The 144,179-nt window shown below is 45.6% G+C and overlaps 1 protein-coding gene and 1 pseudogene across 5 annotated transcripts; both read left to right on the forward strand.

Moving 5' to 3' along the window:
- The first annotated feature begins 324 nt into the window (after positions 1 to 324).
- Positions 325 to 91,316, forward strand: ZC3H4 (zinc finger CCCH-type containing 4). 5 transcript variants are annotated; one of them, XM_077457477.1, is made up of 14 exons: positions 325 to 772; positions 22,430 to 22,640; positions 25,668 to 25,778; positions 27,611 to 27,824; positions 32,104 to 32,246; positions 33,126 to 33,219; positions 33,303 to 33,412; positions 39,664 to 39,765; positions 40,916 to 41,027; positions 44,392 to 44,501; positions 45,856 to 46,637; positions 64,168 to 64,394; positions 81,222 to 81,461; positions 83,512 to 91,316. In XM_077457477.1, exons 1-14 carry the CDS (start codon positions 672 to 674, stop codon positions 84,897 to 84,899), a joined length of 3,945 nt encoding a protein of 1,314 aa, XP_077313603.1. In that variant the 5' UTR covers positions 325 to 671; the 3' UTR covers positions 84,900 to 91,316. The 5 variants fall into 5 exon arrangements, with proteins under 5 accessions (XP_077313603.1, XP_077313936.1, XP_077313690.1 ...); XM_077457810.1 differs by having other exon boundaries at positions 45,856 to 46,178; XM_077457564.1 differs by having other exon boundaries at positions 27,623 to 27,824.
- A 5,633-nt stretch (positions 91,317 to 96,949) lies between these two features.
- On the forward strand, positions 96,950 to 97,069 carry LOC143989404 (5S ribosomal RNA; annotated as a pseudogene).
- Positions 97,070 to 144,179: the final 47,110 nt, after the last annotated feature.

Below are 144,179 nucleotides of genomic sequence, written 5' to 3' on the forward strand. Positions count from 1 at the left end.
TACACCTGCCACTACATGACGACACACACTTTCCAGCCTACAACTACCATATTGCATTGCGAAACTCCCTCACTAAGAGTCACGCCCACCGCACCCAATCCACTTTCCGCCTTTCCTACTCTCCGCCCATCTCCCCGCTGTCTCATTGACGAATCTGCCCTCTCACCTCTAGGTGCGGCTCCCCCGACCAATCGCGTCCCCTCAAACTCACGCCACCGCCCACTCTCCGGAAACTTCCTAATGCTTCCTCCTCCTCCCCTTTCGAACAAAAAAAAAAAAAGCGGCGGCCTCGGTTAAGCATTGTGACGTAACGAGCAGAGTCGCCTCCTCCTAAGTCCTGCGCGGCCGCCATTTTGAGTCTGTGTCTTCTCACTGCGCCACGATACACGGAATTATCCCCGCTTCCCAGGGACTGACACCCCAAATCCCCCCCGTCCTGCCTCCCACCTCTCTGTGTTCCTTTCCCGCCTTATACCCTCTCCACTGAGCTCCCTGCCCACCACCTCACCACCTGAGGCGAAAGCCAGTAGAGGGGCCGCTGTGGACCCCTCCAAACCGCCCTACAGTTCTAGCTGGGCCCCGCCGTTGTTACAGTGCAAAGCACACCACGTTGGACTCTCATGTGATGTAGCCGCTCACACAAGTGACACTAAGTCCAGTACAGAAAGTTAATGCTTGTTATGGCCGTGGAGGGCACCAGTGTCCATGAATCCTCCTCCCCAACATCAAACCATGAAAATGAACCAAACCTCCTCTTCCTCCCCGCCGAAAGGTCGAGTAATATCCACAGTGTGTGTGTCTAGAGTCACCCTTGTGTCCTCAGGTCTGGAGGGGGCTGGGCTGGGGGGCTTCCACCATCTGGGGGGTCCAGTACAAGGTAAAAAGACTGCCATCGTGTCCTCTTTGTCTGCCAGCACACCCCATGGCCACGGAATCGAAATGTACTAATCCGGGGGCCCCCAGGAAAGCCCCCCAGCCCGGGCCTCTGTGTCTGCCAGACAAAGCAAGGCGTAAATGGCTTTGTGCGAATGTCGCTGTGTGTGTGACCGATGTGTGACCAATGTGCCAATGTTCTATTCCTGCAATGCTGTTCTAACATCGCAAGTCTGTGTTTTCAGAGTCGTTCTTCTGTCCGCAGGTCTTGGGGGGGCCCCTCTGAGGGGCCACGGCGACATCTATGGCGGTCCGCTGATAGAACGGGGTGTTACGTGTGTTTTTGTGGGGTGTACGCCCCAGCCCCTCCGATCATAGGTCCGGTCTGGGATCTAATGTGACATTGGATCCTAATGGTGGCCAGGAGACCCCCAGCCCCTCCGGCCCTTCATTTCTACAAAGAACTGGGGGTGTAAAAATAGCCTTTTGTAAGAATGTCGCTGTGTGTGTGTGATAATGTGACGGATGTGTGAGCAATGTGTGGCCAAAATGTCAATGTTCTATTCCTGCAATGCTGTTCTAACATTCGCAAGTCTGTGTTTTCAGTTATTCTTGTGTCTGCAGGTCTTGGGGGGGGCCTGGTGGGTGTGCCGAGGGGGGGGCACAGTGACGTTTGTGCAGGTAGAACAGGACTTTGTAGGGGTACTTGCTGTCCACCCCGCATCCACAAACCCCCCCCCCCCCCCCCCCCGCGATAGGTTCCAGTTTGTGATTTTATTCGGGGCTGAAATGTAATGAAAATGGCAACTGTGAGAATTGGCATTTTGTATTGTCCTTGTTTGGGACGTTTGTGGTGTCAGAGTGTCTACAGCCAGAATTGTTTTCTTGTTGAAGATGTAGTGAGGAAAGCGTGACTACAACCTCTGTCAGGTTTTGCTGCTATCTAGGACTCCGTTAGAGAGATTTTGCCTTACTTCCTGTCCTGGTGACTCCCTTTTGACCAGACAGGAAGTGAGGGGAAGTCTCCACTTCCTACACAGACAGGCGTAACTAACCCTTTTTTTAAGGCAAGTAAGGGGATGCTAAGATGCTTATCCGATTCTTATTGTTTGTTTACCTGTTGCAGACATGGTGCCACTAGAACATGAAGTGTCTGAATTGGAGCCACTGCTAACAGTAAAACCTGACAGAGGTTCTAACTTTCCTCAAACTAGAAAAAAAATGGTTATAGATGCAACAAATTTTACACTGCTGCTCTGCGGTTTGCACACAGCGTGGATGTAGCTGCAATTTTTGTGTGTTTTTTAGCCACGGTCCCCATAGACCAGTGATGGCGAACCTTGGCACCCCAGATGTTTTTGAACTACATTTCCCATGATGCTCAACTAATACTGCAGAGTGCATGAGCATCATGGGAAATGTAGTTCAAAAACATCTGGGGTGCCAAGGTTCGCCATCACTGCCATAGACTATTAGATCGGACATTTTTGCTGCAGTTTCTGAAAGTCCTGAAAGCTGCATCTTTATCTTTGTGCTTTCAGAAAACACAGCAAAAACACACAATCTAATATGTCTATGGGACTGCGTCTGAGCTCAGGTTCACACTGATGCGGGTAAGAAGTTAGGATGAGCTCAGGCGTGTTCGCAACCTCACATGCAAAGTGCGCCAGGAAGTCGGCACTGCACAGCGCTTATCACAATCACTGAGACATTGTCCCGATGCGCGGCTGCAGAGATTGGGAAATGTCTCACTGCCTGTGATTAGCGCTGTGCAGTGGCGGACTCTGCACGTGCGATTGCGAACACGCCTGAGCTCATCCTTATTAGAAAGCGTGAGTTCAAACCGGCAATGCAGTCCGACTTCGGGGGGCGATTTGACAGACATCTGTGCGGGCTCATGTACAGATGTCTATTCGGATCGCCTCCGGAGTCACTAAAAGTAGTACAGGAGCTACTTTGGGGAATCGGTACGGCACCTCAAAGTTGGCATCTCACCGATTGGGATGATTGCCGGCAATATCCGCTGATTTGGCATGAGAACTGACATGTCAATGGGCCCAGTGTGAACATGGGGTAAAACACACAATTGCAGCTACCACTGTGCTGCAGCCTAAGCACAGCAGTGTAAAACTGGCCTTAAGGGTTCACATATATGCAGGTCAGGTGTGAACTTTCACGTGTAAATCGCACCTCAACCAGACTGAAAACATTCAGGACCCTTTTTTAATTTGCACTGCCACCGCCCCAATTGAAAGCCGGTCTGGTTCACATGTTATGTGAATCAGATGCAGTTCAAAACGCATTTGATTTGCATATATGTGAACTGAGATTAAAGTCTGTCACTATCAGGCAAAACTTTTTGTTGTTTTTTATTTTGAATAGAGTGGGAAGAGTTGGACCCTCTGTGATGTTTTTGTTGCTGTCTAGGTAGATTCACCCCTCTATTTGTACTGCTGACCATTACTACTGAGAAAATAAGGGCAGATCCAAAATTTTTGATTCGTCCCTAAAACAAGAGGTGAGGGAAAATCATCCAATGGGGATAATTGTTTCAGGGATAACTGTCTACGAGGGGAATTTCCCCTCATTTCCTGTTCTGTCAGTGGTACAGGAAGTGTGGGGAATTTGCTGCAATGGTGCACGGACAGCAAAAATATCTGGCAGGGGCTTACATTTTCCCTCTTTTAACCCCCCCCCAAAAAAAATGGCTATGCGTATACTTTATATATTACCTATCTACTATGAGATTGTGAGATTTTACTCTAAGATATTTTGTGTGGTTTGCTGTGTCCTTGCACAGGAAAGTTGGTGTGGTCCTGGCAGACCTTGCTGATTGGAAGGTTTTGTGATCTTATCTGTTGATGTAACTCTAGTACTGTTGGAAATAAGAATAACATTTAATTCCTGAGAGTGTTGTGGGAGTTGGAGCAAAGTTTTTAAATTTTCCTTTTGAATGTTTGTAAATATCCTAATCATTTGGTGCTGCAGATGAGCATAATGTCTTTTCTATTGTGGCCTAAGCGGAGGAAACAGCGCTGCATTTGTTAATTTTGTACATGATTTATGTAGTATGCAGCACTTTAGAAAAATAAAAAGGAGACCGTAGGTAAGTGCCCCCCCACCCAAAAAAAAAATAAAACCACAAAAAAAAAAACGAAGTCAGCAGCTACAAATACTGTAGCTGCTGACTTTTAACATTAGGGCACTTACCTGTCCGGGAATTCAGTGGTGTCTTCACCCAAGTAAATTTTTCGAACAGCTATCTGGTGCTCATCCATAGCCTTGCAGCTTCAAGGCTGGTTTCCAATTTCCCCAGCCACGGGGCCAGGCTCCCACAAAAACTGTAGCTGCTGAATTTTTTATATGAGGGCACTTACCTGTCCAGGCATCCAGCAGTGTCCTCACCCAAGCCAATTCTTCAATCGGGTGCTGTCGCCGCCATCTTGACTATGGGAAAATGGCAGTGAAGCCTTGTGGCTTCACAGCTGGTTTCCTACTGTGCATGTGCAAAGTACTGCACTTTGTGACTGGGCCGGAGTCTTCTGGGACCTGTGAGGGAAGGAGGGGGGGCCTAAACTTCCCGGTCAGTTTGCTGTGGGGAACTGAGCCGGTACCGGCCCCCTAAATGTAGCAGGGGAGGATGGTGATCAGCAGAACTTCCCCGTTTGGGTGGAGTGACACTTTAAGTTCTGATTTTAGGTGGAGGGAGGGATAGATTTCCCTGAATCCTCTCTAGTATGATAAAGTTTGGTTTGGGAATGACAGCCTAAATATGCTAATACAATGAACTTGTCTGCAAGCAGCAAAGCCCTTGTGCAGACAGTTCTGTGTGGTCCAGATAGGCAGAGCTACTTCGTGTGCTTCAGACGTGAAGGCAGAGGCCTGTGGTCCGAGGCTCATGAGCTCTCCAAACTATGTTTTAGTCTATTCATAGCATGGAAGATGCCCTATATGGACACGTGTACAAGTTCCTTATATACAACTGGACTGGGGGTGATCCAGAAGATTAGTCATATGGGTTTCTCCTAATTATAGAGAAAACGCAACACACTGCAACTGATAAAGATGTGCTTATGGGCTCTCAACCTTGACAGAAAAATTCCCTGTCAGGATGTTTGATGGGTTTTGTCCTTTATTCTGCATAGTTGTGGTCACCCTTGGGGTTTAGCAGTTTGTGATGTAATATTGTTGCAATACTGGCAGACTTGAAGTTATAGGTTGGGTGTCTGTGATTAGCAACTAGCAATTTTCCTCAGCCACGTGACTTGGAGTCACTGAAGAGAAAAACAATTAATACTCTTTGTTTTTAACCTTTTCTACACATTTCCACCACAGGACTAAAACCTCTGTTGATGTGGACTAGGTATAATTGTACAGATTTCATTTTGCGCTCTTTGGTTACCTTAAGGAGGAATGGCTTGGGAATGGCTCTGATTTGAATCATTTGTTTTAATTGGCTTTGGAGAATAGACATTTTCCTGCATTGGAGAGCCTCTCTGGGATATGTTGCACAGTTTGAAATTGTTAATTTATGGTCAGGTCACACGGGTTCATAAATATTGCATTCGATGTCTTGTGGAATTGCCAGTACAGACCTGTAATTGAAACTATTTAGGAGAAAAGCAACCCACTGTGACTTTATAATCTGAAAATGGAAAATGACAGCTGGAATCTGGTTGCTATAGGCAACACCTCCACTTTCTTTTTGTTCATTTTGTCATTGTAAAGCATAAGGCCTGGTTCACAGCGATGCATTTTTCAGTGCCTTTCCAGTTTTGCAGAAACCCACTAGTCTATTAAACATGATTTTCTATGGGTCATGTTCACATCTGTGCGTTTTTCACTGGTGCATTTTTTGGAAAGGTTCAGGGACTTTTTTTGTCCACAGCAGGTTGCATTTTTGGTTTCAAAGACTTTAATGGAAAGGCATCAAAATCACAGTGCTTGCATTTTTGACGTTTCTCCTGCAAGACAACAGACACCTCCCAAAAACACAAAACGCATCAAAAACACGTGAAAAACATTTCAACCGCAACCTGCATAGGTGTGAACCAGCCCTAATGGGATTGATATACTAAAACTGGAGAGTACAACGACTGGTGCAACTGTGCATGGTAGCCAATCTGCTACTAACTTTAGCTTGTTCAGTTAATGTAATCTTTGACACAAAAAAACCTGGAGCTTGGGTTCATACTGAAGGCGGGTTTGAAATTGTGCGAGTTCAGCTGAACGCGAACAATTTCAAACCCGCATTTTAGTCTGAATTTGGGAGCAATTTCAGAGATGTCTGCACCGGTTCCTGCCCAGATGTCTATTGAAATCTCCAAAAGTAGTGCAGGAACTACTTATGGGAATCGGTACAGCACCGCACAGATTGGGACAGTGCCCTTGCCGGTGCCTTATCATATAAGGTCCCCCATCAGATAGCGTCCGCTGTGTACTGCGCATGCGCAGTACACAGCAACACAGATTCATAAAATAGCCGAGGATGAACGGCGCCTGTGCACTGAGTCCAGGTTCTAGCCCCACCATCCAAGTGGACATAGAGTAGGAACAAAAAAAGAGCCGAGCGAGGCCGAGCCCGAAGCACGGCGAGCAAAGCTCGCCCGCGAGGGGCGGTCTAATTTTCACAACCCTATGTCCGCTTGGATGGTGGGGCTACCACCTCCACTCACGGCGCAGGCGCCGCTCAGCTTCGGAAATTTTACGAAGCTTCTTCTGCCCCGTACTGCGTATGCGCAGTACGGGGCGGACGCTATATGATGGCTGGACTGAATATGCCAGAACATCGGCAATAAGTGGCTATTTGACATGTCAAATGTCTGGGCGGCAGTTGATTGATTTCTATACACAGCTGCACCAGATTTTGCACTTTCCCATTTTAGTAAATCAACCCCAATGTCTGTGTGTGCTATAGACCTCTTATAAGACTTCTGGAACTTTAGTGGCAAATTATAAAAAGTAATGATGTAATCATCAGAAACCATTCATAAATGAGCTGTCATTACTTTTCCCTGCGTACACTGATAAAAACTGATTTTGATCTTGTTACCTGGGTTGCTGCTCCCCGTAATTACCATCCCCCTCTACTGAAGCTCTCCACTGAAGTCACTTTATTTTGTCACTTTACCAACATAAAGTATATGTATTCTAAATAAGGAACTTTATTTTATTAAAATTCCATGAAAAAGAATCAAACAGTTTAAAGTAAAAATCCCACTTTTTATAGTGGTTAAGTTGAAGGCAGTGTCCATGTTTTCGTGTGGAAGTTTTTGGTAGTTTGTTGAAAACATAGATGCGGGACATTTTCTCATTTAGCTATTGGTGCTTGCACAGAAGGAAAACACTTAAACCATTATTTTTCTCCCGATTTTTTTTCTTTCCTCCATGAGTATGATGGAATTCCTGCTCATTCATATTAGTAAGGGTTAAACTTGCTCTCGGCTGACTTCAGTGTTTTAAAATGGCAGCGTATGGGTGGGGGAGGGTTTTCTGTTCATCAAAAATGGGGACGCCCTAGGTTTCTTTATGCATGAGTGTTTGGCTTTAATCTCTGTGAGCTTGGATTATTACTCCATGCTACAAACAGATGCCAAATACTTTCCCCCACCCACACCTCATTTTAATAACCTGCTACTCTTGCAGAAGCGAAGCCTCGCCCCTGCCAACTGACCTTTGAACCAGTGTCTTGCTTCTCCTTTCTTCTTTGAACCCTCCCCTCCTTTATGAGCTGCAGTTTTTTTTAAACAAGACCCGGAAAACAAGAGCTAAAATTAAAAATTCTGGAATCTTCGTCAAAGTCACTACCTAAACACCTACCTTATTTCAAGCTTAGTTACTTTAACAAAAAAAATTGAATGATTTCCAGTTTGGTGCAATCCCATTTCTATTCCCTCATAGCAGGAAAGCAGGAGCGTAAAAATTTATTACAGTGAAACTGAGAATGTGAGTATTATCTCCCCCCCCCCCCCCCCCAAACGAAAATGTATTTTCTCAGCAACACGTTTGTGTGAAATAACCAGTTCTGCACTATCAGCGCACACACAGTAAGGTCCCGTCTCTCTATCACTCTCTTTCTCGCATGCCTACATATCTACTCTGAGAGGTTTTGCTTTCAGATACTACAAATGGTTCTTGCAGAAGGAAACATGAGTTAGATGTAAAATTTCTCACAGCTTGTCCCTTTGTATAAGCATATATACAAGACTTCCTAATTATTAGTTGGATTTGTTCTAGGACACCTTACTTTATACTTCAAAGGTGTCAAGATTTATATGGTTAAGCCTCTGGCCTGTCTGGTCACTATACTGTGGGGTTGCGCCGTTTATAAATATGACAAATATAATTGTTTCCTTTCTGGAGGGACATAAAGTGATAAAACTGAAATAGACTTTGTGGCTTTCATGTGTAGCTGTAGGTCTTGTGCTTTAACCCTCTGTAAGCTGGATGATGAAGTTTTTGTATCCCCATAAACATTAGTTGAGTTACCTGAAGAATTAGACAACAATTGAGTCAAACATTCGCACATCTAAATAGGTTGCAGAAACAAAATTTTGTAATTGACTATTGCTGAAACTTTTTGGCTGCTTTTTTTTTTTTCAGTTTTTCTATTTATTTTTGTTGCTTGTCTCTTAACCACTTGACCACTGGGCACTTAAACACCCTTAATAACCAGACCAATTTTCAGCTTTCGGTGCTCTCACATTTTGAATGACAATTACTCAGTCATGCAACACTGTACCCATATGAAAATTTTGTCCTTTTTTTCATACAAATAGAGCTTTCTTTTGGTGGTATTTAATTACCGCTCGGTTTTTTATTTTTTGTGCTATAAAAGAAAAAAGATGTAAAAAAATGAATTTTCTTCGTTTCTGTTATAAAATTTAGCAGATTAGTAATTTTTCTTCATACATTTTGGCCAAAATTTATACTACTACATATCTTTGGTAAAATAAGTACAAATTGGTGGATATTATTTGGTCTTTGTGAAAGTTATTGAGTCCACAAGCTGTGGTGCCAATATCTGAAAATTGATCACACCTGAAGGACTGACGGCCTATTTCCTTTCTTGAGACCCTAACATGCCAGAAAAGTACAAATACCCCCCAAATGACCCCTTTTTGGAAAGAAGACATTCCAAGGTATTTAGTAAGGGGCATGATGAGTTTTTTGAAGTTGTAATTTTTTCCTACAATTCTTTGCAAAATCAAGATTTTTTTTTTCCCTTTTTTTTATTTTTTCTTCACAAAATTGTCATACTATCAGGTTATTTCTCACACACAGCATATGCATACCCCAAATTACACCCCAAAACACATTCTGCTATTACTCCCGAGTACGGTGATATCACACGTGTGAGACTTATACACAGCGTGGCCACATACAGAGGCCCAACATACAGGGAGCGCCATCAGGCGTTCTGGAGCACCCAGGACAATTCTGACATTTCTCTCCTACATGTAAAAATCATCATTTGCTAGAAAATTACATAGAACCCCAAAACATTATATATATTTTTTTTAGCAAAGACCTTAGAGAATACAATGGTGGTCGTTGCAACTTTTTATCACGCACGGTAATTTTTCGAACCCCCCCCCCCCTTTTTTTTTTTAAAAGAAAACAGTTTTGTGCTTAAAAACAAAAAACAAAACAGTAAAGTTAGCCCAATGTTTTTGCATAATGTGAAAGACGAAGTTACCCCCAGTAAATAGATACCTAACATGTCACTCGTGGAATGGCGCCAAACGTCCCTACTTAAAAATCCCCATAGGCAACGCTTTACATTTTTTTTACTGGTTACATGTTTTGAGTTACAGAGGAGGTCTAGGGTCAAAATGATTGCTCTCGCTCTAATGTCCACAGTGATACCTCACATGTATGGTTTGAACACCGTTTTCATATGTGGGCGGGACTTATGTATGTGTTTGCTTCTGCATGCGAGCAAATGGGGACAGGGGTGCTTTAAAAAAAAATGTTATTTTTTTTATTTTAGTTTGACATTTTTTCCCTAGAAATTTATTTTTTGATCACTTTTATTCCTATTACAAGGAATGTAAACATCACTTGTAATAGGAATATGGCATGACAGGTCCTCTTTACAGTGAGATATGGGGTCAATAAGACCCTGCATCTCACCTCTAGGCTGGGAAGCCTGAAATAAAATAAAAAAATGGCAGGGTATTGCAGAGTATTGGCAGGGTATTGGGTATTGCAGAGTATTGGCAGGGTATTGGGTATTGCAGAGTATTGGCAGGGTATTGGGTATTGCAGAGTATTGGCAGGGTATTGGGTATGGCAGGGTATTGGCTATTGTAGGGTATTGGGTATTGGCAGGGTATTGCAGGGTATGGCAGGGAATTGAGGGGTTAATTTTCGGTGAGCAGCACTGTGGGCACTGCAGATACAGCCCACAGCGCTGCTGACACCGATCTCTTCCCCCTCCACTGTACCGAACATGTTATGACGCCGGTTTGTTTACAAGTGATCGCTCTGTCATTTGTGGAGAGCCGGATGCTCTTGAGTGCGTGCGAGAGCGGAATTCTGAGAGGACGTCATATGACGGCCTCTCACAGTTAAACAGTATTATCTGGCACCAGGAAATGTGTATTATGGAAAATCTTTTCAGTAGGTGATCCTTTACGTACAAAAGATCTTTCGCAACTCTGACCTGAGCTGTCTTGCATCTGCTGGAGAGGCTGGCATAGTTTTCAGTCATTTGCCACAATTGTAAGCAGAACAGTGCATGGTTTACACTAGGGTTGCACTGATACTAGTATCGGTGCTAATACAGAGTATTTGCACGAGTATCGGTACTTCTGCAAATGCACCGTTACCTGAAACCGATAGTTTCAGGCTCGGCTCTTTGAGCAGTCAGTGGGTCTCCTCAGTGTTAAGGAAGTCCGGTAATTGGAGCTGTCAAAAAATAAAAGCAGCCGGTAGGGATGCACCGAATGCGTTTTTTGGTGCTGAAACCGATACCGAAAATTAAAAATACACTAGGCCGAAAACCGAAACCGATACCGAAACAGCACTGATACCGAAAATGACTGTTTTTAAAAAATATTTTTATACAGGAGATGGTCAGAGACTGGGGACATGGTACAGGAGGTGGTCAGAGACTGGGGACACGGTACAGGAGGTGGTCAGAGACTGGGGACACGGTACAGGAGGTGGTCAGAGACTGGGGACACGGTACAGGAGGTGGTCAGAGACTGGCGACACGGTACAGGAGGTGGTCAGAGACTGGCGACATGGTACAGGAGGTGGTCAGAGACTGGCGGCACGGTACAGGAGGTGGTCAGAGACTGGCGACATGGTACAGGAGATGGTCAGAGACTGGGGACACGGTACAGGAGGTGGTCAGAGACTGGGGACACGGTACAGGAGGTGGTCAGAGACTGGGGACACGGTACAGGAGGTGGTCAGAGACTGGGGACACGGTACAGGAGGTGGTCAGAGACTGGGGACACGGTACAGGAGGTGGTCAGAGACTGGGGACACGGTACAGGAGGTGGTCAGAGACTGGGGACACGGTACAGGAGGTGGTCAGAGACTGGGGACACGGTACAGGAGGTGGTCAGAGACTGGGGACACGGTACAGGAGGTGGTCAGAGACTGGGGACACGGTACAGGAGGTGGTCAGAGACTGGGGACACGGTACAGGAGGTGGTCAGAGACTGGCGACACGGTACAGGAGGTGGTCAGAGACTGGCGACACGGTACAGGAGGTGGTCAGAGACTGGCGACATGGTACAGGAGGTGGTCAGAGACTGGCGGCACGGTACAGGAGGTGGTCAGAGACTGGCGACATGGTACAGGAGATGGTCAGAGACTGGGGACACGGTACAGGAGGTGGTCAGAGACTGGGGACACGGTACAGGAGGTGGTCAGAGACTGGGGACACGGTACAGGAGGTGGTCAGAGACTGGGGACACGGTACAGGAGGTGGTCAGAGACTGGGGACACGGTACAGGAGGTGGTCAGAGACTGGGGACACGGTACAGGAGGTGGTCAGAGACTGGGGACACGGTACAGGAGGTGGTCAGAGACTGGGGACACGGTACAGGAGGTGGTCAGAGACTGGGGACACGGTACAGGAGGTGGTCAGAGACTGGGGACACGGTACAGGAGGTGGTCAGAGACTGGCGACACGGTACAGGAGGTGGTCAGAGACTGGCGACACGGTACAGGAGGTGGTCAGAGACTGGCGACACGGTACAGGAGGTGGTCAGAGACTGGCGGCACGGTACAGGAGGTGGTCAGAGACTGGCGGCACGGTACAGGAGGTGGTCATTAGACTGGCGGCATGATAAAAGAGATAAGTGTGATGTCCCCTGTGCAGCCAGTGTGTTGTCCCCTGTGCAGCCAGTGATGCAGCGAAGAGAGAGGAGAGCCGCCTCCGCCGTCTGGATCAATAGAGCGCCAGGAACATCACAGCTTTAATTTCAATAGCTGTGTGTTCCCCCGTCGCGTGCCGTCGCATACAGCCCCTCCTCCTTGTCCGGGGAACTGTGATAGACAGATCACCCGTCCAATCTGGATGGGTAATCTGTCTATCACAGTTCCCCGGACGGGGGGGGTGGGGGGCTGTATGCGATGGCGCGCGACGGGGGAACACACAGCTATTGAAATTAAAGCTGTGATGTTCCTGGCGCTCTACTGAACCAGACGGCGGAGGCGGCTCTCCTGTGTTATAGATCTCCCATGATGGGCGGCACCCGGGAGGTGGGGATGGAGCCCCGCCCCATTTTCGGCTCAATTATCGGCCGTTTATTCCTTTCGGCAAATTGCCAAAAAGGGCATTTTCGGCCGATATGTTTCGGCGGCCGAAATTTCGGTGCATCCTTAGCAGCCGGCAATGTTTATTAATGAGGTGTTCCCATTTTATTTAAAAAAAAAGAAGTCACAAGCTACAAATACTCCAGCGATGCGGGGGAACGAAGCCCCGTTCGTCTCCCCCTCCGGCGGTGCCGGAATTGTAACTGTGGGCACAGCTGGGCACCCACTGCGCATGTGTGAGCGGCGCCGCATGCCGTGATTGGCTGCGCGATCATCTGGGACCTGTCATATGTCCCAGATGATTGACAAGAGCGAGGGGGCAGAGCTGAGCCCTTCCTTCGCCGAGGGGAAGTGACGGCAAGAGCCCAGGCACTGAAGGAGGCAGACTACGAGGGACCCACTAGCAACAGCCATTTAGGCACATTCATGCATGCATTTCTTTTTTTGGGTGGAACACCACTTTAACAACATTTCTCAGCCCTGAAACACTAAAATAAAAAGAAACATTGTTTCCTTTTGTTTTCTATTTATTCATCTGCAGATCAAAAGGATGAACAAATGTTCCTCTGTTTAAACCCTTAATTTACTCTAATCAGCCTTAATAACTCCCTATTCTGCTCCATTTACTTATTATTTTCCTGCTTTTTTTCCCTTTTGTTCACATCTTTTGTTTGCTTTGTTAGTAAATATTTTTACACATATATATTAACATATATTTACACATTTCACATTCACGCTAAATTAAAAAAAAAAATCTATTTCATTTGTAAATAACTTTTCAATGCTTTGTACCATTGCTGACAGCTGATGTTAAAACAAAACGGTTGCGGTAGGTATAGGTAATTGGTATCAGCGAGTACTAAAAAAAAAAGTATCAGTGCTTTTACTGATTGTTAAAGAAATGGTATCGGTGCATCCCTAGTTTACACAGAGTTAGGTTGGATTCACATATATGCGAATTGGAAACAAACAAACATTGCAAACAAAATGAAGGTTTCCCAATTGGAATAATAAGAGGTCAGATTAGTAAAACAGCAATATCAGAACATAGATTTGCAAAACAAATGGGATAAAGGAATATTCCTGAACTTTGGTTTATCTCTTGGTTACTGTGAAATTGTTGGAATGCATCAATGCAGTGCATGTTATCTTAGCTTGCAGAGCATGGATTCATTGAATGGGTTCACCAAAAATGTAAATATTGCAGAATATCACGGTGGATAAAATCTGATTTTTTTTTTAATTTAAATCGATTTATTAATTTTATTAATTTTTTTAATTAAGTTTATTTTAATAATTTAATAAAATGCCTTTTGGAGTAAAAATCTAACGATTGTTTTCTCTATAAGATACATTAATAATTTTGTTCAGCATTAAAAGGAGCTTAGTTATGTAGCACAAGGCTGTATATTCTGCGATATTTAAATTTTTGGTAAACACGTTCAATGAATCCAAGCTCTGCAAGCTGAAATAACATGCACTGCATTGATGCATTCACACAAGTTCACAGTAACCATGATATAAACCAAAGTTCAGGAATATTCCTTTATCCTATTGTTTTGTAAATCTATGTTCTGATATTTCTATTTTTACTAAACTGACCGCATATTATTCTACTTAGGAAACCTTCATTTTGTTTGCAGAGATTAAAAATTCTAACTACCAGCAAGAATAAGTCCTTACGTTTAAAGGGCACCTGTCATTTCAGATCCATCATGGCAGCGCCTGTGCTGCCTCCACGTCCCTCAACTTGTTGTGTCACTGCCACATCACTAGCCATCCCATTAGACCCCTTTCTCCCTGTGGTGCTTTTCAGGCGTTTTAGCGATAAAAATAGCGTCTGTAAAGTGGCTCTCAAGCCACCCCAATGTGAAAGCCCGAGTGCTTTCATACTGGGTCAGTGCGCTTGCAGGATGGGGGAAAAAAGTCTTGCAAACAGCATCTTTCGTTGTTTACACCGCTCCTCCACTGCCCCTGCCTATTGAAATACATGGGCACCGCTGCCGGAGCGCCGCAACATGGCGCTATTAATCCTTTTCTCAGCCGCTAGCGGGGGGCTTCAAAGCTAAAACTAGTGGCACTTTACTGCTAGCGCTGGCACCGCCCCAGTGTAAAAAGGGGTCTTAAAGTGAATGGGACTGTCGGTGAGTCAACAGCAGGTCAGAGGAGGAGCTTCTGCATGACAGATGACAGTTGCTCTTTACAAATTATGATTTAAATCAAGTCTTTTTACTGGGGATTTAAATCAAATTGAGAATATAAAACCTCATGCTGAATAAACTAAATTATTAATGTATCTTAAATAGAAAACTACCATTAGATAGATTTTTAGTCCAAAAGCATTTTGTTAAAATACATTTGATAAAAATCAAAAAAATTATTGTTTTTAATCCACCCTGCTCCCAGGACATTGCTAAGTGAGGCTTAGTCAATACTGCTCACCTTCCCCCATCACAGGAATGAGCTCACAAAAGCTGAGCTCAGAGCAGTGTTCATTTTGGCAGCAAATTTCTGTTTAGTTTTAGTCCCATTTTAGTCTTCTACAATTGTTTGTCGTATTTAGTCGACTAAATCTCCAGTAAATTTTAGTAGACTTAAACTAATTTTAGCTGTCTAAAATCTAATTGGTGTAGTTAAATTTTTGTGCATTCTTTAAGCCAGGGCTCGACAAAACCCGGGCGCCAGGTCGCATTGGCGACTAGAAATAGCGACCTCGCGCCTGGGGCAGCACAGCTGGGGGTATCCTGTCTCTGTGGACCCCCCCAGCGTGATCGCGTCGGGCCGTTCCGCCGGCGGCCAGAAATTTAGGCCGCGGCTTTGAGGCCTTCTGCGGTCCTATGATTCCTTATGGAATCTGGCGCCCTCTTGTGGTCGCCGTTGGTATGACAAACCAGCAATGATAATGAAGCTTCCTCTGCCTGTTTTATATTACCTGCTTCTTCTTCCCTTTATTTAGAACCCCCTAAACATTATATATATTTTTTATTCTAACACCCTAGAGAATAAAATGGTGGTTGTTGCAATACTGTCTGTCACACCGTATTTGTGCAGCGGACTTACAAGCGCACTTTTGTTGGGAAAAATAATTTAGTTAATAAAAAATTAAGACAACAGTAAAGTTAGCCCAATTATTTTTTATATTGTGAAAGATAATGTTACGCCGAGTAAATTGATACCCAACATGTCACGCTTCAAAATTGCACCCGCTCATGGAATGGCGACAAACTTTTACCCTTTAAAATCTCCATAGGCGACGTTTAAAAAAATTCTACAGGTTGCACATTTTGAGTTACAGAGGAGGTCTGGGGCTAGAATTATTGCTCTCGCTCTACCGATCACGGCGCTACCTCCTATGTGTGGTTCGAACACCGATTTTATATGTGGGCAGGACAGGGCGCGTTTAAAAATTATTATTTTTTCTTCTTATTTTAACTTTTTTTTTTTTTTTCCACTGTTCTTTTAAAAAAAATGTTGTGTCACTTTTATTCTTATTACAAGGAATGTAAAAATCCCTTGTAATAGAAAAAGCATGACAGGTCCTCTTAAATATGAGATCTGGGGTCAGAGAGACCTCGGATCTCATATTTACACTAAAATGCAATTGAAAAAAAAATTGTCATTTGAAAAAAATAAATAAAATGTCCCTCTAAGAGCTATGGGCAATGACTTGGAGACGGGGGGGTGGGGGGGGGCGGCGACGGCGCTGCTATCTTCCCCTCACTCGTCTCCATGTCAGGCCAGGGACAGGTCCGGATCGCCATCACGGACCTGGCTCCTAACTTTTTAAGCTGGCTCCTAGATTCCAAGCAAATTTGTCAACCCCTGCTTTAAGCATTTCCAAACTCATTATATACTGCTGGAGTGAAAAATGTAATATGTTATTATTTATGGTATTTAGGTTTGAACGTGCACTACAGACCAGTGTTAATTTTGACAGCAAATTTCAATTTAGTTTTAGTCGTATTATAGTCTTTTAACTAAAATGCCATTTTAGTTTGTCGTATTTTAGTAATTTCAATTGTTTTAGTCGTATTTTAGACTAAAATCGTATTAATTTAGTCTACAAAAATGTTTTAGTCGACAAAATTAACACTGGCTCAGAGCTATCAGGTGTGAGAAAAAGCATGCTAGGTGCTTTGAATTAGAGAAAAAGCTCATTCCTGTGATGGAGGCGGTGAGCAGTGATGAGTAGGCCTCAGCAATGTACTGGGAGTATTTCAGTCAGGCTTTGGGAGGTATGTGTACAACTATAGCAAGGATATTATTCAACTTTAGTCAGAGTTTCACAGTTTGTTTTTATCTACAAACATCCCTTAGGGCCGGTTCACACAGCGGGCGATGCGAGGCGACACGACACGACTCGCCTCGCCTCGCTCCCGCAAGTCGCCCCCGTTCTGTACAATGGAACCGTTCTGAGAGGAGCGACTCGAGTCGCTCCGACTCAGAAAAAAGGTTCCTGTACTACTTCTGGGCGACTTGCATTGACTTCTATACAGAAGTCCTCTGCAAGTCGCCGCAGGTCGCGGCGAGGCAAGTCGGAGACGCCTCGCCGCGCCTGCAGTGTGAACCGGCCCTTACCCGCATAGATAGTTTTTTTTTTTTTTTCTGTACAGGTGAACATCCATCAAACCCTAAATATTAGTTTAGGGTTTAAACATATTTTAGGCATACATGAGACCAGATTATTTCCTGCACTGTGCCTTCAGTGGAAAAGGGAATGAATTGCAGCTGCTGTTTTAAATGCCATCCAGTGTATGTGTGATCTGAAGTGACCTTCAAGTCAAGAATTATCCTGCAGTATTTGAGTTAATTATTTGTTTAGTGTATTTACTAGGTACAATAGCTGTTGGCTTGTGACCTTGTGTGGTTTTTATTTCTTTTTACCTTTGACACACTAGGAGGCCCTAACAAGTAGGATCAGCACCTTTGGTAAATTAGGCTGACCTGCTGTACCTACCTATTTTTAAAGTGTATCTAAACTCTTAAATATGTAATATTTTTCTGTTCATCAGTCTTTAGATGTAGTGGCTGCTTTTTTTTCCACTGGTGATCCTATCAGTAGCATACTTCTTGTCCTAAGCTAAGGTGACAATGCTCACTCGTGCTATGTGAGGGAGCAGAGTTGTCACACTAGCCACCTTGCAGAATTCCCCCCTTATTTCTCCTGTCCATATCAGAGAAAAGGTGTTCTGTAGCCCGCAGAGGTAAATTGGGCAGGGCTGATAACTGCTTAAAGGCTGCATTCCCCTTTCTGAAGATGTTAAACTCGTATTTAGGGTGCAACATTTACCATGCTTAGCTTCCATCCACTCTGCCCTTATTTTACTACTTACAGCAAGCTGTATTTGCCATTTCTGCCGAATCATTGAGATAAAAAATTTGCAGATACAAATTTTCTCCATTTTTTTTTTCTTTTCTTCACAATACACACAAAGCATTAGGCTTGGTTCATACTGTAACCTACATGTGAATCGCCCAGGAACCATAAGGAATCTGTGTGCAGTTCACATGCGATTCAGTTTGATTATTTCGAAAGGGCTCAAATCGTACCGAAAGGGCGCATCACATGATCATTTTGTACCTTGTTTGCGATGCGTTAAAATCGTTGGGGTGTTAACTTTGTATTGACACCCGCAGCAGATCGCAAACAGTGCGACGTGTCAGCAGATTGATACATCCCATCCATTTCTCCTATCTCATACAGAGCCCTATGAATTTCTAGTAGGAAGTACTCAGTGTGCAAGCAGTGCTGGATTTTCTTATTTAAGACACACTGTGTAAGCTAATATTTTAATAATAATGACGTTTTATTTATAATGACACTTTACATTTATTATAAAGATATATATATTATGCAAATACATTTTCCAAACTCCCTCCCATTACTATGATGGGCTTTCTCACCAGCCAAAAGAAATGTGTGAGAAGTAGGAGGTGTATGCAAGTACTTAAGCCATGCCCATCAAAATATCCTGGCATTTGGTCATAGCGGTAGAGACTAGAGGCTGCTGCAGATACGACTTTATATTTTACACTTTTTTTTTGTTAGTTTTAGTGACAGAGTTACTTCAAACTAACCCTTTCCCAAACCTGGGCAACCCATTGATTTCACCTGCCAAAGTAGTAGGGCTGCTTTTGACTTGAAAGGGCCAATAAAAGTGCTGCGTTGGGGGGTGGGCTGAGATTGCCTTACAAAAAAGGTGAAAATAATATCGTTTCAGACGGTCATATCTCCGTGTTGTCTGTTTATTTTAAAACGTAACTTTGTTGAAAGTGGTTTTTGCTTTTCATCTCATCCTTTGGTTGGAATTGCTTATGTTTACTTAAAGAGTAACAACATTTTTGTTGAGAAAGAAACATTCCTCTTTGGGATGTACATTTCAAGGATTTTAACAAACTTTATTACAGATATAGCTGTCTGTCTGTGTCCATGTGAATCTGCATCAGAATTTATAGTTAATAATCAGCTGCTGCACCTGCAGGGTTCTGAGGAAAGTGGCAGGGTCTGTTTATAGAAAATGACAGAGCTGCAGATTAATAAGGATAGTCATATTAAAAAAAAAATTTAATTACAATATGACTTGTGTTGCAATTGTATACACTATATTTTTTTTCATTTTCTATTTCCCCCTCCCCCACTAAAGTGGAGTTAGCCTTTAACAAGATTAAAATTGCCTTTCATGTTTGATAGACGAGCTCCATTTTTCTGTTACTTATTAACATCTGTAGGATTATTACGATAATATTTTGTCAGTTTTGGTCTGCATCCCTGTCTCAAGTGTAAAGTGCATTTTCCCCAGCTCTCCATTAATACATCCCTGTAGACATTCTCTGATTGTAATATGGCTGATTAAATATGTTGTTAATATGGTCAGGTGAGACAGAAACTTTTTTTGTGATTTCACAGTAATTGAAAAGGTTTCTTCTTTATCTGCTTCCTTTTTTTGGTGTAATGTTCCATGGTGCCATACAGAAGGCTGCCAGGCTCTGTGCCCATGTGAGCAGTTTTTAATTTTACCACCCCCTGCTTGGAAGCAGTGGATAGTAATGGTATGTTGTTTGTTGGCCTGATCTAGTGAAACATATTGATGTGCAGTTGTGCACATTTGAAGAGCAGCAATCGCCCAATATCACATACTTAATTTTTCTGCCATTCTGGCCACTCTTGTCGGTTGAACATGAACTTGGGTATTTTCTCTGGAAATACTTTGTTACCATGTGTTTTGATATGCGCGTTGGCAAGGTGCATTGGAATGGCATTAAACATTAATGGCTGAGCTGCGTCACAGCAAAAGGGAGGTTTTTTTTTTTTTATTCAATGGAGAAACTGCAGAAAAGCATGTATTGCATTTTTGGCGCAATTTGCATTCTGCGCATAGGTGTAAATCTGGCCTTTAAGTGTTTGTCACGGCACTTAGAGGACTATGCAAGCCCCTCTGTTAGAGGCTGGCATAGCACATTGTGCAAGTTGTTTTGAAAAACGAGTGGTCTAAATACCGAATTTCAGCTGTCTTTAGGCTGGTCACATTACTTGCGGCCGTTTTACAGCTCTGATTGATGTCTTCTGCCGGAGGGGCCGTGATCTACCAATGACGTCAGCCACTCGTGGCCACTCGTCTCCTCCACAGAATCCATCGGAGCTGTAAAGCGGCCACGAGTCATGTGACCGGCCTAGAGACAGGTGAAAATTCTGTATTTATAACACTCGTTTTTCAAAACAACTTATACAGTGTGCTATACTAGCCTCTAATGGAGGGGCTGGCAGTGACAAATTTAAGTTTTTAGTTTTACCATTATAGTGGTGGGGCCGGGCCAAGACAGAGAGGGAGATGACAGGCAGGAATGAGGGGGGCGAGGGGTGAGAGCTGAGAGCAGGCAGTGTTTGATGGAGGGACACACTCTGACTACGGTGGTCATGGCTCAGCAGCCATGATTTTCGTGGTCAGCGCACAGAAGGCATACAGGAAGTAGCAAGTTCAGGGTGTTTTTTTTTTTTTTTTTCTTTTTACAGTTTAGAGGGAGCCAGATTACACAGCACAAGCACTGTGCTGTATAATCTGCTTTAAAGTGGATGTAAACCCACTCTCATCCTTTTTAACCTACTGCAATATTGGTTATCTAGAAGGATATACATGCCTCCTGCACGTATACTTATCTGTCACATGTCTCCCCTCTGTCTGCAATGAGACCCAAAAAACTGCAGATTTTGTGGGTGGGTCTGTTTTCCAGGGCTCGGTGGGTGGAGTCGTGATGTCAGTAGCCTCCCCGCCCACCTCTACACTCCCCTTATCAACATGCATTTTCTCCTGTGTATTTCTTACACTGAACTTCTGTTATGATCACTAACATCCAGTCATAACCCAGAAAAGTCCCTACATGACTTCAGCATGCCAAATCATGCTGAGGTGTGGAACAGCCAATCCTTGCAGAGCAGCAGAAGAAAGTAGTGGGAGGGAATTAAAAAATAATGCAACTCTCTTAGGCTAGTGCACGAGATATATAAATCACCTGTCACTCACAGCAAGGGGAAGGATTTGATGAAGTTTTTCTCTGTTTGCAAAGATTTATCTCACTGAACAATAAGATGAATGATCAGAGCTGGATTAAAGAGGAAGTAAACCCTGATGAGTTTACTACCTCTTTCATTCCCTGCAAAGGTAAAGCATAATGGACTACTTTGCATCGCATAGTAGTCCATTATGTGTCACTTACCTGACACAGGAGCCAGCGATGTCACCGCTGTCCCCTGTAGTCCGGCGCATCCATCTTCTAGGTGGGTCTCGTGGCTCCGCCGCTGTCATTCGGCGAAGCCGCGTTGACGCCACTCCTGCGCATGTGCACGGGAGCCGCCATGCGCGGCATATTCGCCGTTGACGGTGCCGCGCTCAGTGCGCCTGCGCGCATGCGCCGTAGACAGCGGTGCCTGTCTTAAGGCAAATATCTCCTAAACCGTGTAGGTTTAGGAGATATTTCTTGGACCTACAGGTAAGCCTTAATCTAGGCTTACCTGTAGGTCAAAGTGTGTTGTAAGGGCTTACAACCACTTTAACTCTTTGTGGCAAGACTGGGCTCAAATGATAGGAAATCTTATACTGTATGACATAAAAAGAAAATCGGGTTTACATCCAGGATCTATATGGTGTTTTTGGGGGGGGGGGGGGGGGTTAACAAACTCTTTAAGTCTGGTACACATTAGCAGTTTTTTTTTTTCGTTCAACCTAGCGGGCTGAATGATGAAAAAAAGCCACTGTACTAATTGGCGATGGTAGTACAGCGATCTCCCCCGCTGAGCTATTGTGCTCTGACAGGAGTTCTGACCTCGACACACCGCCCATTGGCTGAGAGCACTGATCGGATGTAGATCGGCAGACCTTTTTCAGTCACGCCCCTTCGACAAAAGCTGGACCAGTTGCCATACACACTGGCCGAACGTCGGACAATTTTTATTTGGCCTGTGTATACAGTCCTTTACACTTTAAGAATGCTATTGGCACCAAGATTTCTCTGGGTGGCAACTAAATTATAAAATAGCTTTTTCACCTCTGTTTATCCAGTGGCATATTTTATATCCTCCTGCTGTTTCAGAAGCATTTAATTTTTTTTTTTTTTTTTTTTTGTTACCAACGTCTTATCTTGTTCAGGGAGTCTTTTTGCAAATTCACATGATTTCCACAATCCACTAGCCTGCTGTAGACATTTCAAGCCTTTCTTGTTAGAATGGGTGTTGTTAACGAGCATATATACTATATATTCAAACACTTTTCTTATACTCCAACAGGGAGGATGGTGAGCTGGAAGAGGGTGAACTTGAAGATGACGGAGGTGAAGAGGTTAGCCATAATGTGGCTGAGCCAGAAGTTCCTAGAGAGAAAAGTGAAAAACATCACAGTGAGTCAGACGATGAAAAGTCACATCGCAAGTTGAAGAGGAAACGTAAGAAGGAGAAGGACAAAAAGAGGGCTAAAAAGAAAAGAAGATCTAAGCACAAGGTATTCGCAGAACCATTAAGAGGGGAGCAAAAAGGACAAAATATTTTGTCTTGAGGCAAAGCAGCTTTTAGTTACTGCTGCAATTCAATAACTCCTCCATCCACATTCAGCTGATGTTTCTCCTAGATACTTAGAACAGTGTCATAGATTTATCCCTACATTGCGTCAGAAGTTTTCCTAAGGGCTCTTACACACTGGTGGACTCTCCACTGATCCCCGCTGAGCAGGTAGATGACAGGTCCATGTCCACTCCTTTAATGCAGAGCGGACACGGCCTGCTTACCTCTATGGGCGGTCGAATGTAAACGGACCACCTCTCATCTGATCCATCAGATGGATGGGGAACATGTCCCCCATCCATCTGTTTTTAGCGGGTTGGATGTTGGCAGGTGTAAACGGTCACATGTCCGTCTTACATTTGCCACTCCATTGAGGGCAACGGATGATCCACCTAAAAAACTGACAGGTGAACCCCATCAGTTCGCCCCCTGCGAAAGGTGCTTGAAGATACATACCACTGGTTGTCAAACTTTTCTGTAGTTAGGATCTGAGATGCTAATTTGGAAGTCCTTCATAGCCTACTGTGCGCATCTGATTTTTATTTTATTTGGGATAATCTCCCTCACTGCTTTGCCTCTATGCTATTCTATTAAGCAGCCAACACATGCTATCATGTGTTCCCACACGTCTTATAACTAAAAGGTTAAATCTATGCAGCACTACTTTCCTGAAACAAAAACACTTACTCTTTCACATTAATGTGTCAGACTTTTTATTTTTCAATATTTTTATTCTGAAAATCAGTATTTGCCGTTGTAACAGAAAATAATTGCTCATTATCAAACGGAGATTATTCTGTTACTGCACAGAGGAGCATATTTTGATATTAAACTTGATGCATCGTTATCCACATATTAGATTTATGTGAGGAAATCAAAAACGCACAGAAAAAATAAAACATTTAAACCATAAAGAAACACTTTGTAACTTATGAAATGTAGAAATAGCATCAAGCGATGAGGTTTCATAATATTCCGTGTCTTCCCCACTCATCTCTCTAGAGATATGCAAATCTTGGGAGGGAAATGTATTTATAATATAGTCTTAATTCTGGAATACCTCTTCTCGCTCTCGGTACTTCACAGTTGTATTTTAATGCCCCTAACCTGTCCACCTTTAGGAGATCCCTGAAAACTCACTTATTCAGGGAAGCCTATCCTACACCCACCTAACAACTGTCCCCGAGCCACCTCCATCAAATCATTCCCCGCATATATTAATTTTGGACCACCACCCCCTCCCTTTAGAATGTAAGCTCTACGAGCAGGGCTCTCCTGTCCCTTCTGTAATGAACTGTACTGTAATTGAGCTGTCCCCCCTCTACATTGCAAAGCGCTGCATAAACTGTTGGCGCTATATAAATTGTGTATAATAATAATGCGTAGCATGGAAAACAGTTAGGGGTAAATCCCTTTCCCCCTCTGCTACATCTACTTGATGTAACCTACTAACTTAACTCATGTGTAGTCCCAGGGACCATAATTGGTCTGAGGGTCCATCGAAAGGCAAATATAGATTGAAGGAAGAGAGAAAGGGAAAAGAGATTACAGAAGGAATAGAGGGTAATGAAAGGGGGTGAGCTCTAGCCCCGGAAAAGAGCACTCCAGAGCCAATCCCATCCCATAATCCAGCTGAAAGGCAGTTGATCCAGGGGTCCCATATTTTGTCAAATAAAGCCAATTTATCGTTCACAATTGCCGGGAGGCGTTAATTTACCATTATCCATGATAGTTTAGATTTCAGCAGGTGGAAAGGGATCGTAGGGGACTTCCTAAGATTTGGCCCTGCTCTCTCAGGAGAGAGGTTTATGATGCATCATGTAGGGCTGGGGTAAAGTCCTTGCGCAAACCAGGAAGTAGTCGTGCACATGATTCTATGTAATTTTTGTATAAGCACAGGAGACGTGAAAAGTTTGACACAGTAATGTGAAGGAGTACGTGTTTTCGATTTAGGAAAGTAGCACAGCACTAAATTAACATTTATATCTGATCTCTGGCAGCTGCAGCATTCGCAGGAGAGGTTGTTGTGCGGCCGCTGGCAAGAATCAGTCCACTGCTGCAAAAATTTTAAGCCAGCAGCTGCTGACATTTTAATAATCTGACACCTGTCCTGGGTTCCAGCGATGTTGGCACCACAGCTTATGTTTCGGGTACATGCTGCCTCCATTGCGAGTAAGGGCCTTATGGCTTCACACCGGGAACCCCACTGCGCCTGCGTGAGGCTCCACTCCTCTCCCTCTCCCTCTCCCTCTCTCTCTCCCTCTCTCTCTATATATATATATATATATATATATATATATGTATGTTGTATAATAATATGGAAACACTACATCATTTGCAAGTGACAACGTTTCACATTGAAAGTGGAAGAAATCTAATATTCTTTTGCTTCCGCTGTGTGATGAGACACCTAGCTAACTGGTGGGAAGCCTCACTTTGGTCATTCACTGCATGCGCTGCTAGTAATACAGAGTCATGTCAGAGATTAAAGAGGGTAAATAGTTGGTGCCCGCTTAGCTGGTGCCTCTGACTAAAATTGCCTATTTACAGTGTCGAAAGTACAGTAGTATCAAAGTTCATGACGTCATATACAGTTTCCGGGAAAATGTTGTTTGGTAAGCATAAACGCGGTTGACACGGTCAACTGACCGAAAATGTGTGAAGGACATTGGCAGGATTGTGACCCAGGTTTTTGCATGAACAGTGGTATCTGATTCCATTATCCACCCTCCAAGACTTACATTTGTCAATTCCCAAGAGAATTCAGACTGTCTTGGATGCCAAAGGTGGTCCAACACCATACTATTTAATGATTTTGTTCTTTTCCCATACTTGTTTCCATAGTTATGTCCAATCCCTGTATATAATAAAGAGAGCAAAGATCAGGCTGTTAACAGCGTGCTGTCTCTTCAGATGGTCCAAATTGTTTTGCGGATCCTTTATCACTCATCTCCTTTTTATAATTTAGAGACATGCATCATCCAGTGAAGACTATTCTGACTATAGTGATGATTCAGATTTCAGTCCCAGTGAGAAGAGTCACCGAAAATACAGAGAGTACAGCCCACCATACCCTCCGGTAAGTGACCAAAATGTGTGAGCTAACTGTCTGCTAATTGACTAGACCCTTGCTCTAGCACTTGAATATAGTACTATATGTAAACCGTTTTCAAGAACCTCCTTTTTTTTTTTTCCTTTTTTTTTTTTTTAACTATTGGAGAATTGTAGAATTGACAATTGTGTTCAGTTCAGTTTAGTTTATGTATTGCATAGTCTATATATAAAAGTTTTCTCTGCTTTTTGTGGTGTGGTGCAGGGTCCCACCTCCTACCGTGTGTTAAATACTGTCCATGATCCCATTAGGTTGGTCAGACATCACCTCCAGAATGGCAGTGATTTGAGCTACAAGCTAAAAGTGAACCTGTGACTAGGCTATGGACAGTAAACTATTCTTATATTCTCAACAAACAGTAAATGAGCATTATAACAAGCCCTTACTGTCCTCAGTAGTTGTGGGTATTATGATGTAATTTCCCGGATTTAAGTTTGCAAGAGAAGCAAGCTGCTTTTAGAAGCATTTTCTAAAAGATGATGCACAAAAAAGCTCGCAAACAGTTTGCTGAAGACAGACTAAGGACATTGATTACTGGAACCATGTCCTGAGGTCTAATGATTAAATGTATTTGGTTCAGATGGTGTCAAATGTGTGGCGGTAAACAGGTGCAGGAGTACAAAGACAAATGTGTCTTGCCTACAGTCAAGCATGGTGGTAGAAGTGTCATGGTCTGGGACTGCATGAGTTCTGCCGGCACTAGGGGGCTTTATTGAGGGAACCATGAATGCCAACATGTACTGTGACATACTGAAGCAGAGCATGATCCCCCTCCCTTCGGAGACTGCACCGCAGGGCAGTATTCCAATATGATCATAATGACGACCACTGCCTAGCTAAAGAAGGGAGGGAAAAAGTGATAGTCTGGCCAAGCATGTCTCTAGACCTAATCCCTATTGTGGGGCATCCTCAAATGGAAGGCGGAGGAGTGCAAAGTCTCTAACATCCACCAGCTCTGTGATGTTGTCATGGAGGAGTGTTAGAGGACTCCAGTGGCAACCTGTGAAGCTCTTGTGAACTCCATGTCCAAGAGGGTTAAGGCAGGGCTAAAAAATAATGGTGGCTACACAAAATATTGACACTTTGGGCCCAATTTGGTTATTTTCACTTAGGAGTGTACTTACTTTTGTTGCCAGCAGTTTATACATTAATGGCTGTGTGCCGAGTTATTTTGAGGGGACATCAAATTTACACTGTTATACAAGCTGTACACTCACTACTCTACATTGTAGCAAAGTGTAATTTCAGTGTTGTCACATGAAAAGATATCAAATATTTATAAAAATGTGAGGAGTGAACTCACTTTTGTGAGTTACTATATATTCTCCATTTTCTCTACATGAAGCTAAAATGGCAGCTTGAGCTTGTATGGTAAAAACAACTTGTATACATAGATTGAAGTAAACTCAACAAGGACTTTTCCAGTATTGTGGGAGTCTTAATGTTTAATTGGTATGAGTGCTACCAGATAAGAAACCCTATATAAGGGGACTCTGAACAGTGTCGTCAGAGCATGCACTTGTAAAGTGTGTGCTCTCTGTAATTACTTATCAAATAAATCTAATTTGGCACTTTTTTCTCGTCTAGAGGTTATTTTACAGGTTTCTTACAAAAAAAGGAACTTAAGATAAAAATCTTGATACAAGTTTATGGGTATTACACATGAAATACAGATTTTTAGTTATTTGTAGTGATGAAGTGTATAGATTTATAAAAATAGCGCAGTCACAATTTTTGTTTTTGATGTTGAAAATAATGTGTATATATTTGTAGTGCCTATCTTTCCTTTTTAATTATAGCCTCATTCACAGTACCCTCCTCCACCACCACCTCCTAAAAAGGGCTACCCCAAAATGGATAGCAAGAACTATGGCATGTATGAGGATTATGAAAACGATCAGTATGAATATGAAGGTGACGAGGGAGAGGAGATGGCTGCAGAAGATTATGATGACTTTGCCAAGGAACTGAACCAATACCGAAGAGCCAAAGAGGGCAGCCATCGTGGTAGAGGTATGGATTAAAGCGTTTGTTAACCTAAAAATAAATAAAATTGATCCTGTCCCTTTAAAGCATGTTATACAGCACAATGCTTATGCTGTGTAATTTGACTCCCTGTGTCACCTAAAATACCTGGCTAATCCTGCTGGGTTCTGCCCTACCCCCTGTAAACTGACTATGGTTTATCATGGCTGCTGAGCCCTGACACTGTGGTCAGCTTACGTCATCTGCAGCTCTCCTCTGTCCTCCTCCATCCCTCCCTCTATGCCTGTCAGCTAGTGACAGTGACCGTCCCTCCCCCTCCTGCTGCTGGAATAACTCTGACCTGTTAATAGTATCAATGCTGTCTCCTAATAACAAGTGCATCTGTGTGATTTATAAAAATAAAGCAGAGTATATACTCTGACGTTAGCGAGGGAATCTTGGCCCCACCCGCTGCATCTGTCAGACGGAGAGAGGAGAGAGCCAGCTGATCACATGATTGCTAATCTGCGCTCAGAAATAAGGTATACTCTGCTTTATTTTTATAAATCACACACACACGGGCACTTGTCATTAGGAGACAGAGCTGATACTATTAACAGGTTAGATTGGCTCAACAACCACATTAATTGTAACCAGTCTCTCTGCAGTTCAATTCTTTGTAATACTAACCTTTGGTTCATGGAACATTTTAGTGTCCTTTGGAGTTAAACTGAGTGCTTGCATTTACAAGCAGTATTGCTTTTCATTTTAAACTACCCGCATTTTCATTCTCTGGATATACAGGCAAAATAGGATGGGAATGTGAGTAAGTGCATCTATTTTGTCTTCTAAAATAGGATGAGCGTTTTTCATTTTGATATTTGATGGCATCTGTATGGTGCATAATGTGTGATAAGTCTCTTTAATTTATTTAATAATAGGTAAATGTGTTTTGCTGTTTTTCACTATGTATGGATTAATCCCAGGTGCCAATTTGTTTTTGTTGTTAACTGGCAATAAGCTATTAATAAGTGCTAATGCACTCGCTTGCTTTATGTCAGCTGTTATTGTCAAAAGTAGAGGCTTTTCTGCTATTAACATGAAAACTTGCTGCCCTGTGGACTCTAACCTTCTGCCGGTGCCTAAGGGCCCTTTCACACGGACGTGTCCATGTACAGGATCCGCTTTGCTCAGCGGGGGATCGATCCGTTGTTCCCCGCTCAGCAGGCAGATGACAGGTCCGTCCCTGCACAGTGTGACCTGTCAGAGCACCGCTCTCCTCTATGGGGGATTGGATGAAGATGGACCGTAGAGTCTGTTTTCATATGATCCGCCAGACGGATCGAAAAATAGGGTTTCCATCCGTCACACTTTAGCGGGTCGGATGTCAGCGGACAAGTCACCGCTGACATCTGTTGCTCCATAGACCTGTATAGAGCGTCCGCTCAGGTCCGCCTACAAAACTGACAGGCGGTCCGCCCATGTGAAACTAAACTTCCTCTCTACCCTAGTCTGATCGTAATCCTGCCACCTAACCCTAATCTACCCTCAGCTTTAAACCTAATCTGACCTGTTGCTTAATGTAATCCTATCATTACCGTGTTCTTTAGTCCAGTCTTAGCAATTGTTTTATGATTGTATGTCCTCCTAAGGTCCAGTCCATGTGATGTTAGAGGGATGGAGAAATTCACAGGTTGGCCAGATTAATATAGCTACTAGTGCCATCTAACCTTTCTAAATTATTTATTTTGTGTTCAATGAATATATTTTTATTGGTTCAAAAAAATATATTTTTGCCTTTTTTATAGGGCTGGAAAAATTAAAGATTAATCGTAAATTTTTTTGATCAATCAAAATTCTTTTGATCGGTACTCGCCTCTCCGCCGGCTTCCAGGTCTTCAGGGAGTTCCAGTGACATCACGGACATCGACATCACGGACTCCTCCCCCCTTCCCCAAGTGCCTCCGTCTGCTAACAAAGGGAAAGGGGGGAGGAGTCCGGTGACATTGATGTCCGTGAGGTCACCGGACAGCCTGGACAGTGATGGTAAATATGCATGTGGTTAACTGGGATCATTCAGTGAGCTAAGTGTAGGCAAATTTGATAACCTCCATTTTTAACATTGTTGTAAAAAAAAAAGTAAACACTCTGGTATGTCTGCGTGACTGGCTAAAGTGATGCCTACTTGCCTATTATAAAGTGACTGACAGTCAATATACTAGATAAGTTTTATAATTAAAGTTAAAGAGGAGCTGCACAAAAAAAAAAATATTAAAAGCCAGCAGCTACTAATATTGCAGCTGCTGACTTTTAATAATATCACACTTACCTGTCCCAGGGTCCAGCGATGTCGGCGGCAGATGACGAGCGATCGCTCGTCTCGCTGCAGCCACCGCCGCCATCCTCTGTCAGGGAATCGGGAAGTGAAGCAAGAGGGCTTCACTGCCCGGTTCCCTACTGCGCATGCGCGAGTCGCGCTGCGCTGGTTCCCCGCTGTGTCTCTGGGAACTGTGTGTTTCCCAGAACACAACGGGGGGGGGGCAGAGCCATGCGGCGGTGGGCGGAGCCATGCGGCGGTCTGGCCGGAAGTGGGTGCAGTTACCTGGATTATCCAGGTAACTGCACCCCCCTCCCCCCCGAAAGGTGCCGATTGTGGCACCGGAGGGGGGGAGGGATAATACTAGCGGAACTTCCCCTTTAGGGTGAAGAACCGCTTTAAACTTACTTTCTACGTTTTTCTTAAAGTTTAATAAAAAAAAATTACGTATGTCAGTGCTACAGTTTGAGTTTAAAACATATTTGTGTGAACTGTGAAGTTAAGTCATGGACTGTGTAAACTAACTAGTGTTGGGTGATTGTATATAGTGTTTACCACATTTACCAATGACTAATGCAGAGTTGCAATGCAAGCAGATCAGCTAAAAGTAGTTGGATCTGTATGTGCATTATAATTATTTGAAATTAGTCGATTAATCGAACACGAAATTTTAATCAGTAACAGCCCTACTTTTTTATCTTGGTCTGTGGGTGTCCAATCATGCTTTCTACTGAGGTATGAATGGGGCGGATAGAGAACCAGTCATCCTGCATAAGGAGAGAGAGCAGCAGTTAGGCCTCATTCACACCTATGCAATGTTTGTGCTTTTTGCAGATTTGCAACAGTCCATTTAACATGGTTTCCTATATAACACGTTCTGTGGTGCAAAATGCAAAAAGCTCCAAAAATGCATAGTTGTGAATCCAGCCTTACTGGCCTTTCTTACAGGAAACTCCTGCACAGGGGAAAAGTGCAGGACTTGCTCTATGTGGGATTTTTGCACAGATCTGGAAAACCATACACAAAGGACACCAATATTCAAATACAGATGGCTCTTCTATTTAGACAATATTTGTTTTGCCTTTAATGACAAACCTTGATATAGACATGTGGACTGTTCTGCTTTGTAAGCCAAAGATATTTTTTACACCTTTTTTTTCAGTGCATTTAAAAATAAACACATCCTTAAAATGAATATGAGTTAGATTTGGGTGGCTACTGGATGATCATATCACTTTTTTGCCTTTTACATCAAGTGATATCCCTAAAGTCATAGCTGTCCCCCTTATTCAACAAGGCTAATAATGTAAGACCCCTTTCACACCACACCTTGCGTCGGCGGTAAAACGCCGCTATTTTTAGCGGCGTTTTACCGCCGGATTTGCGGCGCATTTCGGCCGCTAGCGGGGCACTTTTACCCCCGCTAGCGGCCGCGAAAGGGTTAAAACCGCCGGCAATATGCCGCAATAGCGGCGTTTTGCCGGCGGCATTACAGCGCTGCCCCATTGATTTCAATGGGCAGCAGCGGTGGAGGAGCGGTAAACACACCGCTCCTTCAGCGCTCCAAAGAAGCTGCTGGCAGGACTTTTTTCTGACGTCCTGCCAGCGCACCGCTGTAGTACACTACACACAATGGTGCAGCTTCTTTAGGGCGTTTTGCAGGCGCTATTTCTAACGCTATAGCGCCTGCAAAACGCCCTGGTGTGAAAGGGGTCTAAATGCTGCCCTCTTGCAAATTCCTAATTTTTAAGCATTTTGGACAATCCATCCATATGGGGAGTTTGACATCATTGTTTGACTTGGCAGCCGCCACTGAGTCTCAAGGTGATGGCATTCAGCCTGCCAGAAACAATGGCAAATGGAATACCAGCTGTGCATAAAATCATGTATAGTTATACTCAAAATTACCTATTGTATACATAGCTAGGTATAGGTGGGTGACATGTTTTTCTGATAATTGTAAGGTGCTTAAAAGCAATATGAAGTGTAATGACTCTTTTTACCTCTCAGGAATGCGAGGACGGGGCAAATTAATACGAGGACGTGGAAGAGGAATGATGAGGGGAAGGGGAGTTTATAGGGGAAGAGGCAGAGGAAGAGGTTTCTCTGGTGAAGAGCAAGAGGATGATGAGCCATATGAAGAAGAGATGGAGGTACTCATGGTGTTTGTGTGGATTTGGGTAAAGAGACACTTGTTGGACTGAGAGCTTGAAATACAACTTTATGTGCACCAGCTGCTGTTTTGGATAAATAGTTGTATTAGATTTTAGATGTATTTTTTTTACATTTTTTTATTGATTTTTCAAAATAATACAAATAAAACATAACATTTCAAGACAGCCAGGCAGCACTTAACAAACAAGACCTCAGCACTAAGCCATCAGTATAACTCTAAGGCCGCGTACACACGAGCTGTTCGCCCAACTTAGTTTGTCAAACAATCCGACAAACAGTCCGCTCAAAATTTGCATGAGCGGACTTGACCACACACGATGAACGAACAGTCCGCTGAAACCGTGCGCGATGACGTGAACGGCACGTACGACGGGTCGAAAAATACGACGTCCAATACACTGCAATGCAACCTTCGCCGTGTAAATCCTTTCTGAGCATGCGCGACACTTAGTTTGTCGAACAAGCCTACACACGAGCGGACTGTCCGCTCAAACCAAGTTTCAGCGGACTGTCTTACGGGAATTCGGAAAAACTTTGTTCGTCAGACTGTCCGCTGAAACTGTCCGCTGAAGCCCACACACGAGCGGACTGTCCGCTGAAACACTGTTCAGCGGACAAAGTTGGGCGAACAGTCCGCCCGTGTGTACGCGGCCTAAGGCTAATACACAGCCATAATAGCAGTAATCCCACTTCACATGTATAATAAATGGAAATCTTTATATTGTGACATATATTGGCTCCCAGTTCCCAAAACAGATGACATGGCAGCAATGTAGTTCAACAGACTTTGGATATAGATCACAGAACCCCAGCCCAGTTTTTTTAACATATTCATTGTTTTACTTTGTATTATGCAGTATGGGGATGAGGAAATGATGGGAGATGAAGAATATGATGATTACTCAAAAGAACTGAACCAATATCGCAAGTCTAAGGAAGGCAGAGGTAGAGGTAAGTTTATTCTTCCATCCAGAGGGGTTAATAATATGAAATGAACAATATGGATTTAAACTCACTTGTCTTCTTCCTTTAAGTGTTTCATAGGGGCCGTGGCCGAGGTCTTCGTGGCAGGGGTTTTAAACCCATGGGTCGAGGGCGAGGCAGAGGAAAAAATGAAGATGATGACTATTATGAGGAAGATGGAGTAAGTTTCCATGTAGTTCTAATCTCTAGTATACTGAGCTGTACTGTGCACCTGGATAAAATAAAGTTTGAGGTGAGATATCATATTTTGATGGTGGAAGGGACACCACCAACTTCTTAAAGGGCAAGTGTAGTGTATTTTCAGTGAACATATACTTTGAGTTGTTATTGTGGCGTTTAAAGTTGTTTTTTTTTTGGTGGCTTTTACATTTTTACTTCTTCATGTTTTTGTATAATGTGGAGAATTGTAGATTAGCAACTAGAATCATAGTAAATGAGAACTATGCCTAAGCTCTTACCAAATGTTGAGATGAAATAACAGTAACACATGCATTTTGTTGCATGAAAATGCATATCGAGTAGAAGTACCAATCTTTACTATGTGTCTGGTTCACATCCATGTTCTGCTCTGTGAATGACAAAGGGAAACTCTATTAGCCCAATTCACACCTACACGTGTGCGTTTTACTATACATGCTGTATATACAAGGAACAGTTTAAATCAAGCCTCACCATTATTGATCAGATTATTTACATCAAGCTGAGAAGACGAACATTTCTCTTATATTCACCGACCGACACAGCTCCTCTCTGTAACTAAATGGGTTGTATAGCCTGCCATTAGGAGAACTAGGCAAAATTGTTACACAATACACAGAACTTTTAATCCCGCCCCAGGGGGGCAGACCCTGTGCACATAAGAGGCCCCTGCCCCCCCCCCCCCAGCCTCTGGGGAGAGCTCTGATACAGACTCGGGCCCTGCTGCGGCTGGTGACCCCTGCTCTGACCTATCAGACATGGCTGACCACGACCATTCGGACAGTGAGGATGATTCCCCGTCCGGGTTCGAGAGCGACAAAGCGCTTGTTGGAGCACTTATAACAGCTGTGCGTGATACCCTGAAGATTCAGGAGCCAGCGGATCCCTCTGCTGATGTACCGGTCCCTTTTGGGTCCTGGAAGCCAGCACGTTCACCTAAGGTGTTCCCGTATTTGACTTATTTTGACAAATTCATCTACAGGGAATGGGGTCACCCGCAGCTGATCTTTTCGGTCCCCAAGAATTTGGCGGTGCATTACCCCTTTGAGTAAAGCCTTCTCAAAAAGTGGTTGGCTCCTCCAGTCGTGGACCCCCCAGTATCTAGGTTAAATAAAGTAACCACAATCCCGGTTGAGGGGACTCCTGCATTCAAGGATCCTATGGACAGGAAGGCCGAGGCGGTCGGGCTCGTTCCTTGTTTACGGTTGTGGGGTCAGTCGTGCGACCTGTATTGGCATCCGCACTGGTGTCGCCACACTGAGTGGGCAAAACTTTTGCACCACGAATTGGGAGAGCAGAATGCCTCCCCTGTCTGTGTGGAGCTAGCAGACCAACTAGCGCAAGGCCTTAAGTACGTTTGTGACGCTGCCCTGGATACTCTCCCTCTGTTATTCAAGGCTTCAGTGTCAGCTGTGGTGCTGAGGCGCCTCATTTGGCTGAAATGCTGGTCTGCTGACCAGGCATCCAAGAAAGCCCTGGCTTATCTTCCCTTCCTTGGCGAGCGGCTCTTTGGAGCCTCGTTGGATGACATTATTAAGAATGCCACTGGTGGTAAGAGTACACTACTCCCACAGTCCAGGAAGGCTAAGGAGCCTCGCCGCAGGCAAGGGCCCTCTTTTTCCACTCACAGTCGGCTTTTTCGTCCGCCCGGTGCTTCAGCAAAATGCCCCCAGCCCGACATGACGCGCACGGACAGTCAGAAGCCTCCCTGGAACCGCAAGCCTAACAAGCTTGCGAACAAAAGTGAAGGTTTGCCCCCACCCACTTTTCGGGTGGGGGGTCATCTTCGGGAGTTTTCAGCCCGGTGGAACTCCCGGTTATCCGACCAATGGGTCTGCGATCTGATTTCCACAGGCTACAAGATAGAGTTTCTCTCTTGGCCGCCAAACAGATTCTTCCCCTCCAGCATACCCGTCCCCCCGGTTCGCCGGGAGGCCCTGTTAGGGGCGGTAAAGGACTTGCTGAATCAGGGGGTGATTTACCGGTTCCGGAATCGGAACGCTTCCAGGGGTTCTACTCATATCTGTTTGTGGTTCCCAAGAAGAAAGGGGTACGTCCAGTCTTGGACTTGAAGGCCCTCAATCACTTTGTAAAAAGTGCAGAGGTTCAGAATGGAATCAGTTTGCTCAGTAGTCGCTGCACTCCATCAGGGGGACTTCCTGGTGTCCTTGGACATCCAGGATGCTTACCTGCACATACCCATTTGCCTTCGGAATCAAAAATGTATGCGTTTGGCAGTCGGGGAAGCCCACTACCAGTTTGTGGCTCTTCCATTTGGCCTGGCATCAGCCCCCCGAGTCTTTACCAAAGTACTGGCTCTGAGGCAATGTGGGATCGCGATTGTGGGTTACCTAGACGATCTACTCCTGAGAGCATCTTCCGCCTCAGAATTAGAGGAGGATGTGGCGATCACCTTGCAGACCCTGCAAGAATTTGGGTGGCTGTTGAACCTAAAGAAGTTGTTGGTTGTACCGGCCCAGCATCTGGAATAGCTTGGGTTACTATTGGACTCCAGGGAAGCGAGTGTTTTTCTCCCTTCCGACAAATTGATGACTCTCAGATCGGTGGTCAATCTACTGATGAGCCGCAAGTGGTCGTCACTCCGTTTTTGCATGCAAGTGCTGGGGCTCATAGTAGCCTCCGTCGAGGTGGTACCTTATGCTCAGTTCCACACCAGAGTCCTGCAGAAGGAGATTTTGACGAAGTGGGACAAATCTCTGTTGTCCCTGGATCAGCAGATCCAGGTGAGTCAACCAGTCAGGGACTCCCTGATCTGGTGGTTGAGGTCCCCGGTGATTCAGTCCGGAAAATCCTTCCTTCCTCTGACATGGATGGTGATCACTATGGACGCCAGTTTGTCCGGCTGGGGTGGAGTGATGGGGATTCAGTCGGCTCAAAGCCTCTGGTCGGCGGAGGAATCCAAGTTGCCGATCAATCTGCTCGAATTGAGAGTGATCGGGCTGTGCCTCCAGACATGGTCGATGAGTCTTCAAGGACGTCCGATCAGGATACAGTCAGACAACGTCACGGCTGTGGCGTACATAAATCACCAAGGGGGAACGAGAAGCTCAGCCACTGCTCGGGAGGTCGCTCACATACTTCGGTGGGCAGAGCAACACGTACCGGCCCTGTCGGCCATTTACATCCCAGGGGTGGAAAATTGGCAGGCGGACTATCTGAGTCTACAGATGCTGGACCCAGGAGAATGGGCATTGCATCCGGAGATATTCAGGCTGCTGTGCCTGCGGTGGTCGCACACCAGATGTGGATTTATTGGCCTGCCATCTCAATCGGAAGGTACCAAGATTCATGTCCAGGACCAGGGATCCATGGGCAGACGCTTCAGACGCGCTGGTTGCTCAGTGGGATCAGTACCAGCTGATCTACGCTTCTCCTCCTCCTCTAAAACTGTTGCCACGCCTGCTGTGCAGAGTGGAAGCCGAGGGGATCCCAGTAATCCTGGTTGCCCTAAATTGACCTAAGTGGCCCTGGTACACAGACCTGGTGCGTCTGGTGGCAGACGCTCCCTGGCGACTGCCGTTGCGAGAGGACCACCTATCTCAAAGTCCAATCTTTCACCCTGCTTTACCATCGCTGGTTTTAACGGCATGGCTGTTGAAAGCCAGTTGAGGAACCGGGGTCTGTTGGACTTGGTGTTTCCAACTATGTTGAGGGCGCGGAAATCTTCTTCCAGGAAGATATACCATCGTACTTGGAAGGCCTGTGTCTCCATGTGTGAGGAGAAAGGGTCCTGCTGTTTCTTCAGCTAGGTGTAGACCAGAACTTGGCGTTGAGCACCATCAAGGGGCAAAGTTCAGCTCTGGCTGTCTTTTTCCAGCGACCCCTGGCGTCTCACTCATTAGTGAGTACCTTTGTTCAGGGGGTGCGACATGTAGTCCCTCCGGTGCGTCCTCCGTTACCTCCGTGGGATTTGAACCTGGTGTTGGCGCTTCTGAAGCCGCCGTTTGAGAATATCAGGGAGATTCCCGTGTTGACCCTTTTACAGAAAGTGGTCTTTCTAGTGGCCATTACATCGACCAGGAAGGTTTCGGAGTTGGCTGCCTTGTCATGCAAGTCGCCTTATCTGGTCATCCACAAGGATAAGGTGGTGTTGCGTTTTCATATTAATGAAGACATTGTATTACCAACGTTGTGTCCTAAACCGAAGCACCCCAAGGAGGTGGCCCTTCATGCTTTCGATGTGGTTAGGGCTCTGAAGGTGTACTTGTCTGCCACAGCCCCCTTTTGGAAGTCAGACTCACTGTTTGTTTAGGTGGCTATTCCTAAGAAAGGCATGGCGGTCTCGTCGGCCACCATTTCCAGGTGGTTTAGACAGATTGTAGTACAAGCCTACACCTTGAAGGGGCAGGTGCCCCCATTTCCAGTCACGGGCCACTCTACAAGAGCAATCGGAATGTCTTGGGCCTTCCAACACCAAGCGTCTGTCGCTCAGGTGTGTAAAGCGCCGACCTGGTCGTCTGTCCATACGTTTACCAAGTTCTACAAGGTAGACGTCAGTGCATCGGCTGATGCCTGTTTTGGCCGCAAAGTTTTGCAGGTGGCCTTGTAGTTGCAATTGAGTTTTTTTTCCTGGTTTTTCGATAAAAACGCAGTACTGTTTTATTAATGCACTGTTGCATTACTTCCGCAAGGTTGTGGTCTTGGGGATCACTCCTGTTGAGGATGCCCGGTTATATGGTGGAGTTTTTCCACACACTGCTGTTTTTTTGTGGGTTTAGTTTCACTAGTTCCCACTTGCCATGGCGGATGAAGTTTTTATGCTGTTTTTTTCCCACCCCTCCTTTGGCACTGATTGGGGACGTCTCATTTAGTTACAGAGAGGAGCTGTGTCGGTTGGTGAATATAAGAGAAAATAGGATTTTTGTACTCACTGTAAAATTATTTTCTCTGTAATTCACTGACCAACACAGCACCCACCCCTCCTTTTTTCTACGTTATACTGCTTGATGACGTACTGAAGCTGTTGGGAGCAGTGAGGAGGGTTGATAGCACAGGGTCCGCCCCCCTGGGGCAGGATTAAAAGTTCTGTGTCTTGTGTAACAATTTTGCCTAGTTCTCCTAATGGCAGGCTATAAAACCCATTTAGTTACAGAGAGGAGCTGTGTCGGTTGGTGAATTACAGAGAAAAGGATTTTACGGTGAGTACAAAAATCCTATTTTTCCATTAACCTTAGTTTATTAAAGCAGACCTACAGTATGAGTAACTTTACACATATGCATGACTCAAATTCTGTCATGGCATTTTAGCATTGAGAAGCATTTGTTGAACTCCTGTCACTCCTGTTGGGATAATTAGGTCATCAACCTATTCAACCAGCAGGAACCATTTATTTAGTCCACTGTCCTTTAGTGGGACTATATATAGGAGGCAGTTTTGGGGAACTGTGCTGTATTAGCACAGCCAAGAAATAAAGGAAACTTCAAAGGAATTGGGATTTTCATGAGTGCATAGTCTGTGGGCCAGTGGTGAGTTTCCAGGCATCATGCTTGTTCAATATGAGTAGTTTACAAGGCAGTGAAATCAGGATGACAGTCTTTCCTGTAACTTTAGAAACCATGCAGCACTCATATTTATGTCCTCACAGAACTCCTTAAAAGCAAGGACCAAAACTAAATTCTGCCTAGTATCTGTTGAGAGGAACATATTTTCTTCTTTTTTTTAGTGGCCATTACATTCATTTTACAAGCCTGCATGAATAAATTCCTGGCAGGTCATAATATACAGTAACAGTATAATTTTTCTAAAAAAATTATAAAAATGTTTCCATATATCACTAGAAAGTTCTGGTTAAGTGATTGCCTAGCCTAATACAATGTTACCAGCCTTCTGCAGTCGGGAGAGTTTCCTTATTCTCCTTTTACTCGGTGATCAATTTGTAATTTTGCAACAAGTGACTACAAATACTTGTTTATCCATATTTTTGTTACTTCATCGAATAATACCAAAATCTCTAAAAAAACAAAAAAAGTCTAGACCTGCTTAAGTTTCACATCCTATAAAAAGTGCATGGTGGCATTACATTTACAAATACACTGCAACAGCTGTTACAATATATGTAGAGAAACTTCAGTTCACTGTCATGATTTATGGAGCCAGTGGTTGATTGCCAAAACAAAGATGGGGGAAATGCAAGTTGAGAGAGTAACATCCTTTCACATTAATGTATTGTGATGTTTCTTATCTTTGCTCAGGATGGGGGAACTTACCGAAATGAATATGAGAAGCCTTACCGTCGAGCAGACAAGAAGGGGAAAGTCATCTGCAGATATTTTGTGGAGGGTCGTTGTACTTGGGTAAGCATAATTTATCTGTTCAAATCCTTGCTAGTCCAATTTTAGGTTTGTCAGATTTTTTTTCTAAAGGCTTTTTATGGCCAACTATGTTTTCAGTCTGAAGGTACAGAGCTGCTCGGATCAGCAATACACAGCGTCTTTGAATATGGCTGTCCATTTATAAACGGCATTGGGTAAACAACTGTGGACTACCTTGCTGTTTAAAGACGTATGGCGGTAGTGGTTAACTGATGTCATGTGCAGATCAAAATTCCCAATTCACACCAAGCTGGTCTGTTGCAGTGCATTTACCAAGCATTGTGTCAAGGCAGCCTATTGTTAAATAGACTTTGCAAAGCACCATTTCTGGTAATGTGTTACTGTGCATTGCAGCGTACTGCATGGTATGGGTGTAACTGGACACCACACACTACCACCTAGAAGTGTAATTTTACCCAGGAGCTACTACTGCCTCCCCTGTGATACAAAGAAAGTCCTGGCTGTCATTTTGAGGGGGTAATGAGACTGAGGAGGAGGAGGACCATGGCCTAGGAGACACACCCTCAGAACTTGGAACAAGTACTTCAGGGTGTCTCTCCTACATTCAAGGTACAGGACTAATTAAGCATTTAGGATGAGCCGAGACAGAAGCAGGTTTTCGTTCCTTAGGCCATCCATACGTGGTTTGAGATTCAAACCATAGACGGGCAGGCTGAATGTACCAAGTTGATTCAGCAATCAACTTGGGTATAACCAGCATGCTGGATTCGCTTCCAGTTATCGCAAGCGGCTGCTATAGCCGCTAGCGATGATCACTGTCTTTTCCCGTTGGCTGGCCATAGATGGTGCAAATTTTGCAGGAAAGAAATTCCCCCATAAACACAGACAGCGCTGATGGGGAAACAATGCAAATTTATTTCCTGCAACCCATGGTTGCAGCATAGAAATTCGCACCGTCTATGGCCAGCCTTAATGTAAGTATTTTGGATGGAATTTCATCATTAGTCGGGTATTTACAGCTCTACCACTTCAACCTGTGGCACAGCTGTGACATGCTGAGCTTCACTGTTAAGTTCATTGTCACTAATTTCTATAATTTTTCCATATGTTTTATAGATCGCTTTCTCCGTATATATATTGCAACACGTCTGTCTTTTTTTTTTTCTTTCAGGGGGAGCATTGTAATTTCAGTCATGACGTGGAAGTCCCAAGGCGGCGTGGACTGTGCAAATTCTATTTCACTGGTTATTGTGCTAGAGGTGACAATTGCCCTTACATGCACGATATCCTTTTGTAGCGTTTTTAATGAGATTTTCCTTATTCATACCAGTGGACCATTTTTATTTATTTTTTAATTGGAAAACCAACTATTGAAAAGTATAACTATGGTACAGAAATCTGTGCGTGCCAACGTGGCCAGAACAATAATACATACATGCACACATTGTAGCAGCAGCGTGACATAAAACAAGAGATCCACCAGGGGTAGGACCAGTACTTAGTACAGAACAGGAGAGAGAAAAAGAGGAGGGGGGAAGGGGGTAGAGGAGGGATAAATATATCAGGTACACGCTTCGCCGTCTGCTAACCATCTACGCCAGACCTTCTCATACTTAAGCGGATACCCTCTATGTACATATATCCGCTTCCTGTACGGAAGAGTATCATTAATCCCTTTTTTCCAGCACGGGATTCTAGGGGGCAGGGCCTGCATCCAATTGCGAGACACTTCTTTTCTCGCCATGAATAACATCTCATGTAGAAGGGTGCGAAGGGGTTTATCGGCGTCTAAGTCCGGTAGCAGACCGAGCAGGCACATCTTCGGGTCTAGAGTAGCAGGGGAACCCATTTGGTCATGCAGGAAACAAAACACCTGTATCCAGTACGCTTGTATAGTTGGACAGGACCATATGAGGTGATAGAGCCTGGGATGTGATCACATAGTCGGCACCCAGGGTTGTATGAGGGTTTGTAACGCGCAATCCTCTGAGGAGTCAGATACATCCTATGTATAACATACAACTGTGTGAGGCGGTCCGACAGTTTGGGGGAAACTCTTTTCACATCCTCCAAAATTTCGTCCCAATCCTCATTTTCAATTGCTCCAACATCCACCTCTCATCTAGTCTTGGCAGTATATGCCAGTGCTGTAGTACTAGGGATGCGAATGGAGGAGTATAGGGTAGAAATCAGTTTGGTTGGTTCAGTACCTGTGACTGTGTCTACAATAGAGGGGACTGCCATAGATGGGTTGGAGCCAGCAAACTGTGTTTGTATAGCGGGGCTGAGTTGTAGATATCTAAAGAGAAGGCAATTGGGAAGGGAAAATTCGCCCTTTAGAGCTTGCAACATTTTAAGTCCCGTAGTGGTTATGACCTGATATATGTATAGGAACCCATGGCGTATCCATATCTCCGGGTCCGGAATAGACAATAGTTCGGGTAAGTGTGTGTTGAACCAGAGGGGGGTGTGAGAGTGGGGTCCCGAGTTTTAGTAATGTCATCCGCCATACCCTACGGTGGTGAGTCAGCATGTCCGCTTTGTGTTGGGAGGGGCGTCTTGTCGATGGGGCTCTAAGGACTGCCTCAAGTGGGGTATGGGCTGGGTCACCTGGACGCCCACAGAGTAGTGCTTAGTATCTTGGTAGCTGGTCTTTATCAAAATGATAGAAGTGGGACAGTTGGGAGGCAAGATAATAGTCCTGAAAATCTGGAAGCGCGGCTCCCCCCCATTGTCACTGGGTTCTTTAGGATTCTCCAAGCTAATTTGTGTCTGCTGTGGCCCCATATAAACAAATTAAGAATGGATTCAATTATTTTGAATTTTTTTTGTGGTATATACAGAGGGGCATGCCACACCAAATAGAGTATCTTTGGGAGAAGTATCATCTTAACTAAACTAATGCGTCCCATCACACCCAGAGGTAATCTGGCCCAAATCTGCATCTTGATTTTAATTAGCGCCAATAGAGGGTCAATGTTCAGGTGTGTATAATCTGTGAGCCATCTGGTGACTTGTTCTCCAAGGTACTTGATCAGGAAGACCCTTGGCAGAGTCAAAGGGGGGGGGGAGTGGTCAATCGGAAGGATCTGCGATTTTGACTAGTTGATACTCAGACCCGAGTGACTACCAGTGGAGCATTTTTTAAGATTTTTTTTCCTTGCTTGTGATATGAGGTGAATTAATAAGAGTGAATTGGGAGGAGGTTTATTTAGTGTGCCAATGTCCAATCCTGGTCTTAGTCTTCACATCAGTGGCGGCTGATGCGCCATCGGTTGGGGGGGAGATAGGGGGGGCGGCGTCAGGCGGACTCGACCACGGACCCCCGCGTCGCTCCAGCCCTACACCCTCCCTCCCCAGCTCTCTTACGGTGTGCTGTTATCTCCGGATGGACAATGCCCCAGGGATGTCATCTTGATGAGGTCGGCGGCAACAGGAGGGGATCGATGTCGGAGAGGTGTGTGCTGACACAGGGGCGATCCATGGAGAATGGTGTGCATTGGGCATGGTGGCGGCGCTGCTGCTCTCTGCTACCTACCATAGGGTTGTGCTCTCTTCTTCTGCAGCCAGCAACCCATATCTGACAGCCACAGGAGGAGTTGACAGCATGGAGGTGCCAGAGAATCGGACTTGGTGACTGGTGGTGCCGATCAGTCCTCGGCACCCCAGCAGCTGTTCGTCTCCTCCCTCCTCCTCCTAGGCCAATAGGGTCGCTTTTCCTTTCGGCCAATTGGAAAACGGGTCTCAGGCTGGGAGGAGAATCTGTGTGACAATAGTGAATATTCATTCACTATTGTCACACAACTGGGTGACTCTCTGCACCCTGAGCCCATCCTTTTTTGAAGCCTATTAAAGCCTCTGGCTCTAATCATGTGCTTCAAAAAAGCAAAAACCCCATTGGAATCCATGTGTCCGGCATTCCGCATTTAAATTAGGGGGCCGGGCGCATGGATCGGGGGGGGGGGGGGGGGGGGCGTGCCTTGTGGACGGGCCACCGCTGCTTTGCACCTGGTCTGGGATAGAGACTCTTATTTGTAAAGAATTTTCTTACTCTCCAGAACAGCATGGAAATGTGTAAAGGATGAAAGTGTATCAAAAACATTGGGTTAGATTTACTAGAACTGGAGAGTGCAAAATCTGTTGCAGCTCTGCATAGAAACCAATCATATTCCTTTATTTTTTATTTTTTGTCAAAGCTTAATTGAACAAGCTGAAGTTAGAAGCTGATTGGCTACCATGCACAGATTTTTACACACTCCAGTTTTAGTAAATCAACCCCCATAGTGTAGGTACCTCTGATGCTTTAAAGGCAGGGGATAGAAGATGTACATCTGTGATTGTAGGGCACAAAAACAAGCATTATAACCTATAAACAGAATAAATCACACACATTCCCTAGCACAATGATGGCGAACCTTGGCACCCCAAATATTTTGAAACTAAATTTCCCATGATGCTCATGCACTCTGCAGTTTTAGTTGAGCATCATAGGAAGTGTAGTTCTAAAACATCTGGGGTGCCAAGGTTCACCATCACTGCCCTAGTAAGTACCTTTTACTTGTTTTAACTGTGTAAGAAATTAAGTTCTTTTTATAGTAATGTACTGGCACCAGACTACAATGAGTTTTTTTCCTTAATAATTTTCACGTGATTTCCCTTGTAAGATATATCACACAACAGGCAGCTGCGTTAATGGTGAAGAGTGCATGTTCTCTCATGAGCCACTAACAGAAGAGACGCAAGAGTTGCTTGATCAGGTACAAAATACATTGTTGCTTTTTTAACAGTAATTATGTAACATAAGGTGGCACCCTTGACAAGTATGCACAATCTCTCCACCACTCTATGGCTGGTTTCACACTGGGGCGCTCAGCGCGCTGGCGGTAAAGCGGCGCTTTACTGTCGTTTTAGCGGCGCTGATCCGCTGCTAGCTGGGCAGTTTTAACCCCCGCTAGCGGCCGAAAAAGGGTTAAACCGCCTGCAGGCTGGTTTGGAGCGCTGCCCCATTGTTTTCAATGGGAAGGGGCGCTTTAGGAGCGGTAAATACACCGCTACTACAGCACTCAAAAGATGTGGCTTGCAGCACTTTTTTGACCGTCCTGCAAGCGCACCGCTCCAGTGAGAGAGACCTCAGGGCTTTCACATTGGAGTGCACTGAGCGGCTCTTTTAGGGCGCTTTGCAGGCGCTATTTTTAGCACTTTAGTGTCTGCAAAAGCGCCTCAGTGTGAAAGGGGCCTATAAGCACATTGTCACAGACTTATGATTGTGATTGTTTATATCATTATATAAAAACACTGTCTTGCTATTGGCAAAGCAAAAGCTTGATAGGTGTCTTTGCAACACTGCGTTAAAGTGATTGTAAAGTCTTGTGTTTTTGGGTTTTTTTTTCCAATAAAAATAACAAACGTTATACTTTTCTCCTCAAGTACAAGTATACACGTGACTTAAGACCCCCCCCCCCCCCCCCCCCCCGAGAGCCCCCACAGTAAGCCGCTTGCTTTGGTGGCACTCGTGAGTGCTTGTTCCCACGCCGGCTTTGTGTGTCATCGACACACACACAGAGCTCAGCGCAGCCCCGTTCTCTCCTCACTGGCTGTGATTGACAGCAGCAGAATCCGATGGGTCCCACTGCTGCCTGTGTCCAATGACGAGACATATTGCCGGAACAAAATCAGGCTCATCTAAGTATAAGGGGGCTGGGGAGGGAGCTGCATGCAGGTTTTTTTTTTTTTTTTTTTTTACCTTAGTGCAGAGAATAGATTAAGGTAAAAAAAACTTTCTGCCTTTAGAACCACTTTAACTGCAGTGCAAATTGCACTTAGCAAAAGCCATAATTCTTTCAGGAAAGGTTTAATTAAAGCTTCTTGCTTAATAAATCCATACGCTTATTTTTCACTACACTGCAGTTCCTTAAGTTTTGACTATCTGGCTTGCAGTAAGCCAGGTAGTCTCAGAACTTTACAAATTTAGGATTTATGAGCTCATAGTCTGTATGAAAAAACAACACAAAAACTAACCAGCTAAAAACTTTTTCTAGATTGGAACCGTATTTGTCATGGTGTTAAATTTACTTTGGTTTTGAGAGAGCTGAATATATACTTTTTCTTCAGTTATTAGCAGAGGATGCAGAAGCTGGAGCTGAGGATGAAAAGGATTTAGAAGAACTGAAAAAACAAGGCATAAACCCTTTGCCCAAACCACCGCCTGGAGTGGGGCTTCTGCCTACACCTTCAGCACCATCAGGGCCTTCTAATACTGCAGGTTTATGTGATCCAGCGTCCCCACCACCTGCTGTACCAGTAACATCATCTGATTCGTCAGTTCCTGTTCCACAACTTCCTGGAGGTCCGGTTCCTAGTGGGCCATTGCCAAGTTCAGACATGCAGGGACCTGGAAGTCCTTCAGAAGAAGAAATCATGACCATAGGTCCCGGGTTAGTGCCTGAAGGCTCTGTGATGGGTGGATTGATTCATGGTGGTCATCCATTGCCAGGAGGCCATATGTCAGGAGGTCAAATGCATGACGAGCCAATGCCCGGTATTCCAGTTCCCGGGGGCCCAATGCCTGGTGGCCCAATGCACCCAATGCTTGCTGGGCCTGGGGAGCAATTAACACCAGAAGGACCATTGCATCCATATCAAGGAGGCCCTATGCATCCATGTGAGGGAGGTCCCATGCCTCCAATGCATGGTGGACCTGGAGGTCCACTTTCTCCAATGCAAGATGGAGGACCAATGCTTGGAAGTCCACCAGCGGGTCCTCCAATGGAAACAATGCAAGGCAGTCCTGGATCTGGGCCCATGGATCCACAGATGTGCCAGCGAAAAATACCATCCCTTTTTGAAATTGTGGTGCGGCCCACTGCTCATTTGGCTCATAAATTGGGTGTCAGGTAAGATGTTGGGCATGCGTACTGTTTTTACTTTGTGTTCTTGGTTCTGATTAGGGTTGTACCAATACCGATACTAGTATCGGTATCGGTGCCAAAACCGAACATTTGCCCGAGTAATTGTCATTAGGCAAATGCTCCGATGCTTAATCCGATACCTGGACAGTCAGGGATGATCGGTGCGGCACTGGGGAGGAGTTACAATCACCGATATCCCTGTTGACATTTCAGTAAAGCAGCTGACAGACGCTTCTCCTCCTCTCCCTCCTGTAGCTTTCAGCTACTTTATTGAAATCTATACAGGGATATTGGTGATTGTAACTCCTCCCCAGCGCCACACGATCACCCCTGACTTCCCCCTCTGTGCTCCTCTGTGCTCCATGGTCCCCCTCTGTGCTCCTCGGTCCCCCTCTGTCCTCGATCTGTCAGGATGGAGAGCGGAGGAAGGAGACGATAAATTAATTTATCGGCTGCTTCCTTTTTCGAATGCACAGAGTCAGTGATCACTGACTCTCTCCATTCATACCTGTCACTGAGCCTCGTAAACCATGTTTACAATGCTTCAGTTTATGAATGGAGAGGAGCCGCTTTCTCCTGTCCATTCATCTTCAGTGCAGCTGAGTCTGCAGAGAAAGGGACTGGGGAATCTTTGTCCTCAGTCCCTTTCCCTGTCTCAAAAGGGAGATGTTAGAGGTCTGTTAAGACCCCTGATATCTCACCAAAGCCACCCCCTAACAGGGCTAAAAAAAAAAAAAAAAAAAATTGTAATAAATTTTCTTTATCGTACATCACGGAACACAGAGCAGCCATAATAACTAACTGGGTTGTACGCCACCTATAGGTGAATGATGGACACTGGCTAACCAAAAAAGACAGGAAGTCCTCCCCTATATAACACCTCCTACACAGGAAGTACCTTTTTCCCCAGTGTCTTATAAGGTGATGATCATAGTTGGAGAAGCTCTCCATGATCTAGCTAATAGAATGGTCCTGGAAACAGATCCTAAAGGATTTAAGAGACGATATAATTGGATTCATCCGGACAGTGATGCACTAAGATGGATGGTACTCGAACCTCAACTACACAGACCACTACGAGGTGTTGCCTGTAATACTATTCTCTTTTGGACTTGCTCACACTGTAAAGGAAAAAAAAAATACACAGCATCTTTTGTGTGTGAGACCAGGTGTCATCCTGTATCTATCCACTTGGGGGCAGTGATGTCGCAGGCCAGCGGGGGAGGGGGCTCTCTTATGTGAAGGCTTCTAGCCTGGTTAATCCCAGCAGGAGGCGGGCGGCTCTTGGATCCCCCTGCCTGCACACCTAGTCTCTACTACAGCGTCTTTGGTTGCCCTTTTTCGCCAAGCGTGCACATGGTAAGAGCGTGCATGCCCAACATGTGCAGTAGGGGTGGAAGCGGCCATATTTATGAGGTGTTTCCAGCTTGTGCGTATGTGAGCAGGCTGGAGGTGACACAGAGCAGCGTCAGCTGGGCATTTGAGTCACTGTGGGTGGATGGACCAGGGCACTGTATAAAGCTGTGTACTGCAAAGACTGCAGGATGGTTGAGTGGATAAAGTTTTTTTTTTTCTTCTTGATAACTCAAGTTTTTTTGTCTCAGGAATGTCTTCCCGGAAGAGGATTGGAGGAGGCAAAGCAGCAAGGGGCACATGTGAGCCACCATCAGTAGTGGAGGATTCTAGCCATATGTCTGCTGTGTTTATCTCTTCTGAAAGACCTGAGGCAGCTGGCCAGTCTGAGCCATTAGGGTTGTCAGGCATTGTAGCGACAACCAAATTCTTCTGCCTCAACCTACGTCACAAAGGACGACTTGGCATCAGTTTTAGGGAAAGATAGCAAGTATGATTGCTTCAGTTTCCCAAGGTGGAAGGAAACGGGATAGATCTCCTTCACCTGAGCCCCCACCTGCATTGGAACAGGATTGGGCAGATGATGTGGAAGAAATGGCTGTAAATGACCGGGAGGAAGGTCAGGCCACGGATTCCACTTCTGAGGAGTCAGGTTCTGAAGAACAGTTTTCAGCCTCTTAATATGAGACTGTTAATCCAGTCCCTCACGGAGATGGTCCGATCAGGATTTAAATTTCCGCCTGTAAAGGTCCCTGAGATTGCCTTTTCATCTTTAGGCTCTCTTCGTCCTCCACAGAGTTCACAAGCCTTTCCCTTGCATCCGTTGCTAGAGAAAAATGTGTATGCTGACTGGGATCACCCTGATAAGCTTTTTATTCCTCCTAGAAGGTTTGCACTGTTGTACCCCATGGAGGATAAGTTTGTAAAGAAATGGAGTATGGGATTGATGGACGCTGCCATTTCTTCTGTGAATAAGAGTCTTACTTGTCCTGTAAATAACGCCCAGGTGTTTAAAGAGGAAGTAAACCCTTCCAAACAACTTGGACCTATAGGTAAGCCTAGATTAAGGCTTACCTGTAGGTCCAAGCAATATCTCCTAAACCTATATGGTTTAGGAGATATTTGCCCGAAAATGGGCACCGCTGTCTACGGCGCATGCGCCGTAGACAGCGGCGCGCATGCGCACTAAATGCGGCAAATCCAAGAATGGATTTGCCAAATTTGTCGACTCCCGTGCGCATGCGCGGGAGTGACGTCATCGCGGCCTCGCCGTATGACAGCGGCGGAGCTGCGAGGCGCGACTCCCGTGCGCATGCGCGGGAGTGACGTCATCGCGGCTTCGCCGCTGTCATTGGTCGGAGCTGCGAGACGCCACCAGCAAGATGGACGCGGCGGACTACAGGGATCAGCGGCGACTTCGCTGGCTCCTGTGTCAGGTAAGTGACACATAATGAGCTACTATGCGATGCATAGTAGTCCATTATGCTTTACCTTTGCAGGGAAAAAAAGAGGAAGTAAACCCATCAGGGTTTACTTCCTCTTTAAAGATCCAGCAGATAAGGAATTTGAGTCTTTATTAAAGGCCTCATTTGCTATTGCTAAGTCTGCTGTACAACCAGCGCTGGCAGCTATAGGTATCTGTCAGGGTTTAAAGGACTAGGTTAAGCAGGTAGCTAAGAGTCTCCCTGATCAAGGGGTGTCTGCTGAGAAAATTGCAGTTACCTTGTGGCCTTATGTTTCGTAGTAGATTCACTTTAAGATTCCATACAACAGGTGTCCTGGCTTGCCCTTCTATCAGTACCTATATGCAGGATTCTGTGGTTAAAGAACTGGTCTGCGGAGTTACCCTGCAAAAGATTATTAGCTGGTTTCATGGAGAGCAGCTATTTGGAGAAGATCTGAATAAATATATTCAGAAGATTTCTCAAATCGCCTTTCAGGACAACCCCGGAGAGAGTAGCTCCACCTTGCAATCAGGAAACACATGCCCACTTTAAAAACACCTCCTCCTCCTCCATGGCTTCAGTTATTGTGTTTCCTCCTTGGAGGAAGCATGTGCCTGAACCAGGGAGAGCTACACTCTCTGCAGGGGAGTAAGGCTTACCTTTTGTTGCAGGTTGTTTCTCTTTGACCCCCAGCAGCATCTCCACGGGGAGAGGACTCCTGGAGCTCCTGGTCCCGCCATCTCACGGGAGTAAGGACCCTCGGAGTGCCGGCGTCGGGTGCCCGGTGTCCGCTTGTTAGCGCAGGGAGGGCTCTGTTGCTGGCGGAGGCCGCTGCAGGTCAGCGGCATGGCTCCGTTTTCGGCGCCGGGTCCCGGGCGGCGACGGCGTCGTTCACGGTGACGCGCGGGCGCTCTGAGGGGGCGTGGCGCCGTGGTTCAGCGCCTGGAACGCAGGGGTCATGGGGCGGGTCAGGTGACCGTGTGCTTCCGCTTCCGGCCGGCCTTGATGACGCGGCGGCCGGGAAAATTTAAAATGAGAGCTGTTTGTAAAATAGCTGCCTCACTCAAACGATGGAAGAGTGCAAGCCAGCTATGGCGGAGACAGGCGCCCCCAGCACCGGTCCAGCCCAGGTACGTAAGGTGCACTGGCACCCTCTGCTTTACTGTGGGTATGTCTTTGTTTGTTCCCCCCTCTTGGGGGCCTGTCGCTGCAGGTCAGAGGTGGACTTCGCTCTGACCTTTTGCAGCCTAGTTCTGGGGTCTCACTAGTAGGTCTGTTTGGTGGTGGGTCTCTGCACTGGCTTGGTGTTAAGCAACTGGTTGTTGAGAGCTTTTAGTGAATTAAACCTGTATGTCGTTTCAGGAAAAATCACTAGGAAAAGCTAGACCAGGTCAGAGAAAATGTCCTTCCTGCAAAACCCCCCTCAGAGATTCATGGCAGAAGGCAATGTGCAGAAATTGTATCAGAGAATTGGTGGAAGAGGAAACATCTCAACAATATAAGGATTTGTTTTCTTCGGTTAAAGAGCTGACAAACTCTTTGAGTTCAGTCAAGTCCATCCTGATACAAAACCCTCCCGCACAGACCGAGCCTCAGAACTTACCGCCCAGCCCCAGGGCGTCGTCATCCAGACAGGTGGAAACTGAAGAGTCTGGAGACGAAGGGGGTAGTACTCTCATCTCCTTCAGGGATTCTGAGGAGGAGGAAGAGGAAGAAGATAGCAGGGGCTCCAAATTCAAGCTATCACTAGAGGAAGTAGATGATATTTTAAAAGCAATCTACACTACTCTAGAAATTCAGGAAGAAAGAGTACAACTGTCAGTTCATGACAAAATGTACCAGGGGTTGGACGAAACAAAACGGCGAGTTTTTCCTGTCCACAGGGTCCTCTCAGACTCAGTGAGAAAGGAGTGGAAGGACCCAGAAAAAGCCCCTTTCTTCTCTAAAGCTCTCAAAAGAAGGTTTCCCTTCGAAGATAAGGACTCAGAGGTTTGGAATAAGAAACCCAGAGTCGATGCAGCTTTCTCGCAGGTATCCAGACGAACGGATCTAGCCTTTGAAGATATGGGGATCCTTAAAGACCCAATGGACAAAAAAGCTGACTCCATCCTTAAAAAAGCTTGGGATGCCGCGTCAGTCAGTCTAAAACCAGCAATGGCAGCTACGGTGGTGGCCAGGAATCTGGAATGTTGGGTAGAGAAGCTGAAGAGCCATATTGAGGCGGGGACACCCCGCAAGGATCTCTTAGAGTCCTTTCCACTGATCCTGAATGCAGTCAAATACATGGCGGATGCATCAGCAGAATCAGTTAAACTGGCCGCTAGGTCTTCGGCTCTTGTAAATTCAGCCAGGAGAGCAGTTTGGCTGAAAACATGGTCTGGGGACACTGCCTCTAAGGTCAAGCTGTGTGGTCTTCCCTTCTCGGGTGACTTGCTCTTTGGTCCTGATTTAGAGTCTGTGCTGGATAGAACAGCCGATAAAAAGAAGGCTTTTCCAGTTAAGAAAAAGCAGATGGCTAAAAAGAATTTTCGTGCTTTTCAGCAGTCCCATAAAAAAGACCAGGAGCACAAGAGCAGATGGGGTTCACAGAAGGGCAAAGGCAGGGGTGGAGTCCTCTTTAGATCTCCCCCAGAGCAGTCCCCTAAGAACAAGTGACAATATCTCCCCAGTGGGGGGGAGACTGTCAGCTTTTCGCGAACAATGGGACAGGCTGTCTCCAAATCTGTTCGTGAAGAGCGTTGTCGATCAGGGGTACAGGTTGGAGTTTTCAGAACCACCCCCGAGCAGGTTTTATGTGACAACATTGCCAAGGGATCAGGAGAAGGCCTCTGCAATGAAGCTGTTGTTACAGGAGCTGATACAGCAAGAGGTTCTGATTCAAGTCCCAGTAAGCCAGCAGGGCGGGGGTTTTTATTCACATATTTTTCTGGTGAAAAAACCCTCAGGGAAGTACCGTCTAATCCTGAATCTGAAATTCCTGAACAGGTTCATTCGGTACAAACATTTCAGGATGGATACAATTTTCTCCATCACAAAGCTGTTGACCCCAGAATGCTTCATGGCATCCCTGGACCTAAGGGATGCCTACCTTCATATACCAATTCATCAGGCATCGCAGCAGTTCCTGCGCCTGGCATTGAAGGTAGGGAGTTCGGTATGGCACCTCCAATTCAGGGCTCTGCCGTTCGGACTCTCGTCCTCTCCCAGGGTCTTTACGAAGATTATGGCAGAGGCTTTGGAACCCCTGAAATTGAAGGGGATTCCAGTTGTTCCTTATCTGGACGACCTTTTGTTTTTTGCAGACTCCAGGGAGCAGGTCCTAGTCAATCTCCAGAGGGCCCAGTCTCACCTCGAGGGCCTGGGATGGCTTCTAAACCTAGAGAAGTCAATCCTGACCCCCTCACAGGAAATGAAATTTCTGGGGTATACATTAAATTCGATTCTCCAGAAAGTTTTCCTGCCGTTGGAAAAACAGGAAAAGTTACAGCTAGCTGTACAGCGGATACAGAGCAACCAGACAGTCTCAGTCAGGATGGCTATGGCAGTTCTGGGCCTGCTTACGGCAGCAATCCCGGCTGTTCAGTGGGCCAGGTTCCATTCCAGGCCCCTTCAGAGGGAGGTTCTGTCAAGCTGGTCCCATCAGGATCCTTTGGAAAAACAGCTAAAAATTTCGTCAAAGACGAAAAGGGCTCTTTGGTGGTGGAGAGACCAGGCAAACCTCTCAAGGGGCCTGGTGTGGACCTTTCCTGTGGACAAGCGCCTTACTACAGACGCAAGTGCCTGGGGCTGGGGAGCCCATCTGGATGGTCAGACATCTCAGGGGGTCTGGTCCAAACAGGAAGCTCAAAGATCATCCAACTGGAGGGAGTTGAAGGCGATCTTTCTGGGTTTAGTGGCATTTCAGCAGAGTTTGAGAGGCCACCATGTTCAGGTGTTGTCAGACAACACAACAGCGGTTACCTACATTATGAAGCAAGGGGGAACCAGAAGCAGGAGCTTGATGGAGCTGGCCAATCTGTTGTTAGCCTGGGCAGAACAGAACACAGCCTCACTATCGGCAGTGCATCTGAAGGGCTCTCAGAATTTGTTTGCGGACCTCCTAAGCAGGCGCAAATTGCTAGAGGCAGAATGGAGTCTGAATCAGGAAGTGTTCCTGATGATCTCCGAGGCCTGGGGGGTTCCTCAGGTAGACCTTTTTGCCAGCCAGCAGAACTCAAAGGTGGACAGATTCTTTTCTCTTCACCGAGGAGATGCAGCAATAGGGTTGGATGCATTCGCTCACCCCTGGCATTACCAGCTGTGCTATGCCTTTCCCCCCTTTCCTCTAATTCCACTAGTACTGAGGAAATTCAGGGAAGAAAGGACAGACTTAATACTAGTCACTCCTTTTTGGCCAAAAAGACCCTGGTTCGCGGGTCTTCGAAACCTAGCCTCGAAGCCCCCATGGAGGTTACCACTCAGAAAAGATCTGTTATCCCAGGGGACAGTAAGTCATCCAGAAGTGGAACTCCTGCAGCTAACCGCCTGGTTTCTGAGGAGGACCTGTTAAAGGCTAAAGGTCTCTCAGATAAAGTAGTAAAGACCCTGCTGTCCAGTAGGAAGGCAGTTACACAGGCAATTTACATGAAGGTCTGGAAAAAGTTCAACTCCTGGTGCAGTTCTAGAGAACTCAAGGTCAAGAGCACGGTGTCCGTCTTGGAGTTTCTCCATGAAGGAATGGAGAAGGGTCTCGCAGCCAGTACCCTGAAGACTCAGGTGGCTGCCTTATCAGTTTTCTTTGAAAAGACTTTATCTAAAGAAACTTTAATTTCTAGATTTTTTAGGGCTCTTGCTCGAAATAGACCAGTAGCCCTTAAAGACTTTCCCAGTTGGGATTTGTCTACAGTTTTACAGGGTCTCTCGGGAGCACCGTTTGAACCCTTACAAGAAGCTTCTTTACAGAAGGTGGTTTTAAAAACAATCTTTTTGGTGGCCATCACCTCGGCCAGGAGAGTCAGCGAGCTCCAAGCTCTAGCTATTACAGAACCCTTCCTTTAGAATTTATCAGGACAGGGTGGTACTGAGGACGGATCCAGCATTCCTACCGAAAGTATCCTCAACTTTCCATTGATCACAGGAAATAGTGTTACCTACATTCTCTGCAAGCCCAGCAAATGCAGGAGAGGAAGTTTTTCACACATTGGATGTGAGAAGATGTCTTTTACAGTTTCTGAAAGTTACTAAAGAATTTAGAAAATCAAACGCCCTCTTTGTGATATTTTCTGGATCACGCAAGGGGGAGAAAGCTTCTAAAAGTACGCTGGGTAGGTGGCTTAAGTTGGCTATAACAGAAGCCTATAAAGCAAAAGGAGAAATACCTCCCTCAGGTATTGCTGCCCACTCTACTAGATCCACGGCAGTTTCCTGGGCTGAAAGGGCCGGTGCCACGCCTGAACAAATCTGCAAGGCTGCCACTTGGTCCAGTTATTCGACATTTCTCCGGCATTACCGGTTAGATCTACTGTCTGCAGCAGATCAGGCCTTCGGCAGGAAGGTACTGCAGGCAGTAGTCCCGCCCTAGGGTAAGTTTCTCGGTTATCCTCTCCGGGGTTGTCCTGAAAGGCGATTTGAGAAAGACTCAGTTAGACTTACCGGTGACGGTATTTCTAAGAGCCTTTCAGGACAACCGTTACTTCCCTCCCTAGGTTATGCTTAGTAAATGTATTAAGTTCTACCATGGTGTTGTGCTTTCTGTGCTTTGTTTTCCAGCGTCGGAAGGCCACAATAACTGAAGCCATGGAGGAGGAGGAGGTGTTTTTAAAGTGGGCATGTGTTTCCTGATTGCAAGGTGGAGCTACTCTCTCCGGGGTTGTCCTGAAAGGCTCTTAGAAATACCGTCACCGGTAAGTCTAACTGAGTCTTTCAGGGGGTAAAAGTGCACTTCGACCAGTTAAGGAGCAGACAATCTTCTTTTAAAGTGTCTAGTGCTTCAGTACCCAGCACTTCCAATTTCAGGCAGTTTTGATGGCCTCAGCCGCCTGGGTCTAGAGCAGGGGTCTCAAACTGGCGGCCCTCCAGCTGTTGTGAAACTTCAAGTCCCATCATGCCTCTGCCTATGGGAGTCATGCTTGTATCTGTCAGGCTTGCAATGCCTCATGGGAATTGTAGTTTTGCAACAGCTGGAGGGCCACCAGTTTGAGACCCCTGGTCTAGAGGAAAGCTGCAAGGACAGAAGAAGCCCTGGGTCCAGAGGCCTACTAAATCAAGTCCCAAACCCTCCTTATGAAAGGGCGCCCCCACTTGCACGGATGAGAGGAGGCTAGAATACTCAGACTCCTGGGGAGAAGTGACCTGAGACAGATAGGTTATTTCTTCAGTGTCTCAGAGGTACAAAATAGAATTCCGGGGGCTTCCCCGTCTTGGTTCTTAAGGTCCAACGTCCCCACAGATCCGGTAAAGAAATTCCTTTTTTCGTGCAGTAGATCATCTAAGGTCACAAGGAGTGATTTCAGAGGTTCCAGCCAACAAGAGGTTGAGGGTTTTTTACTCAAATCTTTTCTGAAATCGTCTTTCAGGACAACCCTGGAGAGAGCGTAGCTCCGCCCCTTTTTTCAGGAAACACCTGTCGCCTTTTAAATGCCTCCTCTTCCACCATGGCTTCAGTTATTGTGTTTTCTCCGCCATGGTGGAAGCACTTGTGGGAACCAAGGAGGGCTGCGCTCCCTCCAGGGTGGAGGGAAAGGGTTTACCTCTGAGCTGTTTTTTCTTTAGCTGCTTGGTGTACAGGGACCATCCCAGCACCCTCCTGGCAAAAACAGAGAGTGTTCCGGAGCCCCCCAGCCTTTCCCAGCCCAGTGGAGCAGTGGGCCGGCAGGAGGTCGAGGCGTCCGAAGACCCGGAGTTTCGCTGCATTGTTTATTTCCGGGTTCCCTTGGTGGGCGAGTGACACTGCTTCCTGTGCGGACGGGGCAACGAGTGGTTCCAGTCGCCTGGAACGCAGAGGCCAAGGAACGGGTCCATAGACCAGTAGTTCCGCTTCTGGCCAGCGGATGACGCCGGACACGGGAAGATTTAAAAAAGTGGAGGTTTTTCAAACTACCTCGCTGCGTTCTCTATAAAATGGATGAGAGGCCGTCGGCGACGGTGGAAGTAGGCACCACAGGCAGCGGTCAGGCCCAGGTAAGGGGCACAGCGGTGCTTTCTATTATTCCTATGGGCTGTTTTTTGTTTTTGCTATATGTCATGTTCCTTGCTATAGGGAGCCTGGTACTACAGGGTCAGAGGTTACTTCTCTCGGACCCTGTAGTCTGTTGGTGGAGGTTGCTGTTTCTGGCTCACTGTGGGCAGGTCTCTGTTTTCTTTCTGATTGGTGGTGGTTTGTGTTAATAGCACCATTAGAGGGGTTGGTGGTTGCAGTGGGAGTGAGATGCCACTTTTCTCGTTTCAGGAAAAAGTCTTTGTAAAAGTGAAACATTCAAACCCGCCAGGTCAGAAAAGGTGCCCCTCATGCAAGAATCCGCTTGGAGAATCGTGGCAAAAGGCCTTATGCAGATCATGCATTAAAGACCTGGTTGAACAGGAAACCTCTCAACAATATAAGGACTTATTTTCTAGAGTCCGTGAGCTTGCAAGTTCATTGAGCTCTGTCAAGACGCTGCTGGTCCAGAACCCAGCAGGCCAGATCGATAGTCAGCAACCACCATCTAGTCCCAGAGCGTCTACCTCTAGGCCAGTGGAGGTTGTCGATTCAGAGGACAAGGGGGCAAGCACTCTTCCTTCCCACATTCAGAGGATGAGGTGGAAGAAGAATATGACAGCCGTAGCTCTAGGTACAAACTGTCCTTAGAAGGGTTGGACGACCTTTTGAAAGCAATTTACACAACTCTGGATATTCAAGAAGAGAAAGTCCAGTTGTCGGTCCACGATAAAATGTACCAGGGTCTGGATGACACCAAATATAGGGTATTCCCAGTCCATAGAGTGTTATCGGATACGGTCAGCAGGGAGTGGAAGGATCTGGAGCGGGGCCCTTTCCAAAACCCTCAAAAGACATTTTCCCTTTGAAGACAAAGAGTCGGAGGTATGGAATAAAAAGCCACGGGTAGATGGCGCTTTTTTGCAAGTGTTGCGCCGTACAGACCCAGCCTTTGAGGACATGGGGGGTACTCAAGGATTCAATGGATAAAAGGGCCGATTCCCTCTTGATGAAAGCATGGGACTCTGCTTCGGCCAGTCTCAAACCAGCTATGGCATCCACGGTGGTGGCAAGAAATCTGGAGTGCTGGGTGTAAAAGCTGAAGAGTCACATTGAGGCAGGAGCATTGTGAAAGGATCTTTTGGAATCCTTTCCGTTAATCCTGAAATCCAGTGAAGTACATGGCCGATGCATCAGCTGAATCAATTAAAATGGCAGCCAGGTCATCGACCCTAGTGAATTCAGCTAGACGAGCGGTCTGGCTAAAAACTCAGTCTGGCGACATAGCCTCTAAAATTAAATTGTGCAGGTTACCTTTCTCAGGGGATCTTCTTTTTGGTCCAGATCTAGAAACCATCCTGAATAGGACAGTGGACAAGAAGAAGGCTTTCCCTGCCAAAAAGAAGCCGGCAGCTAAGAAGAATTTTTGTGCTGTTCAACAGCCCTGTAAGGTTAGGGAAGATAGCAAAAGCCATTGGGCCCCCCAAAAGGGTAAAGGTAGAGGAGGAGTTCTTTTCATATCTCCCCCTGACCAGCCACCCAAAAACAAGTGACAGTCTGGTTCCAGTAGCGGGAATATTGTCCACCTTCCTCCTACAATGGAGCAGAACATCTCCAAGCCGGTTTGTGAGGAATATTATCGCTCGGGGTTACAGTCTGGAGTTCTCAGAGCCTCCTCCAAGCAGGTTTTATGTTAGGACCCTTCCAAGGGACAGAGACAAAGCTTCAGCAATGATGAGCCTATTACAGGATCTGATCCAACAGGAAGTATTCATCCAGGTCCCAAAACATCAGGAGGGTCAAGGCTTTTATTCCCACATCATTCTGGTAAAAAAAGCCTTCTGGGAAGTATCGGTTGATTCTGAATCTAAAATTCTTAGATCAATCCGTTACACGCATTTTCGCATTGGATACAATCCACTCAATAACAAAACTATTGACTCCAGACTGCTTCATGGCATCTCTAGACCTAAGGGATGCCTTTCTACACATCCCGATTGCCCAGGCCTCCCAACGTATCTTCCGATTGGCAGTCAACCTGGGGACATCAATCTGGCACCTCCAGTTCAAAGCCCTGCCTTTTGGGCTCTCATCTTCCACCAGGATTTTTACAAAAATAATAGCGGAAGCTCTGGAGCCGCTGAAGTTGAGAGGAATTTCTGTCATCCCGTATCTGGACGACATGTTGTTTGTGGAATCCAGGGAGCAAGTGGTAACAAACCTGCAGGTATCACAGATACACCTCAGGGACTTAGGGTTGCTCCTCAACTTGAAGAAGTTGAATCATCTAGATCCAAGTCAAGAAATAATGTTTCTGGGTTATACAATCAATTCAGTCCTCCAGAAAGTTTTCTTACCCCAGGCAAAGTTGGAAAAAAATCTATGCGGCGGTAAAGCAAATTTAGAGAAATTATTCAGTCTCAGTCCAATCAGCCATGGCGGTATTAGGACTTCTCACGGCTTTGATTTCAGTGGTACAATGGGCCAGGTTTCATTCCAGACCACTCCAGTTGAACATCTTACAGACTTGGTCCCATCAGGTTTCACTAGAAAAGCAGATCAGGCTTACCTCAAAGGTGAAACGAGCACTGTGGTGGTGGGACTCAGCCAACCTTACAAAAGTCCTTTCTTGGGTCTTTCCACTAGACAAACGTCTAAAAACAGGCGCAAGTTCCTAGGGTTGGGGAGTCCACATGGACGCTCTAACGTCACAGGGGACCTGGTCGGAAAAAAAAAAGCCCGGAGGTCGTCAAACTGGCGATAACTAAGAGCCATCTTTCTAGGTCTTCTAGCCTTTCAGGAAATGGTGAAGGGACATCATGTTCAGTCCTTTTCGAACAACATGACTGCTGTGGCATATCTCCTCAAACAGGGAGGAACCAGGAGCAGGGGTCTTATGGATCTAGCCAGTCAACTATTATCTTGGGCAGAACAGAATGTGGCCTCTCTGTCTGCAATGCACCTAAAGGGTTCCCAAAATCTGTTAGCAGGAGGAGGCTGGTAGAAGCAGAGTGGAGCTTGAACCAGGAAGTTTTTCTGATGATCTCCAAAGCATGGGGGGCAGCCCCAAGTAGACCTGTTTGCCACTCAACAGAACTCAAAGGATCACAACTTCTTTTCTCTTCACCGAGAAGACCAAGCCATAGGCATAGATGCTCTCGCACATCCTTGGCATTACCAACTGTGCTATGCCTTTCGCCCCTTCCCTCCGATACCGATGGTCTTAAGGAAGTTCAGAGAAGAAAAGACCAGCATGATCCTGATCAAATCCTTTTGGCCAAAAAGGCCATGGTTCGCAACACTACTAAATTTGGCTGCAAAACCTCCTTGGAAGTTGCCGTTCAGGGAGGACCTTCTAACACAGGATTCGGTGGTTCATCCGGAAGCAGACCGACTATACCTAAGTGCTTGGCTTCTGAGGAAGACCTCCTAAAGACCTAAGGGTTTATCTGATAGGAAAGAGGTAACTCGAGCCATATACCTGAAGGTCTGGAAGAAATGTAATTCCTATTGTACCTCTAAAGGCTTTCAAGTAAAAAGTGTTGTATCAGTCCTCTAATTTCTCCATGACGGAATGGAGACGGGACTGGCAGCCAGCACCTTAAAGACACAGGTGGCAGCTCTTTAAGTTTATTTTGAAAAGACTGTATAGAGAAACTTTAATTTCAAATTTTCCCAGTTGGGACTTATCCATTGTTTTACCGGTTCTCACGAGGACACTGTTTGAGCCCTTTCACAAAGCTTCATTAAAAAATTTAGTTCTAAAAACAATCTTTTTAGTAGCCATTACGTCAGCAAGAAGAATCAGCGAGCTTCATGCTTTGGCAGTCACGGAACCTTTTCTTAAAGTTTCTCAGACAGACCCAGCTTTCCTGCCCAAAGTTTCTTCAAACTTTCACCACTCACAGGAAATAGTGTTGCCCACGTTCTCCTTGACTCCTGCCAATACAGGAGAATAAGCCTTCCATACTTTGGACGTAAGGAGGTGCCTTCTTCAGTTTTTATCTACCACTAAGGAATTCAGAGCAAACGCCTTTTTTTGTAATTTTCTCAGGCCCTCGTAAAGGGAAGGAAGCTTTTAAAAGCACCCTGAGCAGGTGACTTAGATGGGCAATTGCAGAGGCCTACAGAGCTAAAGGAGAAATACCTAGCTCAGGGATTGCTGCCCATTCCACAAGATCAACAGCAGTTTCCCAGGCCGAAAGGGCCGGTGCTACACCTGATCAAATTTGCAAGGCGGCCACTTGGTCCAACTACTCAACATTTCTCCGACACTACAGGTCGGACTTACTGTCAGCCGCGGATCAAGCCTTCGGCAGTAAGGTGCTGCGGGCAGTAGTCCCACCCTAGGGTAAGTTTCTCGGCTATCCTCTCCAGGGTTGTCCTGAAAGGCAATTTGAGAAAGGCATAGTTAGACTTACCGGTGACGGTATTTCTAAGAGCCTTTCAGGACAACCGATTTCCCTCCCTTTGTTGCTTAGAAGCGGTGTAATTATCTATCATGGTTGTTTGTGGTTTTCTGTGCTTTGTTTTACAGTATGTCGGAGGCTACAATAACTAAAGCCATGATGGAAGAGGAGGGATTTAAAAGGCGTCAGGTGTTTCCTGAAAAACGGGGCGGAGCTGCGCTCTCTCCAGGGTTGTCCTGAAAGGGTCTTAGAAATACCGTCACCGGTAAGTCTAACTATGCCTTTCATAATCCCAAAACCAAATGGAGATGTGAGGCCTATTCTGGATCTCAAGGCTCTGAATAGACATTCCCTCTTCTCGGACGGGGGGTCAGTTCATTCAGTCGTAGCCGCCTTGCCTGGAAAGGAATTTTTGGCGTCCATAGACATCAAGGATGCAAATCTACATGTGCCGATCTGCAGATCTCATCAAAGGTTTCTGCGATTCACAGTATGCAATCAACATTTTTAGTTTGTGGGTCTGCCCTTCGGGTTAGCCATGGCACCTCGTGTATTCACAAAGGTACTGGCTCCGGTGTTGGCAATTATAAGATCTCAGGGTATATTGGTTGCAGGATACCTGGGCGATCTATTATTGATAAATCAAACGGTTCCAGACCTGAAGCTTTTGAGTTTTTGGAACGCCTGGGTTGAGTTCTGAACTGGTCAAAATTGGCCCTGCAGCCGCTTCAGCGCCTAGAGCATCTGGGGTTGATATTAGACACGGTAAAGGCAAAAATATTTTTGCCACTAATGAAGGTCAGAGCCATAAAAAACCTCGCCCAGGTCATAAGGGGAGAAAATATTCCTCTATTCGCCTGTGCATGAGGCTACTGGAGATTCGGCAGCTCGCTTGGCCCTAAATACCTTGACTTCCAGACTACAGGGATGTCCTGTGAGGATCCAGTCCGACAACACCACGACTGTTGCCTATATCAATCACCAGGGAGGCACCAGGAGTCAAATAGCCCAGAAGGAAGTAGATTGCATGCTGGTTTGGGCAGAAATATTTGTTCTGTTCCTATTGGCAGTGTTTATTCTGGATGTGGAGAATTGGCAGGCGGAGTGGTGCCTAAATTCTGAAATCTTTCTATCGATGGGGGGTTCCGGATGTAGACCTGCTGGCATCCAGGTTAAACAGGAAACTAGACAGTTTTGTGTCCAGAACCAGGGACCCACTTGCATTAAGGACAGATGCCTTGGTAATCCCGTGGAATCGGTTTTCTCTGATCTATGCCTTCCCTCCAGCCTGGCCCAGAAAGACATGGTACGCACAAATTGCAAGATTGGCGGTGGGGAACCCATGGGTTCTTCGACTCCGTCCGGATCTGCTCTCGCAGGGTCCAATATTCCATCCTGTTTAACGGTTTGGCTGTTGAAACCAGGATTTTAAAAGACTGGGGCATCTCTGGGCCAGTATTGTCTACCATGTTAAATGCCAGAAAGCCAGTTTCCTGGAATGTCTACTATAGAGTCTGGAAATCTTACATTGCCTGGTGTGAGGCCAGGAGATGGCATCCCGAAGATGTATCATCGGGAGAATCCTGGCTTTTTTGCAAAAAGGAGTGGAAATTAATCTGTCTTGAAGCACAATTCAAGGTCAAATTTCGGCTTTAGCAATTTTTTTTTTTTTTTTCTGAGGCCTATTGCTTCTCTCTCTTAGTACGAACATTTGTACAGGGGATGATTCATGTGCTTCCACCGGTCAGGCCACCTCTGTGCCCATAAGATTTAAATTTGGTCCTGGGGGTCTTACAGAGGCAACCTTTTGAGCCTATTCAGCAGATTCCTCTGGTCCTTTTGACAAGAAAGCTAGTTTTCTTGGTTGCAGTGACATTGGCCAGGAGGATGTTGGAATTGGCTCTGTCCTGTAAAAAACTTAATTTGATCTTCCTTCGAGGTAGGGCGGTTTTGCCGCCACAACTGGAATTTTTGCCTAAAGTAATATCCAATTTTCATCTGATGTCATTCTGCCTTCCCTTTTTCCAAATCCACAATCTACAAAGGAGAAATTACTTCATTCTCTTGAGCCGTCTGGCTCTATCTGAAGATGTCGGCTCAGATTAGGAAGACTGATGTTCTGTTTGTATTGCCAGACATCCCAAGAAGGGAAAGGGACAAGACAGCATCTAAGTCGACTATTTCCCAATGGATTCGAAAAGTGATTGTTCAGCTGCATGGATTAAGGGGTAAGGCCCCGACTTTTCCAGTAAGGGCACATTCTACCAGGAGAGTGAGTGCTTCATAGGCAGTTGATCATCAAGCATCGATGGCTCAGATTTGCAAGGCAGCTACTTGGTCTTCGGTGCATACATTCACTAGGATTTATCAAGTGAATGCCATGACTCAGGAGGATGTGGCATTTGGATGCAGTGTGCTGCAGGCTGCTATACAGAGCCTGTTCTGATGGTGTTTTCTTTGGTCATAATGGGTTCCCTCCCCTCAAAAGCATTGCTTGGGGACATCCCAGTTAGTTATTATGGCTGCTCTGTGTCCCATGATGTACGATAAAGAAAATAGGACTTTTCTCTACAACTTACCTGTAAAATCCTTTTCTTGGAGTACATGACGGGACACAGAGATTCTCCCCTCTTGTCTCGGAAGTTTAATGCTTGCTACAAAACTGAGGTACTTCCTGTGTAGGAGGGGTTATACATGGGAGGACTTCCTGTCTTTTTTTTGGTTTGCCAGTGTCCATTCACCTATAGGTGGCGCATAACCCAGTTAGTTATTATGGCTGCTCTGTGTCCTGTGATGTACTTCAAGAAAAGGATTTTCAGGTAAGCTGTAAAGAAAAGGTGAAGCTGTAAAGAAAATTAAAAAACACACTGACACGGCCACACACACACACACACACACACACACACACACACACACACACGCCAAAAAAAGAAAGCATTGTAAAAAAAAAAACTGAAAACAAACAAAAAATAAATAATTGTAAAAAATAATAAAAATAAATTGTAAAAAATGAAAAACTAATGGCAGTTCAGGTGTCATCAGTGCTGCATATTAGTGCAACTGTCACATGACATTAAAAAAAAGTATCGGGACAACACTAGTTCCGATTGACTGAATTGTTTTTCTTTGTTTAGGCCACCAGGTCCCCCGGGACCACCTCCGCCAAGGTTTCCTGGACCTATGGGCCCTCAAGGCCCAATGCACCATGATCTAGATATGGAGGAAGGTCCACCTATGATGCCCTATGGCCCTGAAGATGGACCCGATATGATGGGCGATGGTCCACCAGGCCCAGACTTCTATGGTGAATATTATCCAGACCCAAATATGGAGATGACATCTGATATGATGGGAGATGGAGGTATTTCTTTCACTTGTGTTTGTCTTTTTAATATATTTTACTTTATTTCAAATTTTGTGTGTCCTTTGTTTCTGATCTTCACTACATACATGGATCGAAATTTCAGTCCATGTATGGGCAAGCTGGTTATCTACTGATCGACTTCTGTACAACCAGCCTATTGGCATTTCTCTTTCATTCATTGACGGACACAGCATCTTAATCTTGACCTTAGGGTTATATCACCACCTTTAGGAGAGGACTAAGCAGAACACATAAAAACAAACAAACACAGTACCGCCCAGGGGGCAGTCATACTGGTTATAACCCCTCATTCTTCTCCCAGCAGCTCAGTTTTTTTCTGCCTAGTCTAGGAGAAAAACCTGGCTCCTTATGGGGACCAGTGGTCTTTGAATTTTTTTCTCTTTTTGCTGTTTTTTTTTCTTCCTGTGATCTACAATCAACAGACGGGCTGGGTGACAGGCTGGATAATATAGATCCTGGTAGTCTCCCCAGCCTGGCCATCGAGCGCGTGCAGACCTTAGCTACGCCCTGGGTCGGCCGTGACAGGCCCCATTCTGGTCCAGGGGCAGCCGGTGAGCTATATGCTCCGGGGCACACATATGACCGGGCTACTGCTGTCCAAGTCACAGTGTGCCATGGCCGACAGCCACCCCGTACTGCTCGGGTGATGGGTCTGTCTTTAGAGTGCGTCCAGCAGTCCCTGCAGGAGAGGTAAGTATGGTTCCACCTGTTTAGGCAAGATGGAGCAGCTGGACATTCCCTTGGAGGTCGATTAGGGGGTTTCTCTCTCTCCCTTTCTTCTCTCACTGCATCTTTCCCTCCTCCCCATTCTAAGGGGCCGCTGTGTGGCTGGGCATAGGGGGTGCGGAGCACGTACCTGGCCAGGGGTCCCCTGGGTGGTCTCTGGGTCCTGGCAGGGGGATGTGTGGTCTGCTCCTTTTATTCCTTTGTTTGGTGCTTTTTTGGGTTTCTGTGTGCTGCCATGTCGGGGGAATGGTTGTCATGGGAACCGCAGCTATTCCCCTTTAGCCGCCGCCATTTTCTTGTACCCTGGCAGCCATTTTCCTGGCGGTTTCGGGCGCTTTCCGCCTGAGGTGGCCGGCGGCCATTTTCTTGTAGCCATGGGGGACAGTCTCTGTTACACTCTAGCGCTGGGCGGCTGTTTAAGCCTGGAAAAGCGCGAAAACGGACACAGGACACTCGTGGTGGAAAGCAGGCAGAGGGGAGAGCGGACAGTGGCACAGCGCAGCACCTGGGTCAGGGTGGTGAGTCCTGCGGAGGACTCCTCAGTCTGTGGCAGCTAGGGGGGTGGGCATTTTTTGCCTCTTGCCTTACGTCCCAGGTGACAGACGAGGGGGGTCAACATGGCGTCCAGAGGCTGGCGCTTCTTCACCAAATACCCCTGTGATAGCAACCGCTTCCCCTGCACCTGCGCTGCCTATGGATGCTCTGTCGGCGGTCCTGGAATCATTTTGTTTCCAGGGTAGAAGTGGCGTGTGGGCACAGGGTGTGTCTGATGCAAAAATACAGTATACAAACTACCCCACGCAACCAAAAAGAAGAGAAGGAAAAAAATAGCAGCTAGCACGACAAACAGAAAAATTTGTTGTCAAGTGAAAAAAGTGCATACAGTGCAGCGCTAATAAAACTCACCAGACTTGTATAACAAAATCTTACATGAGTATGAGTGAATGATGATCAGTATTGTGACAAAACGCAACATGAAAAAATAAATGATATACTTCAACAACGCACTTATTTGATAAATGCGAAAAAAAGTGGTACACTACAAGAGCACTCGCATGTCTAGTGCAATATGTAAATCAAAAATTGGTTTAAAAGTCCATAAGCATTTGTGATAAAGTCTACCGTGATGATCAAAACTTTGAAAATCTTCAAGTACACCAAAAACCGAACGTGTTTGCACTCCGTAGATTGGAGGAATAGAAAAAGAAAAGCGCTTTGAAGTTACTTCTTAAATATAAGTGTACTACTTCTAACCACTTCCTGACCGGCCCACGACGATGTACGTTGGCAGAATGGCACAGGCAGGCAAACTGGCATAAAGGTACGTTCATTTGTATTTGCTGCCCTGTCATTGCATGCATGCCGCCGGTCGGGCCCCCCGTGAATACGGTCGCGGGTCCCGCAGACTTGATCGCCGTGGGGATTCCCGCTATCGTCTCATGGGGAGGCTGAACGGGGAGATGCTGATGTAAATCTCCCCGTTCTGCCTAGCAACAAGTGACACTGATCTCTGCTCCCTGTGATTGGAGCAGAGATCAGCGTTCACTAACACACAGCCCAGCCCCCCACAGTTAGTAACACGCCCCTAGGACACACTTAACCCCTACACTGCCACCCCCTGGTTAACCCCTTCACTGCCAGTGTAATTTACACAGGAATCAGTGCATTTGTATAGCACTGATTGCTGTATAAATGACAATGGTCCCAAAAATGTCTGTATCTGCCATAATGTCACAGTCACAATAAAAATCGCTGATCACCGCCATTACTAGTAAAAAAAGAATATATTAATAAAAATGCCATAAAACTCTCCCCTATTTTGTAAACGCTATAAATTTTGCGCAAACCAAACAATTGCTTATTGCAATTTTTTTTTTTTACCAAAAATATGTAGAAGAATACATATCGGCCTAAACTGAGGGAAATTTTTTTTGTATATATATTTTTAGGGTATATTTATTATAGCAAAAAGGAAAAAAATGCGTTTTTTTTTTTTTTTCAAAATTGTCACTCTATTTTTGTTTAAGGCGCAAAAAATAAAAACCGCAGGGGTGATCAAATACCACCAAAAGAAAGCTCTATTTGTGGAAAAAAAGGACGTCAATTTTGTTTGGGAGCCACGTCGCACAACCGCGCAATTGTCTGTTAAAGCAACGCAGTGCCGAATCACAAAAAGTGGTCTGGTCTTAAGCCAGCAAAATGGTCCGGTCTGAAAGTGATTATTAAACATTCTTTTATATATACGGAATTACGCTATGTGGCCCTTTTTCTATTCCTCCCATCTACTGAGTACAAATTGATACCAACTACCTGTGTATGGAGAAGCAGTATCCATAAGTTTTGGGACGAGATTTCGATAGGCCACATCCCAGCTGCCAGCGAACACCATAAAGCCTTATCGACTCATATGTATGTTCTTTTTGAGTCAGAATTTTCCGGTAAGCTTGCATCCTTATCGTGGTGTTGTCACACGGGTGGTTGCAAAATTACTTTTGGTTTTTGGTGTACTTGAAGATTTTCAAAGTTTTGATCATCACGGTGGACTTTATCACAAACGTTTATGGACATTTACAACTTATTGTTTACATATTGCACTAGACATGAGAGTGCTGTTGTAGTGTACTACTTTTTTTTTGCATTTATCAAATAAGTGCGTTGTTGAAGTATATCATTTATTTTTGCATGTTGCGTTTTGTGGTTTATATCACAGTACTGATCATGATTCACTCATACTCATGTAAGATTTTGTTATACGAGTCTGATGAGTTTTATTAGCACTGCACTGTATGCACTCAGTATAAGCAGTAGTGCTGCATCGCCTGATTTGGCTCAAGTGTTGGTCTGCGGATTTGCATCTAAGAAAGCGCTGGTGGATTTGCCCTTCCAAGGTGAGAGGCTGTTTAGTGCCTCGCTGGATGACATTATTAAGAATGTTACTGGGAGAAAGAGTACTTTGCTCCCACAGTCCAGAAAGGGTAAGGAGCCACGCTGTAGGCAAGGGCCATCTATTTCCGCACAGAAGCGGCTTTTTCGTCCGCCTGGGTTGGCAGGTAAGCATTCCCAGTCTGACAGGATGCCCACTAAGGGACAAAAGCATCCCTGGTATCGCAAGCCGAACAAGTCCGCTACCACATGAAGGTTCGCCCCCACCCGATTCCCGGGTGGGGGGTCGTCTTCGGGATTTTTCGGTTCGGTGGACCTCTCTTCTTTCCGACCAGTGGGTTTGTGAACTGGTTGGGTCAGGCTACAAGATAGTTTCTTTCTTGTCCGCCAAACAGATTTTTTTCCCTCCAACCTTCATCTTTTTCCAGCTTGTCGGGAGGCCCTGTTTGGGGCAGTACAGGACTTACTACTGCGTGGGGTGATAGTACCTGTACCGACGTCGGAAAGGTTTCAGGGATTCTACTCCAATCTGTTTGTAATCCCGAAGAAGGAATTGGTCAGTCCGGTATTGGATCTCAAGGCCCTCGATTGCTTCGTGAAGGTGCGGAGGTTTAGGATGGAATCGGTTCGTTCCGTGGTCGCTGCACTTCATCAAGGGGAATTCTTGGTGTCTTTGGACATCAAGGATGCATACTTGCATGTCCCCATATGCGTCAGACACCAGAGGTTTCTGCGATTTCCGGTCGGGGACCATCACTACCAATTTGCGGCTCTTCCCTTTGGCCTAGTAGCGAGGGCTCCAAGGGTTTTTGCCAAGGTGCTGGCCACAATTCTGGCGTTGCTGAGACAACAAGGGATCGCGATCGTGGGCTACCTGGACGACTTCCTCCTGAGAGCAGCTTCTGCCGCAGAATTAAGGGAGGATGTGGCGATCACCATAAAGACTCTTCAAGAGTTTGGCTGGGTATTGAATCTCCAGAAATCGGTGTTGGTACCGACTCAGCGCCTGGAGTACTTGGGGTTGATTCTGGACTCCTCAGAGGCAAGAGTCTTTCTCCCTTCAGACAAACTGCAGACTCTTCAATCCGTGGTGCGGTTACTGATGTCCCGCAGGTGGTCGTCGCTGCATTTTTGCATGCAAGTTCTGGTCCTCATGGTAACCACTTTCGAGCCGGTACTGTATGCTCAATTCCACACTCAAGTCTTGCAGAAAGAGATCTGGTTCAAATGAGACAAATCTCCGACATCCCTGGATTGTCAAATTCGGGTGAGTCAGCTAGTCAGGGCTTCGCTTCTCTGGTGGCTGAAGTCCCCGACTCTTCGGTCTGGGAAGTCGTTCCTTCCTCTTCATTGGACGCTGATCGCAATGGACGCCAGCATGACCGGCTGGGGGGGGGGTTTGGGGTATCCAGTCGGCCCAGGGTCACTGGATGCAGGAAGAATCCCGCCTGCCGATTGATGTGTTGGAGCTTTGGACGATCAGGCGGTGCCTCTCCATATGGCCACAGAGACCGGTCAGGATCCAGGCGGTGGCGTATGTCAATCATCAAGGAGCTCAGCTGCAACGCTGGAGGTCTCTCACATCCTACAGTGGGCAGAGTGGCGGGCCCCGGCTCTGTCAGCTGTATACATTCCGGGAGTAGAAAACTGGCAGGTGGACTACCTCAGTCATCAGTTGCTGGACCAGGGGGAATGGTCACTGCATCCGGAAGTGTTTTGGCTCATTTGCCCAAGGTGGGATATGCCGGATGTGGATCTTTTACCCTCTTGGTTCAATTGGAAGGTGCAGAGGTTTGTGGCCAGGTCAAAGGGCCCCATGGGGGCATTATCGGCTGATTTATGCCTTTCCCCCTGACTCCTCCCTCGTCTGCTACGCAGACTGGAGGCCAAGGGAATTATGGTGATTCTGATTGCCCCAGATTGGCCTCTGCGTCCTTGGTACGCCGGCAGTACTAGTGGTGGCGGATGTTCCTTGGAGGCTGTCGATGCAGGAGGACCTTCTGTCGCAAGGTCCGATACTTCACCCGGCTTTACAGTCAATGGTTTTAATGGCATGGCTGTTGAAAGCCAGATGCTGAGGGACCGAGGGCTGTCTGCTTCGGTCATTTCCACTATGCTGAGGGCTTGGAAATCTTCCTCCTGGAAAATTTATCATCGCATGTGGAAGGCCTACATCGCCATGTGTGAGGAGATGGGGTGGCATCCGCGTACATATTCAGTTTCCAGGATCCTGCTGTTTTTGCAGCAAGGAGTGGATTAGAAACTTGCATTAAGCACCATTAAGGGGCAGATATCAGCTTTGGCTGTCTTTTTTTCAGTGAACCTTGGCGACTCACTCATTGGTGCGTATGTTTGTTCAGGGGGTTTGGCATGTGGTCCCTCCGGTACATCCGCCTCTTCCCCCATGGGATTTGAATCTGGTGCTCTCAGTGTTTCGGAAACCGCCGTTTGAAAAACATTAGGGAGATCCCCTTATTGACACACTCTCAGAAAGTAGTCTTTCTAGTGGCTATTACATCTACAAGGCGAGTTTCTGAGTTGGGGGCCTTGTCATGCAAGTCTCCCTACTTGATCCTCCACAAGGATAAGGCGTGCTGCGTCTGCAGCCTTCTTTTCTTCCGAAGGTTGTTTTGGTCTTTCATCTAAATGAGGACATTGTACTCCTGTCCTTATGTCCTCGGCCATCGCATCCCAAAGAAGTCGCTTTAAATTCTTTGGATGTGGTCTGGGCTCTGCGGGTGTATCTGTCTGCTACGGCTCCTTTCCGGAGGTTGAACTCTTTTTGTATTGGTGGCTGGTCCGAAGAAGGGCCTGACAGTCTCGTCCGCCACCATTTCTCGGTTGATCAGACAGATTGTGGTTCAGGCTTATGCCATAAGGGGGCGGGCGCCTCCCTTTCCTGTCACTGCGCATTCTACCAGGGCAATTGGTGCTTCCTGGGCTTTCTGACATCAAGCGTCCGTTTCTCAGGTGTGTAAGGCGGCAACTTGGTCGCCCGTACACACTTTCACTAAATTTTACAAGGTCGATGTGGGCAAATCTTCAGATGCATGCTTCAGCCGCAAGGTTTTGGTGGTGGCCGTTTGAGGTTGCGACTCCCCCTGATGGGGAGTTCTTTTGTTATGGGTGGAGTTTATTTTCTTTATGTTCCCACCCCTCGTTTTTGGCACTGCTTGGGGATGTCCCTAAGGTCAAAATTAAGGTGCTGTGTCCATCAATGAACGAAAGAGAAAATAGGATTTTTGTGCTCGCCGTAAAATCCTTTTCTCTGATGTTCATTGACGGACACAGCACCCACCCCTCCTATTTATGTTTGTACTGCTTTTTGATGAACTGGGCTACTGGGAGCAGAGTGAGGGATTATAGCCAGTAGGGCCGCCCCCTGGGCGGTACTGTGTTTTTATTTTGTCTTCTACCTAGTCCTCTCCTAAAAGGTTGTGATATAACCCTAAGGTCAAAGATGAAACTCAAAATTAATCAAGCGCAAAAATTTAACCTCTGTGAAATATTAATAAAAGGAGGCAGCAGCAACACTCAACCGTGATCAGTAATCAAACAAATAAATATGCTTAAACAATATAGTGATGCGCTAGACTCAATATTCCACCACAAATTTAAAGTGCCAAGTGCAATAAGTCAAGTGCCTGAAAAAAACCCATACCACACAATCTATAAAAAAAAGTACCAAGCTACCCTTACCAATATATAGGTAAGAAAAATTAAATCACAATGTTACAACTACAATATCATCATCATCATAGATGAATTCTGTGACTACATGGAACAATAAGTGATTAGAGTGCAAATAACTAACTGAGCCTTATAGGGAACAGTACACCAAAGGGGAAAAAGTAAAGGAAACCCCCAAAATCCTTACTGCTGCACAGTTTGTAGGAAAATGGTCCAACAAAGTATTCCCAAAAAAATTTAGATGTATAATACTGTATGAATGCACATGACTAAATGTGACTATTAGGACAAGTGATAAACTAAATATTCAAAATTAATATTCGGTAAAAAAATGAATAATAAAAGATGTGTGCAAACTAACCATGATGTTAATAATAACACTGCAAAATGAGCAATAAATAATATTAGTGTTGAGGTGAATCACGAAAACAATCTAGATAGGGCTTGCTAGTCACAGTGCAAAAAACAGCCAGTTCCAAGGATTTACACAGTAATTGATGTATTAATCTGTGCTGGACGGAGAAAACATCACTCAGAAGGAATGGCCCAGGTTAGACGCTTGCTTTAGGTCATTAGCCAGGCTTAAGTGGAGATGAAGGCTTGCAACAAATAGATTAAGGTGCTGTGTCCGTCAATGATCATCAGAGAAAAGGATTTTACGGTGAGTACAAAAATCCTATTTTTCCTGATTGATCAGTGCTATCCGCTATACCCGGCAGCACTGATCAGTGTATTCTGACAGTGGGGTGGTCTCGTCTCTCTCTGCTGTCAGAATACAACAACTCAGTGGGAAGGATTCCTCCATCCAGATCTAATTTGTGGATAGGAGAGCCAGGCAATTTTTTTTTTTTCTTATTCGACCCGCTGGTCGAAAAAAAAAAAAAAAAAAGGCAAGTATGGGCTGTCTTAATCTTGTCTCACTTCCATAGCTCAAGATTCAGCCAGTAATAGGTTTTCAAATAAAATAATTTATGTGGCAGAACCTACCACGGGCACTGCCCACAGCTCAGCTTTCTGCACAGGCTGTGCAGCACAGTTATCGTGTCATCTTTTTTTTTTTTCACCAGGTTATTATCTGAATTTTGTCAATTGGTGTAAACAAAGTGGATTTATATTGTTTGTTGCTTTTGAAAAATAAATGTGAATGGAAGTTTTTGTGCCTGGAGTTCAGCATTTTAGGTACAAAGCTTTCCGCTATAGCAAAAGCTGTCTATTAGTAGTGTTAAACCTTCCTACAGCTGATCCTATTTCTTAATCGTACATCACAGACACAGAGCCATAGTAGTTACTATGTAGATTATAGGCCACCTTCAAGTGATGGACACTGGCACACCCTAAGACAGGAAGTCCTCTCCCTATATAACCCCTCCCACTACTGGGATTACCTCCGTTTTGTTGCCAGTGTCTTGCCAGTTGTTGGTCACGAGTAAAGATGTGCTGTGCTGAGCTCCACTGGAAGATTCCATTGCTTGGGTCAAGCTATGCAACCGGATCCATTCAAAGTGTCTTTTCTATTCCAAATTGAATGGTACCCGGGCCTCTTGTCCGAAGAAACAAGATTTTGCCTGTAACGCTTCTCTTTTTAGAGAGCAGGACCCTGGTATCCAGTGCTTTGGTATTTTCAGCCATAAAGTTTTACTGGTGAGATGCTTTATGGGTCCAGGAGTGTGTGTTCCCCGAGGGTCCCCGGTTCCTCAAGGTTTGGTAAGGGAACCCACCATGAGGGGTGAAGATTGGGTCTATTTGGTTTTACCACAGAAATCCTTACTGTGTGAAAGGTAGGTGGAGGTTTCTAAGGAATTTTAAAATTTTCTTATGAAATGTCTCCTTTAAAAAAAAGTAAATGTTGTCATGCCTAAGAGTCACCACTGGGGGCTGTATAGAGCACGTACCTTTTCATGCTTTCCTCAAAGATCACGCTGTGCAACAGAAACAGCAGGCATCCCTTCGAGCAGCTCAGCCCTTCAGTAAGATTGGGGAGGGGGCGGGATTTTCTTCCACTAATCACCCCTCACTTGGACAAAGCTCTTCCTGGATAGGGGGAAGCCAAAACGATCAGCGATGCGCTCTGTTTTTTACCTCCCCCGCACAGCGGCTTGTCTCAGGTCTCCTACTCGCCATCCCCTTCCTACACACACACGCCAATCCCGTTGTTTGAAAAGAGGGGACGCGATGGGTCTTAAGGGGTGGGACTTAACGCAGCGTTAGCGTGCAGCAACGTCCAGTGTGGGAGTATGTTTAAAAGCTCAATTTTTGCTGGCTGCAGATGTCGGAGGGACACGAACAAAAAAAGGGCATGTAAGAGGTTGGTGACACTGGCATTCCCTTGGCACATTGACTAATAGCATCAGGCTGAGCGTTAATAGTAGCGGCAGTGGCTAGACTATTGCTCAAGCAGTGGATGCAAGTTCTTCTGGTAGTACCTCTGCATTTGTGCATTGGGCTATGGTCAGAAGGGGGGCTAGAAACACCCCAAAAAAGAGCTCAAGAGGGACTCCTTCAAGCTCAAAAAGCCTAGAACCATCTCTAAAAAAATTGGCATTCTCCCCTGAGAGTTCTGAGTTGGCTGGTCAGAGTGAGCTATCTGGGCTGTCAGGTGTTTCATAGTTTCATAGTTTGTTAGGTTGAATAAAGACACCAGTCCATCCAGGTCAACCTGAGTGTCTACAACTGTCCCTATCCCTGTACACTGCACACTCACATCGGTCCCTACCCTCAAGGAGCCCACAATCCAAGGTCCCCATTCATATACTAGGACCAATTTTGGACAGAAGCCAATTACCCTACCTGCATGTCTTTGGATTGTGGGAGGAAACCAGAGTACCTGGAGGAAACCCACGCAGGCACAGGGAGAACATGCAAACTCCAGGCAGGTGGTGTCATAGTTGGGATTTGAACCAGTGACCCTTCTTACTGCTAGGTGAGAGTGCTAACCACTACACCACTGTGTTGCAACTGTTTCCAACACTGCAGTGCCACCTATGTTACTGAAGAGGTTTTTTCCTCAACCATATTGGAGTTGGAGCAGAGAATAGTGGCTTTAATCGAATCCCAGAATAGGACTAAACGCGATAGGTCCCCTTCTTTTACCCAGGACCCTCAAACTGAGGAACCGGGGGCAGGAGATGATTAATTTCTCTCAGGGGACCAGGAAGAGGCTGATGACTCCCCTTCTGAGGGGTCAAATGCGGAAAAGTCAGGTTCACAATCTGAAAGATTGATGGTACAATCTCTTCCTGAATTGGTCCGCTCCACATTCATGCTACCTTTAACTGAGTCGGTCGATAAGCCTACTTCTTGTTTGGGTTCGCTAAACCCTACCCAAGCTGTTCATGCTTTTTCTATCCATTCATTGCTGGTAAAGCTTATTTATTCTGAGTGGGATCACCCAGATAAGCAGTTTTACCCTCCTAAAAAGTTTTCAACACTTTATCCTATGGAGGAAAAATGTAATACAAAATGGGAAATTCCAGCAATTAACGCTGTTATATCCTCTGTGAATAAAAGTTTGACTTGTCTGGTAGAGAATGCTCAAATGCTTAAGGATCCAATGAATAAGAAGTTTGCATTTCTATTCAAAAAACACTTTTTCTGTGGCAGCAATTGGTTTATGTCATCCTTGAAAGACCAGTTTGAACAGGTGCTCAAGATTATTCCTGATCAGCAGGCCCAATGCTTGGCCGAGCTACCAGGGGCGTTATGTTTTGCAATAGACGCTATAAGAGATTCTATTCTTCAGGCCTTATGCTTGGGCTGGTGCGTATGCGTAGAATACTATGGTTGAAAAATTGGTCAGCCGAAGCGTGGTGCAAAAAGCTCCTGGCTGGTTTTCCCTTTTGCGGTGAATGGCTGTTTGGGGATGATCTGGATAAATACATCCAAATAATTTCTAATGGGAAGAGTTCCCTTTTGCCAGTTAGGAAAAGGAGTAAGCGTATTTCATTTAAACAGGCTTCTTCTCCAGTGCCAGGGGCATCGGTCTCCACTGTCAAGTTCAAGAGGTAAACCTCAGAGTCAACCCCAGGGACAAAAAAGGTCCTGGGGAAGGAAGCCTACAAAGCAAAGTTCTAAGGCCCCCTTATGAAGGGACGCCCCCACTCGCTCAAATGGGGGGAAGACTTCTGCAGTTCTCAAGGATCTGGCAGGAAGAGTGTCTAGACAAATGGGTGGCCTCCTCAATAACTCTAGGGTACAAACTAGAGTTACGAGAGTCCCTGTCTCCTAGTTTTCTCAGATCAAACGTTCCCAGGGATCCAGGGAAAAAGAAGTCTCTCTTTCAAGCATTGGACCATCTTTTGTCTCAAAAGGTGATATCGTTGGTCACCATGGAGGAGCAGGGATTGGGGTTTTATTCAAACCTTTTCATGGTACCAAAACCAAATGGGGATGTCAGACCCATTGTAGATCTCAAAGATCTAAATTGGTTTATGAATATCCGCTCTTTTCGCATGCAGTCAATCCGATCAGTAATCTACATACTACAAGGTGGAGAACTTCTAGCGTCAGTTGACATCAAGGATGCTTACCTACCTGTACCTATTTTTTCCACTCACCAGAAATATCTGCGCTTCGAAATAGAAAATCTTAATTTTCAGTTTGTAGCTCTGCCTTTTCAGACTATCTACTGCACCTCAAGTGTTTACAAAGGTCCTGGCACCTCCTCTAGCCATATTAAGGGCTCAAGGTATAATGATTCTAGTTTACTTAGACGATCTGCTCTTGATAGACCAGTCGGTAGCCTGCTATGACCAGGGTTTGGTCACCACAGTCAGCTACCTGGAATACCTAGGTTGGATTCTCAACCTAGAAAAATCTTCCTTAAAACCATCAAAGAGATTGGAATACTTGGGTCTGATCATAGATAACAGATAAGAAGAGGGTGTTCTTGCCCCAGGCAAAGATCAGTGCCATAAGGGAACTGATTCAGGTTGTCAAGGCAAAAAAGAATCCTTCTATTCAACTTTGCATGAGATTGTTGGGAAAGATGGTGGCTTCATTCGAGACTACTGCAAAACAGTATCCTATTGGCTTGGAACAAGAAGGTCCAAGCTCTAGACTTCCCAATGCGTTTGTCTCCAAAGGTGCGCCAAAGCCTCATTTGGTGGTTGATAGCCAAGAATCTGCAGAAAGGAAAATCCTTCCTACCAGTTACCTGGAAGGTGGTAACGGCAGATGCCAGACTTTTGGGTTGGGGAGCAGTCCTGGAAGAAGCGACTGTCCAAGGGAAATGGTCCAAATCAGAAATAACCCTGCCCATCAATATTCTAGAGATTCGGACAGCACGCCTGGCCCTGAGGGCCTGGATGTTCAGGCTACGGAATTGTCTTGTCCGCATCCAATCTGACAATGCCACAGCAGTGGCCTATAACATTTACCAAGGGGGCACGAGAAGTTGTGCGGCCCAGAGAGGTAAATCATATCTTAACTTGGGCAGAAAACAATATACCTTGCCTATTGGCAGTCTTCATTCCAGGAATAGAGAATTGGCATGCAGACTATTTGAGTGGCCAGCAGTTGTTCCTGGGAGAACGGTCTCTTCACCCTGACATCTTTATGACCATGTCAAAAATTGGGAATTCTGGACGTGTATTCCGCACTCCATCAGGGCTGTTAGTGCTTCCTGGGCAGTGCATCACCAAGCCTCCATGTCTCAGATCTGCAAGGCCGCAACTTGGTCTTCTGTCCATACATTTACCAGATTCTATCAAGTAGATGTAAAAGGTCAGAAGGATATCGCCTTTGGGCACAGTATGCCGCAAGCAGCAGTATAAGCCCTCTGGTCTCATGGTGCGCAGTTGTGTTACGTCTCCCTTCCTTTAGTTGGCATTGCTCTAGGACATCCCACATAGTAACTACTATGGCTCTGTGTTCCGTGATGTACGATTAAGAAAATAGGATTTTTATAAACGCTTACATGTAAAATCCTTTTCTTTGACGTACATCAAATGTACATCAAAGGACACAGAGGTCCCTTCTGGTATACACGTGTATTGCTTTGCTACAAAAACTGAGGTACTCCCAGTAGTGGGAGGGGTTATATAGGGAGTGGACTTCCTGTCTTAGGGTGTGCCAGTGTCCCATCGCCTGAAGGTGGCCTATAACCCCCATAGTAATTACTATGGCTCTGTGTCCCGTGATGTACTTCAAAGAAAAAGGTTTTTACAGGTAAGCTGTTATAAAAATCCTATTTTCTCAGTTCTTTATAAATGAACTGTTTTATATAGTATCTAAAAAAAAATTACTCCAGTGAAATGTTGGGAAGAAAACAAACCTGTTTCATTAAAAAAATAAATGGTTCTAGCATATCCATGTCCCTAGGCACCCAGTTGGTAAAAATATGCCCCCATCTTGTAGGTGTGTTGGCTGAATAGGTGTGAACTTATAGAAAAGTCTTAACAATTGAAACTTCCTGCTCCTGTATGAGCTGTGGTGGTCTGCTGTTGATTTTTTTTCAGCAGTCTATTGCACACTTATAGCTACTCCCAATTAGCAGGAAGCATGCACATCTTTGATTACAGAGAAAAAGATGTGACTGTGCAAGGGGTGGTTGGGACTTCTGCAGATAGACCCCCTGCTCTCACACAGAGGACAGCAGTTCTTATCCAAATACTACTGCAGGGATTCTCACTCTTGAGCTGGCACTTGAGCGCTAGTAAAAAATACGTTAAATAAGTCATTATAAAAAGTTATCTTACAGGTTATCTGTATTGGACTGGTATTCGTAGACCATGGGGTATTTGCTGCTTTGGACACTGGCAAAAAACCTTTTGCTAGGGCCATCCCAAAAGTGTACCCACATAACCCCACTCCACGAGGATCCATTTTTTTGGAGATAATTCTTTAGGTGATGGACCTCTTCTCCGCTGGAGTTGTATTTTTTTTTTTCCTTTTTACACCATGCAAGTTCTACCTAAATGTTCTATCAACTGTTCAGCCATCAGAAACCGAAAATCCTTTACTTGAAGATATAGATGAAAGTGTTGGGGATATAGATTTTGTCAAACAATATAACAAATTTCTATCAGCTCAAATAACCTTAATCACTAAATAGTGATATGTGTGGTAGGTGATATACAGAGAAAAAACCCCCAACCAAAAAACAAAGAATACCCCCCACCTGGCCGCTGCACACACAGAAAATTAATTCACTTCATATATAAAATATACATAAAAAACAGTGTTACGCTTCCTAAATAACTTCCAATAAATCCTTAAATAAGAATATGTGATTAACTTGCAAGATACTAAGTGCACAATCAAATATTCATGTTCCCTGACTGGGAATAGTGAAAAATACACAATAATCAAATACACGTGTTCCCTCCCTAGGATTAGTGAACAATAAACATTAAAGATAAAGTCCACACACTCAAAAAATAAATAGAATAAAAATAAGAGTCCGAATGCACAAAAGTAATCCTCAGTCTTCTGCACAAAAAACGCACAACACACCACCAGTGCATAAACGTTGAAAATGCAAGTGCTCTCCTCCACCTCGAAATCCTAGCCGCTCACCTCACGCTCTGACCACTGTTTCACCAGAAGGTCAGAGAAAGCAGGTTCCCGCTCTGGGATACAAATGGATCAGCTGATTATGGAACTCCTATTCCTTCCATGCTGCCTCCTGCTGATTGGATGGATTCCAGCCAGTTCAAATTCCCTCAATGGGGTCCGGTGCACATGGCAAAAGAAAAGGCAAAATCTAGTGCTCTCTGTATATAAAAACGGTTTATTTCCTCATTAAAACATTAAAACGTTTCTGTTCCATGAAGGTTTTTTTAAGCTATATGCGATTGTTTCATGCCAAATGCTTTCTATTTCTATGGACACCCTAATTGATGCAGTACCTTTGCCCAACAGAACTGGATGTTCCACGGCCAACACAGGCCTCTATGGGTGCTAAGAGATTGTCTAAGTTTAAAGAAGATTTTTCCCATACCAACCCTTTACACTTTAATAATGCACTTAAGCATTTTAAAACAAAATGGAGTATCCCAGTAGTGGATCCTGTGAATTGCTGTTGTCCATAAACTCTTTACAGTTCCTATTGAGGGAGTTCCCTCTTTCAAGCATTCTGTTGATGGGTATTTTGAGGCCATCTTAAAAGCCTTATTTGCTCTTGCAGATCCAGCCATACAGCCAGCAATTGTTGTCATGTCTGTTTGTCAGACTATCACCAACAGGTTTGGCTGTATGAACAAAGACCAGGAACTTGTCTTTGAACACCCTGCTGTCTTAGAACAAGTGGAGCTGATTCCTTCAGCCCTTTTGTTTTGTGTTCATGTTCTGAACAATGTAATTCGATAACTCTCAGAATCTCTCCTATCTCTGCACAAATGCAGGATTTTGTGACTAAAAGCTTGGTCTGCTGAACGTGCTTGTAAGAAACCTCTTCTATGCATGCTCTTTGATGCTGAACATCTCTCTGGAGAATCCCTTAACAAATCCGCAATTTCAAAATACTCTGGTAAAATGAGAAATCGCACAACACCATGAATTTCAGATGCCATTCATTTTTAAAAATGCGGTGTGGCTCTGCCACGATAAATCACATTGCAGTCATGGCCAACCACATCACGTGCAGCTTGTCGCATAAAAGTCGCTCCTGAACCTTTTTTGGGCAACAAGCTTCAGGAGATGTGGTTTTCCACGATTACAGCGCAATTTATTGTGCAACAAGTGCGGCAGGACCGAACCGTGTTTTTAGTTGTCAATAAAATGAATGGCATCTGAAATTCGCATTGTGTGAGTTCTCATTTTACTAGAGCGTTTTGAAATCACGAGCACAACAATGCCCAGGTGTGAATGCAGCCTTAGTGTTCATAAAATAGTTCACCTCATCCAAAGTTTTTTGACTCCAGGTATTATAACTAATATCTGCTATTAAAGTATTGCTAAACCCAGGACCCTGCCTTCACTATATCTGTATTCCCACAGTACACAGAACATGGAAATGCAATTACTGTATTTTAGTAAATATAAACTGCTAAATACCTTTTCTCATCAGCAATATAGAGCAGTCTTTTGACTTCTATCAGTGGTGGGTTAAAGCTTGTAGGAGGAGTTTTCATACTGCACTGGCTGTCCCATCAGGATGCAGGACCCCTGGCACTCTGGACAGTGCTGATCACATGCACTCTTGCATGAAAAAAAAAAAAAAACTCCATAGCAATACACCCCAAACTGAGCATGTGCAGACTGACTCCACTAACTGTCTTATCCAGACCTGTATTGGGGGCAATGCAAGAAGGGGAGGATCTGTGCATACAGAATTAAACAGCCTTTTTACACAATGCAGAGGATTAACCCCTTAGGTTCCACAGTATAACAAGCATGCTTTACTGCATATACAGACTGATTTTTCTGTCATGAGTTTAGTAACACTTTAACAGTGAGACTTGAAATATGTTCCCCTCAACCCTAGTCTGCTAATGGTGTTATTCTCTCAGCAGTAAGTGAAATACAAGACAGAACTTTATAAAAAATATTTTTTTTGTTAATTAGATGCCTATAACAACTATGGAGGCATGCCAGAAGACGATCCTCACCATTATCATGAGCACTCTACTGAAGAGGACCCCGAGGATATGGATACACAATCCTCTTATAACAAAGGGAACATCCCAGACTTCTTACCCTCTGCACAGCGGGCTCTGTACCTGCGTATTCAGCAGAAGCAGCAAGAAGAAGAGCGAGCACGGAGGATGGCTGGAGGAACCCAGCAGGACAGAGATAATGAAGAAGGTGAGTTAACTTTATACACAATTTAGCTCATCAGAATGGGCTTTATGTGTATAAACTGCAGAAGGAAACAGAATAAACAGACCTACCAAAAGTGGTCCATGGAAAGCAAACTGGTGACAGGGTCATGAGCAGACAAAGCTTATTGATGCACATGGGAAGCAAAGGCTGGCCCATGTAGTCTGATTCAGTAGAAGAGCTAACTTGCTTCAGACATAATTTGTTCCTTCCCCTATATAATAAAACTAACGAATAGATATCTGATCAATCAATCATGGTTACGTCATTTTATTCTTTATATAATTTTCTGGAAAAATTTCTGTTAATTCCTTCCTTAACCACTTACAGACCGGACCATTTTGCTGGTCAAAGACCAGACCACTTTTTGCGATTCGGCACTGTGTCGCTTTAACTGACAATTGCGTGGTCGTGCGGAGTGGCTCCCAAACAAAATTGACGTTCTTTTTTTCCCACAAATAGAGCTTTCTTTTGGTGGTATTTGATCACCCCTGCGTTTTTTATTTTTTGCGCTATAAACAAAAATAGAGCGACAATTTTGAAAAAAACGCATAATTTTTTACTTTTTGTTATAATAAATATTCCCCAAAAATATATATAAAAAACATATTTTTCCCTTAGTTTAGGCCGATACGTATTCTTCTACATATTTTTGGTAAAAAAAATCGCAATAAGCGATTATTGATTGGTTTGCGCAAAAGTTATAGCGTTTACAAAATAGGGATAGTTTTATGGCATTTTTATTAATAATTTTTTATTATTTTTTTTACTAGTAATGGCGGCGATCAACGATTTTTTTTTTTTTTTTTTTATTGTGACTGCGACATTGCGGTAGGACACGTCGGACATTTTTGACACATTTTTGGGACCATTGTCATTTATACAGTAATCACTGCTATATAAATGCAGTGATTCCTGTGTAAATGACACTGGCAGTGAAGGGGTTAACCAGTGGGTGGCAGTGTAGGGGTTAAGTGTTCCTGGGGTGTGTTACTAAATGTGGGGGGGGCTGGGCTTTCATTTAGTGAACACTGATCTCTGCTCCAATCACATGGAACAGAGATCAGCGTCACTTGTTGCTAGGCAGAATGGGGAGATGCTGTTTACACGGCATTTCCTCCATTCAGCCGCCCCGTGAGACGATCGCGGGCATGCCCGCGGCGATCGAGTCCACGGGACCCGTGACCGGACTCACGGGGGTCCCGACCGGGCACGCAAGCGTGCCACCGGCACGCTCGCGATGGCAGGGCACCATTGAAGATTGGACGTACCTGTGCCTGCCCGTGCCATTCTGCCGACGTACATCGGCGTGCGCCGGTCGGGAACCGGTTAAAGTGGATGTAAACCCACTCTCGTACTTTCTAAACTACTGCAATATTGGTTATCTAGAAGGATATACTTGCCTCCTGCATGTATACTTATCTGTCATATATCTCCTCTTTGTTTGCTATGAGATCCGAAAAACTGCAGATTTTGTGGGTGGGTCTGTTTTCCAGGGCTCAGTGAGTGGAGTCGTGAGTAGATTCCCCGCCCACCTCTACACTCCCCTTATCAACATGCATTTTCTCCTGTATTTCTTACACTGAACTTCTGCTATGAATACTAACATCCAGTCAAAACCCAGAGAAGTCCCCACATGACTTCAGCATGCCAAATCCTGCTGAGGTGTGAAACAGCCAATCCTTGCAGAGCAGCAGAAGAAAGGAGTGGTAGGAAATTAAAAAAATAATGCATGTCTCTTAGGCTAGTGCACGAGATATATAAATCACCTGTCACTCACAGCAAGGGGAAGGATTTGATTAAGTTTTTCTCTGTTTGTCAAGATTTATCTCACTGAACAATAAAAGAGGATTGCTCGGAGCTGGATTAACTCTTTGTGGCAAGGCTCAAATGATAGGAAATCTTGTACTCTACATTATGACAAAAAAAAAAAAATTCTGGTTTACATCCACTTTAAGTATTTTGCTGTGTGTACTTTTGAACTTTCCTGTACCAAGTCTGGGAACTATAAATTAATGATTATTAACATTTTCAGGTGATCCTGGCAACTGGTACTCCAGTGATGAAGAGGAAGGAGGAAGCAGCGTGACTTCAATACTTAAGACTTTACGACAGCAGTCATCTAACCGCCCTGCTCCACAGGTCCCTGCCCGAGACACTAGTACAGGGGGACAGGTTGACCCACGTCTGCTAAAAAATTCAACTGCCCCATCCAGCCGCCCTACTGATCCCCGCCTCTCTCGTGATCCACGACTTTCCCGAACCACGGACAACCCTTCTTCATCTGACAAAGGGCCAAGCGACCCTAGACTAGCCAGACATGCAGCCCAGTCTTCAAAACAAGACTCCCCAGTAAATAAAATGGCTGGAGATGAGGAAGAAGGTGAAAGAGTCTTGCGTGATAAGCCTGTCAACATCCCCATTGATCCTCTCCCTGGACATACATTAAGGGACCCGAGAAATCCGCTGCAGCAGTTCTGCCACTTTAAAAAGGATGTAAATTTGAACAAACCAAACTTTGCCAGGACTGTTTTATGGAGTCCTGAAGACCTTATCCCACTGCCCATTCCTAAACAGGACTTCATCCCAATGCCTCCTGCACTACAGTCGATGCAAGGCCTTGATTCCAGACTTAACCGTCCATCCACCTCAGTATCGCATGACCTACGCCAGCGGGCAGCTGCTTCTGATGCAACAGCATCAAATTCTAGCCTGCCTGATTTTGAACTGCTGTCTAGGATTCTGAAGACTGTCAATGCTGCCTCTAGCACTTCATCAGCACCAGCTGAAAAACCCACTGATCCTCGAACACGGAAGCCTTCTGCTGACCCACGTCTTCAAAAGTCCACAGAACCTGTGCTTACTGTACGACCACCAGAACCCACACAGCCCCTTCCCACAATACCACTTGTTGAGAGCACAACCACCATTGCACCCTATGACCCCCGTTTGCTGACTGTAGGGGGACTGAGCAAACCAAGCGGTCAAAGTAATGTTCTCAGCAACATTAGTTTGTACGATCCACGGACAGGGAATAAGACTTCAGCTGAGGTCACTTCCAACGAGACAACCTCTAAGGGTTCAGACAGCAAAACTGCCAGTAAAGCAAAAGAGCCCCTTTTTGTGCGCAAGTCTGCCCTGGACCAACCAGAAGCAGACAAACCTAATTCAGATACTGCCACTGACCGCTACAACAGTTACAACCGGACCCGTGCTAAAACTGCAGCTATTTCAGATAGCAGCCAGGCCGCTGTTCACAACTTGCCAGTGCCATCTGTCTATGGTTTGGTCAAGCAAACCAAAACTGGTAGTGGAAGCCCCTTTGCTGGAAACAGCCCAACACAGGAGTCCGAACAGGACGCTGGCTCCCTTAAGGATGTTTTTAAAGGATTTGACCCCACGGCATCTCCATTCTGTCAGTGATACCCATATACAGTGTTCACAATAACATGCCTATATATATATATATCCTTTTTTTTTCTTTTCTTTTTTTTTTTAAGCAACTCATACCATTTTTGGTTATGTCAATCCTTCATGTATATAAACCGAAGAAAAAAATGTAACAGCTCCACAATCTGTTTTTAATGAATAATCATCTTGCGTAGTGATTTATGCTGTCTATTTGTATGTTATTTTAACATTTTCTTTATAAACATACACCCCTCTGTATGTGTTAGAATATATATATATCTATATCTATATATATATATATATAGATATAGATATATATATATATATATATTTATATTTATGGTGTATTTCTAAGGGCAGCAAAGTTGTGGTGAATCTGTCATGAAGTAAAATTCCCAGTGGAGGAACATTAAATGAGAGATTTTACTCCCCAACTCCCAAGCAGCATACTAATTGTGAGGCAATGAAGACGAATAGACTCGTCCTCACTGCTTATGTTGTCACTGCCATGGTAGCGTGCAACTCAGGAGGTAAAAGTTACAGCTTCAATCTGAGGCTTTTCACACCTGTGATTTGCTGTGTGTTGGATTCCCGTTTGAAGATGGATTCATAATATGATGAAATTCTTTGTATTTAGTGCACATGTCAGTACACGGTAGACAGCACACAGGCAGGCTTGTTCAATGAGGTAGTGAAAAGGGCAGTAACTCATATCTTCCAATCAAATTTTCAGCTTTTTGTAGTCCAGTCATACTGTGGTTTGCTACATTATCACTTGCACTGTTACACTGAGTAAGCTCAGTGTTGTGAAGAGGCAGCTAGTTCCTTCATTACTGTACAGAGAGTCGGTTGGATCCTTGTGTCAAACTCTAAATTGATCTGTGTCTGATTTCCGAAGAGCCTTGGATGGGCCTGGTCAGACACACCTCATTGTACATATATATATATTTATATATAAATATGATTTTATACCACATTTATGTATGTGCTATATTATGCAAAGAGCAGCAAGTTCACAAAACCAAAAGGAAGTTTAAGTATTTATAGCTGAAATCTCAAAGTTTGCCACTTGAGTATTGTAAAAAGTTTATTTAAAGCAAATCCTTATTCCCCTTCATTTCCTGCTTTTCCTGTTTGTTATGTGTACTGAAAAAGCAGAGTGGGTCCATTTCCAAAACACAGGATGAACCAACTGAATAATTCTTAATGTTTAGAAGCATGACTACATTTATTAAACCATCGTTTGTACTGGTGACTCAAGACATAGGGCATAGGGTATCTGTCACAGCCAAGGTTTTGCATGCAGCACTGAGGGCTGCCATTGCTATCTGCCAGAAGTAGTGTATGTTTGCTTGAGACGGCAGAGTTCTCCTTGTAGAACAATCCCACACAGTGATATGACAATTCCAGAACTAGGAAAGCTTCCAGAAATGGAGGGAGTCTTGGCTCTAATAGTTAACAGCCATCTTAAAGCGGGACTGCACTGCGGGAAAAAAATACAAATACTGCAGCTGCTGACTTTTAATAAATGGACACTTACCTGTCCCGGGGTCCAGCGATGCCGAGGCCGATCGATCGCTCGGCTCTCGGCTGCTGCCGCCACCATTCTAGGTGAGGTAATCTTCGCTTCACTTCCCGGTTCCCCACTGCGCATGCGTGAGTCACGCAGCGCAATAGGAATTGTCCGCGCTGTTTCTGGGACCTGTGTGTGTCCCAGCAGACAGCGCGCAGGGACAGGAAGAGGCATAGACTCCCGTGGGAGTCTATGCCCGGAAGTGGGTGTAAATACATGTCTTTGACAGGTATCTGCACCCCCCTCCCCTCTGAAAGGTGCCAATTGTGACACCGGAGGGGGGGAGGGTTCCAATCAGCAGAAGTTCCACTTTAGGGTGGAACCCCGCTTTAAGGGCCCATTCACTCCACCAGCATTGTGGTAAAGTATGTTGGTGCACTGCAGTGCTATTCATTTTGAACAAATGCACCTCCACTACGCAAGTGCATTGCAGCGCACCCCCAACGCACTGTATCTGGTAGAATGCTCTGTGAAAAAATTAAGCTGGCCATTCATTTTCAGTTGTCTGCCTAATACAGCAGTCCTCAACACAGAAAAATGCATACTTGGTTCTGGTGTGAATAGGCCCTAAACAGGGCTTTTTCACAATTTAAGAACAAATTTGACTTGGAAGACAGTACAGTCAAATAATAGGCTGTATTCATATAGTATGTTATCTTTTTAACCGTTAGGTTGTGCAGTAAATTATAGCTATTTTCCAAGATAAATGATCAAACCTTTCCTTCCCAATAAAAAACATTTCTTGCTTTAGTTTAATACAGAATGCTTCTATAGATACAGAACTGCGTGTGTATATGTGTCCCACATAGAGAACTTGTCTATGGCATTTCTCACTTTGCACGTAAGATACTTGATTTACAAGCGTTGTGGAACAATATAGGTTATAGGTGCTATTTAAAAAGTAGATTTCACTGCACTGCCTTACAAGATTATATTTGGTGAAAAGTCTCCTTTTTTTTCTTTTAAAGGATAAGTTCACCTTTTGTAACATGTTATATGTGACATCCATTATCAGTGTAACATGCAAGATGCACCGACCTCCGCACTCCCCAATCCTGTTTTGACAGCAAGTGGGGTCTTCACCCCCCGCCCACTGTCACAATCTAAAAAATTCATGAATTCACAGTGTTCTGTGAATGTGAAAACTACAAAAACCAACAGCCTTTGTGGTTGTCAGCTTGTAGTTCTCAATGAACTACCAGGGCACTGTTGAGCTCTCTAGGTAGTTCATTGAGCTCCCTGTCAGAGTGTAACTGCCTGCCTGTATCGGAGGTACAGGGAGACAGCTACACAGACAGCCTGCAGGACCATGGCATTACACCCACCATCTGCTGATCATGGGTGCAATGCTTTACAGGCTTCTAACAAAATAGAAAGTTTCCCTGCAAAAAAAGTGCATTTATTTATTTTTGTGTAAAGCTGAACTTATCCTTTTAAAGGAAAAGTGTAATGAGGAAAATAAGGGGATTGCCATTGTTCTTTTCTTTAAAAAATACTAACTACCTGTCATGCTGACACAGAGGCTTCAATATTTTCTGATCCCCGGATCCAAAAGTAGTATGTGGTTTGGAAATTTCAACTCACTGCCTACTTGTACAAGGGCCAGGGACTAGGAAAACAATAAAATCGCAGTCAGCCAGGAATCTAGCTTGTATTTTTTTCCCAGTAAGGATTCCTTTCTTCCAGTTCTTTCAAGCTCCGTTTCTTTCCTGCAAGTGTATGTGGATTATCTTTTTTCTTTTAAACATTCCTGTTTCGAGAATATTATGCAATGTGACTTGCTGTCGAGGCAGTAAAGCAGCATTATGTTGTATCCAAGTGCAGCAGATATAAACACAATTGCCGGTAATCATGTTCCACAGCAAAACAATCAGACAAAAGCTGCTTGTAGAATGCCAAAACATACATCAAACAGCTTGTAATATATTTCTGCCTGCATGAAAGCATATCTAAACCAAACAACAAAAATGTAATCTATTGCAGCTTATGAGTCCTTAGATGTGGTGGCTGCATTCGTTTTCTTTTTTCAGGCTAAGGACATTGTATGCAAGTACATAACATACATGTTGATCTTGCAATAAATACAGTGGGCTTGTTTATTTTCTGGGAGTTAAAAAGAAAGCACAACCTTTTTTGTGTAATTTCATCCCATAAATCAACAATGTAATAAACATGAATAAAGGCTGATATCCCAAAGATCCAGCCTGTGTGACAGCCATGACTGCCCCCATAGTGAAGTAGTAAAGTTGGCCATACACTGATCGTTTTTTCATTCAGCCAGCTGGTAAAATGACTCAATCGATTCTTCCATCCGCACAAACCAGGTGAATGGAGCGTGCCCCTCCCTTGATGGGCCATAGTGTTCTGACAGCTGCCCCTGACACTCTCAGAATACACTGATCAACGGCTGCAGCAGCTGATCGAGAAAAAATTTCCAACATGTTCGTCTATCAATTAATCAATATCAAATGTACGATTGACTTCTGTTGAACGGGGGCCGCCATACACTGATAAAAATTCATTTGGTCCCCACTGAACTGGCCAAATTACGAACAGTATATGGACAGCTTTAGTGTAGCCATGAAGGGACAGGAGGTGTGCTATTTGAAAAAACTGCCAAACGCACACAGGAAAAAAAAAGAAAAATTAACGCAGTCACCTTATTTAGGAACTGGTAAGCTTTAATAAGTTAAATGTTTATTTTTGGTTACAGATATATTTTAAAGTGAACCTATGTCCAGGAATAAAAAGAGAATCTCTTACTGGGTAGCGAGCAGCTCCAAGTTACTGCCTGCATGCTGGGTTGCTTTTCCTTTTAGAACAACTATTTATCCCCAAATATCTCAGAACTCTGATATGCAATGGAAAACTCGCTCCCTATATTTCACTATTGGAAAATGAGGCCACCTATCGCTGGGAAGGGCCAATAGTCAAGTGCAGAAAAGGGGGTGGCCATGCTGGGAAATATAGATGCTTTATGTATCATGGCAGTCTGATGAAGGTGCTTGCTGTCCATCGTGAGTAAGAATGATGCTTTGCTCCAATGTTATGAATGAATGCTGGTGACCTGAATGTCACGCTGCAGTCTTTTGTCTCTGGAAGCTTTTCAAGGACCTTTTGAGAGGTTCCAGCTCTGGCTTTGGCTTATTGCTAAAAGTCAATGTTCGTGTTGCTTTCTCCAGCATGAAGACTGAACCATCCCTGTAATGCCTGCTAACGGCGATAGTGCGCTTGTGCGCTGCTGTCTACGGCGCATGCCTTTTAGAAAATATCTCCTAAACAGTGAAGGTTTAGGAGGTATTTCTTGGACCTACAGGTAAGCCTTAATCTAGGCTTACCTGTAGGTCAAAGTGGTTTGTAAGGGTTTACAACCACTTTAATGCTTCAATAAAGATACCCAGGAGTGCAGCAATATTTTGGATTTTGTATGTTAGAGTCTCACAGACAAGCTGTGCTGCATTCTGGGTTCCAGTTCACAACATGTGATAGTCAGTCACTCACCTAGAGCAGCATTTCTTTGGCCATCAGTTTAGGGTGATCAGACCCGATAAACTGATATTAAAGGCAATTTTTTATTTTTTTTAAATAACATGTAGTACTTACCTGCTCAGTGCAGTGATTTTGTATAGAGCATCCCCAATCCTCCTCTTTTTGGATCCCCTGCCAGTGCACCTGGTCCCTCCATCCTGCCAAGTGCACCCAGAGCAAGCAGCATACTATGGGGGCACCCAAGCAGGCTCGCTTCTGAGCCACTGCTCTGCATGTCCATTCACGCACAGAGCTGCGGCTCGGCCCCCGCCCTCTCTCTCTCCTCCTTGGTTCGCTGGCTGTTATTCACGGCAGGGGGAGCCAATGGCTTTTGCTGCTGACTTAGCCAATGAGGGAGAGTCCCCAAAGAGCTGTGCTCTTGTGCTGCACACGGAATGTATTTTACCTTTATGCATAGAATGCATGAAGGTAAAAAACCTTCTGCCTTTGGAACCACTTTAAGTCTCTTAGAGAAGTACATTTTCTTTGAATTACCAGAGCAAGAAATTCTGTTGGCCTGTTTCACACAGGCTCCGGGTTGTATAAGAGCAGTGTGAACAGCAAGCTTTGATAAAGCATTTGCAGAGCATTCAGCAAGCTGGGTTGAAACATTTAAACTACTGTGCAGCTCTTGTTTGTAAATACTGAACTCAGGTCCTAATGGGAGTGCTGATTGCCACTTTAACCACTTCCTGATGGCCTCGCGCAGATATACGGTGGCAGAAGGCCATGTACAGGCAGATTAACGTACCTGAGAGGCGGCTTGCGCACGGGCCCGCTGGGAGCTCCTTGACAGCGATTGCATGTCCCGCAGACTCGATGTCCACAGGATACCCGCAATCGTCTCATGGAGAGAGAGAACAGGGAAATGCTAATGTAGACAAGCATTGCCCCTTTCTGCCTAGTGACACTGTCACTGATCACAGTTCCCTGTAATCGGGAGCGGTGTACTGTCACACACAGCCCCCCCCCCCAGTTAGAATCACTCCCTTGGAACACACTTAACCCCTACAGCGCCCCCTAGTGGTTAACACCTTCACTGCCAGTCACATTTACACAGTAATCAATGTATTTTTAATTGCACTGATCGCTGTATAAATGTGAATGGTCCCAAAATAGCGCCAAAAGTGTCCGATGTGTCCGCCATAATGTCATAGTCACGATAAAAACTGCTGATCAGCGCCATTACTAGTAAAAAAAAAAAAAATTTTTTACCAAAAATATGTAGCAGAACACGTATTGGCCTAAACTGAGAAAAATAATTTTTTTTGTGATATTTTTTGGGGATATTTATCATAGTAAAAAATAATGGGTTTTTTTTTTTTTTTTTTTTCTTCAAAATTTACGTTCTTTTTTTTGTTTATAGTGCAAAAAATTAAAATCACATAAGTGATCAAATACCATCAAAAGGTTGTTCTTTTGTGGGGAAAAAAAGGACGTCAATTTTGTTTGGGAGCCATGTCGCACGACCACGCAATTGTCCGTTAAAGCGGCACAGTGCCGAATTGCAAAAAGTGCTCTAGTCTTTGGCCAGCCAAATAGTCCGGGTCTTAAGTGGTTAAAGAGGGAGTCCACCTAAAGAAAAAAATATATATATATTAAAAGCCAGCAGCTACAAATACTGCAGCTGCTGACTTTTAATAAATGGACACTTACCTGTCCCTGGGTCCAGCGATGGCTGTCAGTAGCTGCCACCACCGCCATTCTCATTGACGAGCCAATGGCTGCGCTGCTTTTCAATCCATCCACTCAAACCAATCAGCGGCCAGGCTGAGTGGGGAAGAGGACGTCGGGGGCGAGCGCGGGACTTTTGAGGAGTCAGGTAAGTAAAACGGGGGGGCTGGGGGCGCCGGCATTGTCAGATGTGTTTTCACCTTAATGCATAGAATGCATTAAAGTGAAAAAAACATTTACCTTTACAACCCCTTTAAGCAAGCAGCTAGCAGGTTTTTTAACAAGCTTTAAGAAGTACTGCAGCCTGCTAAGCGGGTTCTTTAAAATGACAGTCAGCACTGCCATTAGCTGGTTGAAAACTGCACATATTTTGCCAAAGCTTGCTTTTGACACTGCTGTTATACAAGCTGAAGCCTGTATGAAACAGGCCTGGTTCACACCTATGCATTTTTCAGGGCAGTTTTGCAGAAACACACTACAGTCCATTTAACATGGTTTCATATGGGTCACGATAACATCTGAGCATTTTCCAACAGTGCATTTTTTTAGAAAAGGTCAGGAACTGTTTTCCCTACAGCAGGCTGCATTTTTGGTTCCAAGGACGTCAATAGAAAAACATAAAAATGCAGTGCTTGCGCTTTTGATGCGTTTCTGCTGCATTTTTTGCTGTTTTTTCCTGCAAGACAAGACACCCCCGAAAAACTCAAAATGCATGATAAATGCTTGTGAAAAAAACACAAAATGCATCATCTGCACCCTGTGTAGATGTGAACCAGGCCTTACACAAATTCATGGAAGGGGGTTGTGAGGTTAAAGCAAATTAAATAAATAACATAAAAAAAGTGGTGTAGGTTGAACTTCTCAGCTGTCTTTCTGTCTTCAATCACTGGAGACAAAACATACCAGATCAGCTCTGTTTGTTTTTGGTTGTTTTAGTTGTCATACTACTTGTACCAGGTACCACATTAAGTAAATAATTTTCGTCTTGGAATATTCTATTTCTTCCACTGTTTCGCCAGGTTACTGAATCTAATCTACAGGAGAAATAACTCAAGTATTAGGGACAAAATGGTTCATGTATTAATAGGAAATGATGACTTGTCTGTGTGTAAATATCAGTGAATGGCTGGATGCAGAGAATAAATTGATTTCTTTTTTCATAAAGATCTCCTATTGTCAGTCCTTACATTGTTGTATATGTAAAATGCTTAGTGCTAATGAGAGGTGTAAACAGCAATGTATAAAACCTCCCATGTGTAACTACTGAAGGCCAATTTCACCCAAAATGAGATTTCAGAATGCTTGAGTTAAGCACTAGATTTTTGAAATGACCTTATCGGTAAAATAGATACTGGAAATACCATCGTCCTCACAATGAAGACTTGGAATACTCCTCTCTTGCTGCCTGTGCTGTCGATCTGTACTGTAGATAAGATATGCTACTGACTAAAGAATCTTCAGAAACCCAACACTTCCAGGAGTGCTGGTTTCCTGGCCCCACCACCACTCCATTTGGTTCTTTCTACCCCTACGTCACTACAGCACAGAGTAGGGGCCATCAGCAAGAGAAGTGAGTATTCCATGTTGTCTTTGCAGGGAAGACTGTATTTCCAGAATTCCTTTTAGTGACGGGGTAGCTTTAAGCTAAGAGTTACTCTCAAGCACGTTGCAATATGTTTGCACAATTTTCTGTTAAAGTGGTATTAAGTTCAAAAGCAAACATTTATTATCCACTTGCCGACCGCAATAGGTATACAGTGGGTAAAATAAGTATTGAACCTGTCACCATTTTTCTAGGTTAATATATTTTTAAGGGTGCTATTGACATTAAATTTTCACCACATATCGGTAACAACCCATGAAATCCATACATACAAAGAACCAAAACAAATTAAGTTCAGAAATTAGGTTATGTGTAATTAAATTGCATGAAACAGGGAAAAAGTATTGAGCACGCTAACTGAAATTTATTTAATACATTGTACAAAATCCTTTGTCGGTAATGACAGTTTCAAGACGTATCCTGTATGGAGAAACTTAGTCGCATGCATTGGTCGGATGTAATTTTGTCCCATTCTTCCATATAAACAGTCTTCAAATCTTGAAGGTTCCGTGGGCCTCTTCTATAAACTCTGTAGGGTTATACTGCCCCCTGCAAGAGTAGGACACTAGGCATAAAAAAGATGTGGCTATGCCTATGGGCAGATCTAGGTGGTATACACCTCTCTCTTCTATAGGCCTTCAGTTTTTTTCTGCCTAGTCAGAAGTAAGGACCTATTTCCCTGCTAGGATCTCTAGTCCTGGCAATTTTTTTGTTTTTCTTTTTTTCCTTGATTATTTTTTCCTGTGAGACTTACAATCAACTGCCGGGCTGGGCGACAGGCTGGACACTTGATACAGCCCGTCTTGGTCTCCCCAGTCCGGCCAGCGAGCACGTGCAGACCGCAGCTACGTGCTAGATCGGCCATGACTTGTCCCCACTGGTTAAACGTCTCGTGAGGTCGCATATGACCGGTCTCGGCCCGAGTCGCAACGTCCCTCATGGCCGACAGCCCCCCACTTAGGTGGCGAGGAGGGTTCTGTCTGAGGTGCGGTGCCCGCCTGGTTCCTGGTATGGTGAGTACATGTCCCCCCTCTCCCCTTGGTGGGTTTGCGGTGGACGCAGGCCCCTCCCTGGGTCGGTCGGCCCTGCAGGTTCCCCTCCATCCCCTGCACCCTCTCACCCTGGGGTGGATGGTCCCTGGAGGTCCCCTGGTAGCTCCTCTTCTCCCTCCTCCATATGGGCTAGTGTGGTGCCATGTTAGATCCTGTGGGTCTGTGTAGAGAGTACTGGTGGGCAGGGGGTGAGCACTGGCAGGTGCTGTGCTTACCATGGGGGGGGGCACTGGGCAACCTCAGGGGTCCGGTGACTAGATCCCCTCTTCTTCAGGTGGCTTTCTTTGGTGGGCTACAGGGATTCCTCCTTTGCAATAGCCGGCGTCTTTTCCCCTAGTGCCTACTGACTTCCTATGGCCAGCAGTCATGTTTGTGTAGTCCGGCAGCCATGATACTGTGATTAGTGTGCTCAGGCAGCGGCGGCCATTACTGTGTAGCCCAGGATGGCGTTTTTAGCAGGCAGGAGCTCCTCCTTTTACCCCAGTGCTGACTTGTGGGGTATTTTGTCCCTCGGACACCACGTGTATGTGGGACTACAATACAATTGTTTTCAACAAAAAGGTTCTTTTTTCCCTCAGCCAAAAAAAAAAAAAAAAGTTTAGCGACTTTAATCGCACAGGTTCTCTGTCATTGCCCAGGACCCTCAAACGGGGGAGCTAGGGGCAGGAGAAGATGAATTCCCACAGGGGACCATGTTGAGACTGATGACTCCTCTTCTGAGGTGTCAATTGTGGGAGAACCAGCTAGTTTCAATGTCTTGCTGAATGGTCCACTCCACATTTATGCTCCCTTAACTGAGTGTTTGGGTTTGTTAAAGCCTCCTCAAACTGCATGCTTTTTCCTGTCCATTTATTGTCAGAAAAGCCTTTTTTGTATCTGAGAAGATCTCACAGATAAATGTTATTTTAAGCATCCAACGAATAAAGTTGGAATTCCTCTTAAAAAACAAAAAAAAAAACACTTTTTTCATTGGCAGATTGAGCAGCCTGGCTGACAGTAATTGCTTAATTGTTGTGAGGCCAGTTAAACAGGTGTTCTAGGTCTCCAGAATTCTGGCAGCTTTATGCTTGCAATAATTGCTTGTGAGTTCCTTTGGTAGAAACTCCACAAGGTCCTCATGCAGGTACTGGCTTATAAACTAGCCAAACGCTCAACTGCTGAGATGCCTACGGCAGTTTGTTACCGGTATAGGAGACCCCCTGGGAATACCAGGTACTATACACGGTTCTGTGTACATTGTTGCTGAACGCATGAGTACAGGAATGCACATCAGCGGAGGATAAACTTCCTTTCATCATGCAGAAACTCCTGGCTAGTCTTCCTTTTGCGGTGGAACAGCTATTTGAGGATGTTTGGATAATTCACCCAAATAAATTCTAGTGGGAAAAGTACCCCCTTTTTTACATTTAAGTAAAGGAGTAAATATATTTTCATTTTTAAAAGCTTCTTTTTGTGCCACGGGCATCAACCTCCAGGCAGTCACAATGGCTTCCACCATCAGGTTCAATAGGTAATCCTCAGAGTTAACCCTAGGGACAAAAAGAGGTCTCGGGGGAGGAAAACCTACAAGATACTGTAGCCTCCTTATCAGGAGGCACCCCGCTAGCTCAATAGGGGGAATTCTTCTGCAGTTCTCATGCATCTGACAGGGAGATGAATGGGAGATTTTCTCAATAGCTCCAATCTGGAGTTCCAAGAGTTCCCGTCGCCTCGTTTTTTCTCAAATCACATGTTCCTAAGGATCCGGAGAAAGAGATGTCTCTGCATGGAATTTATCCGATCAGTAGCCTCCTTCCTACAAGGGGGAGAACTTCTGGCGTCTATCGACATCAAGGATGCTTATCTCCATGTGCCGATCTTCCCCGCTCACCAGAAATTTCTACGCTTGGAGGTAGAAAATCTTCATTTCCAGTTTATAACTCTACCTTTTCCGGCTAGCTACTACACCTCAAGTGTGTATAAAGATCCTGGCCCCTCCTTTAGCCAGGTTAAGGGCTCAAAGTATAATGATACTAGCCTACTTAGACAATCTACTCTTGATAGGTCAATCGGTAGTCTGTTTAAACCAAGGTCTGGTTACCGCAGTCAGCTACCTGGAATATTTGGGTTGGATCCTCAACCTAGTAAGATCCTCCTTAAAAACATCAAGGAGTTTGCAGTACTTAGGGCTGATCATAGATACAGTCCACTAAATGGTATTTTTTACCCCAGGTAAGAATCGGTTCCTTAAAGGAACTGATTTGGTGGGTAAAAACAGAAAAAAGGCGGTGGCTTCTTCGAGGCCCTTATGCGCAGTTCCATTCAAGACTGCTGCAAAACAGTATCATATCAACTTGGAACAAGAAGATCCAAACTCTGGACTTCCTGTTGCGTAAATCCGCCAAAGTGCGTCAGAACCTCAATTGATGGTTGATATCCAAGAATCCCCAAAAAGGAAAATCCTTTTTACCCGTTACCTGGAAAGTGGTAACAGATGCCAGCCCTTTGGACTGGGGTGCAGTCCTGGAAGAAGCGTCTGTCCAAGGAAAATGGTCCAGATCAGAGATGATCTTGCCCATCAATATTCTAGAGATTCGGGCAGTACGAATCCCTGGAGGCCTGGACGCTCAGACCATTGCCCTGTCAGGATCCAGCCTACGGCCACATCACCTTGAAAGTGCCCGATCTCGTCTGATCTCGAAGGCGAAGCAGGGTCAAGCCTGGTTAGTACCTGGAATGGGAGACCACCTGGGAATACCAGGTGTCATAGGCTCAATCTGACAATGCCAGCTGTGGCTTATATCAATCACCAAGGGGGCGCGAGTAGTCATGCGGCCCAGAAAGAGGTGAATTTTTTTCTGTCATGAAAAGCAACATTCCTTACCTATCAGCAATTTCATTCCAGGAATGGAGAATTGGCAGGCAGCCTACTTGAGTAGCTAACTATTGTTTCCAGGAGAATGGTTCCTTCACTCCGGCATCGTTCTGTCAATATGCCAAGGATGGGGAGTTCCAAACGTGGGTCTATTGGCATCCGGGTTCAACAACAAGATCGACAACTTTGTGTCATGAACAAGGGATCTGATGGCATAGGAAATGGATGTCTTGGTATTTCCATGGGATCAGTTTCACTGATCTATGCTTTCCCTCCTGTTCTGCTTCCGGACCTTCTTCACAAGAAGGGAAGGAGGTGATTCTTGTGGCCCAGGATATCTTGGTTTGCCGAGATCATAAAGATGGTGGTAGGGGACCCTTGGTCCCTACCACTGTGGCCAGACCTTCTTTTGTAAAGTCCAGTATTACATCCTTACAAATGCTAAATTTAACGGTTTGGCTATTGAGACCCACATTCTAAAATAGGACCATGGGCTGTCAGCTTCAGTAGTTTCTACTTTGGTTATGCTAGGAAGCCGGCCTCCAGTGTCATATACTGAGTCTGGAAGGCATGTCTCCTGGTGTGAATCCAGGTGTTTACACCCCAGGAAATATGTCATGGGTAGAATCCATGAATTCCTACAGATCGGATTAGAAATGAAGCTGGCCCTGAGTACTATCAAAGGCCAGGTATCAGCCTTATCAGTGTTTTTTCAACGACTACTTGCTTCTTACTCTCTGGTTCTTAACTTTTTCAAGGGGAAACGTAGATTAATCCTCCAGTTTGGTCACCCCTGAATCCTTGGGACTTAAAATGAGTCCTGTCTGCTTTACAAAAACAGCCTTTTTGAGCCAAGCTCTGCTTTCATTTTTTTCAGAACTTCGTTCTCTGAAAGAATGGTCACTATATTCTCTTGATGTGGTGAGAGCGGTCAATGTATATTTAAAGTGGAGGGCCACCCTGAAAAAAAAAAAATATAAAAAATTACAAAAAAATCTAAAAAAAAAAAAAAAAGAATTTTTTTTTTTTTACTTACCAGAAGTGCCTGTTGATAGGCACATAATCCTAATCTTTCTCTTCCTCCTCCGCGGAGATCTTCTTTCTTCTCTCCTCCGCGCGGCGTCTTCTGGGTAATGGGTCGCGCTGTGTTCTGGGAACTGTGTGTTCCAGAACACAGCGCGTCCCATTCACAAAGCGCTGCGTGACTCGCGCATGAGCAGTAGGAAACGGGCAGTGAAGCCGTAAGGCTCCACTGCCTGTTTCCCTTACAAGGAATGGCGGCGCCGGGACCCGAGAGCCGAGGGACGGGTCGGCCGACATCGCGGGCGCCCTGGACAGGTAAGTGGGCTGATTAAGTCAGCAGCTGCAGTGTTTGCAGCTGCTGACTTTTATTTATTTCTTTTTTTAAACGGCCCTCCGCTTTAAAGATGACCGCTCAGATGCATAAAAACAGATGTTTTTTGTTTGTGTTGCCTGACAGAGGACAGGCAGCACCGGAATCTACGATTTTCTAGGTGGATTCGTCAAGCATTGTTCAAACTTTTGGCTTAAAAGAAGAGAATTCCTCCTTTTTCATTTTAAAGGCACTCCACCGGGGCCATTAGTGCTTCTTGGGCAGTGCATCACCAAGCCTCCGTGGCTCAGACCTGCAAGGCCGCAACTTGGTCTTCAATCCATACATTTACCAGATTCTATCAGGTAAATGTAAAAGATCAGGAGGATATCGCCTTTTGGGCGCATTGTACTTTCAGTATGAGTCCTCTAGTCTCTTGGTGCCAGTGTTGCCAACCCCCTAAAATTTAATTTACTGGCAGGATGCCAACATTTACAAACGTCACAAGTTTTTTACTGGCAAAAATCCTGGGATTTACTGATGGAGCCACATTTTTTACGGACACTGAAAAAAAGTACCTAAAATGACTGTTTTCACTGCTAAACAGTGCAACTATCAATATTTAAACTGTAAACATATAGCTAGTGCTATTAGCAATGTGTTTAAGTTAAACAAAAGTCAAAAACTAACTTTCTCCATTTACATGAAGGTAAGGTTACTGTAACCCAGCCAGCACAGAGTTCTCCCTTACATCGGAAGTCTGCAAGATCCCCCCTTACAGTGAAATGGAACGATTATGTAAAGGGGAACGCTGCAGATCATGATCTAAAGGGGGAACTTTTATGTAAGGCCGGGGCTCTAATGACCAGAAACCACTTTCCGCAGCATTAATACACTAAGGTATGGGGGTGTTACTGATATAAGGTGGAACCTTTTATTGTATTCACTCCCCCTTTCATCAGCAACCCACCTCAGATTGGCCTTGCGGCACTGTCACTGACCTCTGCTCAGGTGCACCGTGTAGGGCTCAGTCAGATGGCTCCAGCTTGGGGGCTCTGGTTTTTTCCTATAGTCTCCTCTCCATAGTCCACACATCTGATTTCTCTCGTGACCCCCATCCCGGAGGTGTTCCCACTCTTGACGCCTCTCCAAACCCCCGCCCCCCCTCAGAGACTGCAGACATGATACAATTGATGGTCAGATGCTGCAGAGAGGAGGTGGGGGACAGGGGCTGCGGACATGGTACAGGAGGTGGAGGACAGGGGCTGCGGACATGGTACAGGAGGTGGAGGACAGGGGCTGCGGACATGGCACAGGAGGTGTGGGACGGGGCTGCGAACATGGCACAGGTTGTGGGGGATGGGGGTTGCGGACATGGCACAGGAGGTGGGGGACAGGGGCTGCTGACATGGCACAGGAGGTGTGGACGGGCTGTGGACATGGCACAGGTGGGGGGGGACAGGGGCTGCGGACAGGAGGCTGCAGACATGGCACAGGAGGTGGGGGACAGGGGGTGCTGATATGGCACAGGAGGTGGGGGGCACAGGCTGCGGACATGGCACAGGAGGTCTGGACATGGGCTGCGGAAATGGTAGGTTCCTCCTCTGTCCCCCTTCAGTATCCTGTGCCCCTCCAGTTCACAGCCTGTGACAATGTCCTCCTCCTCCTGTGCCCCTTTCACCTCTCCATAGGGCAAGGCGCATCGCTGTCATCCTCTGCCCCCTTCACAGCTTCATCCCGAGTCCTCTGACATCTTTGTATTATCCTCTCCTCAGCTCAGCTCCTCTCAAGCTCCTCCTCGGCTGCTGCGGTGGCTAGCAGTGAGTGCAATTCACAAGGCAGAATACCACTACAGACTTCCATTTAAAAATGGCGCCGGGCGGCGCTATTACGTTAATGCACAAGCGCTGCCCGGCTGAGCACGTAGGAGCTTTCCCGAGCTCGGAGGGCTTCGGAACGGAGCATAAGCAGTTGTATGGTCAGCCCGCGGCCATCATCTTAACGGGCAGCCCGAAAATGGCCTTAAATTTACGGGCTGCCCGTGAATTAATGGGTCCTTGGCAACACTGCTTGGCGCCCTACTTTTGTTATGTCTCCCTTCAGTTGGCATTGCTATGGGACATCCCACATAGTAACTACTACTACTGCTCTGTGTCCCCTGATATAGGAAAAGAAAACAGGATTTTTAAAAATGGCTTACCTGTAAAATCCTTTTCTTTGAAGTACATCAGGGTATACAGAGGTCCCTCCCTTCTTTGGTATACACCTATATTGCGTTGCTACAAAATTGAGGTGCTCCCACCAGTGTGAGGGGTTATATAGGGAACACACTTTTTAATTTAGGGCATGCCAGTGTCCATCACGTGAAGGTGGCCTATAACCCACATAGTAACTACTATGGCTCTGTGTCCCCTGATGTACTTCTCCCAGTATTTCACAGGCTTGTCTAAATGTTGTGTAGCAAACTTTAAGTGAGCTTCAGCATGCTTTTTCTTCAGCAATGGAGTCTTGCATGGTGAGCGTGCATCCAAGCCATGGCGGTTGAGAAAACCTATTGTTTTCCTTGAAACAATTGTACCTGCTAAGTGGTTCTTGGACAACTCTTCTGATAATTCTTTTCACTCCTCTGTCAAAAATCTTGCGAGAAGCACCTAGGCGTTAGCAGTTTACTCACTTCAGCCCCGGAAGGATTTACCCCCTTCCTGACCAGAGCACTTTTTGCGATTCGGCACTGCGTCGCTTTAACTGACAATTGCGTGGTCGTGCGACGAGGTTCCCAAACAAAATTTACTTCCTTTTTTCCCAAACATAGAGCTTTCTTTTGGTGGTATTTGATCACCTCTACGGTTTTTATTTTTTGCTCTATAAACAAAAAAAGAGAGACAATTTTAAAAAAAATTCATTATTTTTTACTTTTTGCTATAATAAATATCCCCAAAAATATATTTAAAAAAAAACCTTTTTTTCCCTCAGTTTAGGCTGATACGTACTCTACAAATTTGTGGTAAAAAAAAAATCACAATAAGTGTTTATTGATTGGTTTGTGCAAAAGTTATAGCGTCTACAAAATAGGGGATAGTTTTATGCCATTTTTATTAATAATTTTTTTTTTTTTACTAGTAATGGCGACATCAGCGATTTTTATCGTTACTGCGACATTATTGTGGACAATTTTGACACATTTTTGGGACCACTGCCATTAATACAGTGATCAATGCTATAAAATTGCATTGATTACTGTAAAAATGTCACTGGCAGTGAAGGGTTTAACCACTAGGGGGCGGGGAGGGGTTAAGTGTGTCCTGGGGGAGTGTTTCTAACTGTCTGAGCGATGGTCTACCAGTGACACGACACTGATCGCGGCTCCCGATGGCAGGGAGCAGACGATCAGTGTCCTGTCACGAGGCTGTGTTTACATCGGCATCTCCCCGTTCTTCAGCTCCGTGACACGATCGCAGGTATCCCAGCAGCGATAGTCTTGGGGTCCCGCAGTCACAGCAGGCGCATGCACAGCGGGAATTTCAAAGTAACGTACGGGTACATTACTTTGCGCAGCCATGCCATTCTGCTGACGTATATATATTTGCTGACAGCGGTCGGCAAGTGGTTATGGTGAAATTGTTCTTTCCAGTTCTGGATTATGGCCCCAACAGTGCTCCTGTAACCAATGCCATCAGTATGTTTTGCAACAATAAGGTTGTGAAGATCTTGAGAGAGTACTTTGCTTTTACCCACCGTGAGATGTTTCTTGTGTGACACCTTGGTAATGAGACACCTTTTTCTAGGCCATCAGTTGGGACTAAACAAGCTGATATTAATTTGCACTGACAAGGGGCAGGCACAGGATTGGGATTTTCTTTACCAGAAATATGTAGGAGAATACATATTGGCCTAAATTTATCAAGAAATTAAATTTCAGTGGTGATCAAATACCACCAAATAAAACTATTTGTGGGGAAAAATAGGACATCATTTTCTTTGGGTATAGTGTTGCACGACCTCGCAATAGTCAGTTAAAATAACGCAGTGCCGTATCGCAAAAAATTGCCTGGTCATGAAGGGTGTAAATCTTCTGGAGGCTAAGTGGTCAAAGAACAAGATCAAGTTTTTTTTTTTTTTTCATCTTTTGCGTTTAAAGGTAAAGAAGAGATTTGGGGTATTTTTTGACCCCAGATCTCTTCATAAAGAGGACCTATCATGCTTTATTTCTCTTATATTCACCGACCGACACAGCTCCTCTCTGTAACAAAATGGGTTGTCAGCCCTATCACTGGAGATTACTAGGCAAGTTGTAATGCAACACTTTGGAACTTTTAGTTCCGCCCAGGGGGTGGTCCCTAGGCTACAACCCCACAGCCTGCTCTAGCAGAACTCTGTTTTTTCTTGCCTAGTGAGGAGATAAGACCTAGGAACCCTGCGGGCCCATAAGTTCGTATTTTTTTGGTGCAGAAGCTTGGCTTTTTGCGCAAGATGAATGATCCTGTGATCTTCTATCAACAGCCGGCTGGGTGACAGGCTGGTTCACTTGTCCTTGTAGTCTCCCCAGTCCGGCCATCGAGCATGTGCAGGTCGCAGCTACGGCTCGGCAGGCCACGACATACCTCAGCTCCAGAGGTGGTCGTGAGCTTTATACTCCGGGGCATACATATAACCGGGCTACTGATGTCTGCATCACAGTAGGCCGAGACCAGTAGTCTTCCCTGTACTGATCAGGAGCTGACTACTGTGGAATGTCTCCCAGCTTCAGGACTGGTAAGTACAGCTCTCCCTGCCTGTCAGGGTGGAGCAGCTGGGCATTCCCTGGGAAGTCGATTTGGGGGCCCCCCTCACCCCCCTCTCTTTTCTCCCCTGTCCCTGACTCTTTCCCTTTCCCCCCTCATGGGGGGCCTGTACATGTGCTGAGCGGTGTGTGTGTGCCTGGGCTCTCACCTGGGGTTTTTAGCTGTGCTGGGTGCCTGGGTCTTACAGCATGTCCCGCTGGATGCCTGGTGTAGTCTGGCCCTGTGTGGGTGCAGCGCTGTGCCTGCCACATGTTCTCTCTAGTCCCCCATAGCACTGTTCGGCGGCCATTTTAAGTATGGGCAAGGGTCAGACTGGCTTCAGGCGGCCATTTTCCTGGGGTTTCCTTATTGAGAACACCGGCGGCCATTTTCTTGTAGCCGGACCACATTTTTGTGCTCTAGCAGCTGCTCCTGTGCCCTCTGCTTCCTGTTTGGTCATCACAGAACACTGGGGAGGTTATCCTGTGTTCTGAACACGTGTTTGATCGCCCACAGATCGTTCACCGATCGTGCGACCAGCCACCGACACAGTTTTTTGTTATCTCTGCATCTGGGAGCGCTGGGGATCATCAGGCATTGCGGTAATACAGCACGGAACGGCCCAGGGTGGTGAGTCCAGCGGGTTAGAGCCCCTCAGCAGGAGGGTGGGACTATCACTGTCCTAAGTCCCCTTCGGGTGGCAGACAGGGTAGGGTCAGGATGGCTTCAGAAACTGGTGTTTCTTCCCCCGAAATCCAGGCAATTGCAACCGGGTCACCTGCGGTTTGCGCGGTCCCTATGGACACCCTTATGGCGGTCCTCAATTCGTTCATTGCCAAGATAGAGGCGGTACGTGGGAAGAAAGGTGTTAAGAAGCAGCCCCTGCCCCCCCCCCCGTCCTCTGGGGAGAGCTCTGACGCAGACTCGGGTCCTGCTGAGGCCGGTAAACCCCTGCTCTGTCTTGTCAGATGACGATGACCAGGACCGTTCGGACAGTGAGGATGAGTCCCTGTGCGCGACAAAGCGCTAGTTGGAGCACTTATCACAGCTGTGCATGATACCCTGAAGATTCAGGAGCCAGCGGATCCCTCTGGTGATGTTCCGGTCCCTTTTGGGTCCCGCAGGCCAGCACGTTCACCTAAGGTGTTCCCGTATCTGACTTATTTTGGCAAGTTCATTTACAAGGAATGGGGTTGCCCGCAACGGACCTTCTCGGTCCCCAAATACATGGCAGTGCGTTACCCCTTTGAGGAAAGCCTTCTCAAGAAATGGTTGGCTCCTCTGGTCGTGGACCCCCCCGTATCCAGGTTAAATGAAGTAACCACGATCCCGGTTGAGGGGACTCCTGCATTCAAGGATCCCACGGATAGGAAGGCCGAGGCGATGGCTCGTTCCTTGTTTACGGGTGTGGGGTCAGCCATGTGACCTGTACTGGCATCCGCACTGGTGTTGCAGACACTGACTGAGTAGGCAAAACTTTTGCACTGCAAATTGGGAGAGCAACAGGCCTCCCCTGTCTGCGTGGAACTAGCAGACCAACTAGTGCAAGGCCTTAAGTACGTTTGTGATGCGGCCCTGGATACTCTCCCTCTGTTATCCAGGGCTTCAGTGTCAGCTGTGGTGCTGAGGCGCCTCATTTGGTTGAAATGCTGGTCTGCTGACCAGGCATCCAAGAAAGCCCTGACAGATCTTCCCTCCTTGGCGACCGGCTCTTTGGAGCCTCGTTAGATGACATTAAAAATGCCACTGGTGGTAAGAGTACTCTACTCCCACAGGCCAGGAAGGCTAAGGAGCCACGCCACAGGCAAGGGCCCTCCTTTTCCTCTCACAAGACCTTTTTCGTCCGCCCGGTGCTTCGACAAAACGTCCCCAGTCTGACAGGACGCCCACGGACGGTCAGAAACGTCCCTGGAACCGCAAGCCTGCGAACAAAAGTGCTACCGCATGAAGGTTTGCCCCCACCCATGTCTCGGGTGGGGGTCGCCTTCGGGAGTTTGCAGCCCGGTGGTTCTCCCGGTTATCCGACCAATAGGTCTGCGATCTAATTTCCACAGGCTACAAGGTAGAGTTTCTCTCTTGGCCGCCAAACAGATTCTTCCCCTCCAGCATACCCGTGTCCCCGGTTCGCCAGGAGGCCCTGTTGGGGGCAGTAAGGGACTTGCTGAATCGAGAGGGGATTGTACCAGTTCTGGAATCGGAACGCTTTCAGGGATTCTACTCAAATCTGTTTGTGGTTCCCAAGAAGGAAGGGGTACGTCCGATCTTGGACTTAAAAGCCCTCAATCACTTTGTAAAAGTGCAGAGGTTCAGAATGGAATCAGTTCGCTCAGTAGTCGCTGAACTCCATCAAGGGGACTCCCTGGCATCCTTGGACGTCCAGGATGCGTACCTGCACATACCCATATGCCTTCGGCATCAAAAGTTTCTGCGTTTTGCAGTCGGGGAAGCCAATTACCAATTTGTGGCTCTTGCCTTTGGTTTGGCATCAGCCCCCAGAGTCTTTACCAAGGTACTGGCTGCAGTATTAGCGTTGCTGAGACAATGTGGGATCGCAGTCATGGGCTACCTGGACGATCCCCTGCTGAGAGCATCTTCTGCCTCAGAATTAGAGGAGGATGTGGCGATCACTATGCAGACCCTCCAAGAATTTGGGTGGCTGTTGAACCTAAAGAAGTCGGTGATTGTGCCGACCCAGCGTCTGGAGTACCTAGGTTTACTGCTGGACTCCAGGGAAGCAAGAGTTTTTCTCCCTTCAGACAAATTGCAGACTCTCAGGTCTGCAGTAAAACTGCTGATGCACCGCAAGTGGTCGTCGCTCTGCTTTTGCATGCGAGTACTGGGACTTATGGTAGCCTCCTTCGAGGCAGTACCCTTCGCCCAGTTCCACACCAGAGTACTGCAGTAGGAGATCTTGTTGAAATGGGACAATTCTCAGTTCCTGTAAATTCTTTGGCTGATCTGCATGTTTGAGATCTCCCCAGAGTGGCTCAATGATATTGAGGGCAGGAGACTTAGATGGCCACTCCAGAATCTTCACTTTATTCTGCTGCAGCCAATGACAGGTCCACTTGACCAAGTACGTCCCATGCGCAGCTTTCTGGCTGATGAATGCAAATGTTCCTCCAGTATTTTTTGATAACATATTGCATTTATCTTGCCATCAATTTTGACAAAAATTTCCTGTGCCTTTGTAGCTCATACATCCCCAAAATATCAGCGATCCACCTCCGTGTTTCACAGTAGGAATGGTGTACCTTTCATCATAGGCCTTGTTGACACCTCTCCAAATGAAGCGTTTATGGTTGTGGCCAAAAAGCTCAATTTTGGTCTCATCACTCCAAATTACTTTGTGCCAGAAGGTTTGAGGCTTGTTTCTGTGCTGTTTGTCATATTGTAAGCGGGATATTTTGTGGTATTTGTATAGTAATGGCTTTCTTCTGGCGACTCAACAATGCAGCCCAAAAAGTGCCAGAAAAGGCTTATTCTTCAAGTGGTTATATTGCAGCTTATCAATTGTTAGATGTGATGGCTGTCTTGGTTTTCTTTTTTAGGCTTTCTTTTCTGGTGATCCAGCCCAATAAGTCTATTGTTTTTTCAACAGAACAAGCTATTCTGCAGATGTAGCAGTTAGTGTTGATACAACCCATTTACCACTGACGAGGTGCTTACAATGATCAGCTTTTATTTATATAGAAACCTTTATACTAAAAGAAATAAAAAACTGTAACTGCTTATAAAGTGTTGGCTGGCGTTCAGCTTTAATTTCTTATTGTATCCAAACACCACCCTCCCCTAAGACTGACAATGCTGCTGTCCAAAGGTGCCTTCATGCTCCTTAATCCAGAGTGGGGCACACTAATACAGGAGGTATGGTACTGGCCAGATCACCAGATCAAAACAGGGAAAAAAAAGCCTAAAAAATAGAAAATAAATGCAACCATCACATCTAATGATTGGTAAGCTGCAATATATTACATTTTCGGTTTTGGGTTTAATATACCTTTTAGTGTCATTATACTCACTAATTCAAGTATGTATTCTTAATTAAAAAAAAAGTCCTATCATCCTCTTCTAAATATTTTTCCTGACACCAGCATACATGTGATATAGCTCCGCTCCTATATCCACTCGCAGGAATTGTTTAAATCTATAAAAGTTAAGCTAGAGCAGGGGTGCCCAACCAGTGGCCCGCTGAGCCCTCTGATGTGGCCCGTGACCTCCTGCTCTGGGATAGAATAGAAAGAATACTGTTATTTAAGGTCAGTTTATTACTAAAATCACAGTGTATATATGGGCATATCTTTTCTGCAGTGGTTACTGGGCTGCTTTCAAACTGATCCGCAGGTGCAGAGCAGTTTACCTGCAGGTTACCTGCACTGAGCCATAGACTATTATTACCTAAAAATTTTGGAGGTAAGTGACTTTTGCAGTACCAAATATTGGAAGAAAAATAAGAAAAGGTGTTCTAAAAAAATATACAAATTTATTTCATATACATTACACAAAATATCAAAAAATAGTCAAACATTTAATACAATTCCCCATGGTCTATAATTGACACCTATTGCCTAAACGCAGGTGACATTCTCTTTAAAGACCAAAAGAGGTTCCATCCCAGTACGTTCAACATGTTTCGCCATGATCGGCTTCTTCAGGAACAAGGGAGTAGAGATATTCATATCACAGAACAGCAAATATGTTACTCTTTAAACTATACATAAAAAGAAACATCAATGCACAAGAAAAATGCATCAAAAATACAAATTATTAATAAATAACAAAACAACAACCATGAAAAACAATGATATAGTATCAAAAAATTGCAAGTGCATGAAGTGGCGGAGAGAGAAAAAAAAAAATGTTAAATTATAAAGTAAAATTCCCGTTCTCTCCTCTCTCTTTTACCTCCTCCTTTTGAACTTCTGTTAGAGGTAATTTTGTCCAAACACACATCCGCAAAATATCAAAGAAAATCCCAATAGTGATGTAAGTTTATATGTGACCCGACATTCGACAAACAACGAGTGGTCCTGACAACAAGGCCAAACCCTAAAAGCAAATAACAGATGACATAAATACACCTACAATAATCATACATTAATGTGTGTTAATTAATGTAGGATTATTGTAGGTGTATTTATGTCATCTGTTATTTGCTTTTAGGGTTTGGCCTTGTTGTCAGGACCACTCGTTGTTTTGTCGAATGTCGGGTCACATATATACTTACATCACTATTGGGACTTGCTTTGATATTTTGCGGATGTGTGTTTGGACAAAATTACCTCTAACAGAAGTTCAAAAGAAGGAGGTAAAAGAGAGAGGAGAGAAAGGGAATTTACTTTATAATTTTTTTTTTTTTTTTTCATTGATCTTCTATTGCAGATCTTGGTTCGTGATGCCTTCTTCTTTTTGGCCACTGGGGGCCCGTATGGACACCCAAGGGCCCTGATTTATGGGGGAATGTGCTCCCCTTCTCTTCTTTTTTGTGGGGGTGCATGAACCCTTTCAGGACCCGCTGTGGATTTCCCTTTAAGGGTCATCTTTCTCCGGAGTTCTCTGGGCCATTTCTAACTGTGTCCAGGAAGTGTCAGCAGAGGTAGTCTTTCTCCCTTCCTGCTGCACCGGAAGTGATGTTCATTTCTGGTTCCTGCGGTAGTTTGATGACCCGGGAAGTCCTCCTATTGTGTCCGCTTGGCGCCATGACGATGTGACATCACATGTCACGTTTTGGCACCATGGAGATGGCTATTTAAACCTGGCCTGCCATGTGATAGGCTGGGAGTGTTTGGAAGCTCGGGAGTTCCATCCTGCGTGGTGTTGTCAGGTAAAAAGGCAGTTCTGTGGCTACTTTGTATAAGTATTTGCAGAGCATACCTGTTTGTGTGCCCTTAGGGGGCCGTACTTTATATAATTCTGCCTATTCTTTTACATTGCAAGGTGGATAGGATCTGGTCCAGTTTGGACGCTGTGGGTCTGCTGTGTTTGGGAGCAGGGGTGCTAATCCTCTGCTCCCCTTCCTCCTTTCCCTTCGTTTGCTGTCCTAAATTGTGAGCCAGTGGTTCAATCTGAACATTTATAGCCCAAAACCGTGAAGAGGTGAGAGACTTCTATACTTTGAAGTTCATGGTGCGTCTTTATGCGTTTTTTCCTTTTTTTCAAAATGCAGTTTATTTCATGGTCTATGGGGCCATAGTAGCACAATAATCCTGAGGGGATTATATATTTGTTTGCTATTTGTTTCCTATTAGATCCGGTGGATATTAACCCTTTGAGAATCTTTTGCCCTTTTCCCGAGCTCCCTTAAATACAGCCACTCTATGTAACTGATCCATAAGGTGGGTAGGTGTGTTCCCTTTAATGATGACCTGGGTGGGACCCTTACCTGCTTGCATCCTTATGTCTTAATGATCTGGAAAGTAGCTCTATTTCACAGTTCACTCAGGCACTATTTTATGTACATTTTTCAGAGACAGTTGTAATAATTATTACCCTCTCTGCGGGTCTCCCTGGCCATATATGAGGGCAGACCGGCATTGTCTGCGATGTGGATCAATGGAAAACATTGTGTGAGGAAGATCAATCCCATTTGGTGTAGATGTTTCTTTTTTTCCCCTTTTTTTTTTTCTCTCTCTCTCTCCCTCTCTCCCTCTCTCCCTCCCTCCCTCCCCCCTTCATGCACTTGCAATTTTTGATACTATATCATTGTTTTTCATGGTTGTTGTTTTGTTATTTATTAATAATTTGTATTTTTGTTGCGTTTTTCTTGTGCATTGATGTTTCTTTTTATGTATAGTTTAAAGAGTAACATATTTGCTGTTCTGTGATATGAATATCTCTACTCCCTTGTTCCTGAAGAAGCCGATCATGGCGAAACATGTTGAACGTACTGGGTTGGAACCTCTTTTGGTCTTTAAAGAGAATGTCACCTGCATTTAGGCAATAGGTGTCAATTATAGACCATAGGGAATTGTATTAAATGTTTAACTATTTTTTATATTCTGTGTAATGTATATGAAATAAATTTGTATATTTTTTTAGAACACCTTTTCTTATTTTTCTTCCAATATTTGGTGCCGCAAAAGTCCCTTACCTCCAAATTTTTTGTGTTTATATTTCCTTTTGGGATGCTGGTACAAGTATTGTATATTGTATATTATTTGAACAGGTCCCTGTCAGAGTACTTTTTTCTATTTCTATTATTACCTGCGAGTTTGGTGAGCTTTGTGAAAGTGCACCAAACCTGAAGAATATAATAGAAAACTATTGCAAACTGCAGGAAAGCCAAAGGTACACTGCATTGCACGTGTGGTGCGGGTAAACCGCAGTGCATCAGTGTGAAAGCAGCCTTGGACCCCTTTCACACGGTCAGTCCGACAGTCCGACCAATTGGACCCTCCATTCACCTCTAAGTAGTGGCAGACATAAACCAACTTGTATTCTACCTCCAATACGATCCGCTAAAAAGTATTGTGGGCTGCATCCGTGTCCGCTCTCCAAATGTAGAGTGGACACGGAGATGCCATCCACTGCTCGGCTTGTTGTGGCCCGCGACCGGTTACCAAGTCACTTAAGTGGCCCTTGCTCTTCAAAAGGTTGGGCACCCCTGAGCTAGAGCAACCTCCCCCATTCTCCTGTTTGTCTTTAAGATCTACACCCGCCGGACCCTGATGTTGCGACTATATCGGTGTCTGGGTTCAGCATCTCTCAGGCACAGTCCCACATCTTAGGTTGCTATATGCGCCAACAAGGTTCTCTAACTAGAGACATCAGAACATCATGTCTTGTACTTGAGCTGGGGTTTGTTTGCTGCAGTCCATCATGCGTGTGTTTCTCTGCACACCTGAGCTGGTGTATGGTTATTGGTATCCATGCTGCATGTGTTGCTCTGCACACCTGACCTGAATCCTGGTACTGGTGTTAATCCTGCCTCCTCTTTTCTCCCATAGCTATGCCATCCCTTTTTATTTTTCCTCCCTTTCCTCAACCTTCATTAGGCTTTGTAATTTTTCGGTACAGGTTTTGTGGCTGTCAACGGCCTCAGGGCCAGCTATGGCATCCACACATGCACTGTGCAGAGGGCCTTGTGTGGCGGCTATCTTTGTTATGGCATGTCCAGGCTCACGCATGCGTAAAGTGGGTTTTGCACTGGAAACATCCTCTGCTTTCCCTTGCTTATGCTGCAGGTGAATCGGGGGAGGAGGAAGGTGATTTGGGCACATGTCTATGTTCTGTTTTCTTATTTCTTTGAGTCTCCTTCCTTTGGTGGGGACCATCAGTCTGGGGAGGAAAAAGAGTGCCCTTCCATGGGCATGGCCTTTGTCTTCTGATGCAACCTTGCCTGCTCTCACTCTGGCTTAAGGCAGGCATGTACTGGCCATTGGGACTACCGGGAGTTTCCCGGTGGGCCGATGGCTCAGTGGGCCACTCTGATGTAAGGGGGCTGCTGATGGCACACACTGATGTAAGGGGGCTGCTGATATGAAACTCTGATGTAAGAGGGTGCTGATTGAACACTCTGATGTAAGGGGGTGCTGATTGGACACTCTGATGTAAGGGGGGTGCTGATGGGACACTCTGATGTAAGGGGGCTGGTGATGGGACACTCTGATGTAAGGGGGCTGGTGATGGGACACTCTGATGCAAGGGAGTGCTGATGGGACACTCAAAATGTAAGTGGGCCTGGTCTGGATGAAGTCCAGGGCCAAATTTCTGTCCCAGTCCAGCCCTGGCTTAAGGTCAAGCTTAAAGAGACTTGCCATATCATGTCCAGGGTGGATATCAGCTCATCCAGCCACACGGGTCTCGCCCAGGAGCAAAGTTTACCAGTGTCAATATTTCTCTGAGACCTCTCTAAGGACAAAGGATTCAGAGAGCCAACAAGTCATGGACCTTCATGGGCAAGTAGTTAGTGAGTCACTAATTGAGTTCTCCAGCCACATATGCCAGTGGACACCGAGTGCAATGTCAAGGCTGTAGCCCTGCAGATGAAATTAGGGCATCAGAATTGGCCCTCCTAACCAAGGTGGCCCCAAACCCATTACAGCCATCTTTATTCTTGGCTCTGTGGCCGCTTTTATCCAAACAATTCACCCCTGCCTTACATCTGGCTGCACCAGTGGTAGAAGAGGGTCGGTCGTCCTTCAAGAGGCTAAGCAGGTTTTAAGTGTCTCCTGGGTCCAGTCATTCATTAGGGCAGTTAAGCAGGCCGGGAATGGGATGACCCAGCTAACTGCCTTTAAAATCAGAACACGTTTTTAAGGCCCAGTGAATAGAAAGGTGAAGACGTTGATAGGTGGCAGTAGTGATATGAAATTTTACGTTAGTAAGCAGCGGCAAAATTATACCCTACCCCGGAGGAAAATGCAGATTCTCTGGTAAAAAGAATGGTACTGCATCAAGCAAATGCACTTAACATGTGTTAACCACTTGAGATCCGCGCTATAGTAAAAAGACGTCTACAGCGCGGATCTCAATTTCCGGGACTACGTCTATTGACGTCGTCCCGTGTACGAGCGGCCTGCGCGCCCCCTGAGGGGCGCGCGCGGCGCGCTCTGTGATCGGCGAGTCCATGAGACTCGCCTGATCACCGATCCGTGAAAGGGGTCGATCCCGACCCCTTATCACGTGATCAGCTGTCAGCCAATGACAGCTGATCATGTGATAGAACGGAGCCGGTAATCGGCTATTATTCCTCCTCGCGCTGACAGCGCGAGGAGAAAAAAAAAAAGCCGATCACCGGCGGCCGTGATCGGGACATCAGTCCCGATCACGGCCAATAATCTAAGCGCTCACCTGCCCCCTGCCAGTGCCCACCTGCCCCCTGCAGTGCCAGTTTAATAAAAGTTAGTGCCCCCGTCAGTGCCACCCAGCAGTGCCCACAGTGCCACCCAGCAGTGCCACCCAGCAGTGCCACCCACAGTGCCACCCACAGTGCCCACAATCTGCCTAAAAGGTGCTGCACCCCAGTGCCGCCCATCAGTGCCCAGCAGTGCCGCCCAGCAGTGCCGCCCATCAGTGCCCAGCAGTGCCACCTATCAGAGCCACCTATCAGTGCCCATCAGTCCCATCTATCCGTGCCACCCATCCGTGCCACCCAACTGTGCCACCCATCCGTGCCACCCATCCGTGCCATCTTATCTGTGCCCATCTTATCTGTGCCGCCTTATCTGTGCCCATCGGTGCCGCCTTATCTGTGCCTATTAGTGCCGCCTTAACTATGCCTATCAGTGCCCACCAGTGCAGCCTATCAGTGCCCACCAGTGCAGCCCATCAGTGCCCACCAATGCAGCCCATCAGTGCCCACCAATGCAGCCTATCAGTGCCGCCTAATCAGCGCACTTCAATGAAGGAGAAAAATGACCCGTTTGCAAAATTTTAGAACAAACTATTAAAACATGATTTTTTATTTTTTTTTTGCATCTTTTTTTGTTTGTTTAGAAAAAAATAAAACTCCGAGCTGTAACTAAATACCACCAAAAGAAAGCTCTATTTGTGGGAAAAAAATGATAAAAATTTCATTTGGGTACAGTGTTGTATGCCCGCGCAATTGTCATTCAAAGTGCATCAGCGCTGAAAGCTGAAAATTGTTCTGGGACTGAGGGGGGTTTAAGTGCCCAGTAAGCAAGTGGTTAAAGTAACAGTCACTTTACAGCACTGCACCCTACTGCAAAGGTATGGACGTTACTATTATGCATTTTGTTCAGGAGTGTTTTTCTTCCCAGGAAAGATTCAGTTTCCATTGGCTGTATTCTTGATCAATGAATTGACGAATATCTTCTTTTTTTTTTTTTAATCTTTATTTATATCAAAATTTTTTCCAAAACCAAATAAATACATGTATGAAAAGGAAAAAGGGCCATATTCATGCAAATACAATATATAACATACCAAAAGGAAAGAAATTATTAGATTAAACCTACACATATGTAATCATTATATACCCCTCTACTTTCCCCCACACCCCCCCCCCCACCCCCCCACCCCCCCACCCCCCCACCCTTGCCTTGTAGAACCGCTAGTGGGTTCCCTCTTAGTGACCGTTTTTTTTTTTTTTTTTTTTTTTTTTTTTTATTATAAACGGGATATTACTTTCTTCTGAAGTTTATTGTGTAATTTCCTCCACATATCTCCAGGTCAGTTTAAATTCTTCCCACGCTGCCCATTTATTTGAGCCTCCCTCTTCTGCTGTTACGTCTGCATCCCCTTCGTTATAATTTTCTATTTTTTGTGTTTCATTTAAGCGAAAAATCCAATCCGATATTTTAGGGCTCTCCTTTTCCTTCCATTTTTTTGGGATTAGATTTTTGGCGGTGTCTAACAGGGTTGGGATTAATGAGTTTTTATAATGCTTTATGGGTTCGTCTGTCCCATGGAATAGGACGGTCCACGGGTCTTCTCTTATTTCCTTTTTTGTAACAACTTTAATTATCTCTAAGATTTTTCTCCAGTAAGTTTTAATAATGGGGCAATCCCACCAAATGTGGGCCATAGTCCCAATTTTTTTACACCCACGCCAGCAATCCGCCGATTGCTCTGATCCAAATTTGGCCATTTTATCGGGTGTCACGTACCACCTTGCAAGGCATTTGTAATTCGTTTCTATCAGTTTATTATCTACAACCCCTGAGTGAATTAATTTAAAAATCTTATTACGAATTGATGTGCTACATTGTGACCCCAACTCTGATTCCCATTTATGGACGTATGGCGGGTCCCCCAATTCCTCTCCCTCAGAGAGGATCTTATATAAAAGTGTAATATTTTTTTTTGATGTATCTCTCAAACATAGATGCTCCAAGGGTCTCAATTCCTCTTCACTCCGAATTGGCTGAGATAGACTCGAAATGAAGTGACTAAGTTGGAGAAACCGCCACCCGTCCATTTTCATGAGGTCTGTGTCCAGACTAAGTGCTTGAAGTGATGCTATTTTACCATTAACTAATATATCTTTTAATTGTGCCGTATCTTTCCTAATCCAGTTACCCCCCACCTCCTGTTTACCCGGTGTAAAAAAATCATTATTTTTAAGAAAAATCAAGGGTGAATTGTACCCCCACTTATTTTGTGAATGTGTTCGGTCCCATATCTTTAATGCTAAACGTGTTATCTCGTGAGCGTGAGGTCCGATGGACCTAAACTGTGGGGGATTCCATATCATGCGACCCAAACGTGCTTGACTCATTGTGATCTCTACACTCACCCACCTCTTTTTATTTGCCTCTTTCGCCCATTCAACTACTCGAGACAGGACCACTGCATTGTAATATCTTTTTAAATCCGGGACAGACAATCCCCCTTGTCTTTTCCCCCTGCATAACACCCCCATGGCTATTCTCGGTTTTTTATGTTGCCAAATATATTTCAAAATTAAATTTTTCATTAATCTAAAGTAGGCAGAAGAGAGCGGGATGGGCAGCATCTGAAACTTATAGATAATCTTCGGGATTAATATCATTTTAACTGCGTTAATATGCCCTAACCAAGAGAGGGGACATGCTGAGATTTTTTTTAATTCTCTTTTAATTTCATCAAGTAAGGGGATATAATTCTTCGTATATATTTTCCTAATGGTGTTCGATAGGTAAATTCCCAAATATTTAATCTCCTTGCGCCAAGGGAAACGGAATTCTGATCGGAGGTTCTCCTCTTCCTGTGTGCTGATGTTAACATTCAAAACTTCGGACTTGCTGAGGTTTATTTTCAAATTCGATATTTTGCCGAATTTTTCCAACACCCTCAGCAAGTTCGGAATCGTGATCCTCGGATTAGTTATAAAGAATAAAACATCATCCGCGTAAGCGGCTAATTTATGATCTTCCCCTCCCAGTTTGATCCCCGTTATATCATTATTTTTTCGGATATGGGTCAGCAACGGCTCCAAAGATAGAGCGAATAAGAGTGGGGAAAGTGGACACCCCTGCCTGGTGCCGTTACCCATTTGGAAATATGAAGAGGATTCTCCATTAATTTTGACGAAGGCCCGCGGGTGGTTATAGAGGACCTGGATCCATTGGATCATTCTCGGGCCTATCCCCATAACTTCCAACGTTTCTATCATGAGTCCCCAGTCTACCCTGTCGAATGCTTTTTCTGCATCTATCGACAGGAATAGAGCTGGGGACCCACTGTTTTTTAAGGCCTGGAGAAGGAGTAAGGCCCTCACCCCATTATCCCTTCCTTCTCTCTCAGGAATAAATCCGACCTGATCTGGGTGTACTAGATCGCTCATCTTGTTCTTCAGCCTGGCTGCCAATATTTTGGCGAATAATTTTGTGTCCGCATTCAATAATGCTATTGGCCTATAACTTGAGCAAAGTGTATGATCCTTCCCTTCCTTCGGAATTACCGTAATTGAGGCCAATAGAGCTTCAGCCTTCATGTCATATTTTGTACCGAGCCCATTCAAATAGTGACATAGTCTTGGGACTAAGATTTCCTTGAATTTTTTATAATACAAAATCGTGAACCCGTCAGGCCCGGGGCTTTTGCCCGATTCTGTCTCCTTTAATGCTCGATATATTTCCTCCTCAGTAATAGGTCTATCTATACTGTTTCTTTCACTCTCTTGTAAATGGGGTAAGTTGGTATCATACAAAAATTCTTTGGTACTTTCCTTAACCCCTTTACCACACTTCCCTTTTTGGCCAATATTGTATAGGGCGCTGTAATATTGACTAAATACCTCCGCGATTTCTTTAGTGGTATGGACCGTCATCCCATTCTTATCCTGGATTTTGTCAATAAAATTGGTCTCCCTCCTCCCTTTTAGTTGTCTCGCTAAGTATTTGCCCGTTTTATTTCTCCCATAGTATCTCTCTCTAGTTCTCCCTTCGAGTGTCCTACTTGCTTCCTGATCCAACAGATCCTTAAGTTCCTCCCTTTTATTGATCAATAGGTGAAGGTGTTCCAGATGTTGGTCCTTTTGCTTTTTATGCTCTTGCTCTAGTCTGTGGACTTCTTTAATCAGGTTCTCCATTCTCTGAATTTTAGCTTTCTTTTTATTTGTGCCAATGGAAATGAGGATACCCCTTATATATGCTTTATGTCCTTCCCATAGGGAGGCGCCCGAGATATCCCCTGTATCATTTGTCGAGAAGTAGAATTCTAATTCTTTCCGGATTATCTCAATGTTGTCGTTATCCTGGACCAATTTTTCATTTAGTCGCCAAGTGAAAGGTTGTCTGTATAACCCTGGTATCCTCAACTTCATTGTCACAGGAGAGTGATCAGAGAGGGAGGCTATTCCTATCCCTGTCTCTACGACGTCCTCTAGCAGCCTGTGATCCACCAATATGAAATCCAATCTAGAATACGTCCCGTGCACTGGGGAGTAGAAAGAGAAGTCCTTCGTTTTCTCATGTTGTATCCGCCAGACGTCCACCATTTGATGTCGTTTAAGGCGTTGTTTCAGTATTTTCAAGGACCTCTCGTTCGTCCCCCTTGCCCGGGACGTGCTGTCCAAGGCGTTATCCATGCAAAAATTAAAATCCCCTGCTAAGATTACATCGCCAAATTTGAAATCTGCTAGTCTTCGTAGGATCCGTTTCATATATCCCAAGGGGTTATTATTAGGACAGTATATGTTAGCGAGAGTAAACGCCCTATTTCCTAGCTCTCCCTTAAGAAACAAATAGCGGCCCTCAGGATCCGTCAATCTGTCAATCAAAGTGAATCGTGTGTGTTTCTCGAATCCAATTGCCACCCCCTTAGCCCTCCTGATGGGGGAATCCCCGTAGAACCATGTCGGGAATCTATCTGAATTAAGCTTAACATTCGAATCCAGGGAAAGATGGGTCTCCTGCAAGAATACTACTTCAGCTCTACATTGATGTAATTCTGATTGGAGTTTGTACCTTTTATTTAGGGCGTTTAATCCTCTTACGTTGTAGGATATAAAATTCACCTCAGTCATCCTGTGCTGACTACTGGGGTACTTAATCTATATTTATTTATCCTTCCCGTTCTTTTCATGTCCCTTTTGGTCCCCCGCTCTACAAGGCAATTCACCTCCCCTTCCACCCCCCGCCCCCCCGATCCCTTCACCCCCCCCCCTCTCCCTCCCCTGTCCCCCCCCCATCCCTTCACCCACCCCCCTCCCCCCCCCCTGGCCCCGTCCTGGCCTATACTTGATTATGGGAGGCCCAGCCCCCCTCTACAAGTAATACCTTCTAGGGTGTGGCTCCAACTGCGGGCTTCCACTTCAACTCCCCCCGTCCCCCCGCCCCTAGGGGTGGAGATTCTCCATCTCCTGACGGGGAGTGGTGGAGGTCGGGTCCGCCCCACCTATCCATCTTCCCCTCCATCCCCGCCCCCCGCCCCCCCCCCCCCCACCCCCACTCCAATAAAAAAAAAAACAATATAGAGAAAGAAAGAGACAAAAGCAAAAATCGGTCAAAAACAGACTAAGAAACCAAGGGGCCCACTCGTAAGGCGCTGGGGACCCCCACTTCCTCATTAATTTTCACATGAATCTCAGGGGAGCTTAAGGGGTGGGATTCCCAAATTTTTGCAAAAAACCTTGAGATCCTCTAGGAACTTTAACTTATGAGTCCTGCCCTCTCTCTGAACAATCAGAGCTGTCGGGAAACCCCAGCTGTATCTTATATTGACATTTCTCAGATGTTCCAATAAGGGTTTGAGTTGTCTTCTCCGTGCCAAGGTCCCTGCGGAGAGATCGGCGAAAATCTGTAGAGTTGTCCCTTCGTATTGTAATGCGGGTAGACCTCTTAGTTTACTCCAGATCATGGCTTTGTCCTCGTAGAGATGAAATTTTACAATCACATCACGGGATATCTCTCCCCCCAGTCCTGGTGGTTTCCTTACTCTGTGGACACGATCTATCTTTAGATCTTCATCTTCCATTCTACCTAATAGAGGATTAAATAGCTGCCTCATCTTTGCACCAAGGTCTTCTCCTTGTTGTTCAGGTAAGGCTCTAATCCTAAGGTTCTGTCGTCTGCTCTGGTTTTCCTGTTCCTCCAGTCTATATAGAATGTCCCTGTGAGCCTCTTGCATTTTTCTGGACTGCGCTTTTAAGTCTAGTAGTTCCTGAGCCTGTTTGCCCAATAGTTCCTCCGTCTCTTCTATTCTCCTTAACAGGTGACCCATATCTGCCCTGACAGTTAAGATCTCTGACTTAATTAAATTCTCCATTTTCAAAAACATTTCTTGTATTTCGCCTTTAGTCGGCATTTGGGAGATATCTGTCTGTTCTCTATTTTTACCAACCATGTCTGACTCTGATTCTTCACCTGAGGAGTCGCCTTGGATCCCGGTTGATTTTCCAGCCTCCTTCCTCCTCTCTCGCTTGCTCACTTGTTTTTTGTCCAGGCCTGGACTTTTTTGGCTTGTCTCTTTGAGATATTTCTGGATAGAGCTTGTGTTTAAGCTCTCTTTAGGGGCTTTAGAGTCATTGACTTTTGGGTTTCTACCCTTCATGTTGTCCCTCTTATGCTTCCTCTTCCCCAGAGTTCCTTTTCTTTTGAAGGCACCTTAGAGAAAGGCTATGGGAATACAAGTAGGAAACAAAGAAAAGGGGTGCAAGCGATGGAAAAAATAATAGAGTCAGGTCTTTTCCTCTGAGCTAGCCAATGGCCTGTCTATGGGACAGCAAGCACTCCCCAGGAAATCGTTAAATATAGATCCCAGACCACAGTGGGAAACGGGGAGAACTACTGCACCTCTACTTAAGGAAGAAAAAAGGCCGGGGCGCCTCCCTTAACTGTTCGTAGCTATAAGCAGTAGAGATCAAGAGGAAAACAAGATAGCAAAATACTGCCACAACAGGCCACCAGAGGGCCCCTTTTCTCCCTCTCCACCCAGGTATACACTCCCCCCGAAGCAAAATGAGAATAAAAGAGTGGTTTACTGATTCTGGGGGGTCAAGCCTTAATTCCTATGTAAAGTAAAAAGCTATATATCGACAGCTGTCTTCAGCTTCCTGGACAGAACTTTTCAGGGCATAGAAAAACATATGAGTCTTGCTGCATACATTCAGAGTGCTGCTATTGCATAAATCATTTACATTTACTACCAACAGCTTGCTTGCTCCTTAGATGCACCTTCTCAGAACTTTAACTGGAGGATATATAATAGTCCAGGAGAGAAAAAACATAGCAGTTTGGAAGGGTCTGACCTGTTAGTAGTCTTCTGCGTAGAACTTTTCAAAACGTAATTAACATGTAAAAAAGTCTATTAGTCACCAGCCATCGTCAGAGTCCTGGGTGGATCTTTTCAGAGCATGAAAATGTATATGTATCTCAATATAAACATTCAGGATACTACTATTGAGCAATCAAGTTACTTTACAATCCAGCAGCTTACTTGCACCTTAGATGCCCCTTTAACTGGAGGATTTATAGCAGTCCAGGGTAAAACAAAAAGAAAACCATAGCAGTTAGAGAGGATCTGAGACCTATGAGTCCTACTGCATACATTCAGAGTGCTGCTATTGCCTAGATCATTTATATTTACTTCCGACACCTTACTTGCTACAGATGCACCTTCTCAGAGCTTTGACTGGAGGATATATAATAGTCCAGGCGAAAAAAAACATAGCAGTTTGGAAGGGTCTGACCTGTTAATAGTCTTCTGCTTTCACAGACTCTTCAGCCCGCAGGGACAGCGCACACTCAGCGGCGTCTACCAGACAGATAGAGGAGTGGAGAGGTATGGGGGGAGGGGTAGAACCGAGGGTTCCGCTCGCTCCAGCGAGGCCCTCCGTACCGTCTACCGGAGTCCCTCCGGTTCGCGCTGGGAGTGCGCTCTAGTCTTGGGCAAGCGGACAATCAAGAGCAGGAGCTGGTGCCGGAGCGGGAGTCATTGAGGAGCGCCACGCTTTCTCCCTGCGCTTGGCTCCGGGTGGAACGGCGAACCCTCCTCCATCCCTGTCACGTGGAAGCCGCCGCTAGGCTCCTCCCCTCTCACGTACGCCGCATGACGCCTGTGACCCACTGGTCACTATCTGTTGACGAATATCTTCAAGAGGTGGCGGGCACTTGTAAGGACTTCCTGGCAAGCGGAATACAGTTAGGACCCAGAATCTTAAGGTCACCATCACCCATAAATTGCTGAGATTATTAGTGCTCTTGGCAAGCTTAAAGTGGTTGTAAACAAAAGTATTTATAATGTTATTTTGTAAGTGATCACATTCTCTCTGTTCTCAGCTGCATAAGAGCTGGGGGAGGAGAAGCAGCAGCAGCACACTGAGCTTCCCAGTGAATGGCTGTGCAGTGGGGGTGTGTCAGGACTTCTGATCATTGGAGCAGAGTACACTGGGTGTTTCCAGCATATATAGAGAACTGACCATGCTGTACTCTACTGCTTAATGTGGTCAGTTTTTAATAGGAAAGCAGAGGGACTGGCAGGAACACCAAGGATTTAATATAAAGGAAGCAATGCAAAGAGAACATGATACTTCCGACGGGACGCTTCGCGAACCGCGAACGTGGCCAAAAGTTCGCAAACCGCAAAGTTTGCTGCGGGCCCCATTGACTTTAATGGCAGGTGAACCTTAAAAACCTACAGGTCATATTTTCAGCCACAAAATATTTATTAGATGTGCACACATAGTGCCACCACATGGCTACTGACACTGACATAAAACAAAAGTATTAAGTGAATCTGGGATCGACAACGACAAGCATTCTTTTTTTTTTATCTGTGAAATTTTGACAATTTAGGAGCGCATGAAGGCCATGGAGGAGAGGAAAGGTCAGGGCAGGCTATGAAGATGGTGCAGGAGATGATCACCCGAACCGTGATAGAGAGCACTGTCACCAGCACAGTGATAGAGAGCACTGACACCAGCACCGAGATAGAGAGCACTGAGACCACACCAGCATGGTGATAGAGAGCACTGAGACCACACCAGCGCCGTGATAGAGAGCACTTACACCAGCACCGTGATAGAGAGCACTGAGACCAGCACTGAAATAGAGAGCACTGACACCACAGCAACACCGAGATAGAGAGCACTGACACCACACCAGCACCGTGATAGAGAGCACTGACACCAGCACCAAGTTAGAGAGCACTGAGACCACACCAGCACCGAGATAGAGAGCACTGACACCACACCAGCACCGCGATAGAGAGAACTGAGACCACACCAGCACCGTGATAGAGAGCACTGAGACCACACCAGCACCGTGATAGAGAGCACTGACACCAGCACCGAATTAGAGAGCACTAACACCACACCAGCACCGTGATTGAGAGCACTGAGACCACACCAGCACCGAGATAGAGAGCACTGAGACCACACCAGCACCGAGATAGAGAGCACTGACACCATACCAGCACCGTGATAGAGAGCACCGACACCAGCACCAAGATAGAGAGCACCGACACCATACCAGCACCAAGATAGAGAGCACTGACACCACACCAGCACCGTGATAGAGAGCACTGACACCAGCACTGAGTTAGAGAGCACTGACACCACATCAGCACCGTGATAGAGAGCACTGAGACCACACTAGCACTGTGATAGAGAGCACTGAGACCACACTAGCACAGAGTTAGAGAGCACTGACACCACACCAGCACCGTGATAGAGAGCACCGAGACCACACTAGCACCGAGATAGAGAGCACTGACACTACACCAGCACCATGATAGAGAGCACTGAGACCACACCAGCACCGAGATAGAGAGCACTGACACCACACCAGCACCGTGATAGAGAGCACTGAGACCAAACCAGCACCGAGATAGAGAGTACTGACACCACACCAGCACCGTGACAGAGAGCACTGACACCTTTTTTTGAGATTGAGAGCACTGACACCACACCAGCACCATGATAGAGAGCACTGACACAAGCACCGAGTTATAGAGCACTGAGACCACACCAGCACCGAGATAGAGAGCACTGACACCACACCAGCACCGTGATAGAGAGCACTGACACCTCACCAGCACCGTGATAGAGAGCACTGACACCACACCAGCACCGTGATAGAGAGCACTGACACCACACCAGCACCATGATAGACAGCACTGACACCACACCAGCACCGTGATAGAGAGCACTGAGACCACACCAGCACCGTGATAGAGAGCACTGACACCAGCACCGAGTTAGAGAGCACTAACACCACACCAGCACCGTGATTGAGAGCACTGAGACCGCACCGAGATAGAGAGCACTGACACCACACCAGCACCGTGATAGAGAGCACTGACACCATACCAGCACCGGGATAGAGAGCACTGACACCACACCAGCACCGTGATAGAGAGCACTGACACCCCACCAGCACCGTGATAGAGAGCACTGAGACCACACCAGCACTGAGATAGAGAGCACTGACACCAGCACTGAGTTAGAGAGCACTGACACCACATCAGCACCGTGATAGAGAGCACTGAGACCACACTAGCACTGAGATAGAGAGCACTGACACCAGTACCGAGTTAGAGAGCACTGACATCACACCAGCACCATGATAGAGAGCACTGAGACCACACCAGCACCGAGATAGAGAGTACTGACTCCACACCAGCACCGTAACAGAGAGCACTGACACCTTTTTTTGAGATAGAGAGCACTGACACCACACAAGCACCGTGATAGAGAGCACTGACACAAGCACCGAGTTAGAGAGCACTAAGACCACACCAGCACCGAGATAGAGAGCACTGACACCACACCAGCACCATGATAGAGAGCACTGACACCACACCAGCACCGTGATAGAGAGCACTGACATCAGCTGCATAATAGAGAGCACTTACACCAGCACCGTGATAGAGAGCACTGACACCAGCTCCATAATAGAGAGCACTTACACCAGCACCGTGATCGAGAGCACTGACACCACACCAGCACCGAGATCGAGAGCACTGACACCCCACCAGCACCGAGATAGAGAGAGAACATTGACACCAGCACAGAGATAGAGAGCACTGACAGCAGCACTGATACCAGCAACTCGCTGCGGGACCCAAAAATATGACACCGCTCAACCTCTTCAAACAGGAGGGTACGGGCATATAGTATGGTGTGCTTTTTTTGTACAAGGAAGTGAGCCAAAGGTAGAAAAAAGGTCTGTGTGCTCGATTAAATAAATCTTTTATAGAGTTATGCATATACATGGTCTACTGGTCACATGTGTTGAATTCCTCTGAGATCCACGCCTCATTCATTTTTATAAATGTCAGATAGTCAACACTGTCGTGAGCTAGGCGAGTGCGCTTATCGGTTACGATCCCCCCCTGCTGCGCTGAACGTCCTTTCGGACAGAACACTGGACGATGGGCAAGACAACAGTTCCATTGGAAATTGGGCAAGCTCTGGCCAGATTTCAAGCCTGCCCACCCAGTTCATCACTCCTCAGAGCGTCCACATCGGCCGTTAACCCGATATAGTCAGACACCTGTCGGTCTAGGCGTTCCCTGATGCTGGATCCAGATGACACCTGTCGATGTGTCGGCTGAAAGAATGACCTCATATCAGAAGTCACCAACACATCTTCAAACCGCCCTCTTCTTGCAGGCGCTGTTGGATTGGTACCCGCAACTCTTTCTCTGGGAATGGGAATTCCTCCTCTGCCAGCGCACGCAAAAGCAGAATGCAGCAGTTGTCGAAGCAAGGTCTGCAAGTGCTCAATTCTGACAGCCCTCTGTGATAGTGGTAACATTTCCGCCATTTTGTGTTTTGTAATAGCAATTTGGCTGTATGCAATGCACACAGCCACATCTACTGCTGCTGCTGCTGTGCTCATGTAAGCACCCATTTCCATCTTAATGATGATTAATAATACTTTAGCTTACCTTCCAACCCATTCATCCCAATGAACAGACATGACCCGCATTCCTACATCCTCCTTTCAGCCTGACTGCTCCTCAGCTAGGCCCCCCTGGTTCCCCATTAAAGAGACATCACCAGCATTCTTACATTCTCCAAACGGTCAGCATGTGTGTCCTCTCGGACCTTGACCAAATCTTTTATTTGCATTTCAAAGGAAGCCACGCCCTGGAGAGTTTGCCTCCAACCAGCTAAACACCTTCCACAAAGGTTATGAGCTCACAGCAGCAACATAATATGTGAATGCCCATATAAGGACAATGCAATGCAATACAATTTAGAAGAAAGTACCAACCACAGACATGTATACATTCAAATAGTCAGTGACGCAAACTGACTAAATTCTTTCAATGATGGAAACCATACAAAACCAATGAACGATGACTATAATTCCGTTCATAGAAATCCTTAATATGCATTGTTCCAGAGAACAATGTATACCTGGATTATTCTACACCTCCTTGTGGAAGGTTATCCACAGATGTGCACTGCCCATCTCCATGTGCTGATCAGACATAGCAGAGACAATGAGCACACATCCGCCTACAACCAATCTCTGCAGAGTAAGCATATGCCCCCAGACGATCGTCTGTACAGTGTACAGGGGCCCTTTTGCTGGCGGACATACCCCCACTCCGCAAACACCTTTTTCCAATCCCAAGAAGTTATCCACTACCTAACAGATCTCAACCAGCGTCAGTCTGCCCGGGGGTCTAAGTACGTTGCCACCCAGTACTAGTCCTTGACCCTTATGCTTTTTTACGGGGGTCCCTGTTAAAACACTGGAGTATGAAGGCCCCCATTTGCACTAAACTGGAAGCGGTGTGGTGGCCTGGCTCCTGCTTATCATCCAGGATAATGTCATCCTCCTCGTTCTCCTCTCCCCATCCACGCACAGGGATCCCAGAAAGGTTTAAAGCATGCTCTTCTTGCTCCTCCTCATCCGCCCCGGCACCAACCTCCTCTGACTCCTCTTCAGACTCCTGTTGTTGACTTGTCTCAGATAGAGTAGCCCCCCCTGAGAATTCATCCAGCATTCCGACTTCCTCATCTTCCTGCTCCTGCTCCTCCGCGGCTTGATCAATGACATGACGCAATGCACGCTCCATAAAGAAGGCATAAGGTACCATGTCCATGATGGCGCCATGGCTGCGACTGACCAGTTTGGTGATCTCATCAAATGGCCGCAGAAGTCTGCATGCATCGCGCATGAGCAGCCACTGGCGCACTGAAAAAAAACAAGCTCCCCAGAACCTGTTCTGCCGCAGAGTTCGTACAGGTAGTCGTTAATTGCATGTTTCTGCTGGAGCAGCCTATCAAGCATATAGAAGGTTGAGTTCCATCGTGTCGGGCAATCGCAAATAAGACGTCTGACCGGCAGATTGTGTCGCCGCTGAATGTCAGCAAGACGAGCCATGGCCGTGTAAGATCTTCTGAAATGGGCCTAGATTTTCCTTGCCTGCTGCAAGATGTCCTGGACCCCAGAGTATTTGACAACGAATCGCTGCACGACCAAGTTTAAGACGTATGCCATGCGTGGCACGTGCGTAATTTTGCCCTGTTTCAATGCGCTAAGCAGATTGGCACCGTTGTTACACACCACTTTACCAACTGTCAAATTGAGCGGTGTTAGCCACTGATCTGCCTGTGAACGCAAAGCTGAAAGGAGTGCAGGGCCAGTGTGGCTCTTGGCTTCCAGGCACAACAGACGCAGCACAGCATGGCAACGTCTCACCTGGCATGTCGAATAGGTTCTGGGAGCTTGGGCAGCGCAGAGGAAGAGACGCTAGCAGCGGAAAAGGAGGAGTCAGCCGAGGAGGAGAGGGAGGAGGATGGAGTAGGAGGAGGAGAAGAAGAGCCAGGCCTGCATGCAATCCGTGGCGGTAAAAACAAATCTACACGGGTGCCATGGGTTACATGCTTGACGGCCGTCAGAAGGTTCACCCAGTGGGCAGTAAAAGTGATATACCTTCCCTGCCCGTGTTTGCTAGACCACGTGTCTGTGGTCAGATGTATCTTGGCACCGACACTGTGTGTCAGAGATACATTCACTTGCCGCTGAACATGGCCATATAGCTCTGGGATGCCCTTCTGTGAGAAATACTTCCTTCCTGGGACCTTGCATTGTGGTGTTCCAATGGCCACAAATTTTTGAAAGGCCTCCGAGTCCACCAGTTTATATGGCAGTAGTTGGTGGGCTATCAGTTCTGACAAGCCAGCCGTCAACCGTTGGGCAAAAGGGTTATCCGGCGTCATCATTTTTTTTTACGCTCGAACATTTGGCCCACGGAAGCCTGCCTTTTTCCAGAAAAACGTGAGGATGGCATGATGGAAGGTGGAGTGGAGGACAATTGTGAGGAGAGAGGAGAAGGAGAAGTAGAAGACGAGGCTGGATGGTGAGAGCCTGGAGTGTGGCTTTGTGGGTTCCGTTGCTCCCACTGGGCTCAGTGATGGCAGCTCATGTGCCTTCTTAAGGCGGCTGTCCCTAGGTGAGTGTTGGGCTTACCGCGACTTATGCGTTGACTGCAAAGATTGCAGATGGCAACACTATTGTCAGCAGCGGACACGTTAAAAAAAGCCCACACTGCGGAGCCATGTGCCGGCGTCCTGGGAGCGCCAAATGTGACCGTACATGGTTGATGCCTCGCTCCTGATACATTAGCAGTCTGCTTTGCCCATCCCTATCTGCTGGTCCATATCTCCTTCCAAACTCCCCTCCTCTTCCTCTCTTGCGGGCACCCACGTGACATCACTAGACATGTCATCATCGACATCACCTACCCCATCGCTATAATTAGAGATCTCGGAGTAGGCAGCAACAGCGGGACCAACCTCCTCCTTTGGCTGATCTGGGTACTGTCGTCAGACTGCTGAGTGGCAGTTGTCGCTACCTCCTCTTCCTGATCTAATGCCAAGAGTGGCTGCACATCGGCAATGTCTTGTGATGGATCGGAAAATAATTCCTGTGACTCAAGCAGAAGGTATATGGTGGTGTTGGTGTCTTTGGGGGTGCACTCTGCAGAGAGTGAAGAGGGTGCAGATCGAGAGGATGAGGAGGATGCAGAAGAGTAAGGCTGAGTGAGCCACTCAACCAAGTCTGGTGCGTCCTTTGACGTAATCGCATGCACCTTCTGCAATTTGCCACTTTGGCTCAAGTCTGTTGCTTCTGCCCTACCCCTACCACCCCTGCGGAAGGGCCTACCTCTTCCTCTGCCTGTCATTTTTTAAATGACCCTGTGACAAAAGTCTCTTGAGAAGTGCAGTATGTATGTGGAAGAAGGTATATAACACCCCGCCAATGGTCTATCACACCAGTTATAATACTTTTTTTTTATTGCGTTTGTCACTCTTTGTAGTATCGCTGCAGAACCACTCAGCAGTCACAATGCTGCACAGTGTAAATGCACTATACTATGCTTTCTATATGTGCACATATTTTATACGTGTATTACACACCTATATACTGCACACCAAATAGTACACCTATACCAGTCCTTAAAAGGACCTTTGTGGACCTAGTGATTTGCAGACTGTCCCTCAGTCCCTACACTGACAAAAGACAGCTGCAAAATCGGCAGCAGTGCACTCAGCAATTACCAGCACCCTATATACCAGTGATGGCGAACCTTGGCACCCCAGATGTTTTGGAACTACATTTCCCATGATGCTCTGGCACTCTGCAGTGTAGTGGAGCATCATGGGAAATGTAGTTCCAAAACATCTGGGGTGCCAAGGTTCGTCATCACTGCTATATACTGTACACCTATACCAGTCCTTAAGGACCTTTGTGGACCTAATAGTAATAGCTAGTAATTAAATGGACTGTCTCTGTTCCACACAGCGTCCTGTCCCTACACTGACAAAAGACAGCTGCAGAATCAGTCAGCAGTGCACTCAGCAATCACCAGCACAGCAGTGCACCAGAACCCTATATACTGTACACCTATACCAGTCCTTAAAGGGACCTTTGTGGACCTAGTAGCTAGTGATTTGCAGACTGTCCCTCAGTCCCTACACTGATAAAAGACAGCTGCAGAATCGGGCAGCAGTCAAGTATAATATTCTTTCTATATTTGAAAGAAAGTAGATTATACGTGTACAACCCTATTTACTGTACACCCATACCAGTCCTTAAAAGGAACTTTGTGGACTTAGTAGCTAGTGATTTGCAGACTGTCCCTCAGTCCCTACACTGACAAAAGACAGCTGCAGAATCGGGCAGCAGTGCACTCAGCAATCAGCAGCACCCTATATACTGTACACCTATACCAGTCCTTAAAAGGACCTTTGTGGACCTAATAGTAATAGCTAGTGATTAAACTGACTGTCCCTGCTCCACACAGCATCCTGTCCCTACACTGACAAAAGACAGCTGCAGAATCAGTCAGCAGTGCACTCAGCAATCACCAGCACAGCAGTGCACCAGAACCCTATATACTGTACACCTATACCAGTCCTTAAAAGGACCTTTGTGGACCTAGTAGCTAGTGATTTGCAGACTGTCCCTCAGTCCCTACACTAATAAAAGACAGCTACAGAATCGGGCAGCAGTCAAGTATAATATTCTTTTATATTTGAAAAAAAGTAAATTATATGTGTACAACCCTATATACTGTACCCCTATACCAGTCCTTAAAAGGAACTTTGTGGACCTAGTAGCTAGTGATATGCAGATTGTCCCTCAGTCCCTACACTGACAAAAGACAGCTGCAGAATCGGGCAGCAGTGCACTCAGCAATCAGCAGCACCCTATATACGGTACACCTATACCAGTCCTTAAGGACCTTTGTGGACCTAATAGTAATAGCTAGTGATTAAATGGACTATCCCTGTTCCACACAGCGTCCTGTCCCTACACTGACAAAAGACAGCTGCAGAATCAGTCAGCAGTGCACTCAGCAATCACCAGCACAGCAGTGCACCAGAACCCTATATACTGTACACCTATACCAGTCCTTAAAGGGACCTTTGTGGACCTAGTAGCTAGTGATTTTCAGACTGTCCCTCAGTCCCTACACTGATAAAAGACAGCTGCAGAATTGAGCAGCAATCAGCAGCACAGCAGTCAGCAGCAGTGCACCACAACCCTATATATTGTATACCTATACCAGTCCTTAAAAGGACCTTTGTGGACCTAGTAGCTAGTGATTTGCAGACTGTCCCTCAGTCCCTACACTGATAAAAGACAGCTGCAGAATCGGGCAGCAGTCAAGTATAATATTCTTTCTATATTTGAAAGAAAGTAGATTATACGTGTACAACCCTATTTACTGTACACCTATACTAGTCCTTAAAAGGAACTTTGTGGACCTAGTAGCTAGTGATATGCAGACTGTCCCTCAGTCCCTACACTTACAAAAGACAGCTGCATAATCGGGCAGCAGTGCACTCAGCAATCAGCAGCACCCTATGTACGGTACACCTATACCAGTCCTTAAAAGGACCTTTGTGGACCTAATAGTAATAGCTAGTGATTAAACTGACTGTCCCTGCTCCACACAGCATCCTGGCCCTACACTGACAAAAGACAGCTGCAGAATCAGTCAGCAGTGCACTCAGCAATCACCAGCACAGCAGTGCACCAGAACCCTATATACTGTACACCTATACCAGTCCTTAAAAGGACCTTTGTGGACCTAGTAGCTAGTGATTTGCAGACTGTTCCCTCAGTCCCTACACTAATAAAAGACAGCTGCAGAATCGGGCAGCAGTCAAGTATAATATTCTTTCTATATTTGAAAAAAAGTTAATTATATGTGTACAAACCTATATACTGTACCCCTATACCAGTCCTTAAAAGGACCTTTGTGGACCTAGTAGCTAGTGATTTGCAGACTGTGCCTCAGTCCCTACACTGACAAAAGACAACTGCAGAATCGGGCAGCAGTGCACTCAGCAATCTATACTGTACACCTATACCAGTCCTTAAAAGGACCTTTGTGGACCTAATAGTAATATATAGTGATTAAACAGACTGTCCCTGCTCCACACAGCGTCCTGTCCCTACACTGACAAAAGACAGCTGCAGAATCAGTCAGCAGTGCACCAGAACGCTATATACTGTACACCTATACCAGTCCTTAAAAGGACTTTTGTGGACCTAATAGCTAGCGATTTGTGTTACTACAGTCTGTCCCTGCTGCACACAGCAACCTTTCCCTACACTGACAAAAGACAGAATTTAAAATGGCCACCAGATCGGGTCTATTTATAAGGTAGGGGGAATGTCCAATTGTCCATGTGCTGAAATGTCTCAATTGGCTGTCCTGTACCCCATGATGGATGTGTCATCATGGGTCAAAGTTCTTTCACAATGTAAACGCATATGTCCGCCGGGTGAACAGCGGCAGAATTCCGCCGGTTTGGCGAATCGCGAACACGCAAAATTTGCCGCGAACCGACCACCGGGCAAACCGCAAGGCCATCTCTAGTGTTGGGGTTACAAATGCTTTAATTGCTTGGTGGATTTTGTGGATGAAGTAGCATCCATTGTTATCAATGTTCCCCTAGGGCAGTGCTGCATTCAGTGATAATGAATAGGGCTTTAAAGCCCAGTCCTTGGTCAACAAACCCATCCACAGGAACAGTGGTCGTAAGTGCCTGTATAATACGTTTTTCCCTAGGACTAGACGTTGTGACTAGTCCAAGAGACTCACCGTTGCTCAACCCTGGATAATTGCATCCGTATTTAGCGGATCGGATGTCAGCAGACATGTCACCGCTGACATCCTTAGAGATATATGTTGCGTCTCTTCAGATCTGCCTGAAAAACTGACAGGCAGACCTGAACAGGGCCTATGGGTGTCGCTGCATTACGTAGAACTATTCATTTCATTTTTTACATTTTAGAATGTGGTGTTATAAGATTGTACGGAATTGTAAAGGGTGCCTTGACTGAAAAAAGGTTGTGAAACACTGGAATAGATTTCAGGCAGTGACAATAGCAAAATGTACATATACAGCCCATAATTAAGGCCTAGTTCATATAGGCCTCAGCTTGTATACGTGTAGTACAAACAGCACGCTTTAAGCAGCTTTCTTGAAGTCTTGAGATCACATTTAGATGTGCGGTTGGGGGGTAGTAAAAATGTTCAGTTGAAACACATTTTTATCATCCAATTAAGGCGCAATAGGCAGTGGCCAGGGGTATTTGCATGCTCCAGTTGCAGTACTAGACTTCATGCCCATGGTAAAAACTACCTGACATGTAGTGATCAGCAGGTGACAAGCCTGTTGAACCAGGGAAGCACCGCAAATGTGCCACAACTGCGTGCAATGCATTTGGTGGCAAAAATGGGGTTAAAACAGGCGTTGATGGTGTCACATCACCACCTTATCACCTATTGATCGCCTATGAAAAGCGATGTGGATCAAAAGAAAGCATTGTATCTCCTCCTCACCCCCTCAATGCTGCATTGCATTCATTCAGTTGTGGGGCAGTTGTAGTGTTAAGGCCTCTTTCACACTAACGTCCCGTTCAGGCCCGCCTGTCAGTTTTTCAGGCGGACCTGAACGGGTGCTCCATAGAGGTCTATGGAGCGTCGGATGTCAGCGGTGACATGTCCGCTGACATCCGACCCGCTCCGATCCGCAAAAGTGTAACGGAGGAAAAAGCTATTTTTCCATCCGTTTGCGGATCGGATCGGGTGACGACGGGCACTGCGGTCCGTCGTCACCCGATCTCCCATAGGGGAGAGCGGCGCTGTGACAGGTCTGTCCCTGCGCAGTGTGCAGAGACGGACCGGTCATCTCCCTGCTCAGCGGGGATCGGCGGAGTGATCCCCGCTGAGCAAACGGACATCCACGGGGCGGTCAGAACTGATCCGCCCCGTGTGAAAGGACCCTAACTGGAATAAGTTCCTTACTGTGTTTAGGATGTTTATAAATTAGTTTTTCCCGGAATAAGCCAGCAAGTGTTGTTTTCTGTGTCTGTAGTATAAAATACTTCCGCCCTTACATGCAGCCCTTACTATAAACTTGCACATGCGCGATCGTTTCTAAGCCAAGCCTCCTTCTAGTTCCTGAGGTTGAGAATGTAGTCTGGTGGTATTGGAGCGCAGTGCCTCAGGGAGCGAATATGACGGTCACGGCATACTGCTCAATGGACTGTCAGCACAAAGAGCGTGCCGTGAATCAAGGGAGAGATGCGCATGCGCCGGTGACATTACAGGTAAAGGGATGGCTTACAAGCACTGAGCAAGTAAGGTGACATCTGAGTACAGTGATAGTGCTTTTAATGCTGATTTATATGTGCTAAAGTGGTGGGAGAGAGTTTACGTCCACTTTAAATAAATCAGTCATACCTGTCCATGTGATGATCTTCAGTCTTTCCTCTTCTTCAGAGTCGGCAGTCTGCATTGCTACACAAGATAGGCCTCATGTTGAAGACGGTAAAATTTTCTGTAGCATTATACTTTGAGCATTGGCCAACAAGATGAATCATACTATCTATGATGACCTGGGCTCACAGGAAGCGAGTTAAAGGAAGAATACTGCCCATGGGGGATAAGTGATGGTGTAGGTGAGTAATATTTTCGAGTTTTGTTTTTTTCTTTAATATGGGTGGATTTGGGCTTGAAAGCAACAACCAACGGGTGTTCAGACAAATGTCTGTTGAGGTAAAATTCCCAAATTGTTATGCAAACTTCAGCTTTCTATGAAATCAAAGCTTTCACATGACTGCCACATCCCACACACAATGCAATATGGCCACCAATGAGAGACCAGAACATACACCAAGACAATTCCTCTGTGCTCCAGTGCAATAAATCAGTGGCAAGCAGCTGAAAAACACAACTTGTTGGATATTCTCGTACGCTTGGATTTTCCACTAGTCACCAGGTAGCCTCCAAGCTTTGCAGTCCTTGTAGGACAAGGGGGTCCCGAATTCTGGACAATAAAAAAATGCAAGAAGGGGCACACAAGCCTAGTGCACTACCAATGGTACTATTTATTAGAATGCAGAGGCTTATTAATCCATGTGGCAAGGATCAAGGGGAAATTAAGGGAATGGGAGAGGAACATCAGCAAAGAGGCGATACAGGCAGAGAAACAATATGTGGAAGACCTAACCTTAGAAAAACAGAGGATATGGCTTAATAAACAACAGGCGTATAAGATGACTGTCACCAGGAAGGCCAAGAACAAGCGAATATTTCAGGGACAGTGTTCTTTTGGGGGGGGGGGGGGGGAGAAAGTGTAGATCGTATGCTATCCTTTTTAGTTAAAATAAATGCCCCCTCTTCCATTGTTTCTGCAGTTAGGACGATGAAGAATAAGATCTCATCTGAAGCAACAGAAATTGTAAATACATTTGGAGAGTATTATAAGTACCGTATGTATAAATCATGGAAGAGGGTGGCAACAAGAGAGATGGGAAATTTCTTCCAAGGAATAGAGATGCTAGACCTCTCAGAGAGGTATAGAGCCAATATGGACGCCCCAGTGACCCTGGAGGAATTGCAGCAGGTGGTAGCTGAGATGGCCAGTCAAAAGTCACCGGGCCTGGATGGACTCCCAATAGAAATCTATAAACAATATGGAGGGGTACTACTCCCAGAATTGCTGAATACATTGGAGTGGGCGGCAGTAGAGGGGAGGCTACCTTCCTTAATGTCAGAAGCTACAATAATAGTACTACATAAAGAGGGGAAGGATCAGCTGGACGTATCCTCTTATCACCCAATATCATTATTATGCTCTGACGTTAAAATATTGGCCAAAGTGTTAGCACCCAGATTAAATAGCTGCATTCAAAAACTGTAAAATACACCCAGATCAATCAGGATTTATCCCGAATAGGTCAACTGGCATCAACAGTAGAAGAGTGTATTTAAACATGCAGATTCCAACAGAAAGCAAGGGCTCTAGAGCTATATTGTCCTTGGACGCGACAAAGATAGCATTGTACACAGACAATGTTTTATTCTTTCTCGGAGATGTTGAAACATCCTTGAATGCGGTGATACATATGGTTGGGAGTTCAGACGGTTTTCAGGTCTGGTTATTAACTGCTTCAACCCCGGAAGAATTTACCCCCTCCCTAACCAGAGCACTTTTTGCGATTCCGCACTGCGTCGCTTTAACTGACAATTGCGCGGTCATGCGACATTCCACCCAAACAAAATTGACGTACTTTTTTGCCCACAAATAGAGCTTTCTTTTGGTGGTATTTGATCGCCTCTGCAGTTTTTGTTTTTTGCGCTATAAACAAAAGAAAAGAGTGACAATTTTGAAAAAAATGCATTATTTTTTACTTTTTGCTGTAATAAATATCCCTTGAAAAATCTATATATAAAATTTTTTTTTTTTCCTTAGTTTAGGCCGATATGTATTCTTCGACAGTACTGGAGGCTGCATTCTAGTAGGGCAGGTTGGGAGAGAGATGTGTGGGAAATAACCACGGAACAATGGGGTAAGATATTGAAATGGGGACCACTGGTGTCGGTCTCCCCCTCACAGAAAATATCCCACCTATTCCTGGTACACAGAGTCTATTACACGCCTAGGAAATTGTTTAGGTTTGATTGGAGACAAGTGCCCAAGGTGTCAGGAGACAGGAGATCTTATTCACATGATTTGGAGATGCCCGAAGCTGTCCAGATACTGGCTAGGGATAGTGGATAGAATAAATAAAACTTTCGGGACCACACTAATACCAGAAGTCAGGACGTGCCTGTTGGGATGCATGGTGGAAGATAGAGTACCTATGGGTACTATAGATGCGGTGTTGAGATGTTTATTCCAGGCGAGAAAACTGATTACACAAAACTAGCAGGCTCAAAGCCCCCCCCCCCCCCCTCAGTTGAAATATGAGTTAAGACAGTGAACGCTTGTTTGGAAGGAGAAGGTGGTGTTGACTAGACGCAGCAAATATAGGAAGTTTGTGAAAATGTGGAAACCTTGGTTGGACGAGATGGGTTGCCCCTTGTGGGGGAGGGAGGGAGTTGGAAGAAGATCCTCTTTCCGTCTACCTTGGCCCCCCCCCCCCCCCTTTAATCCCTTCTTTGGCTTGTATTCCTGAACTATCCCTCTCTAGGCAGAGAGATATTAGATAAGAATGTTTAAATAATGGATTGGACGGCGTTGGTGGGGCGGGGGGAGGGGGTGGAGAGGGAATACAATGTATTAATCGATTTGTGTAAAGTACATGTAACGTGTCATTCACTGTTTTAAAGCATGTTTTTTGTAACAGGAAAAAAAATAAAGATTATTTAAGTAAAAAAAATAAAATAATGTAAAGCACACACTATTATACTTACAAAGCCAGATGAGTGTAAAGCAGACATAACATAGACCAGAAGGTGATGCCAAATGTAGCCTAATACCCTGTACACTTTCCAATGACAAAAACCGTCAGATTTTTTTCCAGACGGATTTTGTCCCAAACTTGTCTTGCATACACACATTCGCACAAAGTTGTCGGAAAATCCGATCGTTCAGAACGCAGTGACGTAAAACACGTACGACGGGACTATAAACGGGCCAGTAGCCAATAGCTTTCATCTCGTAATTTATTCTGAGCATGCATGGCACTTTGTTAGTCGTAATTGTCTACACATGATCGGAATTTAAACGATCGGATTTTGTTGTCGGAAAATTTTAGATCCAGCTCTCAAACTTTGTGTGTCGGAAATTCCGACGGAAAAAGTCAGATGGAACCCACACACGATTGGATTTTCTGACAACATGATACAATCGCACATTTTCCATCTGAAAGTCCAACCGTGTGTACAGGGCATAAGGCCCGGTTCAGACCTATGCATTTTCTAGTGCATTTTCAGTTTTGCACAAACACACTATGGTCTATTTGACATGGTTTCCTATGGGTCACGTTCATATCTATGCATTTCATGGAAAGGACCAGGAACTTCTTTCTTGTTTTTGGTTCCAAAGACTTCAATGGATCAAAAACTTTTATTGAAAAATGTAAAATGCACCTGGAATATGCAAACTGCAACCTGCATAGATGTGAACCAGGCCTAAATTTGTAGCTCAAGACACAAATGACACTCAGAGCAGACGTTGACGCGTTTCAAGTGTAAACTATCTTACCATTGGTAATGCACTAGGCTGGTGTGTTCTCCTTGCTTTCACCAATGAGAGATGCCTGTGTTGCATTGTGTAATGCATTGGAAGCTTGCCTAAGCCCCCGCATGCTGTAAACCTGGAATAGGATGTCATCTGTTCACCCAGGCCAATCAGAGGAAGCCTTGCATTCATAAAAAAAAGAATGGGCAGCCTTTACATGTGAACAAGCCTGAATGGGTCCTAAATGGTTTACAAGCCTAAATACTTATATATATATATTGTTATTTATACGCACATGGGATCTACCAGTTCTATATGATACTTATTAATGCTTCTCCACATTTATGTCTTGCTGATGTTCTTAAAGGCATTTTCCAGGTTATGCAGAATGTCCAGAGGTGGATGATCAGAATTTATAAATGCTTCTGAGATTAAGGTTAAAGTGTTATTAACCACTTACCAACAGCACTATAGCCGAAAGACAGCTACAACATGGTCATTCAGTTATGGAAAGGCGTCAATAGATGTCCTCCCAGGAACCCCACCACCTGCGGCATGCATTGGGTGCGTTCTGTTAATGCTGTGTCCTTTGAACACAGCTGTTCACAGATCGGGGTAAAGGGCCAACCATAGCAGCCTTTTACCATGTGATCAGCTTTGTCCAATCACAGCTGATCACATGTAAACAGACTTGCCAGTATTCGGCAGTCCTTTCCTCCCATGCTGTGTCTGTGGGAGGAAAGGAAAGCCATTAACCAGCAAGCCCATCGGCACATCATTTACACTGATCATCAGATGCACATCCATGAAGAAGAAAAATTACTTATTTGCAAAATTTTATAACAGAAATGTAAAAGAAATTTTATTTTTTTTAAATTTTCAAATTTTTGTTTGTTCACCAAAAAATAAAAACCCAGTGGGGATTCAACAGCACCAAAAGAAAGCTCTATTTGTGTGGAAAAAAAACATAAAAATGTCATATAGGTACAGTGTTGCATGACAGCACAATTGTCATTCAAAGTGGGACAGTGCTGAAATCAGAAAATTGACCTGGGCAGGTAGGAGATGAAAGTCCCTGGTATTGTAAGTGCTTAAACCTATTTTTAGTTCTCATTTATCATTAGCAAATCCTACAATGAAAGTAAAAGTGTTCAGCTCATGTGAAAAAAAAAAGTTAAAGGGTTAGTTCACCTCTACCAAAAAACAGCTATGGAGATAAGAGGGGTGTATGTAGATAAAAACAAACTGTGTAGCTCTCCTATTTTCAATCTTTATTTTTCAAACTTGTTGTTTACAAATTAAAATAATTTTTTCTTGCTAGAAAATTACTTAGAACTCCCAAACATTATATGTATATGTAAGAAGGCCAGTATGGTGGCCTGAATTTATGGGAGGATCCCAGGGGGTATTTAACCAGCCCACTCGCCTGTGGTCTTTGTCGGTTTCCTGTGCGCAATACTACGTCACTAGGCCGACTGCTCGAGTTTCGTTGCCATTCGGATAACTTCTCTCTACTAGAAGTCTCGTGGTTTTCGTTCCCGTTCGTGTTTTGTACAACGTCTCTGGCTCGACTGCCGCAGGTAAGGGTCTCGATTGACCTTCCTTTACTAGAAACATTTCTATTTTTGAGTATCGTTAAACCCTGAAATCTCGAGTCATTCGTTACGAAACCGGGTTGTTATCACTCAAAAACGCACCATTTTCGCAGCGCCCTTCATTTCACGGGCCTCATTTCTGTAGAAATTGCTTGAACAAAAAACTGCACTATTTTCGTAACTTGTTATGTTGTGCCTCATCACCGTGTTCCACAGACGAATCGTTGCCAGTCGCATCACACGGCACAACGATTCGTACCTCTGCCACAGCTGGCTCACATAGGTCATTTCATCATTTCACTAATTTCTGTCACACGCTGCGCTCCGATTCGAATCCAGTCGCATCCGCTAAATGTGCCGATTCGTTCCGGTGTGCCCCTAGTTGCTCGGCCTCATTTCGGTACATGCTCCAGAGCCCACTCGTTGCTAATCGATCCGGGTCTCTGTCATGGGAATCATTTCACTGTCACCTATTACGTTCCGAATCGAAACCAGTCGCATTCTCAAACGCACAGGTTCAATCGACGTGTCCCAGTTGCGTTGGCCTCATTTCAGTACATGCTCTAGAGCCCGCTCGTTGACGGTCGCAGGCTGCGTCCTCTCCGATTCGTAGCTCTATCATGGGAAACATTTCATTGTCACGTAGTGCGTTCGGTTCGAATCCGGTTGCATCCCTGTGCATCAATTCGTCCGGACGGCCCCAGGTATTTTCTCAGCCTCATTTCAGTGCATGCTCCAGAGACCGGTTCGGTTCCAGTCTCAGTTCACGGCCGGCCGATCCAGGCCTCTGTCATGACAGAAGTTGTTCATTTCATTTCACTGTCACGCTCCGCGCTCCGGTTCGAATCCAGTCGCACCTTCACATGCACCGATTCGTTCCGGTTCGCCCCAGGTTATTTTCCACATTTCAGTACATGCTCCAGAGTCCGCTTTGTTGTCAGTCGCACTTGCGACACGACCATTTCGTGCCTCTGTCATGGCAATCATACTTCATTTCACTGTCACTTACAGCGCTCCGACTCGAATCCAGTAGCATCCGTGATGCATCGATTCGGTTCGGCGTGCCCCAGATGGAACGGCCACATTTCACTTTCTCCACAGGTTGCCTTATTGTACGGTCACAATTACAGCACTTATTTGCGCTCCCGCATTGGACACAGGTCATCCCACACTTTATCCTTTACGCAAATGATACGTCGGATTGGGACAGCAAAAAAAATAAAAAATAAAAAAAATAAAAAAAATGATGAATAAATGGTGGTGATAATGAAAGGAATTATGACGAAACTGTCTACTCACCGGTGCACCTCGCTCGTATTAGCCAACCGTTTACGTCACTCTTCAGTTTACTTGTTAGGCTCCTCACCAGTTGTCATCTGTTATTTCTCTCTCCAGGTCAGTCAAGTTCAGTAGGTCCACCCTGCACCAGCTTGGACGTTATCTTCCCAGGTAAAAAAAAAAAAAAGAGAGAGAGGGGAAGGCGTAGAAAATGCGACAGCAACCATGCTGGCATACATATATATATATATGTGAAGGCACGTGACAATATATATATATATATATGTATACACGTTCGCTCCCGCCTTGGCACTCAGCAACAGGTGGATTCGCTTGGTAAAATAGAGAAACAGTCTTGACTTATGTCACCCTCTATAGGTTCCGGTCGTCCATCCTTCGTCCCCAGAGAGATAGGATATCACTCCTAGGGCACGATTCACCTGGAGCCATGTCCCAAGTCGGCAGCGAAGACCTTACCGCCCCCTTGTCTCCTCGCCCGCCTTCAGTGAGTGACAGCATACAGTCCTACAGGGGTTGGACTATCCCCAGGCTGACAGCAGAGCTGAGACGCAAGGGCATTCCCTTCCCCGCTACCGCTAGGAAGGCAGAGCTTTTCAGGCTCCTCTCTACCCCGCCAGCTACGGCCAGGCCCAGTACCCCACCTCAGGCTTCTCTCCAGTCAATCTCAGCGGCTATTTCTCAAATGCACTCAATTGTGTCGTCCTTAAACAACATGGTCACGGACGTCCAGACCAGAGTGACGCTTCTAGAGGCTCACCCAGCCACAACCACCCCTGTTCCTGTTTAAGTCCCGCCACCACTGCCGACAGGTAACGCAGGGACATGTCCTGTTGTCCACCCAGCACATCTGGTGCCGGCCGGCATAAGGAAGGACATCTTGGACGGCAAGAATATCAACCTTGCCTCCCTGCTTATCTCAGTCCACGACCTTGCAGAAAACAAGGCCTACACATGGGGAGACGTCTCCGTAGTCCTCAAAGCCAAGGATCCCAGGCTGAACCGCAAACTCTCCATCTCAGTGTTTGCCCTAGCCTTTGGGATGCTTAGAGACGTCATTTGTTCAGCATCCCCCGCCAGAAGGGAAGAGCTGGACTTGTACCTCCACACAGTGGTGGACCTAGGTTACAAATACGGAGGCTTCGCCTTCTACGATTACCATCGTTCCTTCTCCGCCAAAGTAGCCGCTAAACTGGCACAGTTCCAATCACCCACGGACTGGAGCCTTATGGACACCGAATTGTTCTGCCGGCATTTTGCCGGCCTTCGTTCATCAGGCCCTATACCGAAGACTCAAGTGGACAAGTTTGGACATTCGGTCCGAACCATGGGGGGTGCGGCCATTTGCAATAATTACAACTATGGCTCATGTAATTTTAGCCAGTGCCGCCTATTGCACGTCTGTGTCATATGTCACAGAGCGCACCCCAGGAATCTGTGTGAGGTTAAAGCTTGCAAGGGCTCATGACTGAGCCGCATAGACGTCCTATGCTTGGGCTTCTACCTCACCATGCACCCTTCTCCTTCACTAGCCACCTTCCTCATCGGTGGCTTCACTACAGGCTTCCATACCGGCCTCATCTCCCTGCCCCACACAACCTACGAGTGCGGAAACCTCCGCTCAGCAGCTTCCGACAAGCAGGCCATTGACCAGTTGCTGCAAACCGAGGTGGAATGAGGCTTCGTCATAGGCCCCTTCAAACAGCCCCCCTTCAATATGTGGAGAGTTAGCCCTATTGGGCTTGTCAAGGGAAAGTTTTCAAATAAAAATCATTTGGTGTACGACCTGTCTGCGCCTCATTCTTCCCACATTCCCAGCCTAAATTCCCTGATTCCTTCAGAAGAATTTACTTCAAGGCCATCCTTGAAGTAGGCACAGGTGCGTGGCTGTCCAAAGCCGACATATCCGATGCCTTTAAGCTGTTGCCTATTCACCCATCCCTCTGGTGCTGGCATGGCATTAAATGGAGAGACCAATATTATTTCGCCACTAAATTAACATTTGGCTCCAAGAGCAGCCCCTGGCTGTTTGACACGTTCGCACAGTCTCTTGCTTGGATCCTTCGGCACAAGGCCTGTTGTCAGCAAGTTATCCATTACCTGGATGACTTTCTATTGATTGAACAGCCGGGCATACCTCCAAGGGACCTTGGTAAATTAAGGACCGTCTTTGGGAATCTCAACGTCCCCATCGCCGAACATAAGGTTGACGGGCCCGCACAATTTATCACCTTCCTCGGAGTCAATCTCGACACCAGCGCCATGCAGGCCAGCCTGCCCTTCGACAAACTGACCCGCATCAGGGCAGTCCTCCACTAATTCACCTGCACCAGGGGATGTACAAAGAGGCAGCTACAGGCGCTATTAGGCATGCTCAACTTTGCCATGCGAATAATTCCACAAGGTCGCTCCTTTATCTCGCGCCTGTTGGTCTGCCTTTCTCAGGCACAAGACCCGGATCAAGTCCTTAGCCTGGATATCGCAGCCATAGCAGACTTATCAATGTGGGACGAGTTCCTGTCCACCTGGAACGGTATCTCCCTGTTCATCCCGTCCATCTCACCTCTCTCGCCACAGGTAGTAACAGATGCCGCAGCCTCCACAGGATTTGCGGCTATTTTTGGCCACCATTGGTTCGCCGGACCCTGGCCTTCTCAAATACTCTTGATCCCTGGGTTTAGTCGGTCTTCATCCCTTTTCGTGCTCTACCCCATTGTAGCAGCAGCCCAGCTCTGGGGTCATACCTGGACAGGACAAACCGTAGGTTTTACCACAGATAACCAGGCCACAGCCAAAATTATCAACAAAGGCAGGTCTAAGTCTCTCTCCGTGATGTCCTTCCTTTGCAGGCTGGTGCAGCTGTCTCTGCGACATCAGTTTAATGTATACTGCACGTTTATCCCAGGAAAGTACAACCTTGCAGCTGACGCACTGTCTCGTTTTAATTTCCTGTCCTTCTTCCGGCAGGTTCCCGGAGCAGATACAGTGTCAACTCCTATCCCACATTGGTCTCAGTTGACCCTGGACTAGAGCCGCATCTACATGGAGCCACTCGGCTCATCAACCGATCACTCGCAGACAACACTCTGAAAGCCTACCAGGTAGCCTGGAAAGCGTTCAATACATTTCTGGTTGCCTCCTCAGTAGGCACCCCAACTGATGCCAGGCATATACTAGCCTTCACCTCGTACTGCCATAGTCAACTGGCCTTGTCCTTCAACACCATTCGGTTATACTTAGCTGGCATACAGCACTACCTCTCATTACAGGATCCTACCAAACCATCCATCTTCTCGTCTCACGCTATCCGAGCTGTCCTGCGCGGCATTTAGAAACAACAACCACCAGACAAGGTCAAACGGCTCCCCATCACCAGTTCCATCTTCAGGGACATGTCCACCATGCTTATCAGCTACCCCTTCGGTGTTCTCCCCAGTCTGGTCATACAGGCGGCCATTTATCTAGCCTACTACGGCTTTCTACGGCCCAGCGAGTTCACCCATAACAGCACACACAGTCCAGTCCTTCGCAGACGTCATCTGATCCGTCACCAGGACCACTTCATTCTCCACCTCTCGGTAACCAAGACTCAGCAGGCAGGCACCGGCGTAGATATCCACCTCTACAAAACCAACAACGCCTGGTGCCCGGTCGCTGTACTTTCGCAGTTACTCTCTCTACTACCCGAGCTCCCGGACTCTAGTCCTCTGTTGCCCTTCCCGGTCAAACCATTAACGAACCGCCAGTTCATTAAGCATGTAAGGATTCTCCTCCGCAATTTGCTCCTCAATCCCGGTGAGTACTCCGGCCATTCCTTCCGCATCGGAGCAGCTTCATCCGCATCCCGGCACGGGGTCCCGGACCACGTCATCAAAAGATTGGGCAGGTGGAAATCGGCCTGCTTCGCTCGATACATCCCTAACCCACAGGTAGAAATGTCTCGGGCATTCACCCAACTGGCTCAGTAAAGATAAAGCTGAAAACAATAAAACTCTCTTACCCCTACCTAAGTGTTTTTGCCCCCTTATTTTGGTATACCGTCCATTAGACCAGGGCACACTTTCAGGTCCATTTCATATAGGGTATCTTATGATAAACTTGTATTGTTCAGATACGTATCGGCCATAGGGCTTCGGCCATAAGTAAGAAGGCCAGTATGGTGGCCTGAATTTATGGGAGGAGC

Source organism: Lithobates pipiens, unplaced genomic scaffold (genome assembly GCF_037356315.1).
Source record: "Lithobates pipiens isolate NorthernLeopardFrog02 unplaced genomic scaffold, aLitPip1_a1.2 Scaffold_1, whole genome shotgun sequence".
Taxonomy (NCBI): domain Eukaryota; kingdom Metazoa; phylum Chordata; class Amphibia; order Anura; family Ranidae; genus Lithobates; species Lithobates pipiens.

What these genes read in the sequence shown, in the direction of transcription:
- ZC3H4 (XM_077457477.1), top strand. Translation starts at nt 672, where the DNA reads ATGCTTGTTATGGCCGTGGAGGGCACCAGTGTCCATGAATCCTCCTCC. An exon ending in GGGCAGCCATCGTGGTAGAG is followed by an intron (nt 27,825 to 32,103) that starts GTATGGATTAAA and finishes TTTACCTCTCAG; the next exon opens with GAATGCGAGGACGGGGCAAA. An exon ending in TGATATGATGGGAGATGGAG is followed by an intron (nt 64,395 to 81,221) that starts GTATTTCTTTCA and finishes TTTGTTAATTAG; the next exon opens with ATGCCTATAACAACTATGGA.